Consider the following 144,179-nt stretch of genomic DNA (forward strand, 5'->3'; position numbering starts at 1 on the left):
TGATTTCATTAATATCTGGAAATTATGTATGGCTGAATAATTGTGTACAGGTTACAAATTAGCAAGGGGTAAATTGTGATAGGTGGGTTTACTGTGCCAACATGGCCAATGAACCCATGTGGGATTAACTGAAGGGTGGAGAGATAAATGGGCTTGGCGAGTCTTGCCTTTTTTGTCTCTTGTTCTTTAAAGATCGGACTAGTGTGTGACTGGCTTGTTCTCTGCCTCAAATTGAAAGCTACAGTACCTGTGGGACACCTAACTCGTGGACTGTGTTGCTATAGTTTGAGGTTCCTTCAAGACCTGCTTTGCCACGCTACTGAAGTATACATCCCTTGATCTGGGGACTGTCAGACCCTGTCATCTGGCTGACTGTTGGTGACCTGCCTTGCTGTTTGCTGCCTGTGGCCTGATAGCATGAAGTGCTTTATAGAGGTCTACCCGGCAGCCCTCAAGACTTCAAGGACTGCCAGTGTCTCACGACTGTCTCCTGGAAGTGAGTTGCACTGAACCATTTGTACTGCTTTACAGATTAATTGTTTATTTCTTATATTGTATCTCTATATATAATCATTAGTGTCCCAGCTTGTTTCTCTACAGAACCCTGTCTAACATACAAGGTACACCTGACCCAAACCATAGTGATTTTAATTGCCTCACATACATGTGGAAGTTGAACGTTAACTACGAAAGACAAAAGAATAGTTGATGCATTTGAATTCAGGTGCTGGTGAAGAACATTGAGAGTACCAAAAAGACACACAAGCTCACTGCCATTGCATCGATTCTGACTCAAGCTTATAGGGCAAATAGAACTGCACCTGTTCGTATCTGAGAATGTGAATCTTTATGAAAGTGGAAAGCATTCCTATCTCTCCCTTGGAGAAGCTGGTGAATTTGAACTGCAGACTTCATGGTTAGAAACCGAATGTGTAACCATACCAGCACGCCTCATTAAAAGGACATGGATTTCCAAAAGAACCAACAAATCTCTCTTGGAATAGGTACAGCCAGAGGGAGGGTAGCCATATTTCTTCTCCAGTATGGTGGACATGTTATTAGGAGAGGTCAGTCTCTGGAAACAGACGTCATGCTTGGGAGAGTAGGAGGGCATTGAAAAGATGAAGAGCACAGACGAGGTGCATTGACACATTGTCCCAGTGGCTGCACCGATGGGCTCAAACACATAACAACAACTGGGAGAATGGCACAGGATGGAGCACTGCTTCATTCGGTTGCACCTGGAGTCCCTGTGAATTAGCACTGGCTTGATAGCAACGCACAGCAGCAACAACGCCTTGGGTATTATTAGTCTTAATGTATTCCATTTCATTTTTCACAACTTCAGTTTTCTTGGATTCATACATTCTGTGTTCTGGTTGCCACTTTTCTGATCTTGGGCCATGTTATATCAAATCAGAAAGTGAGGGGCCTGAAAAATGTGCTCTATCCACGTTACTAACGTTGGTTCTACTTTGAGGAGGCAGTTCTTACCCTGTTGTGTTGTGAGTCCCTTCTAATCTGAGTGACTCATTGTCCATCACTGTGTCAGTCATGGTTCTGCTGCTAGTCATGTTTTCCGTGGCCTTTTGTGTTTTGTTTTCAGCAATGGACTGTCACATTCTTCTTTCTAGTTTTTCTTAGTTCTGAAACTCCACTAGAACTTGCTCACTGTAGATAATCCTGCTGGTCTTTGCAATACCGTGGAATCGCTGCCCGCATCACAGAAACATGCAATCGTCATGGTACTGCGAGCTGACAGACAGTGATTGTTATTGCTGTTGTTTTAGGTGACATTGAGTCAGCTCTGACCCATAGCGACCATATGCACAGCAGAACAAAACTCTGCACAGTCCTGTGCCATCCTCCTAATTATTCCTCTGCCAGAGCCCATTGATACAGCCACCGTGTCAATCCACCTCTTTGAGGGCCTTCCTCGTTTTCACCACCCTCCCACTTTACCAACATGATGTCCTTCTCCAGGGACAGGTCTCTCCTGCCACTGTGTCCAAGTGCCACCCTTTCTTCTAACAAGGCCAGCACTCTGGCCTTGTTTCAGCACCGATCAGTCTGTCCTATTGCAATGCAGAATACCTTCAATCTATTTCTTCAACAAAGCAATTCAAATGCACTAATCCTTCTACTGACTTCTTTGCTGTCCAACTTGATAAATACTGGAAGTTTTCCCACCTCCACCTTTACCCCTGCCCACCTTCTTCCTTGTTTTCTAAGGGCAGACTCCTGATGTCAGTGAAGGCTCTGGCCTGGTGAGCCAGGGGGTACTTCCTTCTTCGCTCCAGGCACATGGGTTTCTGAGTCCACAGCAGCCAGGTTGTCCCACTTCTCATTTTCTGGTAGTCTGCGGATTCTGATTCTTTTCTCTTGCCCTAATGAGAATAAATTGAAAAATTTGGGAGAATGAGTTAAATCAGTAGGGTGAGGAACATACCAAATAATGTAATAACAACCAGGAGGACAGGAAATTCAGGAACCATCACTGGCTATATCAGAAGGAGTTTAAATGGTCTTTTAAAAAAATATACCAAGCAGTCCTCTGAGTGAAGTTATGGCTATTTGTGTAGAGCTGTTGAAGTGGAAGAGTATCATTAGATGACCCAGGGCATCAGCTCCTTAGGTGATTCCAAGAAGACGCGGTGTGCCCACCTGGGATAAATAGCGATTCCTCTCTCCTTAACGTCGATACGTCTACAGCATGGCCTGCATGTGTTAGAGTTTTAGATCAAGACATCCAAGGGTGATTTCTTAGCACAGCCACTTCTTTTTGCACCAGAAGAAGTAGAAGGGTTTCCTCTTGCCGGAGGCAATCCTCGGTGGCACACGCCGGAGGTTCTCAACAAACCCAGAAGATAGCATTCCACGGTTCCTGCTCCAGCCACCTACTTCACCAGTCTTGTCTCCGAGTGTCTGAGGGAAGAACGGGTTCTGTTTCTGTTTATTGTAACGCCTGGACTTCTCAAGTGCTAAAGAGAATTCCGAGATAGGTCGAACTTCAAGCCTCCACCTCTGCTGACCACATTCCCATAAAAACAGCATTACAAAAATCAATACCCTGAAAAGAAAAATGTTGAATGAAACATAAAGCCAAAAGTTAATTCCGTTTGGCATCTTGCTACCTCTCTGAATGTAATATGGGAGGCTGCTAATTGCTTGATTTACTGCAGCAGTCACTCTGCCAACAGCAATAAATAAAGTTAATTAATATAAGGTCACTCACTGCCAGTAAGGCTAGTGGTTATGAAAAAATTGGAGAGGATCTTTTCAGGATCTCTCCAGAAGACAGAATTACAATTTTATAATCTCCTTGTGAAAAATATCTATTTTTTGCTTGTCTTGAAATACCCTTTTCAACATCATAAATATTAACTACATACAGATCTAGATGGAATATACAGGAATCAGATTTCCTACATCTGTGGGAAGACATGATGGAAACTCTCAATAACATCACCCAAAGCAAGACCCGAAGTCAACAGTTGAACTGTTGACCATTTATTCATATGTAAATTCAGTTTGAATATGAAGAAAATTAAAACAAGTATTAAACTCCACAATTCACTGCCATCAAGTAAAAAAGCCTAAATGTAACTTTGGACCATGTTCTACCTGAATAGATAAACCAACTCAAAAACATGTTGACTGCATTGAATACTAATGACCAAAAACCTGATGAAGAATGGGATGACATCTTTTCACTCGTGAAAAGAGCAAAATATCATTAAAAAGACCTGAAGGAATGAAAAACCAAAGCGGATGTCAGAAGAGATATAGAAATGTAGACTTGAATGTAGAGTAGCTAACGTGGTGTTGAATAAATTAAGAAGTAAAAGAGCTGAACAGAACATTTCAAAAGGCAGCTGGAGAAGACAAAATAAAATATTATAATGAAATGTACAAAGAGCTGGAGTTAGAAACAGAAAGGGAAGTGCATACATGTAGCAAACCTTAAAATGGAGGGAGTTAAGGAAATGAAGCCTCTAGTTGTAATACTGAAGTTGGAATTATGGGCAAAATGTTGAAAGATTCGGGAAGCATAAGAAGATAATGCAAGGCATACATAGACTCACTATACCACAAAGAATTGGCCACCAGCCAGCCATCCGAAGCGGTAGCATGTGACAGAGAACTCGTGGTGTCCGAGAAAGAGTCCAACTGCCCTGAAGACACATTAGTGAAGCACCAGGCTGCCCGAATTCAACAAAAAGTTGCAACACGGGGAGTACTCGCTAGTCTTTGCCAAGAAATATGGAAGAGAGTTACTTGACCAACTGGCTGGATGAGATCCATATGTGCGTATGTTCCAAGGAAAAGTGACAAGTTTTACATTAATGTGCCGTTAAATTGATCCCCATTTCAATTCATAGAAACTCTATTAGACAGGGTAGAAATACTCCTGTGTTTTTCCGAGATTCTAAATCTTCACAGACATAGAAATCCCTCTTTGGCCTCCAGAGCAGCTGGTGGTTTTGAACCGATGACCTTGGGATTAGCAGCCCCACATATAATCAGGATTGAAGATCAAAAACTATACTCTTCTGTATGGATTACAATTAAATGTAAAGAAAACCAAGAGCCTCTCAACTGAACCACGACATAACATCATGAGAAGCAGAAAGGAAAAAAAAACAAACCTGTCAATGATTTTATTTTACTGAGATCCAGGCTTTCTTCTTCCATAAAGAGTTGCAGTCTCTAAAATTCACAAGGGGCAGTTTTATCCTGTCCTAAAGGGTCACTATGTGTTGGCATCAAGTCAATGGCAATGATTTTGGTTTGGAGTTTTAGATACACAATTGCCACTCATGGAAACAGCAACCAAGCAATTAAATGGCAAATCTCATTGAGCCAAAATCGACTGCACAAGATCTCTTTCAAGGATGCCACTTTAAGGACTAAAGCGCACCTGACACAAATCATGATCTTTTCCATTATCTCATAGGCATGTGAAAACTGAACAATGAATGACCAAGACTAAGAGACGGAAGAATGCTTTTGAAGTATAGTGATGGTGAAGAATATTGAAAGCACCATGGACTTCTAGAACCGCAAACACATCTGTCTTGGAAGACGTATTCCCAGAAGGGTCATTAGAGCTAAGAATGGCAGACTTCATCTCACATATTTTGGTCATACCGTATATACTCGAGTATAATCTGACCCGAATATCAGCTGAAGCACCAAATTTTACCCAAAAAACTGCATAAAAATGTGCTGAAAAACTTGGTTTATTCGTGAGTATATACGATATTGTAAGAAGGGGGCAATCTTTGGAGAGGAACATCCGGCTTTGTAAAGGGAAGGGACGCAATAAATGGAAGGATATCCTGAGCAACACAAAGTGACACAGTGACTGCAGCAATGGGCTCCAACAAGCATCACTTCTGAGGGTGATGTAGTGTTTTATCCTGTTGGACCATTCGTTTCTTTTCTTTTTTTACTTTCCCCTCTCTTCCACATCAAGATGGCTGCGAATGAGTCAGAGAAGCATAGGTTGAAACAATATCTGTCTTCAGCTGCTTTCAGAATGTGTTGTCATTCTAATGGGGTTTCTGAGGATCACCGTGTTTCCATCACCAAGGGCTTCACTGGAAGGAAACACTGGAGAGAGTATTCTGCTCTGACCGTGCCACGGTGTGTCTTCATTTTTGTTAAACGGGGCTTACCAGCCGCACAGCACAGTGAAAACAGGAAGACTTTAGAAGCTGGACACCGAGGTATATACTTAATAGCTAAGAAAAAAGTTAAGATTTTTTCCCTAAATATCATAGGTGCTGCTTTATATGCTCTAATTTAGGGATCAACACCCTTAGATAGAATTTATATTGAGATGAAGTGGAAGAGACGTTTAATAAACATTTGTTTCTGCTTCTCCAGCTTGATCTTATATCTTTCCTTTAAAATGAAAGCACCTTTTCATTGTTTTCCTTCTTCGGCAGGATGCTGTAAGGGTGAGAGCCAAGTTTGCGTTGGTGTATATTAAATATTCATTGTATACTTTGTGTACATTATTTCAACTGATTTCATTTTACTTATATCCACAAGCAATGCCCATGGAAGCAATAGACAAGAAATCAAAGGACATCTTGCATCTGCAAAACAACTCTTCTTGCAAATCTTCTCAAAACAACTCTTAAAAGTATTAAGAAGCAAAAATGTCACTTTATGGACTAAGTGAACCTGACTTTAGACTATGGTATTTTTAATTGCTTCAGATGCATATGAAAGCTGCACAGTGAGTAAAGCAGACAAAAGAAGAATTTATGGATTTGAGTTATTGTGCTGTAAAGAATATTAAATGTGTCATGGACTTAGCGAAGGGCAAGCAAGTCTACCTTGGAAGAACTTGTCACCATGCTCCTTAAAATTGAGAAGGGTGAGTTTTTTTCTCCCTATTTTGCACATGTTATCAGGAGGGACTAATTGCTAGCAGACATCATGATTGGTTAAGTATAAAAGAGGAAGCGTAGTAGAGGAAGATAATTCATGAAACGAATTGACACAGAGTTTGAAGAAATGAACTCAAACGTAGCAACTACTGTGGGAGTCTTGCGGGACCAAGCAGTGTTGTGTTTTGTTTTGCCATGCGTAACATCAGTATGAGTCAGAACCGGTTTAATGCCTTCTAAAATAACAAAGGTGTACTCCCCATGCATGACAATTTATCTTTGCAACTGTAAGTTTTCTTTGCCCAATTTTCCTTCTTTTAATATTTTAAAATTCATTGCACCTTGATAGATACATATAGACTTCAAAATGTTCATGGGGACATTTTGAAATTCTATTACATTTCAATTCCATTTTCACAGTTTTCACATGAGGGGCTTCAAAACGTTTGTGGAAAATGAACTTGTCATACTTTGCTGACTCTTATGTGATTGTAATGCTGGAAGCTGTCCCACGGGCACATCAACTGCCAACAGGGTCACCCATGGAGGATGTGTGCCAGGAGGGATTCCAGACTAAGACAGACCACAAAGGAGGACCAGGTGATCTACTGCTGAACAAAAAGATTACTTCGTGAAAGCCATGTAAATAGCTTCACATGTGAAACTTTGACATTGTGTCAAAAGATTAGCCCTTCACCACGGAAGGCACTTAAATATGACAAGGAATGAGCTGGCTCCTTCCTAAAGAAGAGTAAACATTAACATGGAAGACAGCTTTCAGGAACTTCTTCTATTCATGTGGCACTACTGAAAATCAGAATAAGTGGCTCCAAATATCTATTAATAATTGAATATGGAATGAGCCAAGTGTGAATCTAGGGAAATTAAAAGTTGTAAAATAATGAAATGGAACTCATGAAGACCGATTTCTGAGCAAAGTGGACTGGGATTAGCCACTTTGGAAAACCATGGAGTCTGCCGCATTAGGAAGGGCAAACAAGAGGAATGGTACCACATTGCCACTGACAGGACAGTATTGTCAGTGAGAGGTTAATATCCATCCAGCTACCAAAAAGACCAGATGATATGGCTATAGTTCACATCTATACCCAAACCATTCATGCTGAAACGAAGAAACCCAAGAATCTTTAACAACTTCTGCAGTCTGAAATTGATCAAATAAGCAATCGAGATGTACTCTTTTTTTTTTTTTGAGATGTACTCTTAATTACTGATCATCGGAATGCAAAAAATTGGAAACACAGAGAAGGGCCAGTAGCTGGAAAATCTGGTCTGGGTGGCATAAAATCACACAATAGGATATTGCAAGACTAATATTCATTACAGATATCTTTCCTCAACCATAAAAAAGAAAACTATATGTGAACCTCACCAGATAGAGTCCACAGGAATCAAATCAACTACATTTGTGGAAAGAAATAATGGAGAAAGTCAGTATCATCAGCCAACATGGCCTAAGGACTTCCTGTGCAGCCGGCCACCAATTGCTCCTGTGCCAATCCAGGTAGAAGGCGAGTAAAATACTTGAATTTAGAGATCACGTCAAGATCAGATCTGATGTATTGAACACTAATTACTGACATCAGGGATATCTACATGAAGAAATCAAAGGTGATTAAACACAAGAAATAAAGAAAAGGCCAACGTAATGTCAGAAAGCACTCTAAAACTTGCTTATGAGTGTTGAGTAGCTAAAGGAAAGAGAAGCACTGGTGACGTTTAGGGGCTGAACCCCAGGTTTTCAAAGGGCAACTCAAGAGGACAAATAAAAATATTATTATTTAATGTGCAAAGGCCTGAAATTAGAATCCAATGGGAAAAGCACACTCCGTATTTATTTGTGCTTATACGAACACTCAGAACACTGAGTTGTGTAATTAAAGCACTCTCCGAACACTTAATTGTACTTATATGCAGCCATCAAGTTAGAAGTATGGAAGAGAAATTGTTCAATCCTGAAGCTTCAATATTGATGCATTCCAGGAGCAAAATATTGAGAAAGCAAGAAGAAACTGGATGGAGTACCTAGAATCACCAGTTCCAGAACAAATTGATTGGCATTCCGCAATTTCAGGAGGAAGCAAATGAACAACCACTGATGGACCGCTTCTCCGCCTTTGGGCTAGGGTCAAGTGCAGATCAACACGGGTGGTGAGGCTTGATAATTAGAAGACCCTCTAAGCAGCGCTGCAGGCATTGGTAAAAAAAAAAAGAAAAACTCCAGAATCAACAGAATGGCAAAGGAGCCATTCTAACAAAGAGAATCAAAACTGAAAGTACTTACTCAGCTATGCTAAGAAATTTGGAAGACAATTACAGGACCAACTAACAGGAAGAGATCCACCTTGGGCCCATTTAAAAAAAAAGTGATCCAACAGAATCTGGAAATTACAAATCAATGGAATCAATAACATGTGCCAGTCAATTTGTTCAGAAAATACTTCCAAAACATCAGCAAATACAGCAGTGCATTAACAGGGAACTATCAGAAATTCAAGACAGAGTCAGAAGAGGACATAGAATAAAGGCTGTCAGAAGGAGTCTGGCTGGAAGCAGAGAACACCAGAATGATGGCTGTCTGTGTTTGTTGACTATGCGTATGTATTGACTATGTGGATTGTAACAAACTATGGATCATGTTGTGAATAGTAGGTCTTCCAGAACACTTAGCTGTACTTATATAGAACCTATATACATACCAAGAAGCACTTGGCTAAACAGAACAAGTGAATACTGCATGGTTTAAAATCCGGAAAGATGCGCATTAGGGTTGTAACCTTTCACCATGTTTATTCAGTCTGTATTGTGAGACATAATCTGAGATGTCAGATTATACGAAGAATAACAAGGTATCAGAATGGAAGAAGACTCATGAATAATCTATGATGTGTAGAAGACACAACCTTGCTTGCTGGAACTCAAATGGACTAGACGCACCTGCTAATGGAGACTGAACCCTAAAATCTCAACCTACATAGAGCAAAAATCTTCACAGCTGGACAAATAAGCAATATCATGATAAACAGAGAACAAATTGGAGCAGTCGTGCATTTCATTTTACTTGGATCTACATTCAACATCCATGGAAGCATCTGTCAAAAATCAAACACCATATTTTGTTGGAAAATGTACTGAAAACACCTCTTGTTAAAAAGCAAAGATGTCACATTGAAGAGTAAGGTGCACCTGACGTTGTTCTGCATTTGGCTGCTAACCGCAAGGTCAGCAATTCAAAACCTCCAGCTGCTGGGTGAGAAAAGCCAAGGCTTTCTACTTCCATAAAGAGTTCCATTCTTGGAAACCCACAGGCGCCGTTCTGCCCTGTCCTACTTAGTCACAGTGAGTAAGAACTGACTTGGCAATGAGTTTTATTTTTTTGAGTCCTAGTCCATGGTGTTTTCAATTATATCCTTTACATGTAAAAATTGGAATAAAAGAATAAAGAAGGCTAACGGAGAATTGGTACCTTTGAATTATGAGGTTTTCAAAGAATATTGAATATACCCGGTACTTTCAAAACAAACCCACCTTAAAAATGTATAGACAGGTTGTTCTCTAGAAGCAAGGATGGTGAGTCTCATGTACTTTTGACATATTCTCACAGGTGATCAGTCCTGGAGAAGGACATCATGCTTGGTGAGGTAGAGGGTCAGGAAAAAATGGGAGACCCTTGTCAAGAGGGACTGATAAAGTGATTGTAACTGTAACCTCAAGCACAGTTACAGTTGTGGGGATGGCACTGGACTGGGCAGTGTTCTATTCTTTTGTTGGTAGATTCCAGTGAGTTGGAACTGAATCACCAGTACCTAAAAATATATGTCAGGTGATCAGGCTGTGTCCTCTAGCGAACTGCTTATGTATGTATACAGTTCAAGAGAAATTTATAACAAGCAAATGGCTCCCACAGAACTAGGCAATATCAGGGCAGGATCCAAGTAAAACTGTAGATGTCACTTTACTCACATAGCTTCGGGAGCCGATGAACCCAAGACTGGAAGGAAGATCACAGGCTGTAAGTATGGAGGCAAATAAATCCAAGGTGAGCTGGTCAGGTTGCAGGCTGCTGATGACTGCTCAGGTAGACAGGCAATATGGCAGCCATTGACTCAAAATCCAAATTGACTAGATGTCAATGAGTCGGATGCAGGAGCCAGACCTAGCAAAAAGCAAGCAAGTTTTTCCACAGTGTCCACTTACATTGGAAATAGGCCACAAGGAAACTTCCTTTCAAGTGGCTGCATAAAGACTATGGTCTGAGTGAGGGTGCTGTCTTCCATCCTAAACTTGTTACATCTGATTGCCTTCTCAGAGAAGATCCATTATGGACATGAATACATCATGTTAGGTCACTTCATGGGAAATTACTAGGTCTAACTACCAAACTACTGAGAATTCTGACCGAGCCTATTTGATAAGCCTAACTATCACACTAGGATGAGTGTAAAAGTTTTGCTACAAATCATAAAAACCTTTATTAAAGCATTCAACATGTCTTTCATCTAGGTCTATACACTTGCTAAGGCAGTGTTTCCAACTCTCTAACCCTTTACCAATTGTAAACTTTGATTTACATCAAATCAGCAGTTTCAACAACTTTGAGGAACTCAATTCATATACCTTTTAAATGTTCTTTAAGTTTTGGGAACAAAAAGGAAACTGATGGAGCAAGAACATGGCTGTGGTGTAGATGGCATAAAGTTTTTTTTTAAATTCTCATAAGCTAACTGTAGGTACCCTAGGAGAATGAGCCTGCAGTCAGCCCCTGATTATGCTTATAATAATCCATTGGCAAGTTATAGAGAACCCCCAAATCTATCATTTTTCTATATTATATAAGGATAGACTTAAATATGGATATAAGGGGAAAGAACATCTACCTTCATCAACTGTTGTCATGGTAATTTCCCAAAGTTTTGCCTACAATGGACACATCATTACTGGCCACCCCTTTGCCCCATGATTACCCAAAACGTTACCTAGTACGTTTTGTGTCAACTTGCCTGGGCCAGGGTTCTGGTTTGATTCTCGTTTGGCAGTTCCCCTGTGATGTAACCTAACACAATGTAATCAACATTATGATGGGATCTGCTGTGAGCGGCAAAGCAGTTTTAAGAGCCTTAGGGAAGAGTGCAGCCTCTCTGCATACCTAGACAATGGTGCAACTGAAAGTAAGTTTCCGCGGGGTGTGTGGCCTACAGCTATTTAAGAAGCCTCTATGGGAAGGTTTATCTACTCTTGCTTATCTGGATCCAGCATTGACCTTATCAATCTCTGGTTCTTTGGACTTGCACCAACAGCTCATCATATTTCCTGCCAACCCTGGGAGCCATCTTGGTCTATCATACAGCCTGCTGACCTTGGATTTATTCCACTCTGCAACTACAAGTCTGATTTGCTAACCTTGGATTTATCTACTTCTGCATCTACTAGCCTTCTTGCTCCCTGATTTCTCAGTCCTAGCAGTTAGGTAGGCAGGAGATTCCTTTAATTTAATATTTGACTGAATTTGAACTAGACCAGACTTACTTACTTGTACAACTGTGTGATACACTTTCTGGATATAATTTTCTCTCCTTATATACACATATAAGCATCGCTGGTTTATGTTCTGTAGAGAACCTAGTCCCCTATAAATGCACCCCCTTAAAAACATACCCATTGCCACTGAATTAATTCTGAATTGATGTGGCCCTATAGTACAGAGTAGAAATTGCCCTTTGGCATTTCTGAAACTTTAAACCTTTACAGGACCAAGTCACTGCCTTCAAGTTGATTCTGATTCATAGAAACCCAATATAGAATTTCTGAGACTATAAATCTCCATGGCAGCAAATATACTCAACTATTTCCCTCTGTGCTACCGTTGGGTTTGAGCTACCAACCTTACAGTTAGCAGTCCAATGCTTACCTGACAGCACCACCTGGGCTGCTTTTAAAAAGTAGCCAGTCTCATCTCTCTCTCTAAGAACGACTGGTGGGTTCAAACCACTGACTTTTCTGTTAGCAGCTCAATATGTAACCCATTATGCCACCAGGGCTTCCTGTATATTATTACAGAAGATCATAAATGATAATATGATAAGTGGGTTACCACTGCAGGTCCCTGTCAGAATTCTGTCCTATGGGTATTTACTGCCCTCAGCACGACAATATCAGCTAATTGATTACAGTGCACTCTCCATTTCCATAAGGTCTATTGTCTTCAATCACTCTTGGTGCCAAAGTTTACATCAATTATTGGTCTTAATAGCAAGTAATAGAAACACAAGTAATAGAAACACGCGTTGGTTGATTTAGAAGAACAATATATTTGCACGCGCACACACACCCACACACACACACACACACACACCCACACACACACCCACAGTAACTTGTATAAAATCTCTGGAAGGACCCAAGCACCAGAATCACTGGCTGCAGAAGTAACTCAGCCCTCAAAGAATGCACCCCGCTGTCACATGAAATTAGAGCTAGCTCAGGAATTGGCAGAAGTCACACCATTTTTGGTGTCTCTAGACACAGATGTGGCTGCTGTTGCCTCTGTTATTGTCACCACTATCCACCCAAAACTGATTCTATGGAGGAGTTCTTCATTCTTTGCGGCTAATTCACAGTAAGTATATATGTCTTATTTCAGAATGCAGACATGCATCTCTAAACTATCTGAAAGGATACTTTGGGATAGCAATTATATAATAGCCTGGGAGAGAGGAGGGTAAGTCAAAAATGTTATTACAAAGTCATAGAGATGCTTCAATAAATGAAGTCATGATTTCATCACGTATCCTCCATATAGGACTATGCACGTTGGCAGGAGGTGTTCTATCTCTAACTCTTACCCAGAGAACCCTGAGACACTTGTTTTACACCACATCAAAACAGCAGTCTGGCATCCTTTACGGACTCAAACCATGTGCTTAATGGACGTGTTTTTGGAGTTAGGAACAAAAGGAAGTCTGAAAGGGCAAAATCGGGGCTGCAGGATTTAGGGGTGAAGTCCCTCAACAAACTCCTCCTAGGGAAGCTCTTCTACAGCCCAGAGAAGGTGCAGGTGCATCCTGTGATAGAAAATTCCCCCTGACACATGAGGATAGCTCAGCTATTGTGTGATCCAAAGCATTATCCCTTCTCCATTAAGACGGTCTATAGAGACAGAAATATTTCCTCTTGTTGTTTGCCTGAGTTTTAGATAACACAATCTCCTCCAGAATCACTTCTTTATCAAATGTGCTTGAATGTGTATGTATTGTGAAATCTCTGGAGCCATCTTTGCATTCTCTCCCTGTCTCTCTGTCTCTATCTCTGTCTCTGTCTCTGTCTCTCTCTCTCTCTCTCTCTCTCTCTCTCTCTCTCTCTCTCTCTCTCTCTCTCTCTCTCTCTCTCTCACACATACACACACACACACACACACACACCCTAGCTGTTTCAGAATTATGTGCATCTGGCAGTACAATGGGTTTGATGTACCCGGTGTTCTTCTTGTCTGGCTTCTAAGAGCCAAACAAAAAGAGACATCTCATCAACTCCAGACCAAATGCACCTGGTACTTTCCAGTCAAAGCTGGGCCTAGGAATCACACTAGGGAGCCGGCAAACTATAAATGCCTGGAATTTGTAAATTACTGAAATCCGAAGCTTGGCTCATGATGATAGATCTCAATCAGGGATGAGGCGCCGCTCCTAAGCACATGCCATGCTTGCCATATGCCAAGTGTTTTCCAGACTCATACCTTTTCGTGAGCCTGAGAGACTCAGACGGCCGACAACAACGGATACAGACAAATTGGTTTAGAAAAAGGGAACGACAGCTCTAAATGACCCCATTCCAGGGCCTTGTTGAAATGACATCTAATCATCCCTGCGTGAGAAGGTTTTGATAAGTGGGACATGTGATAACGGCCAAGCTGTACGGGCTCCCAGTCAATGGAGAGGGAGATGGTGATAGAGCAGGATGTTTCTTTAGCACAGACAGTGCGAGAAGAAAGCATGTGGTGGGGTTGGAGGGGTTGGGCTGAGGGTAGAGGGGACTCAGGGATTGAGATTAGTTTACCCAAAACCATGGCCATATTTTAGGTACTACCTGACATCTTAACACCCTCAAGTGATTCTGCTGTCTGGGAAATCTCTCCAGCTTGTGAGAACATGGTTTACTATCTGTTTGTCTTGTTCTGTGTGACCCAAATCAGGCTTGGCTGGATCCTCTGAGCACAGGAGCTTTGGGCGGTTGCTGGCCTTTTCACTAAGAATACTCCCAGGAAAGCAGACAGCAGGGAAGACGTTCCTAACGATCACAAGGGCTGACCCAATTCTAGATTTGCTAATCCGACCTCTCTTTCCAACCCAAACTCTCCTTCCTGCTTCTTGTCACATGGTTCATCCACATCTCCCTTCAGGTCATTGTCTCCATGTGTGTCCGTTTCCAGCTCCATATGAGGCAACCTGGAGTGAGTTCCGATGAGCTTCTGGACCATAGAATTACTCAGACAGGAAGGTCTTGGAATGGAGACATGTTGTCATTCAAGGAGATAAATCTTCTTCCATGTATTTCATTCTTCACTTTCCTCCTTAATCCCCTCTCCACCTCGCCGTTCCCTTCTCCTGTCCTTCTTCCCTCTCATTTTACCATATCCTCTTACTCCCCTCTAATCTCTCTTCTACACAAATATCGGCTCCTTTCTCCAGTACAGGCTCTTTCTGTGTATCCAGCTATGACTGCCTTGGTCTAGGACACTTGACGTTCCAATCTGCTGCTTAGAACCCAGATTTCTTAGCTACCTCTCTCAGCAACAACTGACCTTTGCCTTGGACTACGTAGGTAGATGAGCTTTGCAGGGAGCATCTCTGTTCAAAGGGGCATTGAGCCAAACTGATTTTCATAATTTCCTTTTCACCCATCTAGGCAGCAGTTGGACAGAGTGTGTGCTTCAAAAGAAAGGAAACCTAAAGCTGGTGGGAAAATGGCTACGCACACAGCTACGAACCGCAAGCTCATCAGTTCGAACCCAGCAGCTGTTTGCAAGCCCGAAGACCTGAAAATCTGCTTCCTTAAAGACTGAAGCCTAGGAAACCCTACAGGAGGGTTCTTCTCGGGCATATATGAGCCAGAATGAACTCAGCGGCACATGCGTCTGTAGCATATTGTTGCTGCTGCTGTTGTGTTGTTCGAAACCCAGTGCACAACAGAACGAAACACTGCCTGGTCCCGCACCATCCTCCCAATTGTTCCTATTGAGCTCACTGTTGCAGCCGCTGTGTCAGCCCAGCTCCTTCAGGGCCTTCCTCCTTTCCACTGCCCTCGACCAAGCACGATGTCCTTCTCCATGGAGGGGTCTCTCCTGACATCATGTCGAAAGTATGTAAGATGAAGTCCCACCATCCTTGCCTCTAAGGAGCACTCTGGCCATCCTCCTAAGATGTGTTTATCCTTTCAGCAGCCTATGGTACTTTCAATCATCTTCCCCAGCACCACCATTCCAACACCCCAATTCTGTGATCTTCTGTAGCCATTGTTCAATGTTCACATGTGTATGAGGCATAGCTAGGACTTAGTAATGATGAAGCAGCATAGGTTTAGGTTAATAGTCACAAAGATATTTATTAGAGAGCAGGCAAGGTTGCAGAATCTTTTGGTTTAAACGGCTCTGGACTTTTTCCTATGATATATGAATGAGTGACAGGAAATAGGCAGGCTTTTAGGGAAAAGTTATTTATATGTTCCTTCCCATATTTATAAACTAGAATCTGTGTGTATGTGTGTGTATGTGTGTGTATGCAGACAATATTTAGAGAATGGGAGGGGGGTGGGCATAGTTTCATATGTATCTTTCCAGCCTTATCCTCTAGACATGTTTGGCAATCTTTCTTTCCACCACTCTGTGCTTATTTCCAGTCTCCCTTCTGGTTAGAACCCTTTATTCTACCTCCATGTTTCATATTGTTAGAGATTACCTGGTGTCAGAAAGAGAAGGTATGATCGGAATATGACGCAAAGGTGAAGGAAGGACCGGATCATACATGAGAATCAGCTGACAATGCAGGATGGGGAGGGCATGGGAAAACTCCAGGAATCATTTTCTGCAGCAGGGAAGCACTCCGAGGGTGGTGAATAGCAGAGTGCAAGATACCAGGCCAGGATGAGGTGAGCAATGGGAAGGCGCTGAAGGGCTAATTAATGATTTACAAGGAAGAATGAGGAAGGTGCTGTAAGTTCCGCGACGGCAAAGGTAGTGGCGGAGAAGCACGCTGAGTTCATTTAAAGAATTAATACAGATGAATGCCTCGCGTTTTGTTGCCCTTGCTCGCTGCCGCATTTTTTCATCCTTGGCCAAGCAATGGTCGTCACTGCCTGCTTCCACATAATGAGTTTACTGAGTTCCTATTATGTAGGTAGCCTCATAGGTGGAAGACACACACATACATAATCTCTGCTGTGTTGTCTCCCGAGGCAGAGAAATAAGATGTTGCAGGGGGAAAATCCACGGATAGTGCAGGGCATCACCTGAAAGGTAATTCTTTCTCAGTGGCATGTCCCTATAATTCGCTCACCCTATCAGTGTCTGAGGGGAGGTTTAGCCTTTGCTCAAGTCACACAGTTAGAGGAACTGAAGAGAGATGGGCCTAGAAATCAGACTCTTTCATGCCAGCCCCATAGCCTGTCCATTCTACCAACTCCCAGAAAGACTGAGTTCCAAGGAGGCAGTGGGTAAAAGAGAGCTGCTAAAATAGTTCTAAACGATTTGGACTTAAAGTGTCTAGAGTCAGGAGCACGTGGGTACATTCCTCCTCGATAGATGAATGAATTCACTAGCTGTCTGTGTCTCCCATCTGGGCCTTTCATTCTTCTCTGAGTCTGGACATGAGGTCTACATGATACCACAGCATGAAGCCAGAAAAATCTTCCTTTGGAGGCTTAGATTTCTTGCGTCTCCTTTGGATTCTGCATAAGTATGTTGATTGTGGCACACGTTTGGGGATAGTTATGGGGTAGGAAAGAACAAACAAGACAATATCTTGCTCAATTGTTATGAAAAAACTTTTTTAAAGATCATTTTATTGGGGGCTCTTACAGGTCTTATAACAATCCATACATCAATTGTATCAAGTATATTTCTACATATGTTGCCATCATTATTTTCTAAACATTTATTTTCTATTGGAGCCCTTGCTATCAGCTCCTCTTTTTCCCCTCCTTCACCCTTCCAACCCTCATGAGTCATTGATAAATTATAAATTATTATTATTATTTTCATAATTTACACGTACTGCTGGCTCCCTTCCTCCATGGTTTCTGTTATTTCTTCCCGGGGGTGGGGGTAGTGGTTATATGTTGTTATTGTGATTGGTTCTCCCTTCCTCCTTCTCCCACCCTCCTGCTATCGCTACTCCTGTTACTGTTCCTGGGGGGTGGGGGGGTGTTATCAGGCCTGGATTCCATGTACTGTGAGCTCTTATCTGGACCAGTGTGCATGCTCCGGTCTAGCCCAAAGTGAAAGGCAGGACTGGGGTCATGGCATTTTTAACAAGCCGTCTCCCATTTGTTGTTGTGAGGTACCATCGGGTTGGTTTCTTCTCATAGCGACCCTATGTACAACAGAATGGAACACTGCCCAGGCCTGCGCCATCCTCCAATTGTGCCTTTACCCGAGCCCATTGTTGGAGCCACAGGGTCCTCGCATTGCCTTGAGGGCCTTCCTCTTGACTTCTACTTCCTCCGCCCTTCTACTTTACCAGGATGTTTCTCCAGGCACCAGCTGCTTTGCCCATCTGGGCTCTTCATTTCCTCCTCTTTAGAACGCTAGGTGGGCACGTCCACTCAAAACTGGCCGAAAAAGACACATTCCAAATGTCCTCCCAAACAAAGTCCTAAAATACCCGACGCTGTGACTTTAGCATCTGTTTATTAAAAAGCTGCTCATGTAATTCTTTAAGAAAATCATTTTATTGGCATATACTCCGCATATCATACAATTCCATCATTCAATCCTATTAAGAAGATGGGTGCAATCATTGGCACACTAAATGTCACAATATTTTCTTATCATGTTCACTGTTGTTAGTGCCTCCTTTCCCCCCGCCCCCACTTCTCCAGTTACGGTCTCCATAGAGCTGCCTGTCCTGGAGTTCATATTCAGAAATCACTCCAAACAAAGCACAGTCATACGAAATCATACAAAGCAAACAAACATAAACAACAACAAAGCCTAGACAAAACAGAGAAACCACCAAGAGAAATCAGAAACTATTAGCAACTGAATCATTTAAAATGGTTCCAAAGGTGTCATAGATGAAATGATCGGGCGCTATACTTTAATGTAACTACACGTGCTATCATCAATTTATAATGCTCTCGGGTGATAGCAAGGCTATCCCCTCCAACAACACCAGTTAGAGGGGCTTCACCCGCGAAGCCGTGTGGGAACCCTGAAAATAGGTTTGGGACTTCCACTCTCACCCACAGCCTTCTACAAACAGTGCTCACAAGTTCAGCTCTGATACCATTTTCTTCTTCAAATTGGGTTTGTCACTTACAGCCCTCAGGTCACATAGGCTGGTGTGCTTCTTCCATTTTGACTTAGTTGATGCCTGTAATGGGTACATAATCTGGTGACAACTTATGAAGGGGTGGAGTCTAGCCTGTCAATCAGGTCGCAGCTTGATGGCCTCATTGGGAGGCACCATGAAGATGAATAGCTCACTGGAAGCCAGATACACTTACTCCCTGGGAGACGTTACTATGACGAACTTGATGGAGCCATGCTGATGCAGCCCGAGCCCTGGAGCTGGAGCAGACACATGGAGACCCACTCTACCAACGAGATGTCTCTACCACCATGGGATGCATGAACTTGCCACCCACTGGCCTGTAATCTTCCTGAATTCAGCACTACTGCATAGCTGTGTGAGTCTAAAGAGGAATGTATGGACTAGTATTGGACATATGGACTAATTTTGGACTTATGGACTCAGTCTGTGCTGGGCTAAGATGTCTCTCAATATACAATTGCTCTTTTATATAAAGCTCTTTCTTATACATGTGTGACTGCCCATGAGTTTGGTTTCTCTGGTCTTCCCAGACTAATACAATGCCTCCCTAAGTTGGATGCTTCTTTTAAGACAAGCCTTTCAGATCGCAGATGCTATTCTTTCTGATAGCCAGGTACCACCTAGTTTCTTCACCACACATTCCTATAAAACTGCTTGCTATCTCCAATGATCTCATCATGAGGATGAGCTTAGGCTACTCAGCGCAGGTCATTCTGACATGTATCCAGGTGTGGCAAACAATTTCCTAGATGATGCTTGAAGATCCTTCTAGTTGTTCAAATTTTTTGTGTCAAGAGGATATAAGAAAATATTTCTCAAATATAAGAGACTCGTTTTTCTTCTTTTTTGGTGGTGGGAGGAGGTTAATAAGAAGAGAGTGCTGTGCATTTTTTAAAACAACTTGTAACACAAATGTAGTCACCACCCTCTTGTCAGGGATGGCAGCGAAATACAGTGCATTAGCCCTCTCTAGGCTGATACCCAGCCTTTCCAGCGGCCACGAGAGGACGTAGTCAGACCTCTCCATGGCTTCTCCCCTCTTACTAAACCTCACCACTCACCCCACCGCAGGCATTATGATACAACAGATCCTCAGAAAAAGCCCCAATTGGAATATACATATGTACATTATACAATATACATATATACATTAAACAATATACATATATCTATATACATGCAAAAATCATATTTTAAAAACATACAAAATACGATATTTTGCACCAAGGCATAAAAACGTATCCTATGTGACTATGTCAAGCCTGGCTTTCAGTTCTGGTTCAATGGCCACTGGCCAGATGGTGGGGTCCTGCTCCTAGTCCCTGTTCTGAGAAAAGGGAAGAGGCACCTCTTCAGGGGCCCCGACCCCTCCCTCCCTGGGCCTGTCATCGAGGCAGCTGCACCCATCCCCATCATCCTAGTGTCGCTGCAGCTAGAGCTTCTCTCTGTCATTCATTGGTGTCCTTTTTCCCCTCTGCAGTGGTTTCCTCTTCCTCTTCTGCTCTGAAGTTCATGGTCCTCAGGGAGTCTGCTGTGTACTCTCCATCCACAGGGAAGAAGCCATGTTCCCAAAGCCCTGCCCTGTCTGGCCCAGCTGGCCACCCTTGGAAGTTGCCACAATGCTTCGGATGAGTTGCTTGGCCCTCTTCTCCTACCCAATACTTAATACCGAGTCTGGTCCTGACTAGGTGCTCAGGAAAAGTTTCTCCAATTCATTTTTCTTCGGTGTCCTTATGAGGAGAGTAGATGTGGATAAAGAACAAGCAAACAAAAACACATCAAATTTAAAGGAGAGAATTCCCTCAGGAATCATTTTATTCTTGTCTCTAAGGAGCTTGTGTAGAAGGATATAGGAATACCTTGAACCATCGAACCATCACTTGTCAACCAGATCACCTGGATGCGTACTGTTCTTTTATTTTCCTGTACCCTTTGGTAAAGGTTTTACAGTAAATGCTTCCGTCTTCTTGTAACTCTGGTATAAAATATTATCAGTTAGCCATGTTTATCCAAGCTTAAAACAAAACGACCCCACTGCCGCGGACTTGACCACACTCACAGTAGCAATGGAGGAGGGAGTAAAATTGTCTCAAAGGCTTCCCAAGAATATAAAGAATCGGGATTATATGAACAAGTGTGGTGTCAGGATTGGAGGAAGGTTTATTAACAATCTGCACTATGCAGATGACACAACCTTGCTTCCTGCAAATGAGACGGACTTGCAGCCCTTTCTGATAAGGATCAAGGGCCCGTGCCTTCAGTGTGGATTACAACTCAATGCAAGGAAGACCATAATCCTCACCACTGGACCAAGAGGGAACATCGTGATAAAACGAGAAAAGGTGGAGGTTGTCAAATATTTTTGTCTTGCTGGTATCCATAATCCATGCTCACGGAAGCAGCAATCACAAGATCAAAGACATATTGTATTAAGTGAATCAGCTGCACATCACCTCTTTAGAGTATTGAAGAGTAAGATGTTACCTTGAAGACTAAGGTGCTTTGACCGGTATTCTCCATTGAATCTAGAAGACTCTATAAGTATAGATGCATTTGATTTGCGGTGCTGAAGAAGAATATTGAAAATATTATGGATTGCTAAAATGATAAAGTGATCCCTCTTGGAAGAAGTAAGGCCAGAGTGCCTCTCAAAGTCAAGGATGGCAAAACTTCATCTGACATACTGTGGACATGTTGTCAGGAGAGACGAGTCCCTGGAGAAGGACATCATGTTTGGTCAAGTTGAAGGGTGGCGAAATAGAGCATGGCCCTCCAGGTGATAGATTGACACAGTGGCTGCGTCAATGGGCCTCGGTGCGATAGATTGACACAGTGGCTGCATCAATGGGCCCAGGCATAGGAATGACTGTGAGGATGGCTCAAGACTTAGTAGGGTTTCATTGTGCTGTTCAAGGGGTCACTAGGGTTTGGAGGTGACTCAATGGCACCTAACAACAACACCAGTGACAACATAAATCTTTATGGAAATAGATAAACTCATTTTTCTCTCGCAGAATGACTGGTGGGTTTAAACCACCAACCTTGCAGTTAGCAGCTCAATGCTTACCACACTCCACCACCAGGGCTCCTTAAAAAAGCATATGCTTGAGAACACAAGGAAAATACTAATAGTCTCCACACCCCCACCAGTTGGGGTCAGTCAAAAAGATGTCACAGTCATCTCAATCAGACATCTCAATGAGACCAGAAGATCAAGCTCAGTGTCTGAGGCAAAATTGAGTATCTTTTTTTTTTAAAAACATTTTATTAGGGACACATACAACTCTTATCACAATCCATACATACATCAAATACATCAATTGTATAAAGCACATCTGTACATGATTTGCCCTAATCATTTTCAAAACATTTGCTCCCCACTTAAGCCCTTTGCATCAAGTCCTCTTTTCCCCCTCCCTCCTTACTACCCCCTCCCTCAGGAGCCATTGATCATTTATAAATTATTATTTTGTCATATCTTGCCCTACCCGGCATCTCCCTTCACCACCTTTTCTGCTGTCCATCTCCCAGTGAGGAGGTCACATGTGGATCCTTGTAATCAGTTTCCCCTTTCCACCCCACTCACCCTCCACTCTCCCAGCATCGCCCCTCACACCCCTGGTCCTGAAGGTATCGTCCACCCTGGATTCCCTGTGTCTCTAGCTCCTATCTGCACCAGTGTACAACCTCTGCTCTATCCAGTCCTGCAAGGTAGAATTCGGAACATGGTAGTGTGGGGGTTGGGGGAAGGGAGGAAGCATTTAGGAACTGGGGGAAAGCTGTATTCTTCATCGGTGCTACATCGCACCCTGACTCATCTCCTCCTCTAGATCCCTCTGTGAGGGGATCTCCAGTGGCCAACAAATGGGCCCTGAGTCTCCACTCTGCACTTCCCCCTTCATTCACTATGGTAAGTTTTTTTTTTTTGATGATGCCTTATACCTGGTCCCTTTGACACCTCGTGATTGCACAGGCTGGTGTACTTCTTCCATGTGGGCTTTATTGCTTCTGAGCTAGATGGCTTCTTGTTTACCTTCAAGCCTTTAAGATCCCAGACACTATCTCTTTTAGTAGCCGGGCACCATCAACTTTCTTCACCACATTAGCTTATGCATCCATTTGTCCTCAGCAATCATATCATGGAGGTGTGCACCCAATGATATGAGTTTTGTTCTTTGATGCCTGATAACTGATCCCTTCGGAACCACGTGATCACACAGGCTGGTGTGTTCTTCCATGTGGGTTTTGTTGCTTCTGAGCTAGATGGCCACTTGTTTATCTTCAAGCCTTTAAGACTCCAGACATTATCTCTTTTGACAGCTTTCTTCACCACATTTGCTTGTTCACCCACTTTGGCTTCAGTGGTTGTGTCAGGAGGGTGAGCATCATAAAATGCCAATTTAATAAAAGAAAGTATTCTTTCATTGAGGGAGTACTTGAATAGAGCCCCAATGTCCTTCTGCCACCTTAATACTTAACCTATAAATATAGGCACATAGATCTATTTCCCCATCCTCATATATATATTTGCATATGTACATGTCTTTGTCTAGACCTCTATAAATGCCCTTTGTCTCCTAGCTCTTTCCTCTATTTTCCTTGACTTTCCTCCTGCCCCAATATCATGCTCTGTCCCCACGTGGGTTACAGCTATATCTCTTCGTTACATTACCTTACCTTGATCATTCCCTACCAGGTCTGCCACTCCACCCTCACCACCAATTTGGATCCCATGTTGTTCCCTTGTCCCTGGATTTTTTTAACACCACTTCCTTACCCCCCATGTCCCCCTATCCCAAGTCCACCTGGAACTGTCAGCCCCATTGTTTTTCCTGCAGATAGTTCAACCAGCCTATCTGTGGAGATAATAACGTGCACAAAAACAAGACAGAGGAAAACAAAGCAACAGTATACAACAAAACAACAACAGCAAACCACTGACAAAGAACAAAACAAAACACATCAAGAAAGAAAAGCTTGTAGTTAATTCAAGGATCATTTGTTGCCCTTTAGGAGTGTTTTCCAGTCCAGTCTGTTGGGTACCATGCCCTGGCCCCAAAGTCCACTTTCAGCATTCCCTGGGGACCTTGCCACTCCATTCCCTTGCTGTTCCGCTGCACTCCCCCAGTGCTTTGCCTCGGTGTCGTGGGATCAGGTCGGGTGCAATTCCCACACTGTGTCTCTGGTGCTGTCCCCTGTAGCGCCATTGGTCACTGAGGGGCATCATGTCTCATAGTGGGGCCAGCCATGTTGTCCTCTCTGTGGACGGGCTCCTCTAATCAGGAATATCATCCTCACGGCGTGGTGGGCCAGGCTGTGCTCTACTCTCTCCTCCTCCCCCTTCATCTGCTCCCATGTGCTCTAATCAGATATGTCTCTCTCCCAGAGCTGCAGAATAAATGTCGTCCTTTGAAACAAATTCTTTTGGCAGCCAGCCTCCTAGACCTCTCTGCTGGTTCCCTACTCCACGCTGGAATGTTGCATTCACACCTCAAGGCACTGGGTTGATGTCTGGTCCCTCTTTCCCTGTGGAGATATAGACAATACCCTCCCCTTGGGTGGGTTAGTGCCCCATGGCCTGGCTCCCCTTTTCTTCCTTATATTCATCCTTTTTTTTCCTTTCCCCACCTCCTCCCCAGTTGTCTACCATGTGCATCCCTGGATTTGATCTGGTCTCTGCCATACTTCACAGTCCTCACCCCAAAAATGTTTGTATCCAGTAGCTTTTTCCCTATGCCCCTTTTGCATTTCTTTTATTTTTACTTTTTTAATATTTACCTCAGCGGTCTCATGTTATACTTGTCCTTTTGTGCCTGACTTACTTTGCTTAGTATGATTTCCTCCAGTTCTTCCCATTCCGCTATGTGCTTCACACATTCATCACTGCTTTTTAGTGATGCGTAGTACTCCATTGTATGTATATACCACAAAAACTGAGGATCTTGCTGTCCTCCTCCCAGAAAATAAATTAGTTTTCCAGTGTTTATGTGAATAAACAGTGCAGATCACAAAGTTCATTTTGGTTAAAAAGTGGACCTTTCCTCTGGAAAATCCCAGGGGCAGAGGTGAAGCGAAGGTGAAATAGTCTACATACTCAACAAGGAGGCACTGGGATGTCAACATAAGCCACCAGGTGTTGGGCATGCTTAAAGAATGGCTACTCATTACTTGAGAGAGTGATGAAGTTTTCGTAGCTGATGGATGGATCTCAGGTCACTGGAATGAAGCCTTCCACAGAGCATGCTCCAGACAGCAGGCGACCCACCCCGAAGCTAACACACCTGTGTCTTGTCTAGGCCACACACTAGTAAGACTGTGCCTGCCACACTGTGATGCCCTGTATCCAAGTCCAGGAGACCATGCCCCCAATTTTTCAAGAGTAAAGGGATATATTGGAGAATACAGGATCTTCCTGATGCTAAGGTGAACAGGAATCACAGGGAGATGGGTTCTATCACACGATGAGAACATGAAGAGTGATTACAAAAAGGATCCGGTTCAGTCCAGCCCATAGCCACCCACCAGATCCAGAAGCCACCAGCAGAAGCTGCCACGTGGTGGCGCTGGAATACTTTAGTTCTCACCCCCGAGAACTATTAACTACTCTGGGATCACCACCAGTGGAAAGACAGGATTCGAAGCGTTGGGACTGCTAACTGATAAGACTGAATCTTAGATACCTCTGCGCTGTGTGGAATTTGGAGTAATGAAGTATACGAGATTACATACTTCTGTTTATTTTCAACTCTTCTTCTTGGCCATGAGAAGGTGGCTTTCTTAGATGTCTCTGAGTTGATGCCACCCCGTTAATCATCGCCTGTAGACTGTGTTGTCCCCAGGAAGCCATAGCTACAATTCTGTTGTCTGGCCTCTCCTATGACTGTGTAAGTGCATGAGCACATATGTGTGCATGCATCTGTATGCCTATGTACACACGGACGCTGTGAGTGTGCCCCTCCCCTTCACGCACATGTACCTGTGCCCATGTGGTGAATGCTCCTGGCTGCAGTGCCAGGTGGAGCCCCTGCCAGCCAGGCATAATGAGGCACATAGACCTACCTTCTGCTCAGGGTGTTTTCCCTCCTTTATCATTCACATTAAATGTTCCAGGCACTTGACTTTATGACTCCTTCATTCTGCATGATAAGCAGCTGACACAGGCAGCCTCCTCCTGACAGCCGTCTGTACAAGCCTTCAGCATTTGTTAGTGTCATGTGTGGAGGAAGGAGAGAAAGAAAAAGATCTTTCGCGTCCTGATAGGTAGCCCCTCACATTTCAGCTGGTTTTCTCCACCTCAAAGCTGTTCTTCCTTTGTCTGGGGAGAATAAGGGATCTGGGCCCAGTCTTCAGGCCGCCCTCATTCAAAGGCATGGCCAGCTGCTCAGCTGATATAGCTGCTTGTTCTCATAAAAAGACCCTGGGCTACACATTACCCTGAAAGGTCAGGTCTGCTTTTAAAAGGAATTCTCTTCCTGCTGTTGGAAGTGAGCATGCCAGCAGAGTTGTTAGGCTGCTGTTACAAGCTCCTTGAACTTTCACCAGAGAGGCAAGATATGATAAAATAATAATGATTTATAAATTATCAAGGGTTCAGGGGGAGGGGAGAATGGGGAGGGAGGGGATAATGAGGAGCTGATACCAAAGGCTCAAGTAGAAAGCAGGTGTTTTGAGAATGATGATGGCAACAAATGTACAAATGTGCTGGACACAAATTATGCGTGGACGGATTGTAAAAAGAATTGTATGAGCCCCTAATAAAATGATTTTAAAAATAATACCTATTAATGTGGAAACAAAAACATTTTTCAGAACTATGCATTTTACAGAAAATGTAGACTCTATGATGAAATACTAAACTTTGAAATCATTGCTAAGTTTTTCAAGTTCTAAGTAAATAAACTTCTCTGCAAAATTATAGTGTAAAAGAAAAATCTCCATTAGGAAAGATGCCCTTTGCCAATCCCAGGTGGGAACCTGATTCTGGGCCAACAGTTCCCTTCTTCCCTGTCTCCTTCCCCTTCATCCTTCCCTCCTATCTACTCTACCCATCTCTTATTGTATGCCCGCTCCCTTTTGATGCTCTTGTTGACGTTCCATTTCCTGGCCTCTGGCCTGGACATCCTCTAGCTTTCTAATGAGGAGTTCTCCTTGGAGAACTTAGGAAAGTCTGTAATCCAAGGTTCCAAAATGAGTGGGAGCCCAAGCTCCTCACTTCAAAGGCAAAGAAACAGAGCATCAGAGAAGCAAAGGACCACTTGGCTAGATAGTCCCCCTTGGTGTGAGTGCTTTTTCATCTGACCTTCTACCTTCCCTCTTATTACACCTATCCTTCTCTTCTTAGCTTGTGGGCATGGTTGCCAGCCGCCGTGCCCATTTGGGAGACTGTTCTATTTGTGAGCACGTAGGCCATGGCAGGGAGTGATTGAGAGGCTGGGGGACCAGCTGCCAAGGAGGCACTCTTGCTTTGCTTTCCCATCTCCCTGCTCCCCTGGTCTACCAGCCAGGTATGAAAACAAAAATGCCCTAGGATTACACAGAGCCTTTCATCCAAGAAATCTCAGAACCATTTTGTCAGCCAGTCTAATTACACTCTTTTTTTTTTTCTGCTGGGGAAAAGTGTCTTTTCTAGAATGGAAACCAATTGCCAAAGACTGCTCTGAACTCTCCCTGGAAAGAGTTTCTGGAATTGGCCCAGGTCCCTCTCTGGTAGACTATCCCAGGCATTCTGGGTTAACCTCCAGCAGTTGTGCTCTCTTTTTCAATATATGGATTGAGGTATGAGGGACCAAAAGGCTCTTCTCAAAGCCAGGAGTCCAGTTCTGAAATCTGAAATAAAGTAGGACAAGGGACCTTCTCCTTACAAAGTAATTCCTTGTTTTTCTATTTATGTAAAATGATTTTTATTAAATATAAAAACTCCAAAACCCCTATCCTTCACAATTGTCCAATTTGGTTAAATTTTCCTATCATAAGTAGCTCAGTGATTCACCAGATATTATTCTGATTGTGGCCAGCCAAAGGAAAACTCCTGTCTTTCTTTCCTTTCCCGATGACACGACATAATGTTTCTTAGATTGCTTCGCTCCCACCTCATGTGTAGTAGTGGCTAAACCAAAGCAAACAAACCAACTGCCTTCAAGTCAACTCTGACTCATAGGACCCTGGAGCTATAGGTTATGTATTTAGGGAGCATGATAGTGGGGCAGGAGGAAAGTCAAGGGAGATGGAGGAAAGAGCTAGGAGTCAAGGGGCATTAATGGAAGTCTAGACAAAGACATGTACATGCAAATATATATATGAGAATGGGGAAATAGATCTATGTGTCTATATTTATAGGTTTAGTATTAAGGTGGCAGAAGGACCTTGGGGCTCTACTCAAGCACTCCCTCAATGCATGAATTCTTTCTTCTATTAAATTGGCACTCTACGATGCTCACCCTCCTGAAACAACTGCTGAAGCCAAAGTGGGTGAACAAGTAAATGTGGTGAAGAAAGCTGATGGTGCCTGGCTATCAAACGAGATAGTGTCTGGGGTCTTAAAGGCTTGAAAATAAATAAGCAGCCATCTAGCTCAGAAGCAACAAAGCCCACATGGAAGAACACACCAGCCTGTGTGATCACGTGGTCCCGAAGGGATCAGTTATCAGGCATCAAAGAACAAAAAATCATATCATTGGGTGCACACCTCCATGATATGATCGCCGAAGACAAACAGGTGCATAAGCAAATGTGGCGAAGAAAGTTTATGGTGCCCAGCTATCGAAAGAGATAGTGTCTGGGGTCTTAAAGGCTTGAAGGTGAACAAGTGGCCATCTAGCTCAGAAGCAATAAAGCCCACATGGAAGAAGCACACCAGTCTGTGTGATCACGAGGTGCCAAAGGGACCAGGTATAAGGCATCATGCAAAAAAAAGAATATGTATATACCATAGTGAATGAAGGGGGAAGCGCAGAGTGGAGATTCAGGGCCCATTTGTTGGCCACTGGAGAGCCCCTCATAGAGGGGTTTAGGAGAGGAGATGGGTCAGTCAGGGTGCAATGTAGTACAGATGAAGAACACAGCTTTCCCCCAGATCCTGGATGCTTCCTCCCCCCAACTACCATGATCCGAATTCTACCTTGGAAGACTGGATAGGGCAGAGGTTGTACACTGGTGCATATGGGAGCTGGAGGCACAGGAAAACCAGGGTGGATGATACCTTTAGGACCAGGGGTGTGAGGGGCGATGCTGGGAGAGTGGAGGGTGAGTGGGTTGGAAAGGGGGAACTGATTACAAGGATCCACATGTGACCTCCTCCCTGGGAGATGGACAGGAGAGAAGGGGGGGAAGGGAGACTCTGGATAGGGCAAGATATGACAAAATAATAATCTATAAATTATCAAGGGCTCATGAGGGAGGGGGGAGCAGGGAGGGAAGGAGGGGGAAAAAGAGGACCTGATGCAAAGGGCTTAAGTGGAGAGAAAATGCTTTGAAAATGATTAGGGCAAAGAATGACAGATGTGCTTTTTACAATTGATGTATATATATGTATGGATTATGATAAGAGTTGTATGAGCCCCTAATAAAATTTAAAAAAAAATGAAGGACTATGAAAGGAAGGAGAAGAATGAGGGATGAAGGTGGGTGGGAGAGGAGGAAAGAGAGGGGAAGAAAGAAAGGGAAAGTAGACTGAGAATTTGGTGAGGGAAAGAGGGGAGGCGATGAGGTAGACTGACTGAATTTTCAGATAACACTCTTGAGTGACTTGCTAGCCAAGGTCAGAAGTTCTAAGCCATACCCCTCACCCTCATGTACATGCTCAGACATAGGAATTACCATTTCCATTCTGAAGATCCAAAAACAGAAATATAAGAGGAACTAGTTCAAAGTTATACCACTAGTGAGCAACAGAGGCGGAAGGAGAGAAGGTGTGACCCTCTTCAAAGCCACGATGGCACATTGCCTCCATTCACCTTGACGGAACGGGCTGCAGCAAGTGCCAAAGAAAGAGTTGAAAGCGAGAGCCATGATAGTTCTGTCTTTCCATGACCATCAGCATGACCACATGCAATGTCATCAACATCTCATTGCTCACCTATCATCTTTAAAACGTGAATGTGGCTTCCAATTGGAAGTCGTTTTGGCAAGAAACAATACTTTTCCTGTCTGCTGTCTCTCCATCATTTTAAGTGGTGTGCACGTATTTATATGTGTTGTAGGGAGATGGGAGTCTGAGGAAATTATCTGGCGATATTATTATTTAAACCAACTTGGAGAGTCAACTTGTATATTTGTACACACGCATTTCGCCGTGCACTTTTTGAAATCCCCTTGTAGATGTTCGCTTCACAACATGTGGGCCATAAATTCTACACCCCTGAGAAGGTCAGGTGGGAAGTGATTTGATTCTACCTATTTATAGGTATCGTGGCTTAGCGGTAAATAGTGAGATGTCATCTTGAAATGTGGTGCTTGGTGTATTATCCATATGAGAGCGAAATTTCTGAGCATGGGGGCGGTGTCTTCCACTCTCCTGTGTCTCCCACAGGATCTAGCATTGTGCTGATATGTAGGAGATCAAAAAGCCCATGGCCATCGAATTAATCCCAACTCATAGAAACCCTCTACCGGGCTTCTGAGACTATAAATATTTACAACAACCCAAAGCCTCACCTTTCCCCCAATTATTAGGTGGTGGATCTTTTTTTGAGTCATGGATCTTAGGATTAGTAGAGTCGAATCTAACTAATAGCACCACCAGGGCGTTTTCCAAAATCTAAAACCAAATCCCTGCCATTGAGGGGACACCAACTCACAGCAACCACAGAGTACAGGGTTGAACTGCTCCTGTGAGTTTCTTTCTTACTTTTTTTTTAATGCAGGCATGTAACTTTATTCTTTTTTTCCCTCTATAACAGTTTTATTAGCACACAATCCACATGTTATAGAATTGAACAGTTAAATCATTCAAACGCATCAAGGGGGAATTGTACTGTCACTCTTTACGGAGTAGAAACTGTGGTAGTAGATAATTTTATGTCAACTCGACACTCCTGGCTAGAGGTGGAGTCAAACTTGTCAATCAGGTATCACAACCTGATGTTGTGTCCTTGGGGGTGTGACCTTCTCAGAAGGAGGACTCTGGGACCCTCCCCCTCTCACTCTGCCATTGACCCTAGGAATTGCCTGAGCCCTGCCATATTTCCACCAACCTTGGATCCACCAGACTCTACACCCACCAACCTGTGATTTCCCTCCATTCTGTGTCATTATGTGTTGCTGCTTGAATTTGAGAGGAATTTATGGACTAGTATCAGATTTATGGATCAGAATTAGACAAGACTGGGACTCTTCATGATAGATAATCACTTCTTAACATAAATCTCTTCCTTATAGATATGTGAGTGTCACTGGATTTGTTTCTCTAGTCAACTCAGATTAAAACAAAAACTCCTTCTCTCGCAAATCAGTGTGTAGCTTTGAACTGCTGACCTTGCTGTTAGCAGTCCACTGGAAACCCCTGTGCCACCTATCAAAACTTTATGAGGGAGGGAGAAATTTGTGAAGAGAGGATTTCATCCAAATAAATAAATCCTATCACTTCTCAGCCTTTTGGCTAAGATCATGTGTAGTATCTGTTCTTATCAGTTCAAATAATTAAGTCCTTATATTGGTTAGTTAGGGCCTAAATTATTCTATGTTAACAATCACAATACACCAATGGCAAATGATTATAAGCATTTGTGTTAATCTGGGTACATCAGAAACTCATGTATAAGAGAGAATTTTATAGAAAGGTTAAGTGCACATCAAGAAAACATCCCAACCCAGTGCTGCCCAAGCCCACAAGCACAACATTAACCCATATGTCTGACACCAATCCACAATTTCCTCCATCTCACAAAACAAACATAATAGTGCCGACTGCAGGAGGAAAGCCGAGTCGGCAAATTATGTAAGCACCTCAGCCCTGACAGGGTTCTCCACACGGCTGCTACAGCACCCAGGGCGGCATCAGGGAAGGTCCATGTGGCTTCTACTCAGGGATGCCTTGCAGGAAGTGAACCTTGCCAGCTGAAGCAGGGAACTAGCTAAGGCAGCTGCACCCAATCCGGCCATCAGAAAGCAAGAGATCCAAGAACTCGAAAGGTGAGGCTCACTGAGCCATTTATCTCACTGCCCTTCAATTAACTCCACATGTGTTTATCGGCCAGGTTGGCACAATAAACTAACTAAAACAGCATTTATCTCTTACCTGTGAGCTTCCGGCTGACCAGGGCAGCATTGTTTCGATAGAAGTTAACTGTGGTGACCCTGTCCACATGTCTCTTGCCCTTCTCAATTGGTGTGTTCACTGGGCATATTTTTCTCATGGAGATGACAGAAAGCAGTCTCCTAGTCAGGGGCATTTCAAGTCTGGCATGACATCACTTAACATCTGTTTGGCCAAGGTAAATCTCATGACTTTAGAATTTTTATAATTATAATAGGATTACAAAAATGCCCAATAATTCAACCTACTATAGCCTCTTCAGTTTCCCAGACATTGTGAAGACTCTTCCATTCTTTGTCATCCTGAATTCCCTCTTGGAAACAATGAAGGTTTAACAGCATTTTTCATCTTTTTTGAGGTTGATTCTCCAAAAAGCGATTCCTTGCACACAGAGGCTAATTCCAAGATTCTAAGTCTTAAGACATAATTGTGGCTGGAAATAAGATTAACACTACAGCGCTAAAGGGAGAACATCCCAGCATCCTATCTCAGATAAGTCCAGGCTGCATATTTAACCCCCCACAAGTCAAGTATAGCACTAGGCTTTGACCTTTTCTGCTAGCACAGCTGACCTTGACCTTGACCCACTTATGAAACTAGGGAGTAGAGCTAGTAGCCTGCGATCCAGAAGCCAGAACCCCCCTTTAGGAATCTCCCCCTTACTCCCCAATGTTCTGGTGCACTGAGAGGTCTTTAAAAAAAAACCTTTTAATTTAAAAGGACCTTTGAGCTCAGTCCTTGGGCAAATACAATCACAAGGAGGCATGATAAAGTGATTTCTTAAGTGGGCAGCCTAAGGCAGAGCTAAAGGGCAGCCAGGAGGCTGAAATAGCTGTTGGAACAACCAATTTCAAGGGGATTGCAATTCGGCGCAATGTAAGTGGCGGAACTTCCTCCTCTCACCTACTCCTACCCAAAACACTAAGCAAAACTCAAGACTAGGGGCTTTTCTTTTATTATCCTTATTAATGGCTCATTTTCCATAGAAGACCTCTTTGGGTGGGCACATTGGGAAGTGAGCAGGTGGAATGATGCATATCTAAGGATTTATCTATGCAGGTTAGCAATAAAATAGTCATCTATTTTTTTATCTTTGCATTTGTTTAGAATCGCCAACTTCTCCCAGGGATTTATTGTGAATGAGTGCATTTCTGGAACTACAAATCAGACATATCATCTCATGGCTAAGGACTGTACCATTGACAGATCTGTAAGTGAGCCTCCTGGCTCTGCTATTATCAATGTGAACTTAGGAAACTCACTTATCTTCCAGAGTGTACATTTTTCATCTATAAAAATGGGGTTAATGGCCCTTGCCTCAAAGGGTTTTGGTGATGAATAACTAAGATAATGTACTTGTTCTTGGGAAGTAACTTTTCAATAAGTTAGTTTCACTTCATGCACCAGAGATCATAAAAAGGGATGTTTTTAGGGATCCAAAGGACTGCATTCTTGTGACCCCTGTAAGTATGGTAGCGCTACATCAGAAAGTCCAGTCTCCCGAGACGGGCGTGGTGACTGGCTACAGCTGTATGGTTGTTGTGAGTTGCTATATAATTGGCTCTAACTCGCGGCGACTGTATGTGTAGCAGAACACTGCATTGCCCTGACCTGCACCAACCTCGATATCTTTGGTGATGGTGAGCCTACTGTTGCAGGGCCTCGTGGAGGTTTCCCCGCATTTTTGCTGACCCTCCATTCTACTCAACGTGATATTCTTTTCTACCAATTGGTCTTTCTTGATGACGCATCCAAAGCAAACCAAAGTCTTGCCATTCCTGCTTCTAAGGAGTATTCTGGCTTACTTCCTCCAAGACAGCTCGGGTTGTTCTTCGTCGGGAAACCAACGTGTTTCCAGCAGTCTTCATCCACTCCACAATTCGAAGGAATCCATTCTCCTTCCATCTTCGGGTCTAGTGGTCTCTTGGATAGTCGTGTTTCCGTTTGTTATGGTCTCTGAGCAGTTGAATGAAGAGCGAGATTTCCACAATCAGTGACAGCAAAGAGTAGGAGGGAGAACGTGAACACCCAGAGGGGTAAACAAAACCAGATCCCAGAGAAGCCTCCTCAGCTCAGGAAGTGATCGTTAGTGAATGGATCCCTACAACACAGAAGAAAGTTCTCTCTGTAAGAAGCCCATCCAGGAAAAGAGTTAGAGCCGTTGGGTTAAAATCTAGCATTTTAGTAAGCAGTTTCAGCACCTTGAAAATTAGTTTTCATCTATCTACTTATTTTCTATCTTTGAATGTAAAGATGTAAGTGAACACTGAAAAAGGAACCCTTACTGCCATAGATGGTATGTCAACTCCTGGCTACTTATAGAACAAGGCAAAACTGTCTCTGCCGTGGGCTCCCCAGAGTATAAATAATTATGGGACTAGAAAGCCCTGTCTTTTTCCCATGGGGAGGCTGGTGGTTTTAAACTGTGGATCTTGTGATCATAGCCCAATGCTTAACCACTATTCTATCAGGGCTCCTTTCAGTTTACCTAAAGTAGATACTATTGTCATTCCTACCTTATAGAAAGGAAAGCTGAGGTTTAGAGGATCATATGAGAAGGCTTCAAAAAGTTTATGGAAAGATAATGGAATTATTTCACCAATGGCTTGAAGCCCCTTGTGGAATTTGCCTGAGTCTAATTGGTTCACGTCTAATTGGTTCCAAAGCTCACGTTTAATTGGTTCCAAAGCTCACGTCTTCTCAGTACCATCATATTACACCTGTAACAGAAAAAGGACTTCTTTCACAGAAAATGTACAGAACTGAGCTTAGTACGCAGGTGGAATCCAATGACTTACTAGTATGCATCTATGCATGAGTGAACCCACATTGCACACCACTCTAAACCCAGTTTAAGATGCAGTTCCTCCAGGGTAGCCTTCCCAGACTGCTTCAGGACTGACCTCTGCCAACACAGCAGTGGGGTCACACAGAAAAAATGTTCAACTCTGTGAGTGGCCATCTTTTCCTTTCATCTAGCCACTTCCCCAACATACCCTCTTTCTCAGAGCTGAAGCAAATGCTTGTCCCTCAAACCCTCCCCAGAGCCAGGCACAAACCTCAGCCTAAGAGACTAGTGTTATTAGATTTAAAATCCTCTGATATTTGAATGGCAGATCCCTTTCCTCTGGCCACTCCAAGGACCGCACTTTCAGTCGGTGTTTCCTGGACTTATGGAAACTAAGAGATAAATAGTGGTTATTGGTCACCCAAACCAAATCTAACTCACTGCCATTCCATCAAGGCTGACTCATAGGGACCTGCCGTGGGTGTCCAAGACTTTAACTGTGTATGGGAGTGGGAAGCCCAATCTTTCTACCTCAGAGTTGCTGGTTGTTTGAACTGCTGACTATACATATCGCAGCCCAACACATAACCACCGTACCACCAGGGCTCCTTGCTATTGGTAAAGGGAGGCATAATAGGCAAGTGATGTGGAAAAGGTAGTAGTAGGAGGAAGGAGCAATGTAGGAGACCTGAAAACTCAATGTAATAGCCAGGACAGGCTGAAGAGCGCCTGCCATGTGCATCAGAACTGGCTCTGATTTCCAGGCTTCTGGTGGACAGTATGGTTGTGGAGTGTAGCCACCATTGCTGGCCGACTCACTGTGTTCCCTTTTAAAATGTGGTGTGACTCAAAGACTGATGGAATGGAGCAACTTGCTCTTGCAAAAAAAATTCTCTAAAATATTTCACTTCTGAGAGTCCACTAATGAATTGAGTACTTTTCCATTTGGTTTATTCTGTTAAAAGAACATTCCCTTATTGGACTATTACCAAGTTTGATTAGCAAGTTCTCCTCTTGGAGGGCAAGAAGTGAAGCTAGAATAGCATCCCTATTCAGGAATGGGCCAGAGGATGAGGCAGATGTGATGGGAAGTAGGGCCAGAGGATGAAGCAGAGCTGGGGAGGACCTGGTGCATGGGCAGCTTCTGGGGAACAGCAGAAAATTTGGGGAAAAGACAGAGAGGATCAGGTCACACCCTTGCTTGAGGTTTTCTGTGTATCCACCAGCCTGTCTTATAAGGTCTTTCTGGAGCAGCGGCTCTCAACCTGTGGCTCAATAACACTTTGGGGGGGTCACCCAATTCATAACAGTAGCAAAATGATAATTATGAAGAAGCAACGAAAATAATGTTATGGCTGGGGTCACCACAACATGCGGAACTGTATGAAAGGGTCACGGCCTGAGGAAGGAGGGGAACCACTGTTCTAGGGGTTACCCGCATCCAGGTTTCCAGATTAATTTTGTGACACAATATCCCATGTGCCTGGCTTCATTCCAAACTGCAATCGCAAGAACATCACATGTTGTCAGCTTAGAGCCTTAATCGACACAATTCCATCAGCCTTGAGTACTGTGTCATATCTATTCTGCATAGAGAATTCATTATCATTCAAGATTAAACCCCAAGACTGCCTCCAATGGGAAGCTATCTTGGATCCAGTCAAATTTTGAGGTGTTCTCCTCATTCTCTACCCAGCTATGACTTTGATATTTATCATCAGGCCTGGTGACCCTAGTTGTTAATTCACACCCTCCTTTCTCCCACTACACTGTGAGTTCTTAGAGGGCAGAGGCTACGGTCCACCTGAGAGCCTAGTGTGGTGCTTGCGGGAGGGTACAGATCGTAGGCAGACCAAGGAAGAAATGAGGGAGAAGATGAAGGGGATGAAAAATTGGCTTGGAAGGCTGCCACCTGACTTGTTCCCAGGCCTTCTTGAGGTCCAGTCGCTGTGCCAGAGCCGTCTTGCTTTCAGAGCAAGAAAATAAAACCCAGTGGGAAGGAAGTGAAATTTATTTGACTCTATCGAGTGAATTATAAAGGACCCAGACCCTCTGGCACTCCCCTTGTGTGAAATGAGGAGAGAGAGATTTACCACCTGCCACCTGCTCTAGGTTCCTATGACCTTCACATTTGGGAAATTCATTAAATTTTTGAGGAGAAAGGCTAAAATCCTGTCCATCATCCCGATTCTTAGTGAGCGTCCAGATTTTCAATGCCTACTAAAATCAGCTACTCCACAGAATCTAAGTTTTGGAAGAAACTATTTAATCCACTTCCCTCCGTTGTCAGATGAGCATGTTGCCTAAAGCGAGAGTAAGTCTAGAGTAAAGACCGCAGAGGCAAATACTGTTATGTACACTCTCCTGTAATATCAATGGTCTTTGAGTAGATTTACACAACTATATAGGCTTGGCAGAGGATGTTTGTATATAAGTACATCATTTTGCTGCAATAACACCAATGAAAGTGGTGGAACATATAGGGGGCAATGTTTCCAGAACCTTCTTTGATATAACTAAACACCTCAAGGAAATGATGTTCTGCACTACAGTTTGGGGGTGCGTTGAAACCAATTGGCATAATGGAGAAAACATCCTACATCTTACTTTAGTAAGTGAGCAGGGTCTTAGAAGGTCATGAGAAACTATTGAAGTTTCACCTGTTGGGCTCTCTTCATGCAGAGGAAAGAAGATAGATGGATGGAACTCTAAAGACATGTGGGAGTAATTAGTTCATGGACTAATGGACCATGTGAACACCAGTCTGGTGACCAGGAGATCTAGAAAGCTCCCACTCCCAACCGCTCTGAAAGGGATCGCGTTAGAAGATCCAGGAAAATGAGAGAAAAACGTGGAACAAAACCAAACTCATAAAAGAACACAGACTTACCGGTCAAGATGGAGACTGGCGAAACCCCAGAGACTAAAGCCCTTAGAAAGTCTTCAGGTTTATAACTGAACGCACACCTATATCTCAGCTGTAAGTCAAACAACACATCAGTCTATAAAGAGAATCGTGAGGTATCGCTGACTCACTGCATCAGGTCGAAGCGAGGGCAGGGAAGCACTGCTCCTGGGAGTTGCTGAGACTGTAACTCTGTAGGGGAATAGAGAGCCTCGTCTTTCCTCTGAGGATCAACCGCCGACCTTGTGGTTCTCAGCCCACCATGTAACCACTTTGCCACGAGGGCTCCTATAGCGAGGTACAGACACCTGAAAACAATCAATTATTTGGTATCCAAAGGGCAGTCGTGACCCAAAGGCAAAAGTCAGGAGGAACGGAAACAGGAAACAGAGGGGGAAATGGGATGCAGGAGCAGATGGACGCGGAGGGGACTGCAACCAGGAAGAGGAAATAAAGTATCCGCAGTGATGAACACACTTCTATAAACGGTCACCCAATCCATGGTAAAAGAACACATTACTTCTAGGTACCAGTAAACATATTCACAGATTTATTCCAAAGAAACAAGTGGGAACATGTCTCCTGATTGTGATGGCTTCAGACCACTTGTCTCAGTAATGCCCTTGCCTGAATTTCATTGGGGTTGTTTCTGAAAATAAGGTTCGAAAGTGACTTCGGAGGGGATCTGCTGGGCCAGTTTCAATCAAGGCACACAGACATCAGCTCAAAATGCTACCATGAATATTTTCTGGGACTGCACAGCGGTACTTTTGATAGATTCTCTCAAATGATAAAGATAAAAAAGTCCTTATTATGAAGAAGTTTTTAAGAATATTGAAAACTGTGATGATGAGAAAAGGGACAAGAAAGTTGCACAGAGATTTTTTTCCCTTAACACAACATCCACCTACTCATTTTTCAAGGGTAATAAGGCTACCCTCCAAGATTCCATTGGGAAATTTTACCCCATCCATTATAAAACCAAGGAAAATGGGAGTAGTACCCAAAATCACTGTCCCCAAATGAATGGGCTGAGGTTAAGCCATTTAAGGGGATAGCAAAGGATCAAGAAGCCATGCCATTAAAGGAAGACAGCTAAGTGGCACTGGAAGCATTGGAGCAAAACAAGGTTCCAGAATTGAAGGAATGCCGATTGAGGCATTTCAATAAAGGGAAGCAAGACTAGAAGTGCTCCCTGGACTCTGCAAAGACATTTGGAACTCCCTGCACAACCTGCACAACCAACTGGAAGAGACCCACGATTTACACCCATCCCAAGGAAGGGTTCCCCAAGGAATACAGACATTATTGAGCAACATCATTAATGTTACCTGCAAGTAAAATGTTGCTGAAGATAATTCAAAAATCATTGCAGCAGCACATTCACAAGGAGCTGTCAAAAATCCAAAGCAGATTCTGAGTAGGCTACGGGACAAGGGATGTTAATGCTGACACCAGGTGGACCTTGCCTGAAAGCAGACAACAGCCAAATGATGTTCATTGTGTTTTATTGACTGTGAAGAGCATTCCACTATGTGTATCATAACAAATTACACGTAACATGCAAAGAATAGGGATTACAGGATATTTAAGTGTGCTCACATGGAACCTGTACACATATGCAGAGAAAGCCATCCAACAGAGCGAGAGAATGCTGAATGTCGTAAATTCAGGGAAGGTGTGTGTCAGGGTTGTATCTTTTTACCATGCTTACTCAGTCTGTGTGCTGAGCAAATAATCTGAGAAACTGGATTCCAGAGAGAAGAACGTGGCATCTGGACTAGAGGGGGGCTTCTGTCACAGCCTTGCTTGCTGAAATCCATTTGAAGCACATAGTCATGACTCACTCACGAGGATCAAAAACGACTTCCTGCTGGCCTTGAACTAACAAAGGGCGCCCCAGAAGGATTACACCGCAACGTGAAAGGAAACAAAATCTTACAAATGACCAATAGGCATTATTATTTTTTAAGATTGGAGTTGTGAAGCATTTATTTTCTTTAGCGTCACACTCAATGTTCATGGAAAGCAGAGAAACAGAAGTCATAAAATCACATCATGTATTATCTTGGGCAAATCTGCTGCAAAAGACCCCTTTAAAGTGTTTAAAAAAATAAAATGAAGATGTCACATTGAGAACTATGGCGTGCTTGTCCCAAGCCATGGCATTTTCATCTCCTGATATGCATGTGGAAGAAGACCAAAGAATTGGTGCCTTTGGATCCTGGTGTCCATGAAGAATACTGAATATAACACAGACTGCCTGAAGGAAAATGAAAATCTGTTTTCAAAGAAGTATACCAGAATTTCCCCTAGACTCAAGGACTTTATCTTATGTATATTCATCATGTTATCAGGAGGGACCAGTCCCTGAAGAGAACATAGTTCTTGGTGAAGTAGAAGGTCACTGACAAAGAAGAACCTTGATGAGCTAGATCGACACAGTGGTTGCAACAGCAGGGAGACAATGGTGAAGACGGTGCATGACTTGGCAGTATTTCATTCTATTGTAGGTAATAACACTGAGTCAGAACTGATTCTAAGGTGCTTAACAACAACAAAGAATGTATGCCGTATGAATAGAATGCAAGCTTGCTTTCAATCTCGTGGTAAGATATATTACTAAATAGAAACAAAGATCCCAGGACAGGTGTGCCTAAATCTTGAGTAGCAGGAATATGTAACAGCCCCAAGCTGCTGGGTGCTCTGGGGAGCACGCGTGAGGGGAGGTGAGGGAGAGTTCTGTAGGGACTGGCTCGAACAAAATCGAAGACGAAAACCTCAGACTTCCTTGCTTATTTTTGTTTTAAATATTTTATTGAAGTAATAAAGTCCACCCCATAAATCTGAAGACAGAGCACAGTGTTTTGAAAACACTTAAAATCATAGTGTTTTCGAAACCCTGTTGTGTACTTAAAAATACCTTTCTCACAATCCATTTGTCACCACAGGCTGGGCGGTAAGTGGACAGAAAGGGATCCTTGCCCGGAGTGTCTGTGATGGGTTCAAGGCAGAAGCCAAGGTGTGACCTCCAGCCCCGAGGGGCTAGAAAAGTACAGCCTAGACCACCAACACATACAGAGAGCAGCGGCTCCAGGACAAGGAGCAGTTACCCGAGTCAATTCTGAAGCATGGGACGCCATCCACGCACAGTCGAAGTTTATAGGTGCTTTGAGGTTTGTCAGTGACTGATTCTTGGACAGAGGTCACCCGGCTTTTCTTTGTAGGTGTGGGTGGGCTTGAATCTCTAACCTATTCATTTGAAGCCCTGCTCTTTAGGACTGAGCATCACCCAGGAACTTTCCAATTGAGCTGGAATGGGCTGAGCGAGGGTTTCAGAACACTGCCCTGAGTCAGCACGTTGTTCTTTTCCACACTGCAGCAGCAGAACTCCCCTCCCAGCAGTTATTTGTGCTGTTGACAAGGATGGCAAAGGCTGTGATAGTGAGTGAGAGGCCCATTTTGCCCCACCAGAAGTCAGTCCCTCCAATGTCATAGCTTGCGTCCTTCTCCTCAGCCTGTGGACCAAAACCCACCCGCTACTGGCCATTTATAGTCCTATTTGTTAGAACACCATGCTTTCTCCCGGACGCCCTGCTTCCCCACCTCTCACCTTCTAAGTAACCTTGTTCCCTGGGGCCCAGGGCTTTTATATGATCTCCATCTTTCTCTCTTATCAAAGACATCTCCAAGGAAAAGGGTCTGATCAATATTTTCACCATGGGATATCAAAGACTAATAAAGTTTAATAACTTGCCTCTCCCAGGAGTATTTGCATTTTAACAGGGGAATTGCAGGCTGAGCTAAAGGAATTAGATGATAATGGTACAATTTCAGGCACCATCAAGCAGCTGAGGGAGGTATTTTTTGGATGGGAGGAAGGGGTTGCCCCATACCCCTGAGACAGCCCTGCTGGAGGCCACCTCTTTCAAGGTCAGCCAGCTGGTCAAGATTGAGACAGAGGGGGCACACCGGTGCCCGTCATCGTCCTGGAAAAGCACCCCACTCAATCCTCCCAAAGTTTAGTCCCCAGCCCTCTCCCGCAGGGTCATCACTCCAGAGTGGTTTTCTCCTTCATCAAACCACTATTTTCTCTCATGTACCTATTACTTTGGTCTGCCAACACTGTTCAGGACCTACTATGTGACAGAAGACCTCCGGTGTGCAATGGCAGTCCCCAAAGCCTTGATGTCCAGTTGTCTGGGTCTCCCTGTCCCCCACTGACAGTGTGACTCCATCAATTCCCTTCTCTGTAACAATCCGCTAGTAATAGTACCTACCTTGAAGGATTCAAGGAACTGGTATATTTAAAGTTATGTAACCATTGGCTAGTCAATATGTGATATTACCATCATAATATTAATATCTATAGCTTTTAAGAGGGTCACAGAGTAATAGAAGTAGTTTGTGCTGACAATCTAGAGATTGATGGTTCAAATCCACCGAGCGGCACAACAGAAGACTGGCCAAGGATCTGCTGTAAATAATATAGCCAGAACTCTCCATGGAGCACAGTTCTTCTCTGAGACACCTGGGATCACCATGAGTTGACATCAACTCTAGAGCAAAGGGTGGGAACTTCCCAGTGCCTAGAGCCCAGAAGGAGAGAGTCCTGCCAACAAATATCTTTGTGACATGTTGAGACGTCCTCTCCTTGGTTTATGATACAAAGAGAGCTAAGTCGTGCTGCTGGAGTAGTTCATTCTGGTTCGGAGCGAGGGATGGTGACCCGAGGAGGCTTCCTCAGGGAAGAAGTCCAAAGAGCAGCAAGTGTAGTGTAAGCGAGGATAGGACACAACTGAAAGAAGAACGAAGCCTCGCTTCACAGCGCCTGGAGTTCCAGGGAGAAATCGAGGGCTTCCTAACCGATCCCCATCTGTGCCTCAGGAAAATACCCCTCACCATAAAGGAGCTGAATGGGCAGCAGAGAGAGAAGTCAGGGGCTTGTCTGCAGAGGATGTAGGTCTGTCTGGAGACACAGCATTTCAGGGATGGGAACGGGGAGTAGATGAGCCAGGGAGTGCTTCTCCCATGAGCCTGTAGTTCTTCACAGGAAACATTATCTCAAATATACTCACATTTAAGGATGTCAGGGTGGTGGGGTTTGGGTATTTGTGCAGAAGGAAATTGTATCCATTGAGAACCCTGGAAGGATTTTGCTCTGTTCTCAGGAAGTCCCACCCCTCTCTTTTCATCCAGCCAGGACTACAGTGAGTGGGGTGTTAAGCAGAAGGTGGCTGATTCAAGCCCACCAGCTGATCCATGGGAGGAAAGACTTGGTGGTCAGCCTCTGTCAACATTACAACCTAGGAAACCCTTGCGGACAGTGTGGCTCTGTCATAAAGGCTTGCCCTGGGTCAGAATTCACACAAGAACACACAACCACCAACTACCCTTCAAAGCTCTGCTGTCTCCCATCCCTGCAGCTATTGATTACAACTACGTTACTTCTGACATCTGGGAGTGATACATTTAACTAAGAGGTCATTTTACTTGGGGTCTACACGACTCACCTTCACACCTGCTTGCACTGGACTCTCCGGATGGAACCCAGAGTCCCACAGTAAAGCGAGAAAGAACACACAGAGAATCCTGGAGAGATGTGAGCCTCTCCCCCGCCCTCTCTGCCCCAAGGATCAGTGCTAGTCTCTCAGAGGGGAGCAGTAATGGAGTTTTTATTGCTTGTGCTTCATTGCATTTGATCCTAATGCCAGGAGGTTATTGTTCAGTGTTGGGTTTTTTTCAGGTCAATGCTAATTAACTTTATTAATGCATTTTTGGTGAACGGAGAGCAACAGAGCTGGGTTCTGCTGATATTTGTTTGGCCCTTACCAACATGAGGCAATGTATTTGGCATGCCTATTTAGAATCTGAAACAAAGGGGCAGCGACCTTTCTGGATGATCCAGAAAACTAAGAGTGGAATTCACTGGTCCAGGAGAAAGAAGCCCACCTTCCCAGAAAAGGCAGGAGGGAGAAGAGATCGCAGTACAAAGGAGGGGAAGACAAAGACAAACGGGTGATGGTTTGCAGAAGGATAGCGATGGCAATGAAAGCCCCAAATCCACTCGCAGGGCCCCCACATGAGTGCAGTCTCTGGGAAGTCCCCTCTGTCCACTGACCAGGAGCCTTGCTAGCAGACAGAGGACATTGGAAAATGCAGATGCAATTAGGTTAAAAATGAACAGCTCGTTACTTGTTCTTCCTTTTCATTAATTTTAAATGTGTTCTAGTTTTCATTGATTTCTGCTTTCTTTTCAACTGAGGTGTGTTTCTTTCTGTTTTATTTTGGTTTTGTTGTTTTTGTTGGGTTTGTTTGTGTATGTTTTTTTCTATGAAATCCAGGATACGTAAATCTATAGAGACAGTAACTAGAATAATAGTTTCCTAAGGTTAAGACAGGGGAGATTGGGGGAAGTAGAGAGCAATTAATGAACACAAGAAAGAAGGAACGTTCTAAAATTGATTTTGGTGATGAATGTACAACTGTTTATAATATGTTTAAATAATTGAATTATATGATGTGAAAATTATTTGTCAATAAAAACAATTATTTGCCATTGTTAATTTAAAAAACAGGTGAAATGCAAACAGCAAAGCAATGTGTTAGGAGGAGCACTGAGTTTGGAATCAGGAGACCTGAATTCAAATTCTCTCTCTATCCCAAACCCGCTATGTGCACCTTGGTCTGGTCACTCTAAGTCCCTAGGTTTTATTTCTTCCTCCATAAAGTACTTGCCTCACATTGTTATGAGAAGAATAAATATCCATGAGAGCACCAAAATATAATTTTTAATTTGGACTAGGTTTTCAACATATGTTAACTGAATTTTAGTGAGACCAGTATATGAGATGTGGGGACCCTGAATTCATTCATGCTTTCTATAAATACATATTTGTGTGGTACCTATTCAATGCTAGGCACAATGGGAAATGAGAACATATCAGCAAATGAGAAAGATATATTTCCTAAGAGGATCTTACAGGCTGGAGGAGTGATAAGAACAGCCCCAGGATAATCTCATAAAAACTACTCATTACTGTGGAGTATTATTGATCCTTGCTCATTTCTATCTTCCCAGCTATAGTCTTAACCCCATAGGGCAGGGCCAATGTCTAACACAACTTGATGCCATCACCTTGAACCTCTCTTCTATGTATAATAAATTCTCAATAAAAATGGACAAACTTCTTCTAGTAGTCTCAGCAGAAAATTAGAGCCAGAACAAGCTCAGAGCTTCCCCAAGCCACCCTTAATTTATAGACCTGCTTTCTATCAATTTTGTGGTTCCCTATATCCACTCAGTATTCCACTGGTAAGCTCAGTTGTCCCTAGGATCCCTTTGGCTTCTGGCCAGCTGGCACCCGTGACTCTTCAACAATTCCCTAGAACTATTCACAGAACACAGAAAGCATAATGCTCATTATTACCATTTTTATTGTTGCCAAGACAATACACATTAAAAGACATTGATTTCCAACATGTAGCTTCCAAATCCCAATAAGGAATGCACTCCTTGCCCATGTCGTACATCAGTGTCTTTCCCTGACCAGGAAATCCACGGAGCTCCCATGTCTTGGCTAGGATGTCAGGACATGGGGAGGATGGATAGGAGCATGGCCATCTTATTCAGGTTGGCTGATTTCATGAAGTAGTCTTCCTGAGTTGGCTAATTTCCTGCCTTAGCCAACTCATTAGCATAATCTGTCAGGTATAGCCTGACAACCGTCAAGAAATGCCAAAGCGTTAAAGGTATCTCTCAAGAACGAAAGGTCAATGACTACATTCTTTGGGTAAGTATACCCCTTTACGTTATCATGCCTTGGTGTGGTTTTCTGAATGACACATCACGTATGTCACAATGAGAGATACGAATAACTTTCATCAATGATCAAGCCACTGAAGGAACCAAGCACCCCTCTCAGCCTTGAGAGACACGAGGAGAGGGTCTTTGGAGGTCAGGATGAAAGGGAATGAGGGAGGTCTCTGGCTAAGGATAAGACAGTGCTTCCGTAAAGCAGATCATCCAAAGTAAACACCTTTAATAAATGGAATTAAAGACTAAAATGTTTGAGATCACTTTGCATTTACTTTTCCAGTTAAACAGATGTAAAGAGTAAGATTAAGAAGCTCAGAATGTCAGGGGTTACAGTATTCATTCCAGAAAGCTCATTTTCAATAATGAACACCACGTTTATTCTCTCTCTCTCTCAACACACTCTTTTCTTGAAATAGAATTTTACATACACCATTCCTAACTCAAAACCTCATATTCAGCAAGCATAGATGTCTTCCAGTGTGAGACCCACGCAAACACTCACGCTCACGGGCAATTGACAAGCTCACACGCAGGTTCAGACACACCCACGCAGACTCCAGTCAGGGAACAGCCATCAGGGGGCTCTGCTGCATTGTTCTTCCCCTTGATTTTTTTCCCCTGACAAATACATAAATAATAAAATAGTAATAAAACTCCATTACAGTTCGCCTGCTGACATGGAATGACTCATCTTGGTAATTCCCCTTCCATTTCCCAAATGGCTCTATAGATCACAGAACAGATTAAATGTCCTTATCTGCGATTTGGAACATTTGTGCAGCCAAGGTCTAGAAGGACACTGAAATGCCAAAATTTGCAGAATGACCACCTGTGTTGTTGTAAAAGCACACTGGTCTCAGATTGAGATGCCGTGGGTTCAAACCTCTGCTTCGCCACTTCTGTTACACCTAAGCGTACGCACATCTCTCAGCCTTCGATGCCTCACTTAGGAAATGAAAACAATCACCAACCTCATAGGAAAGCTATGAGAATCTTCATTAATGCCATATATATATATATATATGAAAGGAAAGACTATTATTCATTTCCCCTTAAGCTATAAATACTAATATTATTGACCTGGGGTTTCCTATTTGATCTCAAACAAAACAGAAGAAAAACCGACTGCCATCAAGCCTATTTCAACTCATGGCAACCCTATATAGGGCTTCCCAGGCTATAAACCTTTACAGGAACATATAACCTCATCACATTTGAAAGGCCAACCTCAGGGTTAGCAGTCTAATGCTTACCCAACAGCAGTACCTAGGCTTCTCATTTTATTTCAATCAAACCAAAATCATTGCTGTCGAAGACGCATAGCAACCTTATAGGCCAGAGTTAGAACTATGAATCTTAGCAGGAAGCCTCCTCTTTCTCCCAAAGAGAACCTTGTGGATTCAAGCTGCTGGTCCATGGTTAGCAGTCCCACTCATCATCCACTATGCCACCAGGACTTCCCCTTGCTTTTTATCAACCAAACCCTAAAACTAAACTCACTGTGATCAAGTTGATTTTAACTCATAGTGACAGTTTTTGGGTTGCTAACTGCAAAGCCAGCAGTTTAAAGCCACTAGCTCCTCCTTGAGAGAAAGACAGACTTTCTACTCCCATAGAGTTACAGTTTCAGAATCCCACAGGGAAGTTCTACCCTGTCCCATAGGGTTGGTATCAGTCAGAATGCACTTGATGGCACTGATTTGGAACAACAGCATCTGAAAATCTAACCTAAGAAAATTAGATGGCTCTGAAATACTCTGATAGCAGTCCCTACAATGTGTACAGAAACTTGATTTTGGAGATAACTGCTCAAATGGCGAACCCTCAAGGCTTGCTGTGATGAAGGAACAGTTACAGGAGATGGGCGTCCGACTGATCCCTCTCCCTGTTCTGTCACTGCCCCGAACTCGGCAGCATTGGTCAATGATGTCTGATCATCAATCAATGAATGGACTGGCACCACACCAGCCCAGCTGGGGCAAGGCGGTTGTGGACAGAAAGGTCAGGACGCTCAGACACAGACACACGTCTCATGAACAGGCCACTGGCTTCAGACGCCTCTCTGGCAACTCCGAACCTGCACCAGTTAAGCGCTGCTTTAAATTCTACAACTCCCACTGCCACCCTGCTACATGCACCCTTTTGTCTCCATTCATCTGAGTTATATTCTTAGCAAGGGAATTCTTGCTGGAGAATATATTTAAGGCTCTTGATAGAAATACCTCAATTGCCTTTCAAACTGACGGTATATGAGAAAGACTATCTCTCCCACCCTCTCACCAGCGTTGAGTGCCATTTGGGGATAGGGGGGATTCTTAATCTGGGCTTTGCAGGAAATGCGCCTCCAGTTGGTCTTTCTGGAATAGGTAAATAGATAAGAAGATAAATTCTCTTGGCATCAAAGGGCAAGGATGCACCAAGGGGTGCGTTTGTCTAGACTGATGACGCTATAAATCATTCTGGTTTGACATTCTCCTAGACGGGGACACTGAGGGGAGACTCTAGGCAAGGTATAGAGATGGGCTGAAAGTGGAAGAATATTTTCTTCTTGGCCTTCTTCATCCATTTGCCAAAAATGGTTACATTAGGAAGGTCAAAGAACGCACTTCCTGTTAAGCTCCTCTGCCTCTTCCTCTCCCTCTCAGGACTCGTTTTACACAAGAAACCCTTGATCAATCAGACCATGAATACATGTGTGCTTTGGAGATTTAGTTGAATGACTCATGAAGAGTTTATTGTATGTGTTCATGTATGCTGATGTTGAGCTTGCTGCTTTATGGCAGGTCCTGTGCTAATCATGTTGACAATATAATCTCCTTTAAGCCTCGTGGTGCACCCCTGAGCAGCTTCTATTGTACCCAATTTAAAAAATAAGCAAACTGAGGACTTCTATTGAGTTACCAGTCCCAAGGTTACACTGCTAGTAAGGCATGAAGAAAGGAAGTAAACCCAGGTATTCTGGCTTCATAATCCATGTATTTTATGCTTTTCTAGGCTTTACAGAGAAGGATTTGTTTTTGCATGACATATTTCTTTAAAAGTTTAATTTTTTTTACATGACTTCAGCAAATAGGCAGAGCTCCCCCCATTGGTTCTGGGATCACTGTGAGTTCTTGCTATCTGTGTCCAGGCCCAGGAATTTACCTCTAAGAGGCATAGGAATCGGAACCAAAAAAGAATCCTACCTTGAAATGTGTTTTGTTTCATTTCTATTTCATTTTGTGTTGAATTGCTGCTGGGAATTTGCTGTTAGTAAAAGCAACCAGGTTCTGAAGTCTGACCAACTCCCCCCACCCCCGCCCCCTAAAAAACCCTCACTGCCATCGAATCCATGCTGACTCATAGTGACCCTCCAGGACAGAGAAGAACTGTCCCCGGGAGTCTCTGAGACAGTCCCTCTTGATGGAGTGGAGCGCCTCATCTTTCTCCCCCGTGGTTTCCAGCAGCTGACTCTGTGGTCCCAGCCCTGCGCAACCACCACACCCTCATTCTATCACCATGAGCTGAGCAATCTTTAGCAACTTACTTAAGTTTTGCAAAATCCTCCTTTTTATTAGCTGGTCATGGCAGTGGTAACTGATAGCCACCTAACTAAGGGGTTAGAAAGGGTTTTTGTAAAAGACTAGCTGCAGAGCAACAGGCAAAAGTGAGCAGGTTCCATGGGCACTTGTATAACAAGCAGGGGGTGGGGGTTGTCTTAAATGTATTAGCTAGAACATGTATGGGATGAAGATAATAATAGCAATGATGGAGTACATTGTTTATAACATAGGTCTACTGAAAATTCCCACTGGGCTGGGAGGGTGGGAAGACGGTGCTTTCCTTTGATCAGGGGGCAACCTTCTTGCTTCCAGCCAGCAAGCAGACTGGAAATAGCCTTCTAGAAAAACCATTCCTAGCTTAGCCGTCGCATCACAACCAACAATGGGCCAAGCTTGGCTCGCAAGGTACAGTCTTCTGGTCCCTCACTTAAGTCGATTCTTGACACACAGGATTAATTTAACAAATACATCTCTTTCTTTGCCTGAAATTGCTTGATAAGATAGACAAACAGGAACATGGAAATTGTTCAGTGTAATAAGTCATTAGGCAAATACAGACTAAAACTGCAATAAGATGGCACTAGGTACCTAGTAGAATGACGAAAATTAAAGACAAGATGAAACAAAATTGGCAATATAAAATATGGGCGAGGATGTAGAGAAGTGAAACTCTCACACTTGCTAGTGGGACTGGACAATGGTGCATATACTTCGGAAGCTAGATTGGCAGTTTCTTATAAAGTTAACCAGAGATTTTCCATGGGGTCCAGCACATACCTTAGATCTTTATTCAAGAGAAAGAATGTATGTTTACACCTAAAAATAGATTGTTGGGAATGTTTTAATGGTTTTACTAACAAATGCCCTAAATTGGAAATAACCCAAATATTCATCAACTAGTAACCGAGTAAACAAACTGGGATACAGTCACACAAACAAATAGTTCTCCTCAATAAAAATGAATGAAATACTGAAACACACAACAACATGGATGAAAATGAAAATGCATTTTGCAAAGTGAAAGCAACGAGACTCAAAAGCTAAGGACCGTGTCGTTTCGTTCATACAGCATGCTAGGAAAGGCCACGTTTACAGGAACAGAAAGCAGGCCAGTGGGTACCGAAACCTGGTGTGGAAGACGGCTTGCAGAGCGATGCCAGAACGTCTTAGATCTTGATTGTGATCGTAGTTATACGACTGTATGCCCAAATTGATTCTATGTCCAAACTCATAGAACTATACACTAAAAAGGATCGATTTTATCCCATGTAAAATTTTTACCTCAATAAATCTAGCTTTAAATAAAATCAGTAAAGGCAAAAGTAGCCCGGTGGGCCCACACTATATTCACTTGTGTGTAATCGCTGTATCAGGAATAGATGAAAGGGGGCTGGGGGTTCTGAATGACCTGGAGACATTAAGCTGTAGGTTTAAGCATTTCTCCTGGATGAATATTTGCCAGTTCTCCTCTTCCTTTCTCTCCCCTCTTTTCTGCTCCCTCCTTACTGGCCTCCAGCCCACACTCCACAGAACAATGTCATGCAAAGTGGCCCTGTCACCTCTGTCCCCTCAGGGTCCTTGACCATGGGGGAGGGAAGCACCCCTCATCTGTCCACCCATCCTCAGCTAGGGACTCGGAGGCACAGGAGATGCGAACCATCTCACAGGCGCCCTTTAACCAGGAGAAGACACTGTGCCCATTCTTGGATGCTTCATCTCCTAAAGTTACAGTCACAAGGTCTTGTTCCACCTTGGGCCAAGCTCAATTAGGAGGGCCCACTTAAATTTAAGCTCTGCTTTGCAGGCTTATGTGGTGTGATTGGCACAAAGCCAATAAACCCCTATGTTTCCAATGAAATTGCCACTTAGAACCAAGCTGGCTATCAACAAACCTCCTAACCTAAGTCTTGGAGAGGGATATGAAAATGTTGGGGTACAATTCCATCTGGGCCCCTCTTCTTAGGTCGGATGCCTGCTTTCAGAATTAGATGTTTCCGAAGAGCAGTGGTTCTCAACCATCCCAATGCTGTGACCCTTTCCTACAGTTCCTCATGTTGTGGTGACCCCAACCATAAAACTATGTCCATTGCTACTTCATAGCTGTAATTTGCTACCGTTATGGATCAGGCGACCTCTGTGATAAGATTGTTCAACCCCCAAAGGGGTCATGACCCACAAGTTAAGAACCACTGCTTTAGAGTAAGTCAACCTAAGACATTGCTGTGGAAGGAGCAGATAAGCAGTCGCTTAGGAAGGGGCCTTCCCGGAAGGAGAAAGAAGCTCCAGGACACCGTCCTTGATGGATGCCAGGTGAGTGCAGGCACAAGCTCTACTGCACACTTCCTGGGCTTGTATCCTCCCTCTGCCTCTTACAACCCGTGTTGCCACAGGTCCGCTGACAAGCATGTGCCTTCGTTTCCTCGTTTATACAATGAGAGAACTAGTATAATCTACCTGGAGAAGTTGCTGTGAGAATTAAATTGTTTTTAAAATGAAAATATCTTAGAGTTTTGCATGGAGCCATGTTGCTGGTGTTAGGTGCCACCGAGTCAGTTCCGACTCCTAGTAGACTGATGTACAGCAGAATGAGATTGTCTGCTCTTGCGCCAAGGTCACATTGTTCCTGTAGTTGATCCCACTGTCTCCGCTCTTTGACCAATCCATCTTGTCAAGGGCCTTCCTCCTGTTAGCTGCACCTCTACCAAGCATGATGTCCCTTCCCAAGGGCTTGTCTCTCCTGACAATGTGTCCCAAGTACTTGAGACAAAGTCTAGCCATCACTCAGTAAGAGGTAGATTTCATTAGTATTTTATGGTCAGATTAAGCATGCATACTACACAGTACTGAAGGCTTGAGACATAAATAAAAGATGTAAACATAAATTAAAAATGTAAACAGTGTTGTGTGGAAGGTGGGGATATATTTGGGGTATATGTCACGTCTGATATCTGTCAGAGCACATGTGTGAAATCCAATTTGGTGCTCACTTCACCTACTGCCCTCTTATCAGAACTGGTGCTCTCTTAAGTTCATTTCTTGGTAGATCTCCCTCTCCAGTTAGTGTGGAAAACAACACAACACACACAAATCTATTGGCTTTAACTCAAGTCCAGCTCATAGCTCATAAAATGGCTTCATAGCAGTTCTGTGCCTATAATACTTACAAAACAGTCAGCCAGGCTTTTCTTCTGCTGTACCACTTGGTGGGTTTGAATAGCCAGACTTTAGATTGGCAGCTGATTGCATATCTCTTGCACTAACCAGGGACATAGATTGGCAGGAAAACAAAAAGGTTGCTACCCAGTCAATTCTGAATCATAACACATATCAAAGAGGAAACACTGCTCATATGTGGATCACCTAGAGAGCTCTAGACTTGTAGAAGATAGGTACCAATACGAGTGATGGACACCCCAAGTCACTGCCAACTCATAGAGACCTTCTTGTAACAGAAACAAGACATACTATCACCCCTTTGCTACCCTCACAATCATCTCTTTACTTGAGTCCCTTGTTGAAACAATGTGTCAACCCATCTTGCTGTTGAGAGTCTTTTTTCATTGACCCTCTACTTTGCTAAGCAGCATGACGTTTTCCATGGGCTGGTCCCTTCTGGTAATGTTTTCAAAATACAAAGTCTCACCATCCTCACTTCTAAGGAGCATTCTGGCTGAAATTTAAGACAGATGGGTTTGCGCTTTTGGTATATTATGTTATATTCAATATTTTTTGTCAACACCGCAATCCAAATGCATCAATGATGAGTCAGTCTTCCTTATCCATTATCAAACTTTTGATGCATATGAAACAACTGAATGTAATATGGCATAAGTCAGGTGCTCATTGGTCCTCAACATGCCACCTTTGCTTCCGAATACTTTGAGGTATTTGGCATCAATTTGCACCATTTTATTTCTTGACTGCTGCTTCCATGGGTGTTGACTGTGGATCTAAGTCACACAAGATCTTTGAGCACTTCAATCTTTTCTCCATATATCACGATGAGGTTTATTGGCTCAGTTGTGAAGACTTTGGCTTTCTTAAGTGGTGGTGTAATCCATCCTGAAGATTGCCATCTTTGATTTTCATCAGTAAGTTCATCAGGCGTTGTTTGCTCTCAGCAAACAATATTGTATCGTTTATATATCAGAGGTTGTTAATGGGTGTTTCTGCAGGCCTGGGGCCATGTCTTCAGAAAGTTTGGCTTCTTATATTATTTGTTCAGCATAAAGATCGAACAGTGGGGTTAAAAGATACACCCGATGGTTAGCTTTCCTTATTTTGAACTATGCAGCACCCCCTTGGTTTTGTCTTGTTTTGTTTTTCAGTGTACTCAATCTATACATAGACTCTGCATGGGCACAATGAAATGGTTGGGAACTCTCCTGCTTCACAACATCACCCATGATCTGTTATGATCCTAGAGTTGAATGTCTTTTCGACGGGACCTGTGAGAACCCTGCTTTCCCTCTCTCTGCCTCACTGTGGCCCTCATGATGTCACCTGTCTTTGTTTCCACAGCCGTTTTCTCTGACACACATTTGGCCTCTTGAGAAATTGAAGATCCCAGTCACAGGGACTGGTATGCAGTTCAAGACCCCTCTCAGAGTCCCCGCCTTGTGTCGCAGGTGTTACGGGGTGTCTCTGAGGCTGGGTGACACTGTCTTGAAAACGAGAACAGCAGCAGTGGTAGCAACGACAACAAATGAGGCAAAACATGGTCTCCTGACCTCAGCCTCAGCACCAGGCGATGCCCAGCTCTGAAGCAATGAAGGCTTCGTATTTCAGGACAACTGCCACATGCCCTCTGCCCAGGGGATGTCAGTGCCACCATGCTCTGCCTCATTCATGTCCATCCTGGACCCTGGAGAACTGTCCATGTGCTCTGACCTACTACGGGTGCTGTTTCCATTAGAATCGGCTTCCCTACTCTACTGCTTTCATGTTCCAATCCTTTAGGTCCAAGATCACAGGAGATCCAGCGCAGCTGCTCTAGTTTTGTCCTAGTGGTGATTACTAACAATAGTTATAAATTGTCGTTCTGCAGCACCCACAGACGTCTTCGTGTTTTTATCTCCACAGCCCGCAATGTTGGATCGTGTATAGTAAGTTTTAAGAAACTGTGCCAGGGAACCAGTCAGTGTGACCCTCACCATCCTTGACCTTGGCTCTTCTTCTTTAGCTTGCCCCAAACAGGGCTTGCGACTCTCACAAATCTTCCTCCAGCCTCTGCCGTCCTATTTCCCTATACTCCAATGCCAAACTTCGATAAAGGGTGCAAATGAACACAGCTAGCCTCTAATTTCTCACTCACACTTTAACCTACCTCAATTGCTTTTCTGCAATCACCTCATTTAATCTCCTGAATCCGGTTCACCAATGACCTCCATATTGCCAAATGTACTGAATGCTTTCCAAATTTGGTTTTATGTAGCCTTTCTGTACTATTTAACACACCTCTTCTCCTGAAAACTTGCTTCTCTTTGGTTCTTTTTTTGTCTTTTCTTTTTTTTTTTAAACATTTTATTAGGGGCTCATACAACTCTTACCACAATCCATGCATATACATACGTCAATTGTATAAAGCACATCTGTACATTCTTTGCCCTAATCATTTTCTTTTTATTTTTCTTTTCTTGTTTTACATTTTATTAGGGGCTCATACAACTCTTATCACAATCCACACATATACATACATCAATTGTATAAAGCACATCCGTACATTCTTTGCCCTAATCACTCTCAAAGCATTTGCTCTCCACTTAAGCCCTCTTCATCAGGTCCTCTTTTTTTTTCCCTCCCTCCCCGCTCCCCCCTCCCTCATGTGCCCTTGGTAATTTATACATCGTTATTTTGTCATATCTTGCCCTATCCGGAGTCTCCCTTCCCCACCTTCCCTGCCATCCGTCTCCCAGGGAGGAGGTCACATGTGGATCCTTTTAATCAGTTCCCCCTTTCCAACCCACTCACCCTCCACTCTCCCAGCCTCGCCCCACACTTACTCCATTTTTTTTTCCTGTGACAGTTGACTACTCTGTCTCAGACTCCTTCGCTAGCTTGTCATCTGAGACCTAGTCTCCTGTGTCTAGAAGAAAATCTCTACGGCAACTTCTCCTTCAGCACTGAGCATGTTATTGTCTACCAGACTTCTGTATTTGTATAAGTGGCATTTTAGGCACAGTCTGTCGAAAGCTGAATTCTTGACATCCCTCCCCCTACAAGCAGTTTCTCCTCCATTTGAGCCATCTCGGTAAATGAGATTGTGACCCTTCAGTTGGTTACACCAGAAACCTGAGAATTATTCTGAATTATTCTCCGTACTCACCTCCTAGATTCTATCAGCAAAAAATCTGTACATTCATTTCCAATGAATATATTGAATACATTCACTTTCCCCATATTTATGTCACAATAATTTTCTGTGAATACAATTGAACAATATCATTAAAGTCACATGCAAGTACAATTTTGCTGAAAATAATTCAAAAGCAATTGCAGCAGTACATTGACAGGGTGTTGCCAAACATTCAAGCTGGATTCAGAAGACATGCGCTTCGTGAGGGATAGCAGTGCTGCCACCAGGTGGATCGTGGCTGAAAGCAGCAAACACCAGAAAGATGTGAACTTGTATTTAATTGACTATTTATAGATCATATCAGACTATGGGGAGCATTGGGAAGAGTGGGAATTCCAGGACACTTCGTTGTCCACAGGCAGGACCTGGACACGGGCCAAGGGGCAGGCACTCGAACACTGTAAGGGAATACCTGGCTCACAACCAGGAAAGGTTTCCATCAGGTTGGTGTCATTGCACCATACGGACTCAGTCTGTATGATGAGTAAAGAATGTAAGCAGCTGGATTATATGAAGAAATGGACATCAAAATTAGAGAACAATTTACTACCAACCTTCAATATGCAGATGATATAACCTTGCTTGCTAAAAGCAAGGAGGACTGGAAGCACTAGCTGATGCAGATCAAATACTCTAGTCTTCCGCATGGATGATAATTCAATGTAAAGAAAACCAATTCCTCACAACTGAATGAAGAAACAACATCATGATAAATGGAGAAAAGATTGAAGTTGCCAAGGATTTCATTGCTTGGATCCATGTTCAATTCTCATGGGAACCGCAGTCAGGGAAGCAAAGGATTTATTGCATTGGGTAAATCTGCTGCAAAACACCACTTTAAAGTGTTTAAAAGCCAGGAGGTCACATTGAAGACTTGGGTGTGCCTGAACCAAGCCATGGTATTTCAATTGCTTAATTTACACTGGAAAGTTGAACAATGAATAAGAAAGAATAAAGAAAATTTATACCTTTGAATTATGATATTGGCAAAGAATATTGAAAGTACCATCAACTGCCAGAACAAACAAATCCGTCTTGAAAGAAGTACAAGCATGCTCCCTAGAATTGAGACTAATGGGACTTTCTTGCCTACACTTTGGACGGTGTCAAGAGAGATTAGTCCCTGGGAAAGAATTTCATACTTGGGAAAGAAGAGGGTCAGTTACAAAGAGATCCACAACAAGAGGAATTGACACCGTGGCTGCAATAATGGGTTCAAACATGGAAAGATAGTGAGGATGCTGCTGGACTAGACAGTGTTTCCTTCTGTTGTGCTTCGAGTCAGTATGAGTTGGAACCGAGTCAACAGCACCTAACAACATGGCCACCAAACCTACTCCTCACTATGGCAGTTCCATGCACTGTTGTCGATTTGAGACTATTGAGAGTGAAAGCGTGGAGTTTAGCCTATCAGTCAGGTCGCAGCTTAATGACCTCAGTTGGAGGCACTAAGGAGATAAATAGCTGACTGGAGGCCAGATACGCACACTCCCTGTGAGATATTACTGAAGAAGAGCCTGATGGAGCTAGCTGGTAACAGCCAGAGCCCTGGGGCTGGTGGAGCCACATGGAGACACATGCCAGCACTGAGAGGCTTCTACCACCACTGGAGCCACAAGACTTTCCACCCACTGGCCTGTGATCTTTCTTCCTGCAGTCAGTGTCACCCCATGTGCTGCATGAATCTGAGAAAGAATTTATAGGCTGGTAAAAGACATATGGGTTAATATCGGATTTATGGATTTGACCTGGACTAGGCTGGGATGTTTTCTTAGTATACAATGGCTTGTTGATACAAAGTTCTCTCTTGTAGACATATAGGTGCCTATGGAGTTGGTTCTCTAGTCTACCCAGCCAAGAACAATCAATCACACCCTCTATCAGATATGTGATCAAATATAACCATGGATTGTGAAGTCCCGTGTTGCTCTTGTCCTATGTCACTTTCCCCTCATTCACTGCTCAAATGCCTCAGAAACTCCTCTGCATCTCTCTAGTCCTCCTAGTCCTTTTAAGGCCTTTGTGTCTATAATTTTCACTGCCCTGAGAGCAAGATTATCTATGACAGAAAGTTTGGTTTGGAGAAGTCATTCTCCTGGCATTACTGGGTTTAATTTTCTTATTTTAGGTGTCAGTTTAGGTGTCTCTTCAGAAAACCATTCCTGATCTCATTATCTAAATAAGTTTCATTAGTCTCCACATGAGTACATGGTTTGTTTTCTTAGTCGCTGTATTTGTTCCTTAACTCATTCATTGGTTTATTTGCACAAATTTTTATGAAGACTGATGATGTATAGTCATATGCATTATAGTCTATTTTAACTCATCAAAATCCAATGGGTTCAAAGTAGAACTGGCTGTTCAAGGTTATGGCCTTCCAAAATCAGATCATCAGGTCTTCTTCCAAGGTATCTCATGGTGGGTTTGAGCCTAGTTAGTTAGTTGTTAAGTGCTTAACTATTTGTACCACCTTGTTAATGTGTAGCATGGGATTAAAAATATGTGTTGGCTAAGAAATGAATAAATGCTTTCCCTTAATATTCTTGATAAAGAAAAAGTGTCTTTATGGTCTTGTGACTATTATCTAACTTCTGCAGCTGAGGGTCTAATTATGATCCCCATCTTCCTCTCATGATCTCTCCTAGGAGAGTGTACCCTGTATGCAATTTATGCTACAGCATGGCAGAGTTCTCAGGAAGATATGCAAATAGCACCCTAGTGAGCAACACACGTTTGACTTATTATTTCGATTACTAATACCAAGGTAAAGAAAAAAACTATCTAAAAATATCTATGGTGATCTTACTGTGTATCAGGCTCTGTGTGGTCTACATAGATGGGGCGATAGCACCAAAGAACAGACGAACTCTCTACCATCATGGATATAATTATCCACTTCATATTTGCAAAACATTTAAATGATTACAGTCCCCTCTGCTTGCCTTTCATTTTCTCTCTTGACCAGATTCCTGGACTCTTTCCACTCATTGCAGCTACAGTATTCCAATGGTGCACCGCTTTCCCCCCAACAGAACGGCTAGTCGTGTGTGTGGCCAAAATCTGTGAGTCTGCTTTCATGGCTGGCTTCCAGTCAGATTTTTGGCTGTTCTTTTGTAGCACATTTAGGGTTCTAGTTGACAGTCAAATGTTAATCCTAAATCATTCATAAGCTAGCTGTGGAGAGTTAATTATCTGTGGAGGCATTGCTACCGTGTGAACGTTGATTAAGCAGCTGTTACTCCCAACCTCAGGTTCTTTTTTGAGGACTGTGTGGAAAGCCCCTCCCCAGTCCCCAAGCAACTCTTCTCATGACTTTTCAGTGCCTGAAGTCCCCCATTCACTGCTCATTGTCACCAATATGCACAAATTGATTCTGTAATCATTAATTCCATACAGAATGCATAGGGTCTTTAAAAAATATCATCAGCTGAAGAGATTTAATTGAAAAAAAGAAAAAGTTTATCACAGTAGGTTCCACGATTTAAAGATGGGATAGGCAGTAATAGAAATGCAGGGCCCTTCTGAGCCAATAGCAGAAGAAGCTTTGATTGAAACAGGAAGTAGAAGAGCAGAAGTATTTAAAAGGTACATCTTTACAGCTCCATAGGGTCAACAAGGGTCCTGCTGTTGGTTGGTTTTTCACTCACTCACACCTTTCCTTGTCCCCAAGCTTCTCTGCAGTCTGCCACATCTCTCTCTTCTTCTAGGCACTCAGCTCCTAAGAAAAATATGTGCTTCTTCATCTTTGTCCCCTCATCACTAATGATAGTATTTCACCTAGTGTATCTCCTCATTAAGCATTTTTTGCATCAAAGAATTCAGGGTAACTGTATATTACTCTGGGAACAGGCATGGGGAAGGAGCAATATCAGAGATATGGTTTTCTAATTAAGAATGTATATTATACATAACTCGATTCCTATGTATGTCCTGAGGAATTTCTTTGTATATAGTCCCTACCAAACAACAAAGCCTAAGAGCTGAGCCACCCTTGATCTAACCAAGAACTTAGAAACAGAGATGAACTAAGAATGGCACTTCAACTATATGAAGAAGGCGTTCTGAGAGGCAATAACAGGTCCACAAAGGAGATAGCCTTTGAAAGTTCTAGACCAAGGCCAGGGAAAATGGTGTTTTAGAAACAGAGGATGAGAAAAGAACTTCAAAAGGCAGTGCAGAGGTCTCCCTGGGAGAGCTGAATGAATCTAACAAGTTGGGAACCAGGATAAGAAATCTGAATTAGCTGGCTAGAAGCCGAGCTTTGCCCGACTAATAGACTTGACACTAGTGGGTTTTCAGTTTTGGTTAAAGAGTCAGTTTAATCAATAGAGCCAGAGTTTGGAGAAGAGACGAAAGGATGCGTAAGACTACCGCGCTAGAAGAACTGGTTTTGAGATCTGGCTGCCAGTAGTACGAATGGTTTAGCTCTCAACTGCTAACCAAAAGGTTGACCACTCAAATTCACCTGGCAGTGCCTCAGAACAAAGGCTTGGTGATCTGCTTTAAAAGGTCACGGCCTTAACAACCCTATGAGACGGTTCTCCTTTGCACACACGTGGTCACTGTAAGTCGAGGGCAACTCAAGGGTAACGAGCACCCCCACCAACACATCTATCCAAGTAGGGAGTTTGGATCCGAGGCTCGCTCCGTCCCTTCTTCACTCTGGTTCCCTCAGCCACTCAACTGGGAGCCTGTGTAAACCCTTCCAGAAGCAAAGCTTTAACAAACTCACGCAATGCTGCAAATGCATACAGCAGATGGGCTTTTGATTTTTTTTAAGTGAAAAGGATAAAACAACAATAATATAAACACAAAAATACAAATAATGAGAAAGAGAGAAGAGACCATCATCAATAGTTCAAGGGCCAGGGGAGACTTTCTTGCCATGGAACCAGCAAGGACTACTTACTTGCTCCTGGAACAAATTTGGGTTGGGTCCACAGGGAGGTCCGCTGACCAAGTATCAAATTTTGATCCAGAATAATCAAGATGACAGTGAAGGATCTGTGTCTGACAGTACTGCTGCTCCAGACCTTGCCAGTGGCTACAGCGGACCTCCCAGCAGCGCAGTCTGACTAGAAACTCAACCAGATGGGTTTTGCGCTCCCCATGTCCTCCCTAGCCTTCGACAAATGGGGGTGGTGGGGGTGGTGTCATAATTTTAGCTCTGATACTCGTCCCTTCATCATATTCGAACTTTGTTGTGATCATGCTTGGATCACACAAACTGGCGTCCTTCTTCCATGTGGACCTAGTGGACTTCTTGCTTAGGACGGCTACTTATTTGAATACAAGCCTTTAAGACCCCAGACAATATTCTGATTGACAGCTGAGCACAGATAGGCTTTTTGAGCGAAGAACTTAGTTGCAAATGCCTCCTAGTATGTATATATGCATGCATGTATGTATGCATGTGTCTACAAGGGGCTACAACTTAAGGACCATTGGTCGGGATGCACGTCTGGGCCATGTGTTGTTTGTTCTGTTTTAAATAGGCCCTGAGTCAAGGGCAAGGGTAAAGAGAAGGTCAGGTGAGAGTACTTAACGTGTAGGATTAGGGATCAGGAGATTTCGACTGGGAACTGTAAATAGTTGTGTAGCCTTGCCCCAGGAGCCTAACTTCTCCAAATGGATAGGAATTCTCCCCGCATTTCTCAGGAGCGTGTTTGGGGAGGTGCTCAGTCATTTCGGGCAGCGGTTGCAGAGTCCTAGCGGGTGTTGTCCAGAGAAATCACAATGATAGCAAGCACAAAGGCGCCCAGCCTTCTGGTGCCTCTCTGCTTGTCAGATTAGGGTACAGACGCCCTCCCCGAGTGTTCTGGCCACCAGAGCAGGCCCCCATCATTAATGGTGTGTTATTGTTATTTTCCACTCGGCTAAGCCCATTGTTGTTAGGTGACGTCGTAGCCTTCCTACGCAGGGCCTCTTGGCTGGTGGCCGCGTAGAGAGCGATTAATAAAAGCCCTGCGCCAACCCTTCCGTGCGAAGGGTGCTACCTCCCCGGCATGAATATGCATGCAAGGCAGGCGCTGACTGACGCTGGAGCGGGAAGGCGACTTGGTGGGTTGGCCTGGAGGGGCTGGGAGCAGCAGGCAGGCTGGTCACCGGGGAGACGCCGCCACACACTGCGCTCTGCTGCTGGCCGGCTGGAGCGGAGCGGGCAGCCTTCATAGCCTTGCCATCCGCGTCGCCATCACCCGGGAAGACAGGCTGGCAGATGTGAACATAAATACATCCCCCTCTTGCCTCACCTCAGTGCCCTGAGGAGCTATTAGAGACTCAAAATTACCATTTCAGTGGAAGGAGAGAGCTTGAGAGTGGAGGGGGGCAGAGACTGTGTTTGTTAACATGGGAGGGTATTGTTGACTCAGGCGTCTTTCTCTCAGTGACCCTCTGGGAGGAAGCCGCTGGGGCCCCTTCGGAATCTGACCCTTGTCTCTTGGGATGGGGTGGGTGTGGGGGGGGCGGTGACAGCCTCCCCAAGGGCAAAGCAGACATGCTGACAAACTTGCAGAAGGTCCAGACCATCCCATGATTCCCAGGGAATGAAAGATGCATTAAATCCTGAATCCCAACTCAGCCCCTAGTCTCTCCCCCACCCCAAGGTGTGGGGCTGAGCTCTGAAATCACACCATTGGGTTTTTCTATCCTTAGAGCCTCAAGGGACTTACCGCCTAGTAGAGATGTTGATAAATGCTTATTTAATTTGAATAAATGAATTCTAGATGTTTAGTAAATATTTGGTGATTGGGGCATGATTGACTGAACTAAGCAGAGCATTTTAATCTCCTGGAGAAGAGCGAACTTTCTGGGAGGAATCACCTCATTCTCTGCAGCAGTCATGTCTGATCCTGGTTCGGGCAGCTTCAGGAAGGGAAGGAGGAGCGCCCAGGAATAGGAGCCAGCCCTGCCTTCTGCAGACATGTCCGATTCCTGTGCATGCCTCCACCCTCATTCAGAGCACAGGTTTTGCTTAGAGATCTACAATCTGCAAGTTCTTGTAGAACGAAGATAAGAGAACAAGCCAGGCACAAGGTCCTGTCCTTGAGCTGTTTCTTTTCAAATGAGGACATAAGAAAATATATAAAGAAATCAACAGAACGATTGGAGGTTTCTATAAAGCTCTAAATTTGTGTCTTCCCCCATGTAGACTGAATTTTCTCCCCATTCTCCCAAAATACTTTAATTAGCACAAGAAGAACTGGTATCTGACTACGAATGGGTTCATTACCAAACTTAATCCCTGGGTTTTTACCTGCTCGCTACAGGGAGGAGAGAGCTGTCTGCCTTGTGAAGGAGGGTGTGAGGAAGGTGGTTTGGGTGTACCCAGCAAAGCCCAGGTTTGGAGTCATTCTGTAGCCTAGACAGGTGTTCACTGGGCTCCTGCTAGCAGCCAGGGAGGGAATGTGGACGGAGGTCTGCCCTGGACTTCCTCTTCCTGCTGGGTAAAGTAGCAGTGGCATTGACAGTGACTGCTTCCCTTACAGAGGACCCTGTGCTTAGAAGGGCCTTACGTCGGCTTAATGCGCTGCCGATGCCATCTTGAAATTCTTTAAAATTGGTAACCAGGGACCCTTCGTTCTTGTTTTGTTCTACCAGTTGCCACCCTGTTGATTGCCACTCATGATCGCGTTGTGTGTGTCAGAGTAGAAATGCACTCCGGAGGACTTTCAATGCCTGCTATGGTTGTGTTTGTTTGTTTTTGACATCCCTCTGGGTGATTCTTTCAATTAGCAGCCAAGCATTAATCATGTGGACCACTGAGAAATTCCTTTATTTTGTACTGAGCTGGTTCGATGGGTTGATGATTGGGTAGAGCCAGCAGAAGCCTGAGCTCAGAGTGGTTACCTCCCAGAGCCTAACTTTCTTTCTCTGGATAATGAGGGGTTTGCTTACTCTACGGCTTTTTGCAAACCTGATTCTCCTGGAAGAAATTCCCAAATGTCAACCCCAGATTGAGAGTTTAGGTGCAAGAACTCAGGTTCCATGAAACATGTGGATTATGTCCTTGAAAGGGGCCTCTGGAACTCAGCGTTCAGGCACCTGGCCAGGGTATTTATAGGATGTCTGAATCTCTCCTCTTCAGCTGGGACAGGAGGAGGCTCATGGGAACAGCTCAGTGTCTGGGGATTCCAGTCTTTTTGTTAGGGTAATCAAATGAAGCACAAAAACAAACAGATAAAAAACAAAAAAAACTCCTTCTGTGCGCTACCCTCTGCCTAAACGCTGGATGTCAACCACAGGAAATCAAACAGACCCAGACTGAACAGGGAAAGGCAGAGAAAGATGGGCTGACATTTCAGATGTCTATCTGATAGGGTTCTTTTGGAGAAAGATGCATTAGCTTAATTAGGACAGAGTAGTCGCGATGCGCTTGGTTGTGCTGTAGCAACAAATGACACCCATATCGCAAGGCTTAGTGCACACCCACCCATTCACACGCTGTGTCCTGTCAGGGTTTACTATGGGCTGTCCTCATCCTGATTCCTCAGAGACCCAAGCTGACAGAGGCCTCACCTCAGCAGGTGCTCTCATAATCACTGTAGCAGCGAGGAAAGGATGTAGGAAATTTTACCCTGTCTCACAGGACCTCTACCCAGAAGTGATATAGGTTACTTCTGTTCGCATTTCATTGTGCAAATAAAGTCACCAGAACCTCCTGACTTTCATTGGAGCAGAGTCTACAGCTCTGCCCTGTGTTCACACGGAAGACAAATCAGAAATATTTGATGAATCAAACCGTTGACTCCTATGTGTGTCCAGACGGACAATGCCATCTGCATAGCCGAGGTCTGACTTCCTGGCGGGTTAAGCATTAGAGGGCAGGATTCCAATCTTTGTGAGCTGGCCAACGTCCTTTATTTTCTCTCCCTTTCAAATCAAGGATTAGAAAATAAGATGCAAATCTAAGGGTTGGGCATCTTTGTAATAATCACTATACATAATACAGGTCCATTATTACTCTGATTAGACAGAGGAGGAGACGGAGGCGCAGAGGGCTTGTGGGAGGGACCAGCCGACGATCATGCGGAAAGAGGAAGGTTTGCACTCTTGAAGCTGAGACTCAAGCAGGCTCTTAAGCACTATGCTACACCCACATGCGTTTGGGCTTCACTTGGGTTGTCTGGGGCCTCCAGGCAGTCACAGCAGCATCGCCACTTTCTTCTGAGCACCCCCTCCCCCCAGCACTGTGCAGGTGATCAACATGAATTACAAAAGCACATGTCGAAGTGGGTGGGTGCTGCACATGCCCGAAATCCCCCCAGGTGCCATGACAAAAGACCCCTTTCCCCTCATGCCTTCTCTTCACCCTGGTCAGCTTCTTGCCTCACTTGGAAAATAATAGCCAAGGAGAGAGTCTCCTTCCTCCCCCTTCGCTTCCCCAGCTTTCCACCTCGTGACACTTATGAACGGTATATTTCACATCTCTGGTGCTGCGTTCCGTAAAATAACACCTGTCATTGCTGGCAGCCCTCGAGGGGCCTGCAGCTCGGTGGCTCACTCTTCCACTCAGACATGGCGCCTGTGTGGGAAGGAGCTTGGCAGAAACCTACAGCATGCTGGCTGTGGAGGGACAGTGTCAAGGGCAGGGCCTGGGTGGACTGAACTCTATTCTAGGGGCAGTCTTAAAATGGGAAATCCTAGACTGAGCACAGTAGACTTGCCCTGCTTGACAGGCTCGTGCTTTGTCCATCCTCGTGATAAACTACTGATCTTGACCTTGTGTTCCTTCCACCAGCTCCATCGTGCCCAGTTCAAAAACCATTCAGTTCAGTGACCAAATATTCAATAACCAGTTCATGAATAAAGGACATAAAATGGGAGAGGACATAAGGATGCACAAAGACATGAACTAATATACACAAGATCGTAGACAGTGTGGGGCTGCTCTTTGCTCCAGGATTTGAAGACCAGCTGTGCTCTGGCCCTCCTCAGCATAGTCGGCCCAACAGTGGGGTCTTTGAGAGACAATCCCCCCAGTACCTTCTCTTAGATGCCTTCTCTAGATAAAACATCTTCTTCTCTTCAGGTGATGTGTTGACTTCTCTTCAGATGAAATGTTGTTCTCAAGTGGTGTTAGCGCCCATCAAGTTGGCCCCTACCCAAGACAGCACCACAGCACAATAGGATCAGACCCTGTGGTCCGCAGGGTTACACTGGCTGATTCGGGAAAATAGCTCTCCAGGCCTTTCTTCTTTGTCTCCGTCTGGAAGTCCCACTGCAACCGGTTCAGCATCAGCAACAAGGGAGGGATGACTGAAGTGTGGTGACTGCACAGACGGTGCATTTGAAGCCTGGCTTCCAGCAAGGGAAGGTGAGGATCCTGTGTGTAAATAGGTCCATTCTATCTCTTTCCTTCCTTCCCCACTCCCCCAACTCAGCCCGAACAAGCTTTTCCATTGCTTGCCCTAAGAGGCAGAGCAAAAAACTAGAGATGGGGAAGAAAACGCCAAGTTCCAAGTGTATGGACAGGAAAGAAAAGGGAAATAGGATAGAGAAAAACTCAATGTAGGTCGCGAGCCCGCTGGGATTCTGGAGCAGAGAGCGTTACAGGCACTGCTTCCTGGAGAGGTGCCTTGCGAGCAGCACGGAATGAGCCAAGCAAACCCCAATGACATGGAGAGGACACTGGCAGAATTCAGTCTAGCTTCTGTATTAGGGAGGGGGGAACTGAGGGTCAGGAAGGCCAAGTACATCGCAGCTCTTGACAGAGCAGCTCTTAGGACTGAAATCCTCCCCCATCCCACAACCCACCCCGGCACCCTGCCAGTGGATTTGTCCACCTGCAGACCTAGCATGGGAAGCTGGGGAGTGAGTCAAAGGTCTTCCTGCTGTCTCAGACTCGTGTCCAAAGGAAAGAGTCTCTTCCCCACACCAAGACAGTGGCCCTGACCCCACTCTGGGACCTTCATAAGGCTGTGGAGGAAGAGGTCTATAGGGGCCCCAGTCCCAGGTGCCAGGCAGCAGAGGGTTTGGGGAGGCAGGAGAAGGGTCAGCTGACAGCCATGAGCCTGGAGCAGCTGAGCTCATTAAGACCGGTGGGCAGCGGGAGCAAGTGGCGGAGCTCTGCTGGGATCAGGAGAGGGTTCCCAGGCTCCATTTAACCTAATTGGGCCACAAAACCCGAGGTGCAAAAGCCAGGCACACCACTGGTTTGCTCCTCTCCTCCCTTTGAAGTCTCACCTTATGGAGTTTTTAAACATGAGAATGCAGGCATTAGGTTGCTCGTGTTTAATGTGTAACATAGATCAAAGAGCAGATAGAGGGAGAAAACATCAGGGCAATAATTAAAGATTACTCCGGCAGCCAGCAGGGCTGGCTCTCTCTACCATGTCCTCCTCCCTGCTTGTTCTTCAGCATCTTCTTTCATCTCTCAGCCCCTTCCTCTCTCTCTCCCCTGCCTCTTTCATCCATCTCCTTTCCTCACTCACCATTCCTCGGCCCCACCTGCTTGTCTCTCCATCCCCTCCTTTGCCTTCCTGGCTTTCCTCTCCAATGACAATGGCCTTTCTCCATGCACCAATCCCTGGTATCTTTCCAAGATGAAAGACGCCCCTGTCTTCCAGGAAACCTCTGCTTCTGTCTTCCTCTCCCTTACCCTTTTTTGCCTTCCTCTCTTCTTCCCTCCTGCTTCTTTCTACTACCATCTCTCTCAAGCTCAGTGGCCCCCCCCTCCTCCATTCAGTCGCGTTCTCACCCTCTCTTTCTGAGCCCCACATCTCCATAGCCTGCTGCTCCAGTCGCCATGACAACAGCCTTCCATGACAATCACAGCCCAAGCAGCAGAGCATCTTCTCCATCAGAGACTCCAGTGCTCACTGGATGTCTATCCCCTGGCTCCTCTGCCCAGGCGCCAGTGAGCTTCTCTGCAGTTTGGTAAGACTGAGGCAAATCAGACATTGTTGCTCACTGCCGTGAGAGAAAAGCGAAGTAGAGGAAAGGAGAATGGGAGAGAATGAAGGACGGGAAACGGAAACTGTCCTCTGTTTCCTCTCTCTGGTTGGGAGGGGAAAGACCACAGCCGGCAAGGGTGGAAATTCAAAGGAGTTGAGGAGATGGGAGGGCACTGGCTAAGCAATCTTCCTCTTCTGTGGACTCGGCAGAAAGGAGCTGTTTCTTTCTGGTCATGATACAGAAAAAGGGATGTGGCAGCCAGAGGGATGTGCTACCAAGGCACTGCAGGCCAGCGATTGAGGGTGAAAAAAAAAACAAGCCCAACTCCTTTGCCTGGTTCTTAGGTTCTTAAGACTCTTAACACTTCACTATTATACCTGGCCACGGTGGTCACGTTGTGCATCAGCTACCTAAGAAACACACAGCAGGAGGCAAGGAGTGAGAGTACAGGAAAGAAACTCACTCTGGCCTCAGACACATTACAGCCTGTTTCTAAGATACCAAGTGACCACACACTACACGTCTATGAGTAGAATATGAGTGATGGATCCAAACAAAAAGATCCAAAGCACACCCCCTACACATATACACAAATCATTTCCCCCTAAAAGATGAAAATAATTTGAAGGAAGAGAAGATCACTTGCTGGCCCAGCTGCCCAAAAGGCTTGTGACATGAGGTTTAAGTTTGCTCTGGACGGCCTGAGTAAGGGCTAAGCAGCTGGACAAGAGTGGGCAGGGCAGCTGGGCAAGTGGGCACAATTATTTCACCACACCACAGAGGGTTTGCAGGCCCGACTAATTTCCTTACTTTATCCCTTAGATCACCAACTACTTACCTACATGCTAAGAAGATGGCTTATTTGTACAACCATGCCTCCCTCAGCGATATTGCTTGTTTCATTCTAGAGCACTACAATAAAATATGTACAGAAATACAATACAATTTTTGGTTTCCTGATACATATGAATGTTATATTTCCCCTATACTGTTAAAGGAGCCCTAGTTGCATAAGGGGTTGCACGTTAGGCTGCTAACCAAAACGTCAGCAGCTCAAATTCACTAGCTGCTCTGTGAGATAAAAAGGAGGCTGTCTGCTACCATAAAGATTTCCACTTTCAGAAACCCTACGGAGCCGTTCTACTCTGTCCTGTAGGGTCATCATGGGGATTGGAATAGACTCCACGGCTGTGGGTATGATTTAGTTTGGCTTGGTCATCTACAAAAGTAAAATGAAAAAGTTTGAAATGTTGCCAAGAATTACCAAAGGGGACACAGAGACGCAGAGTGAGCACATGATGTCAGGAAAATGGCACCAATAGGTTTGCTCGATACATTGGTGTGCCTCCAAATTTCAACTGAGTTTTTTTTCATCTGTAATGTGCAATAAAGTGAAACACACACACACACACACACACACACACACACACCGGAGTATGCCTGCAATTCATTTTGTCCAAAGTGAGCGTCACTGAATGGTGCCACCATTCGCAGGTGCACAACAGGAGAGAGCTGTGGGATGCGACTGTGGATCTGAACACCCGAAGCCCGCCTTCACCTCTTCTAGATCGCTCCCCAACCCTGGCCCAGCAGCGTGGGCCCTTGACCCTGTGGCTTGGTCATAGCAGGCCCTGTGGCTTTTCCACTTTTATGCCCTCTCCTTGCTTCTAGCACTTTTGCCAGACTGAAGAGATGGGGTTTTATTTGAAGAGTCTATTTTGCTCTCCAGAATGCCTCAAATAGAATAACGAGGAGGTGAACTTGAAAACGCAAACCGTGTAAAAAGTGTGTAGTAGCTTGTTCCCAGACACTGTAATCAGTGTATGTTATATAAATGTCAATTAAAAAGCCCAAGGAGGTGCAATGAGGATAAGCATGCCTCTCTGTGAGGCTGAGCCATCTAGCACAAAGAAAGAATAGTTAGGAGGCCTTGCCTGGGTCCAGCTGTGCCACCTGTCACCTGCGTGATCTTATTATACCAGTTAACCTCCTAGGCCATGCACACGCAATGGCCCCACTCTGTCTATGTCAAGGGGTTGCTTTTAGGATTATGCAAACCAACAGCTATAGGACCCACTAACTGGTTAACAATGGCTTTGTTTGTTTGTTACTTAAAGTCCTTGATGTGTTTTGTTTGGTGATTGTGGTGGTGGTGTGGCCCTTAAGTGACCAGGACATTATGGTCAGTCCTTCAGGCTGAAAAGTTCCTCCAAGGGCATTAGCCGGATTACATACTCAGAAGCCTCGATTAAAAAAAAAAAATCAACCAAACTCACTGCCAATGAGTCAATATGAATTTACGGTGACCCTCTAACACAAGGTAGAACTGTCCTTGTGAGTTCCCGAGACTGTAACTCTTAACAGGAGTTGAAAGCCCCTGCCTTTCCTCCTTAGAGAGGCTGGTGGTTTCAAGCTGCTGACCTTGCCATTAGCAGTTTAAAGCATGACAACTATACCACCGCGGCTCATATGTAAAGGCTGGACTAAAGTCACTATTTTTCCAAACACTGAAAATAATTTTAAGGTGCCCTGGGTAGCACAAAGGATTTGAACTTAACCATAAATCTAAAGTTGGTGGTTCAAACCCCGCCAGCAGCACCACAGGAGAAAGGTAAGAGGACAGTCAAGTATCATGTTCTGCTCTGTAACACAGGGGATCGGCGCAAGTCCAAACTCACTCGGCAGCAGCTGGCTCGGTTTTCTTTGGGGGGATGGTTTATGTGGGGCATGAAGATAGCATTAAGTTCCATTTAATCCTTAGTGTGAAATGCATCTCTTTTTCAATTATCTTTCAATCCTTCAAGTCTCAGCTTGGCTTGGGTTTCCAGCTAACACCTTTCTAATATCTGCTAATTTACCTTTGCAGGAAAGAGAAAGCAGGCCCGAGGCTCAGATCCTTGGCTAGCAGCAGTACCTCGCTAAAATTTAATAAGATGGCTGAGTTTTCATTGTATTTCTTCTTGGCCTTCTATGTATGAAAGGTGATATTGGTTTTCCATTTACAGTGATGATATAAGGTCTATTCTTCCTACACATGTAAGTAAAATGTGAATGGTATTAAAAGAAAGTATTGGGTTGGTAATAGGACAGAGATTGCACAGAAAATGGCAAAAATTATGGAGAGAGGAGGAGAATGACTACAGTTAGAGGATCGCTGGGGTAGCTGAGCCCTAATATTTATTCCGCCACTAATATTCCCTTCCAGTCTCACTGCGCCGCGGAGGAAGGCTTGGTTCCCGACAGGCCCCGTCTCCACAACGTCCATCAGAAACATGCTGATGATTTCAAGGAGACTGCACTTGGCTCAAGAGCGACGTTGAGAACCCAAGAAGGGCTGGGAAAGTTTCCCGAGCTCCTTCCTGTGTGATCGATTTGATCACACCGCATTTTACAAACTAGGGAAACAAGACCTCATGCCGTAGAATAATTTGGCCAGAGTCACTTTTTCAGTGATGAGTCAGGTCTCAAACCCAGCTTTCTCGAAAGTCTTGATTCTAGTATGCCTTGCTGTTTCTACGTTATCAGTAGACAGTATCCGATTATATGTGACTCGTGGTAATACAAAAGACTTCGAGTCTAAAACAAGAATGTGTTCTCTGACCAAGGGACGTGTCTTCATTATAAAAGGGGATCTGAGTTCTTTAGCTCCAGTAGAGTGGTGGGGATTACCCGTTCCAGCCCAGTATGATGAAAAGAGGGGGAAATCCACTTCTCTGAACATTTACTCTTTCAATGGGAGGAACGTGCCAAGCAGGAGTGATCTTGCCATCTATCTCCCAGTGACATCATGACTGCTTCCAGATCAAAAGACTTTGTTTCTCTGAACCAAAAATGTCAGGGCTCTTCTAAAACCACTCATGACTCTCAAATCACAAAATAATATAAAGATGACCATTTACTCACTCACAATCTTTAAGCATCTACTAAGTGCAAGTGGAAGAATCTAAGACACCGGCAATAAGTAGAAAAAATAAATCCCTCAAGGATATTGAAATCTTGTAGGAAATATTTAAATGGAACATATAATGATAATATTAAACAGAATATGATCATTATTTCAATGTGCATGATATATAGCATAACCGACATAGATAATATGTACACATGATATAGATATGTATATTGTAAAAACTTGTGGGCTACTACAATGCTGGAAGCTCCCTATGCCAGTAGGATTTCGAAAGCCGTCATATTAACCCATGGTGAACAGGTTTTACTGAAGCTTTCAGGTCAGGACAAATTAGGAAGAAAGGCCCGGGGATCTACTGATGAAATTGGGCCATTAAGATCTTCTGGATGGCAAGCGGAAGTAGTCTACCCTTTTGCTTTGGAGCAGCCATCAGGAGGGTCAATCATTGGACGAGGACATCACATTTGGTGACAGAGAGGGTCAGTGAGGGTACAGCAGTCCTCAGTGAGGTGGACAGACATGATAGCTTCAAGAATAAACTTCACTGTATCAGTGTTCATGAGGGCAGGGCAACATTTTGTTCTGTTGGGCATAAAGATCAGCATATCAATCAAATGGAAAATTTCATTATCTTTCCATTCAATGTTTCCATGAGCTTTTTGAAGCCCCTTTGTGAATATGCAGCCATGCAATGTTAACTTGCATGATACAATCTGTAACATAGGACATTACAGGATTTAACACTGTGAAAATATCATTATGTACATGCTGTCTCCCAATGATGTATGAGTTCCTTTCTAAGTTTCTCTTGAAGTTAAATATGTATGTAAATAAGAACAGTGAGGTAGAGTGTGTATCTAATTACAGTCAATGGTTTGTCTTCGTGTACAGTGTATAGCACACCTTTCTATGCTTAAAATTTTAAACAAACACTTCCAGATACACTAAAAGATCTTTAACATAATAATACAATAATAACAATAATAATGTTTTGATGAGAACCGCAGAGTAGCATCTATTTGCTAGTGAAAACCATAGTATGTATCTCACATTTTTAATTTAATAGGCTTTGTGGGGTTGGGGACCACAGATATATCTATGCATTGGACATTTCCAAACAGATGTTATGCTGTGTGTGATAATAAAAATACTTAAAATAAACACTTATGAAGATTTTATTGTGCCAGTTACTGCTCCAAGATTTTTATGTGGGTGTTTTATTTTTTTATAATCCAAAAACAATTTTGTGAAATACTATTAAGATGACACAATTTCAGAGGAAGTGACCAAGGCTTAGATAAATGACTTGGTGAAGGTGAAGCAATTCTTAAAAGAATGAATCATTCTCAAGTCCGGCTGACCCTAGAGGCTGTGGCAACACCCACTCGCCCTACTGGAATTGTTCAAAGCACGTGTCATTCACACTCCCGTTTTAACGTTCTACGGAGCCCTGGTGGCATTGTGGTTTTGCATTGGGCTGCTCACCATAAAGTTAGTAGTTTGAAACCAACAGCCTCTCCATTAGAGAAAGACAAGGTTTTCTTTTCTTGTAAAGAATTACAGTCTCAGAAATCCACAGGGGCAGTTCTACCCTGTCTGAGAAGGTCTTTATGAGACGGGATTGACCCAGTGGCAGTGAGTTTGGTATGGAGCAATGGAGCAATGTGGTTAGAGAATAAACCTGGAGGAAAGCCAAGGAGTAGCAGAACTGAGAGGATGGTGGCAGGATCAGAGTCAGTAAAAAGGGAGCAAAGCACGTCTAGCTCCACCTACTGTTCTGCCTTTGACCAGCAGGTGCTGCTCAATCACTAGCCTGCCCACCTGGCAAAACCTGAGAGCCACCTCTTCTGTCTCACCTGCCTGTAACCCACCATGGGCAAGTGTTACAAGATTCTGGGTTTGGGGTCTTTAAAATCCTTAAGGAAAAAATATTAACAGGAAAGCATCTTTCCCTTTAAAAAAAATAATGAAACCTTATATGACCATGGGCCCACAGTATTTGTAGTTGTCCAAATGAGCCTTGAGTGACACATAGCTGTCATTGACTTGGGGGCTTTCTACATAGAGGTTGTGATAGGAATACGCACACCTTTGTAAGAATGAGAAAAGAGAAAAAGTAAGACAAAGTACGAGGATTCAGAGAAGGAAACTATAATCAAGGCATTAAAGACTTTCAAGGAAGGAGACATGGCCTAGAGGCAAGGCGATGAGAGCAAGGAGCAAAGTTTTCTGAGTTAAGAACATTTAGTGGTCTATTCAGCAAGTTTGAAAAAGCACGTGTCTGAGTTACGCCCCCTGGCACACAATCTGCGGACTGTCCCTTTCCAATGGGCTTCCACTTTCCAGGCAGGAAGTGCTCGTCTCTGGCTACCCAGTTACTCATAATTGCCCAGATGTCTTCTGGATCAAGCATGCCCCAGACCAGCTCCTCCTTTCTTAAGGATTCCCTGGGAACCTATGTCCGCATGCTGTGTTAATTTGTACTTCTTAATGTGCTCTACATATTTCATGCTTGTGAGTCTAATTTCCCCAAATAGATTGCTGGCTCCTCGGGGGACAGGGATTATGCTTTTGATGCCAACAGCACTCACTGCCTCCCCACCTCACCCCCACACCTCCCAGGCCCCTTACCACTCAGAGGCCTGGCAGTGCTTACATCTGTGAGGTCCTAGGCAAATGACTGGCAACTCAACTGCCATGCTGAGCAGCTGGGTCCCCTGTGCCCTTTTCTAGTTGCCTTCTAGCTGCTGCCAGGAGCGCTCTCTCATTACAGTTAATAGCATGTACCTCCTCTGCCCAAATTCCTTTCTGACATCACCTCTGTCAACATGGTGTCCCCAAACCCCAGGGTGGCTTCTAGGGAATCATTTTTCAATATCTAGCCTGAGACTCCTCCTCGCTTATCCATTTCACAGTCTTTCAGCGACAGACAATAAACGAGACAGTGGCAGCAAAAGAGAACAAGCATCTGCTCACATGGGGCTTACAGTCTGGTGGCACTGGCAGTGGGGTGCTGGCATAGGTAGGTTTATTGTGCCAACATGGCCAATGAACACATGTAGGATTAACTGAAGGTCAGAGAGATAAATGGCTCAGCTAGCCTCACCTTTCTTGTCTCTTGCTTTTTGATGATCAGACCAGTAGGCGGCTGCCTTAGCTTGTTTTCTGCCTCATTTGCAAGCTAAACTACCTGTGGAATACCGAACCCATGGAGTGTGTCACTGTAGTTTGAGGTTCCTTCAAAACCTGCTTTGTCATGTTACTGGAGTATACATCCCTTGAGCTGGGGACTGTCAGACCCTGTCATCTGGCTGACAGTTGTGACCAGCCTTGCTGTTTGCTGCCTGTGGCCGGATAGCCTGAATTTCTCTACAGAGGACGACCTGGTGGCTTGGAGGACTGCCAGTATATTAGCTGCCTCATGGAAGTGAGTTGCACTGAGCCATTTGCACTGCTCTATAGATTAATTAACTGTTTATTTCTTATGTTCTATTTATCTATATATCTAAATATATATAAAGTCATTAGTGTCCTGGTTTTGTTTCTCTAGAGAAGCCTGTCTAACATAGGTGCCTAATAAAGATTTTAATTTCAAATAGTGAATTTGGGTTAAGAACTAAGAGGTTACCAGAACAAAAAACAGAAGATATTGAGAAAGTGTGGATTACAACATATGGAGAGGTGAAATAAGACACTTCTGAAAAAATAGCATGGGAACAGAGACCTAGATGATGGGAAGGACAAGCACAGTAAATATCCCAGGAGGGGCTCTGGCAGAGAGCAGCACTAGGAAAGGTCTGGGGCATTAGGAAAGGTCTGGGGCATTAGGAAAGGTCTGGGGCATTAGGAAAGATCTGGGGCATTAGGAAAGGTCTGGGGCATGGTATCCGTAGTATGTAAGCACTGGCCTTTTCAACATTAAAAAAAATGAACATTTCCATTAATAATGTGGAACGGACAAAGTCTGACTCTAGGAAAATGAGAAATTATCAGAAGTAACCTGACTAGGATCAGGCAGGAATGAGCAGAAATAGACTTGTTTGGGTTATTTTGAATCAGATAATCATAAATGTCTTTCCTATGCCAGGAAAAACAAATTCAAGCGGAATAATGTCATATTCATAATAAAAAGACAACCTCTAGATCTGTCTTGAAGCACAGTGATGTCTGTGAGAATAATACCTATAGACCTACAAGGAAGAAGTTAACACAACTATTATTCAAATTTATGTACCTTCCACTAAAGTTAGTACTGAAGAAATGAAAGAAACTTATTTTGTCTGAAATTGATCAACATTGATCAAATCAGGATGAATTGATAATCATTGGTGATTTGTGTGTAAAAATTGAAAATAAAACGGAAGGAAACGTGGTTGGAAAATATGATCTTGGTGATAAAAACAAAGCAGGCGATAACATGACAGATTTTTTGCAAGACCAAGGACATCATCATTGCAAATACCTTTTGCAACAAGGAAAATGGGGATACATGAACTTTGCCAAATGGGATACACAGGACATCATTCCCTTCTTTTTATTTGGATTTTAATATCTAGATTTCTTGGAAAGCACAGGCTGGTAGGCTTCTTTCATGTGGACTTAGTTGACACCTCACCTATATGAAATCCAGGGTAGACATATCTATAAAGACAGTAGCATTGATAATTGCCTAAGGCCATTGCAAGGGAAGATGGAGCAAATGGGAAGCTAACAATGAGTAGGAGGAAAAATAGGTCTGAAATTAATGGTGGTGACGATTGCTCAAGTCTTCTTAATATGATTTACTGATTAAATTGTATGCTATATGATGTCTATCCCAATAAAACAATTTTTAAAATTGTTACCAAATGATCTCTCAATAGATAATTTGAATTATTTCGTCAAACTTTAATATTGTTGTTTACTTTCTTATGCCTCTCTTTTTACATTTATTATTATATTTCTCCAAAAGAAAGTATTCATAAGCCACTATTCACAAATCTGTGAAAATTTACCCTGGTAGTAGCGGGGCAACATAAGCAATAAAATAGCCAAACACATTCCTGAATAGGAATTAGTGCTGCTTGCTAAATGTACTGTGTTTTTTTGTTAATATATTATATTTTTGTCCTATGTAGCTGCAAAGAGAATTACTTTTATTATTTGTTGGAAATCATACACAGATACACACAACTTCATTAATGTTGAAATTGAAACATTTTACTTTTCATTTTTTTCTCTAGTGAAAGGGTTCTTTAGGTAAACCAATGATGCTGAGAGATATAGGAAAAAGAATAAATGCCTTCAAATTATCCTCAAGTACATTGAAAATACCATTTTAAATAAAATTGATCATCTTGTTAGCCTGTTCCTGAAAAATTCTGGCAAGGCCAGACTTTGTTAATCTGTCTTCTATTTATTTAGTACTCTTGAGGGAGGGGGGATCAAATTTGGATCTTTGAATATATTTTCTAGCTTTCTAGCTTTATTAACTAAAATTAGAAAAATTAATTATATGTGGTATACATTTCATTATATTTTACTTTATCTTCTCAAGCTTCTTGAGCTGCCCTTTAAAATTTTCAGTTCAGCTCTTTAATTTCAACACTTCTTCCATTTGCCTTAGCTACAGAGCGAGCTTCAAAGTCTCTTCTGAGATCCACTTAGACCTTTTCTTTCTTACGTGTCTTTTTCTTGTCCTTTAGCTTCTTTTATGTATGAGAGTCTCATCAGGTCTTTTTTCATAAGAGTTTTGATGTGTCAAATCTGGTTTTGAGGCGTTCTCCAATTTGGGTGTGAAACACTGAAGGTCGTGTTTTGTCTCTCGTGGACTTATTTTCATTTTCTTCACCTTAAGTCTGAATTTACATATGAGAAATTGGTGGTCTGTTCCATAGTCAGCCCCTGGACACCTTTCAGCTGCTGCTATTGCACTTTCCCACGATCTCTTCCCAGAGATGTAATTAAGTTGACTTTTTATCTATTTAATTTGGAGGAGCCCATGCATAAAGTTGCCATTTGTTTTGTTAAAATACGGTATTTGCAATGAAGAAATCCTCGGTCTTGCAAAATTGTATCATGTGACTTCTAACATCATTTCTATCAGTAGGACTATATTTTCCGATTTTTGTTCTTTCTTGTTTCCAACTTTTGCTTTCAAATCACCAATCAAAATCAATACGTCTTAATTTCATGTTTGATCAATTTCAGACTAAAGCTGTTGTTAAAATTCTCTAATTTCTTCATTACTAGCTTTAGTGGTTGGTTCCTAAATTTGAATAATAATTGTATCAACTGGATTTCCTTGCATGCAGCAAATATTGTCCTATCACACATAACATCTTACTTCACGATAGATCTTGCAATGTCCTTTTTGATGATTCATATGGTGCCATTCATCTTGAATCTGTAATTCCCAGCAAAATAAGCTATATGATTTTCCAATTCAAAGTGGCCAATGCCACAGTCGATTTCAGTTCACTGATGCCTAGAATGATGATATTTATACATTCCATTTAATTTTTTATAACTTCTAATTTTCCTTGATTTACATTTAAATATACAATCGAAGCTCTGATTAATAATTTGTAATATTTTCTGCTGTATCTTCTCTGTTTGAGTTGTGCCCCATCAGTAAATTTAGGTCCCTAAGCCTTTTCTCTAGCGGACTTTACTCCAGTCACATAATTATGGTTAGCATTAATTTGAGAAGGCAGCTCTTCCTCAGTAATATTTTGGGTCCCGTTTGACCTGAGGGGCCCATCGTCTGGCACTCGCTCTTAATATATTCTGCTTCTGCTCATAACGTTTTCAGAATCTGACAAGTTTTGATGCTATTCATAAAGTTTTCTGTGGCTCATTCTTCAGAAGTGGACATCCTATTCCTTCTTTGTGATCTGCTCTTTACTCAATCTAAAGGATTGGGGGACCTTGCTGGTATTTGAATACCAGTGGCATATTACTTCCATCACAGTAATACCCAAGCCATCACAGTTGGACAAACTGACAGACAAGTGGTCGAACTTTTACTTGAGACCTGCTTAAAGTGATGAATAGCAGGACTGTCACTTTGAGGACCAGGTGTGTCCGATTCAAACTGTGTTATTTTCAGCCACCTCACAGGCACGTGAAAATTAGACAATGAATAAGGAAAACTGAGGAATTCATGCATTTGGATCACGGTGTTGGTGAAGAATATTGAAAGTATCAATATTTTGCCAGAACAAATAAATCAGTGTTGGAGGAAGTACAACCAGGTGGCTCCTTCTAAGGGAGGATAGCAAGACATTGTCTTAAAAACTTTGGGCTGGTTATTGAGAGAGACCAGTCTCTGGTAAAGAACATCATGCTTAGTAGAGGGCGGGGTCAACGAAAAGGAGCAGACTCTCCAGACCATCGATTACCACAGTGACTGCAACAGTGGATTCAATACGCCCACACTTGTAATGATGTTACTGGGAGGAAGGATGTCTTATTCTGGTGTCCATAGGGTCACTGGGTCAGAACTGACCCCATGGAACCTAACAACGCACTTGTCCAGCATTTGGTACTTGTAAGTGCAGTACTAAATTTCTTTCTGTGGGGTTTGCTCCGTGTATCTAGGTCATGGTTTTCCGGCAGTGGTTTCACTATTTGGTCTCTAACTTCCTGGTCTCCAGAGATTGCTCTGGAAGAGGCTGCTGCTCCTATGGGCTGCCTCACTCCCTAGTCACAGCTCAGCCTTGGGTTCATGATCTGCTCCTCTTGTTCCTTTAGGTCCACTGGACACAGTCACTTCCCACTTAGCTAGTCCTCATGCGTCTCCACTCCTTTTTATCCCTTTAAACCTGACCACACCATTGTAAAAACCTCCTCCATTCAGCTCCTCAGTTACTCATGGAGCATACTGCTGCCTCAGTAGGATTTGATGAAAGGAAAGTTGTGCAGTGACAGAGTAGTGCAGGCTTGAGAATCTTTCAGGTTTAAAAGATTAAGCAATGTTAGAAAGAAGGAAAGACAGATGGTGAGGTGAATGAAAAGTCGGGGCACAAGAAGTGTCACAGTAATGGTGAAGTGCATGAATGCTGGCGTGGTGGACAGAGGCTGGTCCTGAAGACTCTCGGAGGCCACACAGACAACCGGCGAGGGGCTGAACCAGAAACCAGGTCTCAGACTGGGGGCAGTACTGTGAGGGGCACCTTCCCCCAATCAACTCTAGTTTCTGAGCTCTTTGAGTGCTTCCATTGTTCCATAGACCCTCATTTCATCTCCTCTGTCCATCTTCCCAAGAAATCCCAAAGTGATGAATGGGTTTAAAGAGCTACTTAGGGGCAAAAGAATCTGCCCCCTGACATTCTTACTACCCTGAGCGGTCACTCTGGCAGGAAAAGATGGCTCCGAATGCTGCCAGTGAGGAGTCCAGAGTGGTGTGGTTAGGTAGTTCACACCTCCTAAGGCGCTTGATTTTTCACTCCCTGTACACTCTCTCCATATCCTCATGGCATGGCCTCACTTCCAGGGCAGCAACAACCTCTTCCAAGAGCTATTTTATTTTTTCAGTGGTACCTTTCACCCATGGGCTTGCCTCTGAAAGGCTAGCAGTGACGCTCTGGTAGATCAGGTGTCTTTAATTCTGCGGCTCCCTCAGCTATTAACGAATTTGGATATGATGATACATTTTCTCAGCATTTTAGGAGTTATTATCAAAATGCTTTTGTGGTAAAGATGTTCCCAAGTCCCATGAAAACCCTCAGCATGAAAATCTCAGCAGCATCCTCAGGACATTCAATGGAGTGTCAGTTAGTTAGAGAAGAGAGTTGTATTCTCAGGATGAAACTTCCATTGTTACTGCGAGAATTAATAAGGGTCAGGGGACTCCCAGATCCCTAGGGCAACTTTCTAGTCTGTGAGCCTTTCTTCCATTTCACCCCAAGTGACTGCTTTTGAAACGCTTTCTTTGGCAAAATTGAAGAAATTCAGAATAACTGCAGTTTAGGTCTGTTTGAATACAGAGAAGTCAAAAATCATGAAATATTAATAAATACAGTATACTTCTTTTAAAGTGAATAGAACTCGACATGCCCCCCCCCCCCCCCAGGACTCTCTAGTTTTCAGTTGGGCTATGTTATTCATTGAAATGGACACAAGTAACTTACATTGCTTGCAATACTGGAGTTTATTAAGGGAGTTAACAGGTTCGGATCCAGGTGAGAAATGCTCAGGATACAGTTATTCAGTCAGAACCGTTTCTTCTGTCATGACCACAGGCAGATCTCTCTCAGGCGCTAAGAAACTTTACCTGGCTTCTACCCAACTCAGGTTATAGGACAGAGCTCTTTTAGGGTTGCCATTAAATGCCCAGAGGACATGCTGCTTTGCTATAAGCCTCAACCCAAAGGCATGCAGCTCCAGCTCCACAGGTTAGCAAAACCAGCTCTTCTGGGCATCCCATTGTATAACTAGCTTCTTCCCCAAATCATTCACCTCTTCTTGCTCTGTGCTTAGGAAATTCACTGCTCTGTCTCATGCTGTGGCCCCTGGTTCTGTGGTTGCTATTCCTCTCCAGCTCCTCTGTAGTTAACGCTGTCTTCTGAATCAAGTGGGTTCAATTTAACCAACAGGTATTTCAAGGTCAAAAGGATTTGCTTCACTTTAGCCTTTTCTCTTTTTCAGGTCATGACATTTCTACTTCCTTCTACCGAGATTGGTAATTTTATACCCAGTAAAAATGGCAATCACAATTTACCCTGTTATTAGTTAATCCTCATAATCCAATTAGTATCACCCTGTACTTTCTTACTAACACCCATCAGGAAAACAAAGGTCATTTGGTGAGAGTCACAACGGGTAGTGCTAGAAGAGTCATATTGAATAGACAGCTAAAAGGACGCACCAATCTGTCTTGGAAGAAGTACCACTAGAGTGCTCCTTAGATTCAAGGATGGTAAGACTTTGTCTTACATATTATGAACATTCTGTTAGGAGAGCCCAGTCTCTGGAGAAGGACATCATGTTTTGTGGACGGACAGACCAAAATCAGAAGGTCCTTAAGGAGATGTCTTGACACTGTGGCTTCAGTAATGATCTTAGACATGGGGAGAATTGTGAAGCTAGTGCAGGACGGGACAATGTTTCATTCTATTGTGCCCAGAGTCACTATGGGTCAGAATATACTTGACGACCCCTAACAACAACATTGAGAGCACTTCTCAAAGGGGGCTAAGGATAATGGTGGCCACTGTTTAATTGGCTAGCGACTGTAAGACTGGAGGCAAGTAAGAATAGCAGTGAACCCACATCAGAGCCCTTCATCCCTGGAGCCGTGTGAGTGGATGGCTCAGGAGCATCAAATTATTTAAGCCTAAATACTTTAGAGAATGCTCGATGGAATAAACAGTTCATATGATAAGTGATCATGGAAAACGTACATAGAGGCTTGAATCTACCCAGCGGTACCTCAGAAGAAAGGCCTGGTGTTCAATTAAAAAATGTCAGCCATTAAGAACCCTGCAGTTCTACTCTGATACATAGTGGGTCTCCAGGAGTCAGGCAACTAGATGGCAGCTAGTAAGAATTTTAAGGACTTTTCCTGCCATCCTGATTATTCTTTACATTAGTTCTCTATTCGACTCTACCCTTACTTCAGAAATTCTATCCATTCTTTGCTAAATCAAAACAAAGCCACTTCTTCCAGGCACATGGTTCTCCTATTACTGACCTTCCTTATCACGACCGACCTGTCGCTGAGTTTATTGTCTATCCCAACCATCTGGTTCTGAATTATAACAGTGGACCAGTGTTGGGCCTTCTCCATTAGAGAAAGATGAGGCTATCTACTCCGCTACAGGTTTAGTGTTGGAAATCCAACAGGCATTTCTTTTCTTTTTAAAATCATTTTGTTGACGGCTTGTACAATTCTTATCACACTCCATACATACATCCATTGTGTCAAGCACATTTGTATGTTTGTTGTCATCATCACTTTCAAAACATTTTCTTTCTACTTGAGTCCTTGGGATCAGCTCCTCATTTTTTTCTCCTTCATCCCCACCCTCCCTCCTTCATGTACCCTTGATAATTTATAAATTATTATTTTTGTCATATCTTACACTGTCTGATGTCTCCCTCCACCTACTTTTCTGTTGTCTGTCCCCCAGGAAGGGGGTTATATGTAGATCATGTGGCAGGCTCCCTTTTTCTCCCCCCACTATCCTCTTCCCCTCCTAGTTTCTCTACTCTCATTATTGGTCCTGAGGGGTTTATCAGTCATGGATTCCCTGTATTTCCATCTCTTATCTGCACCAGTGTACATAGTTTGGTCTAGCCGGATTTGTAAGGTAGAATTGGGATCATGACAGTGGGGAGGAAGAAGCATTAGAGAACTAGAGGAAAGTTGTATGTTTCATTGGTGCTATACTACACCCTGACTGGCTCATCTCCTCCCCCCGATCCTTCTGTAAGGGGATATCCCAATGGCTTTTTATAATCTGTTGTAAAGGATTACTATGAGTTGAAATTGACTTGGCGGCTGTGTGTGTTTTTGTTGTTGTTTGCTTAGGGTGCTTTGATTCTCATCATAATTATAGAGAACTACTGGCATATATTGCTTTGGGCAAATCTGCTGCACAAGTACTCCTTAAAGTGTTGAAGAGTAGGGATGTCACTTTGAAGACTAAGGTGCACCTGACCCAATATACCATTTACATATACCATATACATGGAATACCTGAACAAGGAATATCAAGACTACAGAAGGACTGATTCATTTAAGTTATGGTGTTGGAAAAGAATATTAAAAGTACCATCGCTTTCCAAAAGAACAAACCAATCTGTCTTGGAAGAAGTACAGTCAGAATGCTCCTTAGAGCAAGGATAGTGAGACTTTGCTTCCCATACTTTGGACGCATTATCAGGAGAGAGTCAGGAAAAAAAAAAAAAAGAGGAAGGCCTGGCAAGATGGAGTGACACCGTGGCTGGACCAAGGGGCTCTATATAGCAATTGTAAGCATGGCATAGGACCAGCAGGCATGTCATCAGTTCACTCCTAGTCGGAAAGGATTCGACAGCACAATACTTTTCTGTGTTGGGAAAGGGATATTAAAAGCCCTTCAATGCTGGGCATAGTACTGAATGGAAAGAACTGTCTCATATGCTACATGGACTTACATAACCCATCAAACACTGGAGACTGGATGCACACCTTGGGAGGTAGTTCCATTTCATATGGGAGAAATGTTTTCTGTGAGGCTTCGACATTATCTCATCCCATGTCACAACAGCAGGCATTCTTTTGACACCGTATTTGTAAATAAGGCTCAGTTCATTTGTGAGAATATCATACTTTCTCATTTTCTCTATTTCAACGGCCTGTGATTTGATTTGGCATGTTGTCCTTGCTTCAATTAAAGCTATTTCCTTCTTCCTCTTTTCATTTACAAATAAGCTCCATCTGTTACCCTTCCACAGGCTTTCAATCCAGGATATATGAATATATAGCTCTGCTATTGAAATTCATGTACAGAAAGACTTGTGATCCTCTCACTACTCTGCAATTCAAACTTACTCATGACAAGCAGGTGCAATGATCTGACTAATTCATTATAACTTCCACTGTGGCTATATCTAAAAATTCACACATTGAAGCACATATTATATTTTTTGAAATGCTTGCTATTTTGGCTGTCCCAGTGTGAGTCACTATACAAAATGCCACATTAATTATTTTCTAAAAAAGTGACTTTCATATGAATCAAATATTTATATCTATCTCAATAATCAAATAGAGTAGAATTTAAAAATGTATTTTCTTTTTATTTCTGCTTTGTATTATAATTGAAGTGTTAAACCAATTTGTATTATGTATATAGGTATGTTAAATATGTATGTTTTATTTCAATTTGGTAAATGAGGCATTACAAATTACCAAAGATGGTATTAAGTCTGATAAGTTTGAGAACCACTGATCTATTACAGTCCCTTAATTTACAGAGGGAAAGGTGATGTACAATGAGATTAAATGGCCTCTTCAGTTAGATGCTGATCTGGAATTAAACCCTGAACTGGCTTTGAGTAGTTCTTGTTTCTACAGTAGGATTATACTCTCAATCCCCTTGAGGACAGAATCATTCTAAACATTAATTTTTTCCCCTACAATTGTCACATTGACCAGTCAGCTTTAGTCGTATAGTAGTTCTTTAATACATATTTAACAGAGTAGAATGGATTGAATTGGTTTGCACTAAGTGGAAATTATTTGAATTGAGTAGTATTGTGTTAATGTCTTGGAGCAAGTAAAACTGTAGTGTGAAACAGAATGGACCAGGGAGCCAGACTGGACCAGGGAGCCAGACTAGACCAGGGAGCCAGACTGATATCACTTTATCAGATACCGTGTACACCTCCTCTCTGGTCGTTCACCCCATATTCTCATTTATTTTCAGCCTCTTACCATGGTCTCTATCAGGCCTCCCTTCACCCACAACTACTGACCTTCCTGGCTCAGGAATTTCCCAAAGTTCTACCAGCCTCTATTGCTGGCTGTCTCTTCAATAGCCACATCCTTAAGGTGAACAGGTACTCCAAGGCCAAAGATGCCGACAAGAGCAGAAAGAAAAACAAAGAGCTTTGTGGAGGGGTTCAAAAATACCAATAAGTAGGGGAAATAGCAAAGGATGCTGTCAACATAGCATCCCACTGTCTCTAACAAATTAGGGCTTTAATAAATATGGATAAAAAGTAAAGTCAGGGGATGAATAACCAGCTTCAATTTGAAATATTCTGAAACATCAAGGGCAGCCATCAGTTTAGGGGGCAGTGGGCCAGTTATTTGGTTATTCTTGATGGTGGAATCATAGTCAGTGGGTTATTCATTGGGCTGCACACGTACAAGCCGAACAGTCTGAAATCACCAGCCCCTAGGAGGAGAAAGCAGCTTTTTACTCCCATAAAGATTTACGCTCGAACACCCACAGAGGCAGTTCTATTCTGCCATGTAGAGTCGCTTTGAATCTCCCCACTTGAGAGAAAGAAGCCTCTGCAAACCCTAGGCACAACTTCCAAGCATTTTCAAATACTGGAAGCCTAAACAAAGGAAACAGAACAGTGTTGGGGGTATTGCTGGCAGAGGGGTCTTTCAGATCCCAGGGCACTGGAAATGTGACTGAAGTGGAGAGGGTTTCTTGGGGATCCGGCCGTGATGATGGGAGTCAGATAAAGCCCGTGGGAGGGGAGCCTTCGGGATCTTCATTTGTTAACATAGGCATGACTCAAGGTAAAGAGAAACAGCTGCAAAAACCTTCTAATAACCGGAACTTGAAATGTACAAGATACGAATGTGAAAAAATGGAGAGTGATCAAAATTAAATGGAACACATGAAGATCGATATCCTCGGTATTAGTGAGCTGAAATTGATGGGTCTTGGCCATTTTGAATCAGAAAATTATGTGATTTACTATGCTGGGAAAACCACAAATCAAGAGGAATGGCGTGGCATTCACGTTCAGAAAGGATCTTGTTAAATCCATCATGAAGAGCAATGCTATCGGTGATCAGATCATATCTATCTTCTTTCAAGGAAAACCAAACAATACAACTATTATTCAATTTTATCTTTTGACCACAAAAGCTATTGATGAAAAAATTGAAGATTTCTATCAATAGCTTCAGTCAGAAATTGATCAAACATGCAATCAAGATGTGTTAGTAGTTATTGGTGACTGAAATGCAAAAGTTGAAAACAAAGGAAGGAAATATGGACTTGGGGTTAGAAATGAAACTGGAGATCACATGATAGAATTTTTAAAACCAACAAGTTGTTCCTAGCAAGTACCTCTTTACAACAACAGAAAAAGCATGGACTTTCACAGATGGAATACACAGAAATCAAATTTACCACATCTGTGGACAGACACAATGGAGAAGCTCAATATCAGCAAGTAATACCAGACCAGACACTAACTGTAGAATAGATGATCAATTGCTCATATCTAAGGTCAGGATAATAAAGCTGAAGAAAATTAAAACAAGTCCACAGGAGCCGAAATATGATCTTGAGTCTATCCCACCTGAATGTTGAGAATATCTCAAGAACAGATTTGCTACACTGAACACTCGTGACAGAAGACCTGATGAGCTATGGAAGGACATCAATAACATCATTCATGAAGAAAGCAAAAGGTCATTAAAGTCGAAGGGATCAGATATCAGGCATCAAAGAAAAAAAATTCACATCATTGTGTGCTTACCTTCCCAATAGGACCGCTGAAGACTAATGGGTGCATAAGCAAATGTGGTGGAGAAAGCTGATGGTACCCGGCTATCAAAAGATAGAGTGTCTGGGGTCTTAAAGGCTTGAATGTAAACAAGGAGCCATCTAGCTCAGAAGCAACAAAGCCCACATGGAAGAAGCACACCAGCCTGTGTGATCATGAGGTATCAAAGGGATCAGGCATCAAAGAAGAAGAAATCATATAATTGTGAATGAAGGGGAGTTCAGATTGGGGACCCAGAGCCTATCTGTAGGCAACTGGACATCATCGCCTTACAGAAGGGTCTCGAGGAGGAGACGAGCCAGGCAGGGGGCAGTATAGCAAGGATGAAACACAAGTTTCCTCTAGTTCTTAAATGTTTACTCTCCCCCACTATCATGATCCCAATTCTACCTTACAAATCTGGCTAGACGAGAGGATGTACACCGGTACAGATAGGAACTAGAAACACAGGGCATCCAGGACAGATGATCCCTTCAGGACCAATGGTGAGTGTGGTGAGAGTGGTGATACTGGGAGGTTGGAGAGAAGGTGGGATAAAAAAGGGGGAACCGATTACAAAGATCTACATATAGCCTCCTCTCTGGGGGACAGACAACAGGATAGTGGGTGAAGGGAGATGGTAAACAATTTAAGACATAACAAAATAATAATAATTTATAAATTATCAAGGGTTCATGAGGAGTGGGGAGTGGGGCGGGAGGGGAAAAACAAGGAGCTGACAGCAAGGTTTAAGTAGAAAACAAATGTTTTGAGAATGATAATGGCAACAAATGTACAAATATGCTTGAGACAATGGATGTATGTATGGGTTGTGATGAGAGTTGTATGAGGCCCCAATAAAATGATGTTTTTTAAAAAGACAGGAAGAAAAAGACAAGATCAAATGGATGTCATAAGAGACTCTGAAACTTGCTATAAACTGTAGAGTAGCTATCTGAAATGGAAAAAAGAAACTGAAGAGAAAATTTCAAAGGGCAGCTTGAGTAGACAAAGCCAAATATTATAATGAAATGTATAAGGACCTAGAATTAGAAAAACAACAGGGATAAAAACGCTCAATATATCTGTCACTGAAAGAACCCAAGGAAAAAAATTCAAGCCTCAGATTGCAATGTTGAAAGATACTATAGGCAAAATAAGAAGTTCAGGCTGCACTGAATTCATTAGGCAAAATCAAGGCTCCAGGACTGGAAGGAATAGCCATTGAAAGATTTCAGAAAACTTAAGAAAACACTAGAAGTACTCACTCATCTGTGCCAGGAAGTTTGAAAGACAGCTACCTGGCCAACTGACTGGAAAACATTTGTGTTCATTCCAAAGAAAAGTGATGCAGTAGAATGCTCAAACTGTGGAACAAAATCATTGATATCGCACACGAGTAAACTTTTACTTCAGATCATCCAACAATGGCTACACAATGCCTGAGAACAGCCAGAAGTCCAGCTGGAAGGCGACATGGAGCAAAGAATATCATTGCTGATGTCAGATGGAACTTGGCTCAAAGCAGAGAATACTACAAACATGTTTACACATGTTTCATTGACTGTGTAAAGACCTTCCACTGTGTGGACCAAAATTAAAGGTGCATTTTATTATGGGAATTCCGGAACACTTTATTGTGCTCATTTGGAACTTTTGTGCGCATCAAGAAGCAGTTGTGCAAACAGAGCAAAGGAATCCTGCAAGGTTTAAAAGCAGCAAAGATGTGCATCAGGGTTGCATCCACTCACCTCACTTGTTCAAACCCTATGCTGAACAAATCACCAGAGAAGCTGGATTATATGAAGCGTGTGGCATCAGGATTGGAGGAAGCCTTATTAACAACCTGCAGTATGTAGGTGACACAACCTTGCCTGCTGACAGTGAGAACGACTTACAGTGCTTGCTGATGAAGACCTGGGATTTCAGGCTTCAGTCTGGATTGCAACTCAACGTAAAGAAGACGAAATCCTCACAACTAGACAAGTGGGAAACATCATGAAATTGGAGAAAAGGTTACAGTTGTTGAGGATTTTGTCTTAAATTCAGATCCACAATCGAGACTCACTGAAGCAGTAGTCAAGAGCTCAAAAGACATACTACATTTGGGAAATCTTCTGCACAAGGCCGCTTTAGAGTATTGCAGAGCAAGGATGTTACTTTGAGAACTAAGGTGTGCTTGACCCAAGCCATAATAGTCTCTATTGCAACACATGCATGTGAAAGTTGGACATTAAATAAGGAAGACAGTAGAAGAACTGATGCATTTGAATCGTGGTGATGGAGAAACACATTGAAAAGTAACATGCAGATCTATATTGGAGGAAGTAAGGCCAGAGCGCTCCTAAGAGGCAAGGATGGCACGACTTCATCTTACATATTTTGAGCATGTCGTCAGGAGAGATCAGTCTCTGGAGGAGGACCTCACGTTTGGTGAAGTGGAGGGGCAGCAGACAAGAGGAAGGCCCTCAAGGAGATGGACAACCATCAGGGCTGCAACAATGGGCTCAGGCACAGGGAGAACTGTGAGGGTGGTGCACGACTCTGTTCTGCTATGCATGGGGTTGTGATGGGTCTGAGCTGGCTTGATGCACGGAACAAGGTCAACCACATGAATCAAAAATTCACTCAATGGCAGTGAGCTTTTAATTTGGATGTTGTGCTGCTAATTACTGAGTCAGCAGCTCAAATATCGCTTTGCAGGAGAAATTTGAGCCTACCCTCCTGTACAGATTATCAGCCTCAGAGACAGTGCATAGGTCTCTATGAGTTGGATTTAACTCCATGACAGTGTTTTTGTTAAATTGATTTGGTATTCAGATTGGTAGTCCATGGGACCAAACTATTAATATATTCTCAAATGGTTTGCATGCTGATCAGTTTGAACATATTATTTCCATTTTACATAACTTCAAATATACTTGACATAACTCAAAACTCACTGGTCTTGTGCAGTTTTATACTTATTTTTTAAACTTTGTATAATACCCCAAATCATTTCATAAGTCTTCAATGTTAACTGTTACCAATAGGTCCTTTTTAGTATTTAATACTCCAACAAAACAAACTCTGCCGTTGACTTGGAACAACCCTATAGGACAGGGTAGCACTACCCCTGTGGGTCTCTGACGCTAACACTTGATGAGAGAAGAGAGCCTCATCTTTCTCTCAAGGAGCACCTGATGGCTTCAAACTGCTGACCCCAAGGTTAACAGCCCACGTCACAACCACTGCGCCACTAAAGCTCCTACAACTGCACAATCTGCCTTCATGATTTCATATCCTGACCTTTTGTTTCCCGGTGATGCATGTTGACTTCATTGTTCTGTTTGTTGAGAGTCTTAAACGTTTCCTCATTCTTTTCTAAAAGATTTCTAAAAATCTATTGGTGTGTACAAAACACCTGGTAAACTTCCAAAAATGGCAGGTTATAGTTTTTAAAGTAGAAACTATGCTTTAAAAAATCAAATGAGCCTGGCTTTGACTAAGAATGTAGACCTTTCCTATTTAGCAGGGGCCTGGTTTATTAATTCTAGGTGCTCCTACTCAACAGTTTAAGCTTTTTCAGTGCTCAATTATTTTTTCCTGATGTTTTCCAAAATATATTAAGAAATGTGGTCCCTGTTGAGATATTTTATTGACCTGAGACAGGAGTGAATTCAACATATATCAATGGAATAGGCACCAAAACATTGACTAAAACCCAGATTCCTACAAGTAGATTAATTGTCTTATTCTCCCCACAACCCCTGCACACACACTATACTCCCCCGTACACATATAAAACTGCCAACATTCAAAATAAATGTTAAAGAGTTGGAAAAATCATGGTGCCTCAAGAACTATTTGCAAAGCAGAGGAGTCGCAAACAGAGATTGTGACCAGTTAGCAGGATCTAAAAGGAGGAAACCATTTGGGATGAGCATGGGAAAGTGCTCATCCTGTCTCTAATCACTGCACAGAGGAAACTGACTAAACATAAATCTTGCTTTCATAGATGACTCGCTAAGTCACACATGCACACAACAACCACAATGATAACGAAGCAACAATCAGATTGGTCCTGTTTTGACTTACCCTCCAAATTCTGTAAGATATTATCATTTCCATTCTAACAAAGGGGAAAAAAAGGGTTATAATTCTAAAAATCATCAGAATTGAGGAGACAAAGAGAACTAAATTAACCTAACAAAGAGAACCTAAATTAACAAAGAGAACAAAGAGAAAATTGCAAACAATAAGAGAAAATAAACTCATCATTTACCTAAAATCTGATTTATGCATCAAGCAATAAACTGTAAGAAATAGATCAAATGGGAATAAGGAAGAGAATGGGGGGAAGGTCCATATTTTGGTTAGTTTTGAAAGGTTGACTATAGAATGGTCAGAGGAATTCTAGTGGTATAGTGTGTCAGCCGTTTGAAACCACCAGCCATTCCTCCCGAGACAGACAAGGCATTCTATTCCCATTGAGATTTACAGTCAAAGAAACCCTTAGGAGCTGTTACACCCTGTCTCATAAGGTCACAATGAATTGGGATTGTCTTGGTTTCAATGGATGAGAGTGAGTGATGGACTAGGATAGCAGATTAGAGGACTCCAACCCATATTGTATACTCTACTCATTTGCCCAACACACTGCCATCAAATTAATTCCTACGGTAACCCTACAGGGGACAGTGTAGAACTGCCCATGTAGTTCTGATTTACTGAAACTATACATATTTATGGGCATTGAAAACCTCATTCTTCTTCCATGGAGTGACTGGTGGTTTCAAACATATGACCTTGTTTTAGCAGCCCCATGCATATCCCACTAAGCCATCAGGGCTTTCCCAGGCATTTGCCAGCTTTAAGTAGTCCATCATTACAAATGTGGGGTATGTGCCAGGGGTCATATGCCAAAAGATGGACGGAAGTAGGAAGGGAGAGCTGAGAGATCTGAGATATGTGATGCTTTTCCCAAGTTCAAGGCTTTCTCAAAAGACATGAAATGGAGGAGAACTGAGAAAAACTATTTCACAATCTTCTTAGATGTGTGAAATCTGAGGGTACCACCAGGGCACTGAGAGAGATCTCCCAAGTCATTCCAGGCTCTGAAGACCTCCTAAGGCTGAGGACGTGGCAGTACAGCTAAAAGCAAACACCCAGTGTACAGAGAAGAGCCAAGTAGAACTTGGTTGCAGAGAACTCGCCAGTAAACCAAAAACCTGTCAACCGAGCTATAAAACAGGAACATTTCCCATATCTAGAAGTTTGTGGCTTAGCTGTAAATCAGAGGCAAAGTCCAGAATCTCTCCAGTGATGAGATTTCAGATCTTAATGAAGTAAAGATACTTACCCTATCTTCAAGAAATTTGAAGCGAATGGCGAATTGAATGAAACTGAGAAATGAAGCCGAACTCATTGCTACCAAGTCGATACCAACTTATAGCAAACTGAGAGGACAGGGTAGAGCTGCCCTTCAGATCTCTGAGACTGTTATTCTTTACAGGACTAGAAATCCTCATCTTTTTCCCAAACAGCAGCAGGTAGTTTCAAACTGCTCACCTTGTGGTTGGCCAGCCAACATGGAATCAATAAATCACCAGGGTTCCTGAATCGAACGAAAGCTTCAACAAAAGTCCAGACCTACCTCAACCCAGCCTATCCTAAATCTAATTGACATAGCTGCCACCCACAAGGCAGGAAACAAACAAAACACAAAACAGAGTCCACTTTTACGGAAGCAAAAATAATTTGCTCGGTCTCAACTGTCCTTTTGGGTCTTGTAAGTAAATGTATTGAGCTTAAATTCTAAGCACTTGATTTGTAAAATACCATGGTTTATATAAATTCATTCTCCATTGAAGTTTGACTACTAATGGTAATGCTTTGCTTTCAGACAGAGTGTATTTAAAAGTGGATTGAAACTCTCCTAGTCAGACCTTGTTTTCAAGGGACTTTCCTGGGCATCCCATTAATGAAAATTGGGGTAACCAGGCCCACATAGTTGAGTCATACCCCACTATCAAGTAGCCAAATGGCCAAAGGAACCCAGAACCAATCCTGTAAGATTTTCTGATCTGAATTAGTGTATGTATTCCAGCTACGGTCTTTTCTTATGAACAGTTACAGCTGTGACAGTGATGCAATTGATGTGCCACTGTAGTGCGGTAACTTTTAGCCATATATGTAACTCTCATCTCAAGACTAGGTACGGCATGCAAATTGAATAAATTTCCTTCCCCCCACCCCCATGGTTTTGAGTAAGAGCGCACTGGGTAAGATGCTGATAAGTAATTCAATTGTGAGTCATTTTTAGTAGGGTTAATTGTGATTGTTAAACTTTTGTGTGGGAATGGGTCAATTTTTAATCACAGTGGGTATATAACGAGACATCTCAGTGGCAGAAATAGAGAGGTTCTCACTGTCATCACGAAAGAAGAGCCAGGCACACAGAACATCATTTGGACCCCCAAATCCCGACATGAGTGTGGCAAAGGAGTAATAATAGCAGAACCAAGAGTCAAATAGACCACAAAACAGAACAGGGGACTGCCAGGCCTAGGGAGCAAGTAAAGCTGAGTAGTACCTTCAGGCAGAATACTCACCTGTGGAATAAGGGACCTCCGGACACTTGGTTGGGAGAACTGAGTTTGCTGGATAATAGAGCTGGAGCTGACCACCTTCAGCCGGAGGCTTATGGCGGAGTGAAGGGCCCTTTAGGCACTTATCAGCAGAGCTTTGGGAGCTTTGTAACATTTGACCAAGCTGATTAGAGGCCCAAGGGCCTTATGAATGAGAGGCAAAGGATTAGAGAGAGTGTATCAGTAGTCACAGCTGAGAAGAGGCACTCCTGATTGGGAAAACTATATCCTGAACATTTCTGATCCTGAAGAGTAAGTAACCTATTAACTTGCCCAATAAACCCTGTCATTGTGAGTATGGTCTGTGAGCTCTGTTTGGCCCCTGTAGCAAATGGCCAAATAGAGCCTGATGTGGGAGGGACAGTTGGAGCCAGAATTGGTCAAAAGTAGCAGGAGGAAAGAGGGGGGAAGGCACATATGCCCCCCCCCCATTATGGGAATGGCCCTTGGGCTGATGTTTACTTTCATGCTCTCTCACCCTTGTCAAGGCAGGGAGGTCAGTCGCCACATCCGTGCCATTTTCACAGCCACCAATTTTGTGACAATTTCCTCTGTTTTCTGTAGCACATGAATTAGTTTTGCGGCCACGAATCCCTTGAGCACCATTCTAGCCTGATGCTGATGGTCTCCCACATGTGGACCCTTTATCTCTGGTTTGTCTTTGTCCTCTTTAAGACTCAAGACTGGCTTTTTAAGCCATAGTGTGTCCCTCTATTAAGGGGCATCTTTGGAGTCTTTTTCTGCTATGTAACCCAATGTCAATAGAAGAAATAGTCAATAGAGGGGGGTCCAGATATTGGAATTATCAGAGACTTTAAAGTAATTATGACAAAAACATGAAAGAATGAGACATGGAAACCATTAAAAAAGGAAGTGAAAGTTCAGATATTAAAAAATATAACACCCAATAGAAAATGATTTATAAAATGAGATTAGTAAAATATTGAACACAGAGGAGGAAAGAATTGTTGATCTTGAAGACACATGATCAAAACTGAAACAAAAGACAAAAACAGTCTGGGAAGGGGGAAGGGAAAGCAGAACAGAGGATGAGAGCTCTGGATGAGAGAGTAAATGGAGCCCCAGAGGAGAGAAAGGGGGGTGCTGTAAGCAGGTCATTGAATAAACAAAATGAGCAAAGACCGAGTACTCTTTAAGAGGCTTATTGGGTCCAAACCCAGACAGCACTGAGGAACCACACCAGACTCTATCGAGTGCCAGGTATGGACCCCGAGCTGAGGTTGGGGACAAGCTTTAAAGGTACAGTTTATTGGGTCACACAGAAAAAAATGCCGTACTTTGCATTATCTTTTAGCTTGCACCAGCATGTGATTTTTCTGAGAAGCTACACGTTACAGAAACAGAACAGTGGCAGTTTGGCTGACCTTTCCACAAGCTTGGGATCATCCTGTTTCCTTCTGTTCTTATTGCAAACCTAGAACAATTTCACTCAGAACACTTCCAACTGCCTTATTGCCTAGAACAATTCTACCTTCTTTAGAACCCAGAACAAATTCAACTTCCTCATCACATCCCTTATCACAGAGACAATAGGGCAGAGGAAATACTCGAAGAACTAATTGCTAAAAAATGTCCTCAAACAAAGAATAAATGAACTAAATCACCCCACAGATCTAAGATGACTAACAAACTCCAAGATAGAAAAGTAAAAAGAAAACCACATCTGAAGACACCAATCAAACCACCCAAGGTAGAGGACCAAAAAAGTAGATGTAGAAGCAGTTAAAGCAAAAGGGCACAATTTCTTGAAAAATAATAGTCGAGAAGACAGCAGAATAATTTATTTGTAGCGCTGAAAGTTTCAAAAAAAAGTTGTCAACTTAGATTCTACTAAGTTAATATATTTATATGGATTGACTTTTTAAAGCAAAGCAAAAAAAAGGCAACTAATTGTGGTATTTCTAGCATTTTTTATTGTTAGGTACCACTAAGTCCACTCTGCCGTGTATTGACAACAGAACAAAACTCTCCTTGGCCCTACACTACCCTCACAATTGTTCTCCTTGAGCCCATTGTTGCAATCACCTGTGTCAGTCCGCCCAGCTGACGGTCTTTCTCTTCTGTTGACCCTCTGCTTTACCACGCATGCTAGCTCTCCTCAGGGATTTCTATTGATAACATGCCCAAAGCGCGCAACATAAAGCTTCACCGTCCTCATTTGGAAGGAGCACTCTGGCTGTTCTTCTTCCAAGACAGATTTGTTTGTTCTCCTGGCAGTCCTTAGTACTTTCAATATGCTTTGCCAGCACCATAATTCAGATACATCTATTATTCTCTGGTCTTCCTTATTCATTGCTCAGCTCACACATGCACATGCAACTATTGAACTGAGATGAGTGTAGGTTTAGAGCATAGAGTAAGAAAATATAACACATGCACAAAGTGTGAGAGGAACACATTGAATTATGTTATTGTATGTTCTAGCACTCTTTTGAAGTAGTACAATATTATGTTGTACTAAATCATACTATATTCTCGATAATTGTTTCGGTAGCACAATGAATACTGGAATCTCAAAGAAGGGTAATACCAGCCTGGCTTTCTCCTGATTTTGATTCTATGTTAACAAAGCCCAAATAATAATAATGTTAATCCAAAGCATATTTAATCTTCATTTTTGTTTCCCAGCCCAATAAAAATAACACAATTGCAAAGCTGAATTACTCAAGCCATGTTAGAAGCATAATTATCACAAACAAATCACTCACGATGTTCAAGGCAGCATGGTGCAGTAGAAAGAGCATTCAATTTGGAGTCAGGGCACTCTGGCTTGGCTCTGTCACTAGGACATTGTATGACCTTGTACATATTACTTAAATTCTCGAATCTCAAAGTTTTCATCTTTAAATTGAGGTTGTCACTCACTCCCATCAAGTTGTCTCCAATTCCTAGCGACCTTATAGGACAGAGGAGAAGGGGAAAACACCCCAAAACATCTTCCTACCTCTAGGATGAGGTTAGTAAATCATTTTTCATAGGATCACAGAATGAGATATAGAATTTGATGCAGGAATAAAGCATGGAGCCAGCACAACGGCTCCCACCTAGCCACCCACCCACTGCCATTGATTCCAATCTGACTCCTAGAGACCTTAGAAAGGGTTCTAAGGATATACATCTTTATGGGAGAAGATTTCCTCTTCTTTCTTCCACAGAGTGGCTGGTGGGCTTGAACCTCTGACCTTGCAGTTATCAGTCCAATGCTTACAGAACATCTCCATCAGGGCTCCTGAAGGCACAACTGTCTGGCACCTAAGTGTCAATTCCCCATCACCTTTGAAGATTCAAATCTTTCAAGGGAAACCAAGAAAATCTAGCTTGATTCTATGTCTGTTTGTTGACTCAGAGCCTCTGGAAATTTGACTTTTTTTCTTGTCAAAGGCATACAGTAATTCATCACTTCAAGCTAAGAAGACAAAGGAAAAAGAAAAATTCACATTACTTCGGACTTAAAAGGTACACTTTAATGAGTAAGAGTAAGCACAATGACCCAGAAACAAGTACATTTTCCTACAATGCTCCCAGGGTTTTCAAGAAGGTAGGTGTCGAATCTGGTGAATTCATAAGAAGGATCATAAAGTCCTGGAAGGTTTGGGGGCATGTGAGGCAGGAAAAGAGGGAGGAAAAGATCAGTTTTGCCTCAGGGTTCTGCAACCTGGGACAGCCTCGGGGGCAGCCAGCAGACATCAGGGCCTCCTCCCTGAAGGCAAAGGAGGGCCTCTGGTACACAGCCAGGCAGGCCTACTTCAGAGGCCCTTGCTAGGTGACTCTAAACAAAGTACTTGACCTTCCTGACATTCCATTTCTTCCACTATCAAATGGGGCAATAAAACCCACTTTCTAGGGTTGTTGAAAGGAATAAAAAACCATCAAGCGTGGAAAGCAGAAGTTTAAAACTGATCACATTTGAGCCAAATCTGAGAAGCAGATGTGTTTTGTTTAGGCTGAAGAATACTGTAGAATAATTTCTAATTTTTAAAATTATTTCTTGATGGTTTATAGATAGAATTCACAGTTTGCAAACCTGTGTTTCTGAGTTCTCTTGAAAAGTTAAGACATGTGGCACCTTAGGTTTGCATTTCATTAAAGGCTTACCCAGCGAGAGTAAGTAGCAGCTCTGGATTAAAAGCAAAACACAAAACTCACTAACATTGAGCAGATCCCAACTCACAGCAACCATACATGATGGAGAACTGCCCCATAGGCGTCCAAGGCTGTCAATCTTACTAAAAGCAGGCTGCTATGGCTTTCTCTCTCAGAGTAGCTAGTGGGTTTGATCCACCAACCTTTCGGTTAGTACCCAAGCGCTTTTAACACTGTGCCACGAGGGCTCACTCACCTCTGTACACAGGGCTTATTTTCTTCAAATGGCCACATCCCGCCATTGCTTATTGCCCCATCTACACTGATGGTCAAGTTGAGGAAGCATTGGCCTACCAATGTTGAGGTCAGTGGTTCAAACCCACCAGCCACTTGAGGGAAGAAAGATGAGACTGACCGTTCTCATAAAGATTTACAGCCTCAGAAACCCTATCTAGGATTGGTATGGGTTGAAATCAACTCTACAACAGAGTATTTAGTTTGTTTTTATTTTTATTTTTACTTGGCTGATGGAAAGAAAGATGAGGCTATTTGCTTCTGTAAATATTTACATCCTCACTGTCCCTGCACAGGGTCTCCATGTGTCAGAATAAGCTCAATGGCAGTGGGTTTGGTGTTTTGGACCTAGTTATGGTAACTGAGTTTTCCACTAGTGATGTAAAGTGTCTCACATTAATGGAGGGTTAATATGAAGAAGCTAATATGAGAGACAAAATGGAAATCAAAGATAACGAGTTTTTCCCCAAACTTTTTGAAGCTTCCTTTGTAGATGCCCTCTTTACACTCTGCTCATGACCTTGAGTGCCCCATAGACAAAGAGTGCCCCAGGGTTCAGAGAGGAAAGAATAACTTTCCTATTTACCGGGAACTTATCCTTCAGCTGGTCAATAATTTCCTTCGGAGCCCGACCTCTCCCTTAACCTAGCACCTTAATCAATTATTCTCAATTCAGGAATATAAATGAAGAGCAAGGGATTGGTTGGTGGTACTTTCTTCACCTAAAGACAGAGCCTGCCTTCGCAGAAAGCTGATGTTAGGGCCCGGGGAGGAGGAGCATCAATATGCATGAAAGGAAATTAGAAATCTCTTCTCAGAACCTGTGGCCTCTCTCTGAGACCACTGTACATTCGGATTTGATGCATCCCAGCTGTAGAAGGGAGAAGCATGGGCCTTGTGCCCTGAGCTTCAGGCAGAGGGGTGAGAAATCAGAGGCAATTTTCCCACAGGGACCCTTAAAATTCACTCGTCCTTGACTTTCTTCCAAATCCATCAGTGCAAGCTTCATTAAAGAAAACCACAATCCTCCAGAGGGCCAGGCGAGAGCAGCAGCAGAGTCTAATTTCACACAAGGTTTGGGAGCTGCAGGAAACACGGGGTTATGAACAGAGAGAGGCTGGCGGGGGGTGGGGGACGTTGTAGGGAGGACCATGGCAGTGGAATTCCAGGCTGTAAGGCTCTTTGGGGGCAAATGAGTTCCTTATCACAGCACAGGACAACTGGAATGCATTTACAAGGAATTGAGGCACCTGGGAAGTTGGCAGTTCAGCCTCTGACTCCGGGGTCTCACCAGAGCTAGCGGTAGGTAGATAAGTCCTACAGACTGGATGAGAATCACTGGGAGTCAGCAGCAGACTGGTTAAAATGAAATCTAGGCCCTGCACCTCTGCCACCTATGATTGAGAATTTACTGATGGTGCCCCACCTCCTTCTCTTCCCAGAGCAGCCAGCTAAGTGCATCAGGAACAGCAGGGTCCGACGGGACATTTGGATTTGGTAAAGCAAGAGATATTGGACCCAGGAGAGTCCTTCAAGACCAGGGTGTTGGGATCAGATGAGGGTCCAAGGGGATAGAGCTGTGGATCTTGAAGGGAGCCAAGAGATTGTTTGCTCTCTTCAAAGAAATTATATCTTCCACATCAGGGAGTCTAAAAGCTAATAGTCTTAAGTTTTAAAGGCTTAAGATGAGATAGTAGAGAGTTACATCTCATGACCCTACTTTTGTAAATTGAGGGATGGGGGAGTAGTTGTCTACGGAAACAATTGAGAAGCCAAATGACTTCTCAAACTTCCATGGTGACATGGAAGAAGGGTTGGAGTTAGAACTCGTTCACTATACCAGGCTTCCCCTGCCCTCCGTTCCCATGGCCAGGCCTAGATGGTGTCAGGGTAAATCTCAGCACCTACATAAATCCCCCACGGGCTCAAAAAAACCCCTCAGATTCCGAACTTGACTCTCCAAACAAGAGAGTCACTTAACATGCAGGGCAGGTGTAAGACATGGTCAACTAAAATTGGATTTAAAATAAGTCCTGTCCTAAAGAAGCCTCTTATCCCCTGGCTTTCTTTGGTCCTGCTCAACTCCTCACACTTAAGTGATCTACTAGAAGTCAATCTGCATGAACTATGCGGCATCTCTGCATGCTCCTCATTCTTAGTGCTTTCCTCTACTACTACATTACAATGTAATGAAGTGCTGTTTGGTTTTGATTTTCCACTCTAGGCATTTCATTTTCCTGGCTACACAGTATGTGACTTCAAATTAGAGACCTTAAAACCTATATATTTTCATTTTCTGCCTCACCCTCTAGGCAAGACACAATACCCGTGGCTCTTTTTGCTAAATTAATAAATGATTCTTGTCGGTACTGCTACTAACTTGACTGACTCACCTGGGAAACCACTACATAGAACTTGACTTTTCCAAGCTAGGTTCATGGGTCTGTGCACCCAGGGAACATCTCATTGTGTGACCTGGGTTAATCTAGTGCACTTACTGTCCCCCTAAAAGTCATGGCTAAGGCCCAGTGATGGGGAGCCCATATCTTGTTACCCTAGAATTCAAGATTCCCCTCGCTATTATGATAAATGGACAATCAAAAAGGAAAGTTGAAGTAGAATTGATTAGAATTATGGTGGTGGTGGAAAATATTGCATATACTATGCACTGTCAAAGGAGGAAACACATCTGTCAGGACAGAGGAACAGACAGAGTGCCCCTTAGAAGTGAGGACGGTGAGAGACTTTGCCTCACATACTTAGGACATGTTATCGGGAATTCCCTGAAGAAGTGGGCCATGCATGGAAAAGTAGAAGGCCACAAAGAAAGATCCTCAATGGGATTAAGTGATCCAATGACTACAACAATGGGTTCAGCCATACCGACTATTGTAAGGATAGTACAGGACCAGGCAGAATTTCGTTCTGCTATACGCAGGGTTGCTATGAGTTGGAGGCGAGTGGACACTACTTAACAATACTTGTTGACAACCTGCTATGTGATAGGCATTAATCTAAGCATGGGTGTGCTTCATCCAAGTCTCATAAAAAGTCTACCCAGTGACAATGGCCATTTTACAGATGACAAATAGATGGAGTACCGTGTTACAAATAGTTACTACATTTGGATATTAATCTAACGATGGGGTAGTAAATTCACGCAGAAGTACCCTAAAAGAAAGGCCTGACAAGATACTTTCAAGAACTCAACCACTGAAAACCCTATTGAGCACCCCTACTTTGACTGAATCAAAATCAACGTGATGGTTCCTGGTTAATTTACCCCAAGGTCTCAGCATGAGTAGGTGGTGAGTACCAGGGTGCTTTCAGGTCTGCATGAAAGCAGAGCCCTTGTTCTTGACCCTCTGCAGCCTGCTTTCTCCCACGGAAAGTTCCGTGCACAAGGCTCTCCTCCTGCCGCCAAATCCAGAGACTGTCCTCCATCTCCCTTCCTCCCTCCATGAAAAAGCTTGGTGTGGCTAGCAACCAGGAGATTGCTTTCTTTCACCTTCTTATTATTTCAAGGTTTCCATGAGGCTCCTTCCGCCTTGCTCCTCTCAACATGGCTTCCCATATATGGCTCTGACATGCCCCTGCTAGTCTCATTTCTCCTGCTTGTCACCCTTTCCTCCATCACCAAAGTGCTCCGTCAGCAGCTCCTGACAGCTCGATGGAGCCCCCAACTCAGCGCCTTTCCTTTCATTCCCAGCATTTATTATTTATTTTCACTCTAAGTCATATGATGATTATAAAGGCAGTTCTTTGCCTGATGCTTCTGTAAAATATTGTATGTCTTTAGCAAGAAAGGGGGAGAGCAAATCTCATCACCATACAAAGCAATTTCTGCCTGTGTTGATGTAAAGTCAAAGGGGTAAGCCATTCATTGCTTACACATTCAAGTCTGACCTCAGTTATGGGGCAAATGGAAGAGAAAGTAATTAGTTTCTTTAATGGCTCAGTGATAGGCACCCCCCAAAAGGGGGTTGGGATGGGTAGGTAGTGGTGATTGTTCAAATCAGCAGGTTTGAGAGTTTAATTTCTTTGTATTCATTAAGCTTTAAGATCACTCTGACATGCTTCATTATAATACAGTGGACCAGCTGGAAGAGCCCTATTATCAAGTTACAAAAATGATAAATTAGTGGGACAAAGGTTATTTGTTTCTTGAGCTGCTGTTTGGAAATTCTGGGCATGGATTTCTCTATCACAGGGCGGTGGGGTGACGATATTTATTTCCCCTGTTAGGCAGCATTAGGAAGAGAAAGCAGGATGTTCGCCTCAACCCCCTCCATCCCCCCTGACAGTGCTGCTCAGCGAGCCTCCCTTTCAAGCCCAGAGTCCGGCTCTACGATTGATGACACAGGTGAGAGAGCTGGCCTGAGCTCCCTGGGGCTTGGCTCCCTACGTTTTCTGGCATCCGAATGTCTGGGAGTTATTGATGAGATGAGCAGACACTAATTCCCTTTGCCCATATTTCATGTCATGTTTAAGGCAGACAATATAGTACAGTGGGAAGCACACATAGCCTGGTGGTCAAACTCCAGCTCAGCCACCTACTCACTCACTCACTGCCAGCAAGTCCATGCCCACTCACGACTCTCTAGGATGCTCGAGAAGAGCCCCTGCGGCTTTCTGAGACTGTGACTTTTCATGGGAGTCAAAAGCCCCGTCTTCCCCCAGGGAGCAGCAGGAGGCCCACCACACTATACTAGGGCTGGCCATGCTGCCTTGATCCATTACTTTCTACCACGGAGCTCGCTCTCTTGTTAAACAGGATCAATAATATCTGGCAAGGCTTTGTGAGGGTTTATCATTTTGCGCCCAATATGTGTGTACCCTATGTTCATATAGCCTACAGCCCTGGGTTACACGTTGGACTGCAAGGCCAGCTTTCTGCTTCTGTAAAGATGTGCAGGATGAAGCTTTCTGCTTCGGTTACGATGACAATGAGCGTGGGTTTCAGAGAGCACGCTCCCCAATGAGCGCTGGTGATGCAGTGGTAAAAGCACTCGCTTGCTAACCTGAATGCCGGCAACTCAAGCCCACCAAGCGCTCTGCGGGAGAGAGAAGTGACAGTGTGCTCCACGAAGATCCCGTGCTCCCTAACATCGCTGCGAGGCCTGCATCTGAATCCACCAAGTGGCAATCAGTTTGGTTTTGAACACAGGGCCCCACCCAGAATGGGCGCTTACGGATTACCTTAGATGTTCTAGCTTTTGACATTGTGGCTTCTTGCCCTCTTTTATCAGGCTACATTTGAGTTTGTAGATCCAGTTTGCCCATATCCTCTAAAACATCGCTCTAGAAAGTCCTGTAGGTTTCACTTAGATTTCATGCGGCGAGAAGAAAGAGGCTTTATGTGGCTTACAATAAAGTTGAACGATAATGAAATGTCCCATCAGGCAAGCCTAAAGGAGCTGCACATCACAGTCTATGTGATTGGCACCCTCCAGATGTGCAGCCCCCAGCCGCCAAGCCTTGCCTCCACCCTATAGCCCCCACTGCTCCTTTCCTGCTGGCATTGATTTCATATTCTCTCCCTTTAGTTGGTGGCTTCTGAAACCACTTCTATTATGCAATCCCGGCAGCTTTTGACTTTATGTTGCTTTGAATCAACTCTCACTCATGACACCAGCATGCACAACAACAGAAACAGCAGTGCACAGTCCTGTGCCATCTCTGCACCGTGGTGTGCTCCTGTTCATTGTCAGAGCCATTGTCTCCATCCACCTCATCCCTTCTCACTGGCTCTCTACTCTGTCAGACATAATGGTCTTTTCTACCGGTTGGTATTGAGGACCCAACAGGTAAGCCAGTCGAAGTCTCCACATGCTTGCTTCTAAGAAGCATTCTGGTTCTGTTTCTCAGGGAGACTTCACTGTGATTCTCAGATGCCCTAAGGCAGTGATTCTCAACCTTCCTCATGCCGAGACCCTTTCATACAGTTCCTCATGTTGCGGTAACACCCTAAGCATAAAGTGATTTTCGTTGCTACTTCATCAGTGTCATTTTGCTACTCTTATGGATAAGGCGACCCCTGTGAAAGGGTCATTCAACCCCCATAAGTGTTGCAACCCACAGGTTCAGAACCATTGCCTTAAATATCTTCCCAATCAGGTACTTTGGCAAAAAATTCAAACAATAAAATCCACATTTCCCTTAAAAAACAGGGAGCGAGCTAGAGGTAATTGCTGGTGGTGGTGGCGGTGGTGGTGGCGGTGGTGGTGGTGGTGGTGGTGGTAGGGCAATATCAACAATGGCAAATATTATGCCAGTGAGTTCATTATGACTCATAGACACCCTACGGAGGAGGCCTAGGTGGCAGAGTAGGCAAGAGTTGGGCTGTTAACTACAGGGTCAGCAGTTTGAAGCCACCAATGGCTCCACAGAAGACCAATGAGGCTTTCTACTCCCTTAAAGACCTACAAGTCTTTGAAACTCACAGGGGCAGTGATACTCTGTCCTGGAGATGAGTCAAACAACACCAAAAGGAACTTGAAAATGCTTTCCATGTGGCTCAAAACTCACTCATAACCAGCAGAAATGCAAGGAGCATGTGCCTCGGGACTGCTTGTGGAAGGTAGGATTCTCAATCCCAACCTGAGTTCTGGGACAGTGTGTTAGTCTGGGTAGACTAGAGAAACAAGTCCACAGAAACTCATATATGTATAAGAGAGAGTTTTATATAAAGAGTAAGTGTACATTAAGAAACCATCCCAACCCAGTACTGTCCAAGCACATAAGTCCAACATTAGCCCATATGTCCGACACTGATCTACAAAGTCCTTCTCAGTCTCACAAAACATATGCAATGACACGGACTGCAGGAGGAGAGCTGAATCAGAGAGCATGTAAGCATCTCAGCGCTGGCAGGGGTCTCCATGCGGTTTATCCAGCACCCAGACCTGCATCATGGTGGATCAATGTGTCTTCTTCTCAGGGATGTCTTGCAGGAAGTGAACCTTACTAGCTGAAACAGGGAACTGACTAAGGCAGCTGCACCCTGGTCTGACCCTCAGAAAGCAAGAGAACCAGAAAAGCTCACCCAGAGATTTCTCTCTCCACCCTCAATTAATCCTACATGTGTTTATCGGCCAGGTTGGTACAATAAACCTTAACTATCTCAGATGGGAAGATATTGCCCTTAACATGAAGATGCATCACTTTTGTAACCACAGAACCACTTCTCCAGGATCAAATTCTGGATAGAAATGGCCCCAGGCTTGTAGCCCCGAGCAATGTTGAGGGAGTTTGATAAAAATTGGAAGAATTATCCATTGAACCTCAGAACTACATTATATGGTCAGGCAACCCCTTAGTTTATAATACTTCATTGCTGCTGTTCTTAATAAGTCCAAAGAAAACAAAGTCCACATGGAAGTAACACACCAGCCTGATCATGAGGTTTCAATGGGATCAGCTATCAGGCATCAAAAGACCAAAAACAATCAATTATAAAGATGCAAATAATGGGGGGTCAGAATGGAAACCCAAAGCCCATCTGCAGGCAGTTGGACATCCCCCTCACAAAAGGGTCACAAGGAAGGAAGAAATCAGCCAGGGTACAGTGTAGCACTGATGGAACCCACAGCATACCTCTAGTCCTTTAATGCTTCCTCCTCCTACCCCCTGCCCCCCACTATCATGACCCCAGTTCTACCTTACAAATATGGCTAGACCAGAGCATTTACACTGCTACAGATAAAAACTCTTGACACAGAATCCAGGACAGATGAGCTATGTCAGGAACAGTAATGGTAGTAGCGATACCATGAGGCTAGGGGAAGGTGGGGGAGAAGAGGGGAAAATGGGGAACTCATCGCAAGGATCAATGTGTAAACACACCCACACACAGACACCCTGAGGGGGGTGAACATCAGAAACAGGGGTGAAAGGACACAGAAGACAATGTAAGACATGAAAACAATAATAATTTATAATTTATCAAGGGTTCACGAAAATGGGAGGGGGGAGGGGAAAAAAGGAGCTCATACCAAGGGTTCAAGTAGAAAGAAAAGGTTTTGAAAAGGATGATGACAACCTATGTTCAATTATGTTTGCTACAATCGATGTATGAATTGTTATAAGAGCTGTAAGAGTCCCCAATCCAATGACTTATTTTAAAATAATAATAAGTCCAAAGGAGAGAATGTCTTTGGAAATTAATTTTTTTTATTTTCATGTGTTGGGATCAAAAAGGATATTTTATGCCACCTACAATCCTCTTTTACTTAAAACTCGTAAGTACACTGTGCAGTGCGTGTTCTCATCGTCAGAATATCACAGACAAAGACAAGGAGGTTTGGTAGCTTATCAGAGGACAGACAGCTAGTAAAACATTCCAAGCCCGGTGCTCTTTCCACCTCCCCCCCCCCTCCCATTGCATTCCTTCTCCTGTGCTGCTGAACTAACTGACCCATGCAGCTGGCTTCAAGCAGCAGCGGTTTGCAATCTCGCAGTGCTGTAAATCAGAAGTCCCTGCAGGCTACAGCAGATCCCCTGGCTCCAAGTCCCACAAGACCAACATCAAGGTGTCAGCAGGGCTGCACTCTTCCCTGGAGTCTCTGGAGGGAAAAACCGTTTCCAACATGATTCTATCGCATCACACACTTCCGTTCTTAGCAATTGTAGACTGAGATCCCTGATTCTCACTGGCTCTGGGCAATGGCCCTCTCCCTCATCATCAGTCCTTCTCAGGTGGCCCCTCCATCTTCAAACCAGGAACACCTAGGATCACCCATTCTCAAGCTCTCTGAAGTCCCTTTAAAGGGTTTATGTGGCTGGATATGGCCCTATCAGGAGCAGACTGTAATTGCATTTGTAAAATCTCCTCACAGAAGTACCTAGGTTAGTGTTTGACTGAATAGCCAGGGGGCAGAAAGAGTGGGAGGAGACCTACCGAATTCTTCCTACCACAATGGCTCTCGGACTCTAGTTAAGAATTGCCTAGAGTTCTTGTTGACAGTGCCAGTAGGTAGCCCTGTCCCTAGAGATTTAATTTTCCCAAATCTGGGACAGAATCCAAGCATCTTCACTCTTAACAGTCTCCCCCCTCCTCTTGGCCCGATTTGAATACAGTGGCTCTAGGACTGTGTTTTAAGAAACATTGGCTTATACTTAGCTCCATCGATAATAATGTATTCAATCTATCTAAGTAACAGGGCTCTTCTAATTCTACAAGTATTGACTCATTTAATCTGCATTGCAAACACTCTGAGCTTCATACTGGGATTAGCCTAAATTTTCAGACCCAAAGAGATTAAGTGATTTACTTAATATCACCTAGCTAATATATGGCAGAGTCGGGATTTAAAGTTGAGCAGGTTGGTTTCAGAACTTCTGGTTCCAGAATCATGGTCTCTAAATGACAATGTGATTTTCATTTGTCATGAGTCAAGATCAAAGCAAATCCAGATTAAATTGAAGACTCACTCAGAAGATTATTTCAGTTGTAACAGCATCGGGTGGGGGCTAGTATGGAGAAGCAAAAAGGACAAGAGGCTTGAGCAAGAACAACCCTATCTCTCAATTTTGCCCCCTTTGAACAAGGCTACCGAGCCAAACTCACTGCCATGGAGTTGACTCCAATTTACGGCGACCCTGTGGGGTAAGGTAGAAGAATTGCCCACTGTGGGTTTTCAAGATGGTAACTCTTTACAGGTTAGAAAGCCTCGTCTCTCTCACTTGAGGTGCCTCGTGGTTTTGAATTGCTGACACTTGTGGTTAGCAGACAAATGTGCAACTACTACGCCACTAAGACTGCTACGGAAGCACTTAAATATATCTGATGCTCGCACAGTATGTTAGAGACTTTACTTACCCAAAAGAAGGCTGGTGTTTCCAGAGCATAAGATTGCCAACACAGTGAAGTGCAGAGCATCTATGGTGCAAGGAGCAGAGTATCAGCTTAAAAATTGGCCTTCCTCTCTGACACCTGGTACTACACCTGTATCACCGACGACAATTGGCTGTCATCCTCACCCTCCCTCTAGAGCCACAAGGTTTGCACAGTCCTAGCTTCTCTGCACTGATCCTGCCGGAGGTCACCCCCCAGGCCTTTCTCCATTGCACAGCCGTGTGATAGAGACTAGGACACTGGGTTGTCACTCTGGGAAAGGTACTAACCTCCATCCCACTCACTTATTCAGTCATCCCAATTCTCTTAGATATTTATTCAAGGATCATTGAGCTTGCAAAATGGAAGCTTGAAAAATAACTCAACCAAGATGCTCCATGTATGGTTTTATCAACACTGATGGTTAGCAACAGATTTCCCAGCTGAATCCCACAAACTGGCCCAGACCTGAAGCACTGGAAGGCTGGTTCTTGGGTGTGGTATTCAGTCAGTACAATAACCCCTAAAGGAAAATAGCAAGGGTCTTGCCATCCTAACCACTTGTTCCCCAAACTCTTCATAATTTTGCCTTGCAGGTGGTTCACAGGAAATTCTGCCTGGTTATTTATATTGAAAATGCTGAATAGTTTTAAATTCATCAAGATGTGATAAATGACCTGCTATGTCACTCAGTCTCTGCAGGGATTCGTCTTTAAAGAAGAAAGTCTTGCTACCAAATAGCAATTAAAAAGGAATCACAGACATTATTTATGCCTCTTGAAGCATGCTAAATGGGATCCAATTCATAAGCCCCGGCAACTTGTTTCAAAGCCCTTTCTTCTACCTCCCAGTTCTCTCATATCCCACAGCTACTCCAAAGCGCTTCACATGCCACCCCCAGATCTCTACTCAGAGCACCAGGCAGGCTGCTTCTCTTTTCTTGACTCCTCTTCGTTCACAGCTCCTTATTATACGAGTCAAATTAGTCTCCTTATCCCACTCAGCCCCTTTCTCTTCCTCATCTTGGTCTAAATCTCCCTCTACTAGTCTCTTGACTTAATATCCTAGATCTAGAAGCCTGGCTAACAGAAAGGGAGGTGTGTGTGTGTGTGTGTGTGTGTGTGTGTGTATGTGTGTATACTGTGGAGGAAGTTGTTAGAGATATGGTGCAGTGAGATGGAACACTCCCATAGGAAGAAACACAATCCCTGTTCCATAAATGAAATGAAAGGAAGATGAAATAAAAAGTAAGATTAATACAAATTGTGAAATTCATTTGTGTACAGCAGTATTGTGCATGGCACTTTCACATCTCCTAGTCTATTTGGTTCTTATAGTATGTGTATGAGAAAAAAATGTCTGACAGAGATTTTCCATGTGGATATAAAAAGAAAGTATTGAGACTCAAGGAACTGACAATTTATTGGAACTGACAGTGAATACGAGGCCATGTATCCTGGTTTTGGCGTTCGGGCTCCGAGCTGTGAAGTCATAGAAGCTCAAATCTGAAGGAGCCATTATAGATAATTATTTTATTTTCAAGGATCACTCAATTATTTAGAGGGAAAACAAGAATAGTATTCATGCCTCTAGCTTCTGGTCACAAGTCCTTTGCACACACATGAAAATACCTTATAACATTCTCATTTTTTAATATTTGTGTTGATTTAAATATAAAGGGCCTTCAGAAAATTCATAGGAATATTCCATTATCTCCTTATTCCATTGCCCATGAACTTTCTGAACACCCTGCCTATGGATCTATAAACCTATATAAATCAATTTTTTAAGTTTAAAACAAACATTATGATTTCTAAGCATTGCTTACGGAACTCTGAATCCTGCTGCATTTCCCACAAACGTTTCTGCAGATCCAGCATTCTGCACCAGCAGCAGCAGTAGCTGTTTGGAAGTCACGAATGCACATCCACAAAACCCCTGTGCTTGTCTCAGGAACCCTAGTAGCAAAGCAGAGTGGGTTGTCTGTGCGTCAGGATTGACTGCGAAGCAGTGGGGTTGAGTTCAGGAGTGAGCCTTGCCCCAGGCAAAGGCCAGCATTTAGGATTTGAACATGGCAGAAGCAACCGTCTTTTTCTCTAGCAATCCCAACACAAGCTTTTCTAGCCTAAAATAACAGGTCTACTTTGTTGTGAGCTGCTCTGACATCCTCAACCCATGCATTCATTTATGGTCCAAGATGGCTGTGTGACGTCCCATCAAAGAAAAAAGCAAGGGCTGCCCCTTCTCTTGAGAGTCACAACTTTAAAAGATGCACTCCACTTATTTTTTGCTGCTCAAAATGTACTCATATAGGCCACCTATGCATGGTCATCAGCCCACCTGAAACATTAGTATCTATCAATAAACATAGGATGGAAATTGGCTTCTGGATTAAATAAGACACTTTTGAATCTGCAGCCCCTTAAGGGGGCAAGAGTGGCAATGGATTCAATCAAGCAAACTTAGAAAATAAACAAATGGATGAATGAAAGCATCCTGGGATTCAGGGTAATTATCAGAAGATGAAATAGATATCTTAGGCAGGGTAAATGCTGCCTCACACACCTCTGGACCTATGGATTAGTTCACTTTCCTACGCTTTCTTAAAGGCAAGACCAAGTCATATTTACTTCCTGCCTTCCTCAGGATGCTTCCAGGCAGAAGAAGGCGGGCCCTGCTATGCGCTGTACTCAGGAGAGGTTGTCATCACACCTCTGTTTTAACAGTACTGAAGGAAAGACGCATGGCATGGTCCAGCTCTTTCAGGCCTACACACACACATGCGTGAACACACACACTCACACGTATGTATACACATCAACACACTGGCACACAAGCTCAAATGTGAATGTAGGGTAAATATGCCTGTCATAGAGACTGACATATGTCAATGGATGGCTACTCACAGAGTGTGTCCAATAATGCTCCCCCGAACTAAGGGGAAGGCTCCTCTATGGCTTCCTATCCCATACTCGCCAAGTCTGCACGACCCTATCCTTGTGCAGGAAATAAATCTTCACCTCTCTGTTGCTAAGCCAGATCCCAGAGGAGAGGGTTCTTTCCTAGAGCACGGTGTAAGTGAACTGAACAACACACAAATCTAGGCCCCATCGGTTGACTGCAAAGCTACGTCCTTTAGCATGCTCCACGGCAGTGTGGGCTCTGTGATGACTCGGGCCACATGTCCTCCTTTCTACAGCTGGGAAAAACAGACTGAAGAAGGTAGAAAATGCCCGCCTTTGAAAAGTGCATCATCGATCTTGGATTGTGACATCTGCACCAAATGATTGGACAGGAAGCGTGTGATGGAGGGATGCGAAGAAGGGAATGCAAATAGGTTGGCTTCTCCTCAGAGCCTTAAAATCCCACCCAAACCAAACTCACTGCCATCGGGTTAATCGTGACTCACTGTCAGGATCAATCTCTATGACAGGATAGGGTTTCTTAAAGGGCAACTCTTTGTGGGAGTGGAAAGCATCATCATTCTTCCAGAGTAACTGGTAGTTTCACACTCCTACCATGTGGTTAGCAGCTCAACACATAACCACTATGCCACTGGGGCCCCTGAGCCTTAAAGCATGCTCTGAATTTAGTATCCAGAGAGAAGAAAGTTGTGAGCAAGCAGGTCTTTGTGACTATCCACACAAGGAGTACAGAGGCCCTAAACAAGCAAGATCAAAAACAGGGACTGTCAAGGTCAAGTTTGTTGCAGATCTGAAGGGACAAGAATGCCAGTGTTTGTTGACTCGTGTTGTTTGTTGTAGCCAAGAGTGGGAGGCGATCTAAAATGTCTGTCTCAAGAGGTGGGGATGAATAAAATGTATGGATGCACGCCACCCCAGCAGGCAGGAGCTAAAAGCAATGAACTTGCTGCATGCAGAGCAAATGTAGGTATCTCCAACAGTCAATTGTTGGGGAAAAATAAGAAGCAAAATGAAGTCTGCAAAAAAAAATGTTACTTCTGTAAACCAAAAGCACATGCAAATACAATATTAACCAAGACACATAACTTGCACATTCAAGAGAGTGTCTAGGCAGATGAATGGGCATGAGGATGAAAGACTGAATGGGGAAAATAAATGAGACAGGGGCCCTGTGGACACTGATGGAAATTGTATACTGAGAATTGATGTATAATTAACTCAACTCTACATGAGTTCAAAACAAAAGTAAATAATTATATATTTGCATACATAAATGCATAAAATCTTTCTTGAAGATGGAAATCGTTTGTAGTGTTATGAAGGGTTTTTGAAACCTCAATTGCTGCAAGTCAGTTCTGACTCATGGTCGCTGTGTTTGTGTGTCAGAGTAGAAATGTGCTCAGGAGCATTCTCTGTGGCTAACTTTTCTGTTTTTATTTATTTTTTAATCATTTTATTGGGGGCATTTACAACCTTATCACAATCCATTTATACATCCATTGTGTCAAACACATGTGTACATTTGTTGCCCTCCTCATTCTCATAACATTTTCTTTCTACATGAGCCCTTGGTATCAGGTCATCATTTCCCCCTCTCTTTCTCACCCTCCCTTCCTCTCTCCCTCACCCTTGATAATTTATAAATTATTATTATTTTGTAATGTCTTGCACTGTCTGACATCTCCCTTCACCCACTTTTCTGTTGCCCGCCCCCCCCCCCAGGGAGGGGGTTATATATAGATCCTTGTGATAGGTTCCTCCTTTTTTACCCAACCTTTACCTTCTCCTCCTGGTATCTCCATTCTCATTATTGGTCCTGAGGGATTTATTTGTCCTGAATTCCAGTTCCTATTTGTACAACGGTACATCCTCTGGTCTAGCCAGATTTGGGATCATGATACTGGGGAGGAAGAAGCATTAAAGAACTAGAGGAAAGTTGTATGTTTCATCATTGCTACACTTCACCCTGACTGGCTCATCTCCTTCCCCCGACCCTTACATAAGGGGATGTCCAGTTGTGTATAAATGGGCTTTGGGTCTCCCTCATTCACAATAATATGATTTTTGGTTCTTTGATGCCTGATACATGATTCCATTGAGACCTCAGGATCACACAGGTTGGTGTGCTTCTTCCATGTGGTTTTTGTTGTTTCTCAGCTAGATGGCCACTTGTTTATCTTCAAGCCTTTAAGACCCAAGACATGATATCTTTTGATAGCCGGGCACCATCAGCTTTCTTCAACACATTTGCTTATGCACCCACTTTGTCTTCAACGATTGTGTTGGGAAGGTGAGCATCACAGAATGCCAGTTTTAATAGAACAAAGTGTTCTTGCATTGCAGGAATACTTAAGTATAGGCCCAATGTCAATCTGCTACCTTAGTAGAAAACCTATAAATATATGCACACAGATCTATTTCCTCATCCTCATATATAAATATACTTACATATGTAGATGCCTGTATTTAGACCTCTATAAATGTCCTTTGCCTCCTAGTTCTTTCCTCCATTTCCTTTTACTTTCCTCTTGTCCCACTATCATGCTCAGTCTTTTTTTTTAAAACATTGTATTAGGGATTCATACAACTCTTATCACAATCCATACATATATCAATTGTGTAAAGCACATCTATACATTCTTTTCCCTCATCATTTTCAAAGCATTTGCTCTCCACTTAAGCACCTGGCATCAGTTCCTCATTTTCCCCCTTCCTCCCCACTCCCCCCTCCCTCATGAGCCCTTGATAATTTATAAATTATTATTTTGTCATATCTTTCCCTGTCCAGCTACTCCCCTCACCCACTTTTATGTTGTCCTTCCCCTAGGGAGAAGGTCACATGTAGATCTTTGTAATAGGTTCCCTCTTTCCAACCCACTCACCCTCTACTCTCTCAGTATTGCCCCTCACACCCCTGGTCCTGAAGGTATCATCCGCCCTGGATTCCTTGTGCCTCCAGCTCCTATCTGCACAGTGTACATCCTCTCCTCTATCCAAACTTGCAAGGTAGAATTTGGATCATGAGAGTTGGGGGGGGGGAAGCATTTAGGAACTGGAGGAAAGCTGTATTCTTCATTGGTGCTACATCACACCCTGACTGACTCATCTCCTCCCCTATACCCCTCTGCAAGGCTATCTCCAGTGGCCGACAAATGGGCTTTGGGTCTCCACTCTGCACATCCCCCTTCATTCACTATGGTAAGATTTTTTTTATGATGCCTTATACCCGATCCCTTCGACACCTCATGATCCCACAAGCTGGTGTGCTTCCTCTATGGGGGCTTTGTTGCTTCTGAGCTAGATGGCCGCTTGTTTACCTTCAAGCCTTTAAGACCCCAGACACTATCTCTTTTGATAGCTGGACACCATCAGCTTTCTTTGCCACATTTGCTTATGCACCCGTTTGTCCTCAGTGATAGTATCATGGAGGACAATGATTTTTTGTTCTTTGATGACTGATACCTGATCCCTTCAGAACCACGTGATCACACAGGCTGGTGTGTTCTTCCATGTGGGCTTTGTTGCTTCTGAGTTAGATGGCCACTTGTTTATCTTCAAGCGTTTAAGACCCCAGACACTATCTCTTTTTATAGCCAGGCAACATCAGCTTTTGTCACATTTGCTTGTTCATCCGCTTTTTCTTCAGCAGTTGTGTTGGAATGGTGAGCATCATAGAATGCCAATTTAATAGAAGAAAGTATTCATGCATTGAGGGAGTGCTTGAGTAGAGGCCAAAGGTCCTTCTGCCACCTTAATACTAAACCTATAAATATAGACACATAAATCTATTTCCCCATCCTCATATATATATTTGCATATGTACATGTCTTTGTCTAGACCACTATAAATGCCCTTTGCCTCCTAGCTCTTTCCTCTATTTCCCTTGACTTTCCTCTTGTCCCACTATCATGCTCTGTCTCCAACTGGGTTTCAGCTATACCTCTTAGTTACATTACCCTTGATCACTCCCTACCAGGCCTGCCATACCCACCTCACCACCAATTTGGATCACTTGTTGTTCCCTTGTCCCTGGGTTTGTTAACACCACTTCATTACCCCCCCACCTCCCCCTATCCCAAGTCCCCCAGAACTCTCGGTCCGGTTGTTTTTCCACCAGATAGTTCATCCAGCCTTTCTTATTTAGACAGACCTGTGGACATAATAACATGCACAAAAACAAGACAGAGAAAAACCAAGCAACAGTATACAACAAAACAACAACAAACCACTGACAAACAACAAAACACAACAAGAAAGAAAAGCTTGTAGTTAGTTCAAGGATCGTTTATTGGCCTTTAGGAGTGTTTTCCAGTCCAGTCTGTTGGGGCACCATGCCCTGGCCCCAAAGTCCACTTTGAGCATTCCCTGGGGACCTTGCCGCTCCATTCCTTTGCTGTTCCATTGCACTCCCCAAGTGCTTTGCCTCGGTGTGGTGGGATCACATTAGGCACAATTCCCACACTGTGCCACTGACTTTAGATCACTTGTTGTTTCCTTTTCCCTGGATTTGTTAACACCTGCTTCCTTTCCCCTGCCTGCCCGCCCCCATATCCCCCTGGAACAGCATGAAGCAGGGAATCAATAGAGAGGTCTGAGGGGCCAGCCCCAATCCCAACTACACAGACAGCAGTCCTTGCCCCCAGAAGAATTTACTTCAAAGGCCAGCACTGACACTATAACTCAGGGAGAGGGACATGTCTGATCAGAGCATGCAGGAGCAAATAAAGGGGGAGGTAGAGAGAGTGGAGTACATCATGGCCCACCAAGCCTTGAGAACCATATCCCTGCTCAGCACAGAGAGGACCATATAGCCAATCCCACTATGACACACAACATCCCTCACTGACCCATAGACATGTGGGGGACAACATTGGAGACACAGTGCAAAAATTGTGCCCTATCTGACCCCACCTCACCAAGGCAAACACTAAGGGCATGCAACAGAACAGTAAAGGGAGCAGAGCAAAGAAGTCCCGAGGGAATACAGAAAATAGACGTTGGGGCCAGGGCATGGAACACCATCAGATTGGACTGGAAAACACTGCTAAAGGTCAACAAGCAGACCTTGAACTATTCACAGGCTTTTTGTTGGTCATTGTTTTTTGTTTTGTTTTCTTGCTTTGTTTTGCTCTGTCTTGTTTTTGTGTGTGTGTGTATTATTATCTCTGCAGATCTATTTAGATAAGATGGGTGGGATAAACAATCGGGAGGAGAAAACAGTAGGACTGAAGGTGGCTGACTCTTCTAAAGCAGATCACCAGGCCTGTGCTTCTGAGGTGCTTCTGGGTCAACCTTTTGGTTATCAGCCAAGCAGCCTAACTGTCTACACTACTCCGGGAATGCACCGAGATAAAGGTCAAGGAAGGAGGGCACCCAGTTTTGCTGTCTGTGTAACTTATACCATTCTGGCCAACACCTTTGCAGTTGTGTTTCCTCTCCTTCTCTCAGTTTTAGTTCTACATTTATTCGTCACCTTTAGTGACCACATCCCAAGAAAATAACCTTTGAAAACAAACTGATATTACTGTCACTTCATATGTACTATGGTAAATAAGCCCCTCCCTAGATATGAGGGATTTCAAACTGCACCAGGTGACACTGTCAGTGGGGGGTGCAGAAGAGGGGATGGTGACACAAAAATGACGGTCTATAAAACCTTTGTGTAGAATTTCAGCAAAAATATATTATTTTTATTTTTAAATACCTGAGATACTTATAACAACAAAATTAATTTTTTACATAAGATTTTGGTCTTCTACTGACATCTATAAACCAGGTGTTCACAAATTGAGCTCTGCTATCATTCCCTCCATCTGATATGGATTTCATTATTTATAATCCTTGGATCACACAAGCTGGCGTGCTTCTTCCATGTGAACTTAATTGAAGGCTCACTTAGATGACTGCTTGTTTGGCTTGTTTGAAGATAAACCTTTAAAATCCCAGACACTATTACTTCTGATAACTGGCCGTCAACTAGTTTCTTCACCACATTTTGCTATAGCACCCATATCTTCAGTGATCTCTTCATGAATGTGATGCCTTGTGTGTGTGCATATATATATATATATATATATATATATATATATATATATATATATATATAGAGAGAGAGAGAGAGAGAGAGAGAGAGAGAGAGAGAGAGAGAGAAAGAGACTCTGATTTTGCCACTTTTTTTCTGTTCTGGGTACAATATTTGGATAGTGTTTGCAAATATCAATAACTTTTGAGAATTAAATAGTAACTGAAGAAAAAGAAGGAGTAAATAAGAAAGGCTCTCACTCAGTTACCAATAATGTAATTCATATGTACTGGAATGTAGAAAAATTTTACAAGACCACCTTTTTAGGAACCACATAGCCTAAGAAATGTTACACTTAAGCAGTTTACCACACATTACTCTATAGTTAATATTGAAACAAAGCCTCACTAAGGATTTAATATAGTCTCAGGTCTGCGGGGAAGATGACACTGTCAGTTACCATATTGAGTGGCATGAACCCTAGGGCCACCACGATTGGCCGTATAACATTGAGGAAGTCACACAAAAAATGCTTTGAGCCTCAGTTTTCTCCCGTGTTGAAAAAGGGCTGATACCTTCTCCGTGTGCTTAGGGAGGAGCCATGGCGTAGTGGGTTACTTGCCGGGCTGCTGACCAAAAGGAACCTTCTGTGCTGTCTTCTATGGTTGCGATTCGTCATAGCAACTCTACACCATGAGGGTCTGTCTTTGTTGTTGTTCTCTCCATGTAGTGAAGAAACCCTGGTGAGGCAGTGCTTAACGCATTTGCCTGCTAACCAAAGGTCAGCAGTTCAAGACTATCAGCCACCCACTCACCCTAATGAGAACAATGTGGCCCTTTGCTTCTGTGAAGAGGACAGCCTTAGAAACGTCGTGGAGCAGTTCCATTCGGTCCTGAAGCATCATTAGGCATCAGAATCCCCCTGAGGGCAACTAGGTTAGTTTTGGGTTTTCTCACATAGTCACGAGGTAGGTGTTATATAAAGGGATATAATACAGAATTTGATTTAGTTCATAAAATGTCTCTTTCTGATTGCCCTGGGCCAAAGGACCCCAGTTTTCCCCTGCGGTCTCAGTCAGACTGGCCACTGAGGTGAGAGCCAAGCTTTGTAACTGAGGTAGAGGCTTGCTCAGTACCAAAGGCGGAGCTTTCTGGGAGTGTGGTCAGGAGCAGCCCTAGTGGTGAAGGGCCCTAATCCCCTCCTGGCCCTTGAGAAAGCGGCATCCAGGCCTGGCCAGGTGCCCAAGGTCTGATGAAAAGCCACTGAGAGAGGCTGGGCTCGCTTACACCCAACGTAGCTGCACATTTTCATCTTTTTTATGTGTTTGAGATGTTGCACTAATTGTGATGGATGTTCTCTTTGTGCTCACGCTGAGGGCGGATGATGAAGCCATAATATAAGGTAATATGTCTATTAAAGATTTAAAATAACCCGCCTGCTGGATGATTCCTCACTCCACTGGCAGATTCAAGCTCCTTGGGGGAAAGCTGGTGCTAAATTAGAGGAGGTGATAGGGTGGGAGGGAGGCAGGAGCAAGGAATAGCCTCCAACTTGTGGAATGTTGTTACACAGCTCTACCTTTAAGGAGCTGATCGTTTACTGTGCACCAGCTTTCAATTCCTGCTCCTGATACACAGAGATGGTCGATGACTTTGGAGTTTCTTAATGTAGGAGAAATTTTAACTGGGGTCAGTGAGCTAAGTAACAGAACTCAATAATCATGGATTCACCGTCCTTCTCCCAGACATTCAGATGGATGTGTAAGTCCTTAGTTATGGATATGGCATTAGATGTACTACCGAATCTCTCTGTCCCCAAATTCTAGTGTCAGATACAAAATTGACAAATAGGATCAGGTAGTTTTCAAACCTCGTCTATCTTTGGAAAAATAGGAATCTAATGTTTAAAAATTTATATAAAGAGAACTTTAGAATCTTCTGTATGTATGCCCTTGTCCTATGGCCTGTGTTTCACACACACACACACACACACACACACACACAGAAGTAGCAAAAGGTGTGTGCTCCCTGTGGCCAGAATGTTTGGGTCATCGGCTTAGAACCCTACAGGTTAATTTTAGGAGAGACAACATATAGATTTAGGACAGCATTCCCGGAGATGGCCAAGAGCCCAGATATTAGCCTCAGCTCCATCTCCAATACCACACCTTCCTTTTAAAAGCTTCCCACCATCCATTCTCCCTGCCTGAGTGCATCAGCTACTAATCCACCACTCTAGTTAGGCAGTTCTCTTTATTTATAACCAGTCCCTACTTTTACCGCCTCCTTTTTTTCTTCTCTGTTGGAGCCTGATGTAGTACCCTCTTCTCTTCTCTCAATCTCTGAAAATCCCATTTCAACTTCCAGATAAAGATGAAGCATAAAAGAAGATGAAGAAGTATCTCTTCTTCATTACCTATTTAAATTAGTACCAATAGCACAAATATCCCCATCAGCACCCAAAGCAAATGGAATACGATCTCATAGCATAAGCTTGGGAGAATGGTTACCAAAAAAAGACACAAAATAAGTGGATATGATTCCATAAGGCTTAACTCCACGTTTGTATCTACATATTCCCAGCTGGTGATATAAACAAAGGGAGCAAAGGTCATAAAACCTCAAGAACATAACTTCTTTGGGAAAAAAGAATGATTAGGCATACCAAGCAGAAGGTAAAGCAATGCTCGTAAGTGCAATATTTACACCTGGCAGTACAGACTATGGCATGGAAAGGACTCTGGTAGCACTATGGGTTAGATGTTGGTCTGCTAACTGCAAGGTCAGTGGTTCAAACCCACCAGCCAGTCTGCAGAAGAAAGATCAGGCTGTCTTTCATAAAGATTTACAGTCTCAGAAATACTGAGAAACAGTTGTACTCTACTCTGTCATTGTGGGTCAGAATCAACTTGATGGCAGTAGGTTTTTAATTTTTGGTGGTGGGGGTGAGATGGGGTGGGGTGGAGGGCAGTGCTGATGGGGCTGCTAACTACAAGGTTAGTTGGGCAAGCCCACCAGCCACTTCGGGGGCAAATGATGAAGTTATCTGCTCCCACAGAGATGTACTGCCCAAGGAACCCAATATAAGGTCACTATACATTGGAATTAAGCCAATGGCAGTGGGTTTCTGGTATAGTATGATCACATCTCAGGGTGTGCAACATTCTATTTGGGTTTCAAAACTCCCTGTGGTGCTGGTACTGGTGCTGATAGCTCCATGATGTGCATGAGAAAACTGGGCCGCATGATCCAAACCATAATCTAACCTGCATCCCAGCAGAGACAGAAAACTATCTGGTGTCATGTTTTCATAGTTGAAGTTCAAGGGATGATTTTAAACATAAAGTCATATCCCAACTTATAAGCATAAGCTACAACTAAGAGCAGATATGGTGGTGTCTAACAGGATACTTTCTAAATTTTAGAGTAATGGACAGAATCTATATTATCTAACAAAACTTTCTACATTTGCAACTTAAAATTTTATTAACTATGATCCATCAAGGTACTAAAAAGGGAAAAATATATGATCCCTCTCAAATTTGGCTCAGTGAGGAAGTAAAAAAAATCTCAATAAGATGGGAAAAGCATTAAGAAGATTTTATACACATGGATAGCTATATAATAAATAGCAAAGACGTCGCTTTGACAAATAAGATACCTCTGATCCAAACCATTGTATTTTAAATAACTTCATATGCATGTGAATGCTGAAAACAATGAATAAGAAAGACAAGTAAAGAATCGATGCATCTGAATTACTGTGCTGGTGAAGAATACGGAAATCGATGTGGACTTCCAAAAGACCAAACAAACCTGTCTTGGAAGAATTCCCTAGAGGTGAGGATGCATCGGTTTTGTCTCAGATACTTTGAACATGGTATCAGGAGAGACCAGTCCTTGCCAAAGGACATCATGCTTGGTAAAATAGAGGGTGAGTGGAAAAGAGGAAGACTCTCAACAGCATGCATTAACACTGTGGTCACAGAAGCAGGTTCAAACAGAACACTGGAGGGAATGGCCCTGGACCAGGCAGGGTTTCCTTCTGTGGTGAAGGGGGTTGCTCTGCAGCAGAACCATCTCCGGGCACCTCCCAACAGGGGCAGCATATCAATCGCACTGGCTTGAGTAAGGAGAAAGAGTTTGCTTGTCATGGTGAGTATGCAAACATCTCGCAGAAAAACTTTGAAAGAAAATATACCTCCAAAAATATAATAATTAACTCAGTTGACAGAAAATGTAACACAAAGACCAGAAGATGATTCCCTATCCATAGTTTCTAGTATAGAACAATTCCATATATAAATCCCACTTTTTTAAACAATGGTCAAAGACAATATGCTACAATAACGGAAAGAGATTAGAGGGTGAATGCAGAATTAAGGGAACTAACCAAAGGCCAAACCAATGTCATCACAGAACTATACTAATTAGAACCGCCCCAAACCAAACAGGCACGGCTGGAAATTTCATTAAAGACATGGAATAACATCTTGAGGGAACGCAAAAGGAGAAAGGAGAGAGAGAATTATTACAAATAAAGGAATGGATTCAGTCCCTGGAGAAGACATCATATTTGGTAAAGTAGAGGATCCGCGAAACAGGAGACTGTGGAAGAGGTGAGCTGGCACAGTGGCTGCAACCAGGGAGCCCAAACATGACGATTTGGAGGATGGTGCTGAATTGGCCGGCATTTTCCTGGGTTGCCCATAACAGTGGCGCCAAATAGAAAGGACTTGATATTACTAACAGCAACAATGTTTAAACTTTCCCCGAAATAGTGACCACTTCAAAAAGAATACAAATTATTCAGATATTCTAATTTAAAAAATTTAATGTGTACATTTTAAAAGCTTAGCTATTCTCAGGAAAAAATGATTCAGAATGACTAGAGCCAAGAGAAATCACAGTTACATTGTTGCATGCAAAAGATACATAATTACTGAACTATTGAATTATATGATATGTGAGTATGTGCCAATGAAACTGTAAAATACGTAGATAAGTTAAAGAATTAGACTTCCAGGCAGAAAACACAAGTATCTAGAAAGGAAAAGCCCAGTTCTCCCCACACTTCCTCAGAGCGGCATCAGGGCTAAAAAATAAAAGGAAAATATATCCAACACTTGAGTGGTGACCCAGAATATCTAGCTGCACATTCTAAAATAAAATTAAAATTCCCACTTTTTGTGGTCCAACCTCTCCATGAAAAATGACATGATCACTTTTGCACTTGTCAATTATTTTCCTTATATCAATATATCATGACTTTTAAGCTACCTGTAAGCTTTCTACTGACTAAAAGACCCACACACTCAGGAAACAGTTCACTTAATGAAGATGAAAGTACTTAAAAGCCATAAAATTCCATGCAAGGGAAAGGACCCTTATCGGTTATGGTCACCATCTGTCCCTTTCTTAGCCTTTGTCACCATTGTCCCTTCTCTCCTTTTCAATCATTCCTCTCTCCGCTCTTTCTTTAGAGATTATAGAACTGCAAAGACCAAACACTTGCAGACACAGCCCACACAGTTTCTTTCGTTTTGTGCTGTTTACTTGTGTATGGGTGAACCCAGCCTCAGAAAGATCGGTGGCTTGTCTAAGGTCATAAGCCAAATTAATGGCCAAATTAGGATTAAATACATGAGAATAATCAGATTAGTGTCCTACATTGCCTGAAATTTCAAGAGAGATTTTTTTTTTTACTTAACAGAGACTTTGTTAAAACAAGAATTTTACATTTCTCTTCTAAAATCTATAACGTTTGTCTTAAATTTTATTGTGGTACAATATGCATAACAACATATATTCCATTTTTGCCACTCTTCCTACTTTGGCTAATTTAATGCGGTGATGTTAACTATATTCATCACGTGTTGCAACCATCACAACCATTCATCTCCAAATGTTTTCCATCATACAAAACAAAGCTCCGTAATAAGGATACCATAAGTAATCAATCACTTTCTTCCTCTCAGCCTTTGATAACCACCAATAAACTTACCTCTATCTACTCATTTGCAATATTCCTTGTAGGTGGAAAAATACAAACTTTGACCTCACCTGATTTACTTCATGGGAATGAATATTTTCAAATTCATCGATTTATAGTACATATCAGAACGTTGTTAGGACTGAATTGGAGTGTACCATATGTGCGCACCACATTTTGTTTATCCATCCACCTGCTGAGGGGCCCCTGGCTTGTTTGTGTTAGCTTTTGTGAATAATAATGCAATGCATCTGGTGGCGCAGTGGATTGAGTGTGGGGCTGTTACATTTGAAAGTGGGTGGTTCTAAGCCACCAGTCTCTCCCTGGGAGCAAGGTGACACAACCTGCTTCCACAAAGACTTACAGCCTCAGAAACTGCATGGTACAATTCTACTCTCTCCTCTGGAGTCACTAGAAGTTAGAATCGACTACATGACAGTGGGGTTGGCTTGCTTTTCTTGTTGATAATAAATTCTATAATTATAAACTGAAAAGATGTCACAATAGGAAATTTAATGATCACAAAACAAATATTACAACAAATTACTATGTCTTCTTTTTAGATCGATTTTTCATCTCTAACATATTATAATTAAGACCATTTTTCTATTCTTTGCTCTTACAATTTTTTCAAGGTTTTTTATCACAATTAAGCTGCCACACAAGATCGACTTCCATAAAGAATAAGGGTAGTGAATAGAGTCTCTCCTGAAACGCTGTATACTGAGGATTCTGAGCCTCGTTAGGCCTGGCCGTGATCGCTCAGTTGTGGCGTTTGTGGAATCATTAAAGTTAGGAATATGTCTACTATCAACGCGGGGAAAGTGCACTGTATTTCATCCTCTATCATAGAATCACATATGCCTAGATGAGTGTAAGTTTTCTTTTCTGAACCTATAAACTTAGTTCTCGTGTCGGAACGACATTGTCACTCTTCTCCATACAGACTTGTACTTACGTCCTCTGGATAAGCCTTGGATAACGTGGACAAGTCGGGATCATTTCTGGGATGTTTTTGGGCGCTCTTCATCAGCCACATCCACTCTGCTCCAGAGTAAATCTATTTGAAAGAACAGCATGCATTTCCACCCCGATTTTCATGAAAGATTCAAGTGAGTCAATGACGACACAGTATGTGATTATGTGAAATTGATCTCTGGCACTTAATACTTCGGGAGCACTTCTGTCATTTCCTTGTTTCTTTCTACTGCTTCTGCGACAGCAAGCTGCTTGGTAATCAGTATTTGGAAGTGTTTATTTTGTGCTTTCAAAATTTTCAAATCTACTCTTAAATTATGTGAATACTCTGTTAATGACTAATAGAGAGCTGTGAGTATCTCTAAGTTTACTTATAAATCACAGAACACTTGATTCATCTGATGAAGAAGGCTGCACTATATCATTCCCCACAACCAACATAAATAAATACTTCGTGTCTGCATTTTAACGGCAATGCTTTCAACTTTTCTTTCACTATCTCCCTTTTGGGTCTCATATTCACCAATATTTTCAAAGATATCTAGACCTGGGATTGCGTTCATTGCTACAGAATGTACTTCCCAGTGTGCATTAGAGAGGCATTTTAATACTTGGTTATTACCTAAATATGTTTTAAGAACTGCTCATCAATGCGAAGAAATAACAAAAACGTACAGAGTAAGAGAAAAAAATAAATCAGCTGATTCCAGACAACAATCTACTGCCCTCTGCCCTACAAGGTAAAGTGACTGTGTAGCACATGGGCACATGGTAAGAAAATGCATATTCATCATGCTTCATCCTATGATTTATGTTAATCAGATTACGTGGTAAGGGCAGGGAGAATAGAGAATAAGTTCATTGGAGGAAAATAATTCAAGGAACTAGCAGGCCAGGTGTTGTAGAAATCATTTATACGTGGAAATCACCAGGCATTAAGACAGGAATAAAGTTGGAGAGAAGAGTGAACCAAGAGCTACAGACATTGAGAAATAAGAGGAAGTCTTCTGGTCGGACAGAAGCTGAAGCAGACATGTTGCACAGGTTTTCTACAATAAAGATATGAGAGACCAAGTGAAACTGATAGGGATGATAACCTGGAACCCAAAGCTTCAGAGGGAAGGCTAGAGAAGTGCTGGAATACAGACTAGAGGGAGAAGCTGAATAAAAGAGGTGAGAGAGGAGACAGATGAGTGCAATGGCGGTCCCCATGGTCCTATACAGCCATCCGGAACTTTTGCAAGCAGCATTCCATGGAGACAATGGCCTGGCAGCACAAGGCCTGACAGGCCTCTCACACTGGTGAGAGGCTACAAGAAAGATGTGGTATTCCGTTTTCCCACACCGTCCTGGTGACCTGAAGCATGGCCAACCCTCACCACACAGTCACCACCACACTGCTTCCTGCTACCCATGCACACTGGTTAGGGTCCTGGTATACCAGCCCAAGTGTAGAGGTGCGTGAACTCTGGATATCAAACCAGCAAAAGAAGTGCTAGGCAAATGGCCTGTCCCCAGCCGTTTGCAAGAACTCCTTCTGCACCCAGTCGTCCTGCTTACAGCTGCCCTCTGAGCTCCGCAGATTTCCTTTTGGTGATGGACACCCTGACCACAGTCCGTTTCAAAGCCAGTGTGAACTTCCAGAATAGGGATCCTGCTCCCCAACAGCATCAAGGTCGACAAACATTCCATCTAGTCCTGTGCCCCTTTCCTCCTAGCCCTGCCCTGCCCTCTCCATAAGCTCTGGCTTGCAGAGGGTGCAACTCACACTGGGATTCCTGTCCGCTTCAATTTTCTCCTCTCTCAATCCTGCCCTTTCACCACGTTTCCCCTTTCTTTTTTCGTTTCCTTGCTTTTTATGGTTTGCTCCTTTGAATTTTTGTCTTTTCTTCTGATTATCTTTTATTTTTCCCTGCCTTCACTGGTTTTCTTTTTTTCTTTTCTATTATTGTTTCTGTTCTATATAATTTTCACTGCTGTTTTTCTTTTCTTTCCTTCTACGCCTAAGTTTTTGTGGCATTTTTTTATTTTCTCTTCTTTTAATCTCTTCACTTGTATTTATTTTTAATGATTAAATAAGTTTATTTCTGTTATTTGCCTAATTTTCTACTTGTATTTGTTTATTGTCTTCTTTTTATTGCTGTTGTTTGTGTTGGGTTTTTTCCAACAGTTTTATTGGCCCATAATTTACATATCACAAAATTGAATAGTTCAATCTTTTGAACACATCTAGAGGAAACTGTACAATAGCCACCACATCCATCCTAGGGCATTCCTGTATCCCATGTTGCTTGATTTTTCTGTTTTCTATATGGGCATATACCTCAAAGAAATAAGATACATGGATGTATGGTCTCTCGTGTTTATAGCAACAGAGTGAACAATAGGAAGAAACTAGAAGCAACCCAAGTGCCCAATATTGGAAGAATGGATAAAGAAACGATGGTACATACACATAATGGTACACTGTGCATCCCTGAAAAACAGTGTTGAAAGCATGAAACATCACATGCCATGGAAGGACCTGGAAACCATTATGCTGAGTGAAGTTAGCCAATCACAAAAGATCAACTATTGTATGAATCCACTACTATAGGAAGAAACAGCAAATAAAACAAATCTTGGAGACCAATTTCCAAACTAAGGGGTAGAAACTCTGCCCACCAAGCATATATCAAATGTATCTCACCCCACTTATGTGCACTTCATAAGAACCTCGTCGAAAGAGGAGACTTCACATTGGCTGGAGTCACTCCTTCAAGAAGGGGAAAAAGGGAGAAGATCATGAACCTGATGCTGTACAATACTGAGAAAAGGCTGCGACAAATCCACAGGCTCTCCAGAGGAATGAGAGGAAGCCCTTAGTTGAAAATCAAGTCCAGACTAGGGGAGGGAGCATCTTCACTTCAGGGGAGGCACTGATATTTCTGTTGGTGGGTATGATGGGAAAATGGAGAAGTGCAACTGCATATTGAGGAAAGATGCTAAACAATAATTGTATGGAACTAAGAAAAGAAGAAACCCAGTTCTATGTTCCTGGGTAGACACATCTAATATGTTTCTACCCACCTCTCAGGGACACAGACCATGGATTAAGCATTATGATGAACTTAGACGCTGGCCTTATAAGGAACATGGCATCCTCTAAGGACCACACCAGAAGGACTCAACATGGAAGCCTGACTGAACAAACTAGGCCCTACCTCAAAACTACCTGTAGCCCTTGGACTTCAGTCTGAAGTTCCCTGATGGGAGAGAAAGCAAAGGATTGCTACCCTAACTGTGGAAATGGCAGTTGTTGGAATTAGGTGGGACCCCAGGCTTAGTGGGTGTCCAGTGAGAGGGGAGCCAGAATCACCAGCTATTTACTATCTCAATGCTTACATTAATATGACAGGTTTTAATCTGATAGGCAAGTATCTGCCCTTGTAAGAAATAATACAGGAAATTTTCTCCTACCTCTAACCCCCATGCTCAATGTAACACATCTCAATCAATTAAGAAATCAATCTACACAAAGCAATAGCTCATGGGTTGCAGCTCACAGACTATACTCGCATGTAATTCACATGTTAACAGCACCATAAATTCTATGCCATTGGACAAGTTATTGATGTTATCAATGCAATCACCTTATACCCCAGAGAGATGATTGACAATGGCCTTTTTTGTTTGCTCTGTTTTTGTTGTTGTTCTGGTTTTTTGTTTTGTTTTTATCATAATATGACTGCCAAAGTAAACCAGAGTCCTTCCTAACCTGGGACAAGCAAATGAATTCTGGGCTCCTATTGAATTCTAGCCCCAATACAAGAACATTAGTTCTTATAACATGGCCCTGCTTGATACTCACCTTCATGAAGACATAACTGAAGCTAAAGGTGCTATATCAAAGTGTGGTACCTGACCATCAATTGGAATAGTGTATGGAGTCTTAAAGGCTTGTATTCAAACCATCAGCCATCTGAGTGAGGCATCAACTAGTCTACATCGAAGAAGCACTCCAGCCTGGGTGATTCAAAGGTGACAATAACAAAATCCAAATATGATGAAGGGAAAATTATCAGAGCTTAAACTGAACACACAATTTATAGAAGGCTATGAAGAACAAAATCCATCTGCAAATTATCTAGTCAGATTCAGCCTCTGGTAGATCATCTCTGGCCATAGGTAAGGGACAGTAACAACTTTACTATTAAACTAGTAAACTTGATTATGGTGGATTCAACCACAGCATAATATAATACTGAGCAGTTGACCTTCCTCTTGAACCAACTTGAATTTTCTCTAGACTCAGATATTTCTCGCTCGTTTCAAAGAAGAAATTTCTTCTCTGGCTTCTTTAATGTTGCTGATCTTTTCTTTCACTCTGTATATTTATTTGTATCTTTTTATTATTTTTTCTTCTATTTAATTTTGTTGTGATTTTGATTTATTGTTCATTTTAGGCTTCTCAGTTTAAGAAGTTCGGAAGTAGATGCATAGAGAAAATAATTAAGAAATGGTTTACAGAGACCAGAGTAGGGAGCATAAACAAGATTGAGGAGCAAACAATGAATTCAGGAGTGGGGAGAAAGCACTAGGACTGACTGTGATGATGTGTAGACAACTCTTTTTAATGTAATATAGCTACGGAAGTGTATGATATATAGGTATTATATCATGAAAACTACTAAAAAATAAACCAAAGCTGACCATTCCTTCACCCAATTCATAACAGTAGCAAAATTACAGTTATGAAGTAACAATGAAAATAACTTTATACTGGATGGGGGTCACGACAACATGAGGACCTGTAGGAAAGGGTCACGGCATTAGGAAGGTTGCAAACCACTGGCTTAGGGCATTGAGTATGTGATAATGGTGGTGGAATCATTTGGAAAAGGATACCCATCATGGCTGCACAACATGAAGAGCATAATCAATGACACTGAATTACACAGGTAGAAGTTGTTGAATTTGGACAATGTTGCACTGTGTATACTTTTGCACAATTTTTGAAATTACAATAGTAACATGAGTATAAGGAAGAAGAAAATACTCTAAAATTGATTGTGGCAATGATTGTGCAGCTCTTCTTGATATGATTGAACTATTGAATGATGTGATATGGGATGTGCCAAAAAAGAAATAAAATGATATAAAAGGGAAAAAAAACCTTTAAAATCATAAAGGAGACCCAGATTCCTGACTGGAATAGAAACTGTGAAGCCCAGAGACTACATCCCTTTGTCGTGTTTCAGGTCTGGGACGGAACCTGCCTCTGTAGTGCTGTCTTAATCCAAAGTGCACACAGTGTATAAGGGGAAATAGAACACTAGTGAGGCACACGTACATGCCAAACACTATTACCAGGCACACTGTGGGGAAATGTGGGGCTTTCTATTCCTGTAACCAGTTATATTCCCAGAACCTCAGGACAGTTCTGCCCTATCCTACCAGTTCGCTGTGAGTTGGCATGGACTCAATGCTGCAAGTTATTTACTCAAGTACACAGTTCAGGAGAGCTACGAAAAGAGTAAAGGAAACAAGGAGCACATAGAGAAAGTGGTCTACGTGGTGTTACATTGAGGGGATTGTGTATGAATTGTTGGCTGTAAAACTGATGATGTGATCGGAAAACCTTCACCCAGCTCATCATTTTAAAATTCAATGGAAGAGGCATAATAGGGTTCAGAAGTTAACTGCAACAAGGAGTAGTGGGTGGAAGTCTGGAGACATGAGATTCAAAGCTGTTTCTTCAAAGGAAATCAAAAGGGGAGAGCAAATAGACAAGAAGGACCTCTGCCTTATCTTGTGTCCAGTAGCTCTAGAGATGAAGGAGAACAAATATCACTACTGAGAGTCCCAGACTGGGTTGCAGAGTGGTACGGATTGGGCTGCTAGCCACGAGGTCCGCAGTTAGAAACCACCGCTTACTCGGAGGGAGAAAAACAGGACTTTCTATTTCTGTTAGGAATTACAGTCTCAGAAACCCACAGGTGGCAGGTTTTCCCTGTCTTATAAGGTCACTATGAGTCAGCATGGACTCCATGGTAGTGGGTTTGGTTTTTGTATTTTAGAGAGAGACCCATCACAGCACAGTCTTCAGAGTAAGACAGAGTTTTACAAAAGATAAAGTGAGGATATAATTCAGATATGAGGTTCAGGATATGGGAAGTTTTGTTGATGATGGACCATGATTTGGGGACACAGTGTCCAGGGGTAGGAGACAGAATGGTGAAATGATGGCAGAAAAATTGATCTGAAGAAGGTGAGACTTAGCATGCATCTGAACTTTTCATGGTCATTCACATGAGCAGTGTGAGGTGATATCAGCCATGTGGACACATGGCAGATGTAAAGAGACCTACACCTTGTGTTTGTGGATAGGTAGGATTGGTATCTGAGGTTTCTTCTGGACATATGCAAATGAAGGGTAGAATGTTCTGGAAGACATGTTACCTGTCATGTCTTTATTAATATTCAAATGGTTTATGCACATCTAGAAAGAAAAAGATATGTCAGCATGGACACGGTGGTTTGTGTGTCAGAAACAACTGGATCGTAGTTTTTACTGAACCAGGCAAGCTGGGTGAGCCATGCCAGTGGGGAAAGTATAATTTGGGGTAAATCTGGGAACTCTTAGATTTGGAGAAGGAAGCCCAAGAAGAGATTGCATGTACTGAAAGGACCTTCCAGACCACCAGTGTCCATAAAGTTGATCCAACTCGTGGTAACTCCGTGTGTGTTCTAGTAGAATTGTGTGGAAATAGGATTGAGTCAAGGTCTTAGCCCTGATCCAACGTGAAGGGGATTTTCCTGGGCTGTGATCCGCATCAGATTTTGTTTTACAAGAGACAAAAGAAGAGATTTTAGAGCAGAGACAGAGGAAGCTGACTACCATCTATAAAGTGCCAAGAGTGAATTATGTTCTTTCGAATCAAAGTTCCTGTGCAGAGGACTTCCTAGACCTAAGTGCAGATTGATGCCGAGACACATGGAGCTCCCCAAGGGCTCACTGATGCTGAAAGAAGACAAAGGCCATATCAACGAGAGAGAATCCCTCCTTTGAGATGACATTTCTAATTTTAATTTTAGCCTCCAAAAATGTCACAGAATAAATGTCTGCTTGTTAAAGAAACACCCATTGGTTATATTTATGTCATAGTAGCACTAAATGACTGATGACCTTGGTGGAAAATCCTGGTGACCCACTTAAAAACAAAGAGCCTTTGCAATCCTATTTCCACCCAGTTCAACTCTAAGTGACCCTATCTCACTAACCAAAACCTATGAACAATTGTGAAGATGGCTTACAACTAGGCCACCTGTTGTCCCTAGGGCCTCCATGAATCAGAACCAACTCCGTGGCACCTAACAACAGACAACAACAGCCTCACTCACAAACTGCCACTGAGTCGAGACTGATTCACAGTGACCCTATAGGACAGAGGAGAAGTGCCCTTATGGGTTTCAACCACCAAAGTCTTATCTATCTTCTATGGGGTGCCTGCTGGTTTCGAATTACCAACCTTGTGGTTAGTGGCCCAACATGCATCATACTTACAAACTATATCATTACATAATTGCCAAACTGCTGAGAATAATGATCTGGTTAAGTTAACACATATTTGGGGATGGGAACACAATCCAATCCATGACAGTGCCATTGGGTGAACATGAACTACCTACCTTTCAGTTAGCAGGCAAATATGCTCACCATTTGCACAACTTGGAGAGCTCTCCCACTTCAGTCATCGTCCAATATTTTTGATCACAAAATTTCTAGTAATATATTTTTGATATGTGGTTTACATTTTTATAAAAGGACTAAGATGATTTATTCATTTGAATGAGATGGAGTTGGAAAGAGTTTTGTTATAATAATGTCAATCATTTTTTTAAAATTCCTTCTATAAGCCAAAAATCACTTAGTGATCTATTATCAAATATTATTTTAGTGATCTATTACCAAACTATTTGACTTGGTTTTTCTTCATGATCAAGTGGTAAGATTGCCCCTTGTCAAAGATAGAAAGAAACCAGGAAAAACAAGGCACACCCCTAAGTTCCTGCTCTCACAGATTTCATTGTATTGTTCATTTCAATGCTTCATTGACAAGACAGTCTTTTTCAACACACTTTTATCATCACATCCTTTAACTATAGATTGAGCTCATCTCACATGCGGGAAAATAACCAGTCATCACTGTCAAAAGATCAGACAAATCAGACTCACTCTCTGCCACGAAATTTCTGACTTTATTTTTCAAGTCAAATAAGTGGATTAATGTATATTTTGGGAATATTATTAAAAATCATTGATTATTACACTGTGGAAATTTATTTTAAAAATAGATTATGAAAAGCTGTCAAATCAAGATTAAGCTGATAGAGAGTTAATACAATTAGAGTGCTTTTATAATATATAAAAGCAATAATAAATTCACTGTTGCTATCATTACTTAGTTGAAATAATGTAGTGTAAATGATACAAAAATGTGTTAGTTATGGAAAAAGAAGTATAAGATTCCTAGTCGTCCTTTGGTGAATGCTTGCACATGCATGAACTGAACTGTCTGTCAGCTTTTGAAACCTATTAAATAAGAATTATGTACATCATTTAAGAAATAATGCCATTAATTTAAAGAGGCAAGTTAATAAAAATTCTCCCATATGAGATAGGCACATACTGGTAAAAACACATTGGTGTTGTACCCAGATTACCATTTTATTTTTATGGATAGAAGTTACAAATGTTAAGAATTTCATATGAAGAAATAAACTGAGTACTGACTAACTGAAATAAATATTTCATGATGTGATTTGATAAAACAGGTTTTAACTAACTTCCTGAATGATAAAACCTGAATTTAAAGGAAATAAGACAAAATTGTATCCACCAGTTTTATCAGTCAGTAGTGCTCCAAACATTCTCATTACATTTAATAGAATCCGTGTCACTAACCTGTACTGTCTCTGCTATTTCAAGGTGCTTTTCTTTCTAGATAATGACACTTCCCAGGGATGAGTATTGAGAATAACTGAACATAATTGCTTATGATTAAATTTATTGGGGAGAAAGGGCCATTTTTAGCTCTCAATATTTCTTACCAATTCTCTCTCTGCTTTGTTCTCACTCTATAGTCCCAAAAGGGCACACCACTTTTTGACAGTTGGCAGAGCTTGGGAAAGGTGGGGTCATTAAACAGAATTCTCATTCCTATTGCCTACACTGTCCTCAAAGAGGCTAACATACTCCATGTCTAACACCATGCTTCATCCTTAATAGAAAAATGTCTGCAATCAGTAAAGAGAGGAGGCCCTCCCACGAGTTTTTAATGCTTTGATTAGTAAAGGAGATTTGGCTTCCTGGAGGCAAATCTACCTCTGGATGATGAACCTGAACATAATTTGGAATGAGTAAGTGCTTTGGCTTGTAACTGGGAAAAGGGCTTTGTTCAGTGGGAAGAAGGGAGACTATCCCAAGCTTGTATGAGATGTACAGAAATGGAATCTTAATAAATTAATTTCTTTAAAACCAATAGTATAGTCACCTCACACCTAAAAGTTGCTTCTTTACCCCCACTCTTCAGAAGACAGGCTACGAGTGGTTGTGTTGAAAAGAGAGGTTGAGGAAAAGGGCAGCCATGATCCTAAGAACCCCGAGTCTTCAGGATGTGACGAAAGGCAATCACTTTCTAGCTCTTTGACCTTTGGGATGTAATGGGATAACCGAACCAAAACCCAAGGTCATGACGTCAGGGGATGGGAAGCCATGAAAGACAAATGTGGTTGTAGTTGCTTGGTGGCTTCGAGTTGGTCTCACATCATAGCAACCCTGTGCACAACAGAAGGAAACACTGCCCCATCCCGCACCATCCTCCCAATGTTCAAGCCCGTTGTTGCAGCCACTGTGTCAGTCCATCTTGTTGCGGTCCTTCCTCTTTCTCACTGCGCCTCTACTTTACCGAACGTGATGTCCTTCTTCAGGGACTAGTTTCTCCTGACAACATGTCCAAAGTACATGAGATACAGTCTCTCTTCCTTGTCTGTAAGGAGCATTCTGGTTGGACTTCCCTTCCAAGACAGATTTATTTGTTCTTTTGGCAGTCCTTGGTGATTTCAATATTCTCCTTCACCCCACAATTCAATAGCATCATTTTCTCTTCTATCTTCCTTATCTCAAGTCCAACTTTCATATGCATAGGAGGCAATTGAATAGACCATTGCTTGGGTGAGGTACACCTTAGTTCTCAAAGTAACATCCTTGCTTTTCAATACTCCAAAGGGTTTACCCAATACAATGCATTGATCTCTTGAGTGCTGCTTCCATAAGCATTGATATTTGTATCCAAGCAAAACAAAATCCTTGACAACCTCAACCCTCTCTCCCTTTAAAACAATGTTACCTACAATTGTGAGGATTTGCGTCTTCTTTATATTTATCTTATCTAATTTTCATTCAATGACAACATAACAAACCTCTCCTTTCTTCAACAAGTAATTTTCAAGGAAAACTTGGGACTGTCTCAAGTTCACTATGCCCATGCCTTCCCTTCACGAGAGTTTTGAGGCAATTCACATAATAGGCGATTGAAAGTACGATGGCTTGGCTCAAGCCCACTTTAGTTCTAAAAATAATGCCCTTGCTTTTCAAAGCTTTAAAGTGGTCTTCTATAGCAGAATTGAATAGAAGTTAGACACTGATATTTAATTACAAATCTTAATTAAAGACCGATGTTGGAAAATCACCCCCTCACGGGCATGGAGAGTATTAGCTGGGAGAGTAAGTGAAGAGGATAAGCTAAGGCTTAAAGTAGAATGATGTATTTTATTGTTATTAGGTGCCATCAACTTAGCTCCAACTCACAGGAAGCCTTGTACAACAGAACAGAAAAAGTCCGAGTTCACCACCACCTTCACACGTGCTGTCATGTTTGACCCCATTGTTGCAGCCGCTGTGCTGAGGGGCTTCCTCTCTTTGTACAGCCCCTCTACTTAATGAAACATGATGTTCTTCTTTAAAGACAAGATTCTCCTGATGTGTTCAAAGTACAAGAGGCAGGGTCTTACCATCTTTGCATCGAGAAAGAAATCTCTCTGCAGTTCTTCCTAGACAAATCTGTTCAACCTTCTGGAAGTTCTTCGTATATTAAAGATTGTTTCCCAACACCATGATGCAAACCCATCAGTTCTCTGGTCTCCCTTAGTCATTCTCCAGCTTTCCCATGCATATGAGGCAATTGAATATACCATCTGCCTTGGGTCAGGCACATCTGAATCCTCAAAGTGGCAGCTTTATCTTCTCACACTTTAAGGATGTCATTTGCAGAAGAGATGGCTGGTACAATCCATCACTCAAGTTTTAAAGTGTTGCTTTTACAGGCATCGATTTCAGATCCAAGTATAAAGAAGTTACTGACAATTTTAAAATTTTCTCCATTTATCATGATGTTGCTTATTGGTCCAGTTGCAAGGAATTTTGTGTTCTTTACATTGTGGTAAAATCCATATTGAATGCTATTTTGCTTGACTTTCATCAATAAGTGCTTTAAGTCCAGTTCAGTTTCAGCAAGAAAGGTTTTATCAACAGCATATAGAAGGCTGTTAAGAAATCCTGATACCACAGTTTTTATGCAGTCCAATTTCTCAGATTATTTCCTCAGTGTAAAATTTCCATTAAGAATAAGAAAAGGATGCCAACCTAACACACGTCTTCTTGAAGTTTAAAGCAGGTAGTATCTGCTTGCTCTGGTTGCTCTCTGTATAGATTTCAGAGAGCACTGAGCTCGAGTTCCCATTATTCACAGTAATCATTTTCCAATAGTCCAAAAGACCATTAGCCATCGTCTTTTTTATGATGCACACAGTCAAATGCTTTTTCATAGTAAATGAAACACAGGTAAACAACTTTCTAATATTCTTTGCTTTTAACTAAGATCCATCCAAAGTCAGCAAGAATATCCTTTATTTCATGTCCTCCTCTCAGTCTGGGTAGTTAGCAGCTCCCTGCCCATGTACTGCTGCAACCATATTTTTAATTCTCTTCAACAACATTTTATGTGTGTGTAAGACTAATAATATTGTTTGATCCTTTTTCTTTGGAATGGGCACAAAAATTTCTTTTCAAGGTAGCTGACTAGAGAAGTGCCTTCCAATTTTCTTGGCATACATGAGTACGCACTTTCAGCATTCTGTCTATTAGTTGAAATATTTCCATTGGTATTGCATCCACTCCGGGATCCTAGTTTTCCCCAATGTCATTAGTGTAGCTTGGACATTTTCCTTTAATATACTGCAGCTCTTGATCACATGCTGATTACTGGAGTGGAAGAATGTTGAGCAGTTCTTTTCAGTTCAGTGATTTGATGTAGTCTTTCTACCTTCTTTGGAAGCTTCTTTCTGTGTCATTCAATATTTTGTCCATAGAATCTAGTATTTCAACTTCAGGCTTGAAATTTTCTTACAGTTATTTAAGCTTACTAAACCAGAGACTACTTTTCCCTTTTGGTTATCTAACTCCAGGTCTTTACACAATTCCACATTGTAATTTACTTTGTCTTCCGAAGTTACCCTTTGATATCTTCTTTAATAGTTTTTTATTCATAACCTTGTCCATTTGCTTTAGCTACTCTAATTTCAAGAGCACGTTCTAGAATCTCTTCTGACATTCACGATGGTCTTTCATTTCTTTTAGTTTCTTCATATATGATATCCTTGATTTCATCCTATAGTTTGTCTGATGTGCAGTTTTTAGTGTTCAATACATTCAATATATTCTTGAGGTGACCTCTGACCTCGGGTGAAGGATACTCAAGGCATTGCATTGGGGTAAGCCTGCTGCACAAGACCTCTTTAAAATGTGGAAAAGCAAGGATGTTACCTTGGGGACTAAGGTGTGCATGACCCAAGCAGTGATATTTTCCATCACCTCATCTGCAGGTGAATATTGGAGGTTAAATAAAGAAGACCAAAGAAGAATCCCTGCGTTTCAATCGTGGTGCTGGAGAAGAATACTGACAGTACCATGTACCGCTGAGAGAAGAAGCCCATCTTGTGGAAGTGCAGCCATTCTGCTCCTTCGGGGCAAGGATGGTGAGACTTCATCTAGCATGTTTTGGACATGTTGTCAGAAGAAAGCAGTGCCTGGAAAGGGTCATTATGGTCAGTAAGGTAGCGGAGCAGTGAAGAAGAGGAAGGCCTTCGACATGATAGATTGACACAGTGGCTGAAACCATGGATTCAAACATATAAACATGCGTGATGGCAAAAGGATCAGGTGGTGTTTTCTTTGGTTGTACACGGGGTCACTATGAGTCAGAACTGACCCGGGGGAAACTAACATCAATACTCAAAGGGGTACTTTGACTTTCATAGACTTGTTGTAATTTCCTTGGACTTAAACTTGAACTGGTAGATGGATGGATGATATTGAGCTTCCACATATTTTTTTCTGATGGATGATATTGAGCTTCCACATATTTTTTCCACAAATGTAGTTAATTTTATTCCTTTGTATACACTATCCAGTGAGGTTTGTGTGTACTGTCACCATTGTTAAGGGAGATAAAAATGGTCTTTGTAGTGATTAAGTCATTGGTCTCGCAAAGTTCTCTCATGGGATTTCATGGGTCATGTCTGTCTATCACTAAGGCATAATTTGCAGCTCACAGGCCTTCTTTTCTGTTATCAAGTTTCACATATTGAAATATGGTAACCAATAGCTATCAATGCATATTTGATCAATTTATGACTATAGAAGTTGACTAATATCTTCAAGTTTTAAATATCTGACATTAGTGGCTGGAGTGTAAACTTTAAAGAAAGTAACTCTATTAATGGGTCTTCCTTGTCATCTTATGGATATTATCCTGCCATTGGCAGCACTGTGCTTCAGGATAGAACTTGAAATGCTCCTGAAAGTTTCACTCTATCCACATTATTCAGGTTGATTCTACTTTGAGAAGGTAACATCCCTGCTTGTATTTTGAGTTCCTTCCCAGCAGAGAGGCTCATCTTCTGACTCTATCCATGTCAAACAGTGCTTTACAACTATTCAGAGGTGTTACACTAGTAAGTTTTTCAAAATTAGATTGTCGATCCCTACCTCGTCTATTCGAAATCTCTCCACTACGGATGACGCTGCTGGTATTTCAGATACCAGTGACATAGCTACCAGGGTCTGAGCAACACTGAAGCCGCCAAAATACAGTCCACTGGCAAAGCATTGATGGAAGTAGTGCATCGAAAAATACTACAGGGAAATTTGCAGTGTGGGGAAGAGGACAGCCAAAAAGAAGACAGCACGTCGCTGTGACCAGGTCAATTCTGACTCACAGCAAGCCTATAGAACAGAGTAGAGCTGCCTCCATAGCCAGCCCCATAGAACCTCTAGGTAAACCTTGATTTCTTTCCCCCAGAGAGCAGATGGTGGCTTTGAACTGCTAATCTTGTTGTTAGCAGCCCAACACAAACCCTACTGCACCACCAAGATGCCTTTAAGAGGATAGCAGGGAAAAGATAATAGAGAAAGAGTACTGGGGGATTTATATTAGCATACAGTAAACCTGGACAGTTACCATATATTAAGAAATGAAAACAGTTCATTTGGAGATGTACAATCATAATAGAAGGTTGTATTTTTTTAAGTCTGTTCTTGACAGCTATTCTCCACTTCCATATTTGTGTCAGACCTGGGGGTGCAAGGTCAGCTGTGCTGCTCAATGGAGCTCTGGACCCAGTTTACTAGAGATGGAAATCAGTGGATACCTCCCACTGACATGTGCTCTTGAACCTCTGGTTCTAACGTAGCACACTGAGTGTTAATAAAAATAAAAACTCACTCTCCTACTTCCTCCCCCAAACTTTGAGTTTATAGGCCTAAGAACGACCTCAGGTGATGCAGATGGAGGTAGTGCATGCATTATATGTGGGGAAGTCCTGTTCTCCACCAGAGAATGGGAAGGAAGTGCCCAGTACCAGCGATTGCAATGAGATGAGGAAGAGTGGGGTTTGACTGTGGAATGGACAGCACTGGAACAAGCCAGAACTATGAAGAAGCAGGATGAGGACTGTGTTCAGAATGTGAGCCCTTGCACAGGACAAGCTGAGAGCTTGAGGAAGCTCCTGAAGGGAACAAACATTGACTTTTTATATTGACCTTGGTTCTGATAAGCTTTATGATATATTGGGTTTATCATCCCCCCTTTAAGATGAATTTTTCCCAACTGTAAAATTATAATATTCTAGGATTCTATAATCATAAGACAATTTCTTTTGTATTTTATTTTCTCTTTGTTCAAGCACCTTCTGACTTCATCTGTCTGAGGCACAGGGACTGGGAGAGAATAAGTAAAATCAAGTCTGTAACTCATTTTCCCCACTAAAGAGTCCTTCTTTCTTTAGCATGTGGTCTGATATAAAACAAATGCAAGCAGCCACATGGGTGGCCTTCAATTCAGCCTCAGGACAACTCTCAAGGAGCTGAAAGGTTGATTTACAGGATGGAGGCAATTAAAGAAGGACCTGACTTTAGTTGTAACTTTGGTTCTACACTAAGCATCAGAAACAACAGCCTCAGGTGGAAAAGGCAATTACATTTGTTGGAACCTGGAAAAGTGCCAGCAGGCCAATTCAAGAACATGTGTCTTGAAGTTCCATTGCCAGAGATAAATCTCCTTCAATGGTGCCCGCAGTTTGTTTGTTTGCTTGCTTGTTTGTTTGTTTCAGTGCAAAATGAGCCGCCTAAAATGGGCAGGCCACTTTTAATCCTGGAGACTTCCACGTTGATTACTTTATGCTTTGTATTTATTCTTTTATAATTGTCTCTTCACGTAGACCAGTGTGGATCACTGCCAAGCCAATTCCAGCTCACGAAGTGCCCATGTGTGTCAGAGTCAAACTGTGCTCCACAGGATTTTCTTTTCTTCTTTTTTTTACTTTTCTCATTTGGAAGTATAGAGGAATTTTTTCAGAAGTGTCCATAAAAGGCATTAAATCACCAACCTTTTGGTTAGGCTTCATGTGTTAGCTGTTGCCACCACCCAGGAGCTCCTCTCTTTACATAAGCTGACACAAAATGTGTGTGTGTGTGTGTGTGTGTGTGTGTGTGTGTGAGAGAGAGAGAGAGAGAGAGTGTGTGTGTGTGAGAGAGAGAGAGAGAGAGTGTGTGTGAGAGAGAGAGAGAGAGTGTGTGTGTGTGAGAGAGAGAGAGAGTGTGTGTGTGTGTGTGAGAGAGAGAGAGAGAGTGTGTGTGTGTGTGTGTGTGTGTGAGAGAGAGAGAGAGAGTGTGTGTATGTGAGAGAGAGAGAGAGAGTGTGTGTGTGTGTGTGTGTGTGTGTGAGAGAGAGAGAGAGAGTGTGTGTGTGTGTGTGTGTGTGTGTGTGTGTGAGAGAGAGAGAGAGAGAGAGAGAGAGAGAGAGAGAGAGAGAGAGAGAGAGAGAGAGAGAGAGATCTAGTGAAAGGGAAAACTACAGAAGAAGGAAAAAGAACCAGTGGTGCTGCTATGTAAAATAAAGTCTCTAGTCATGTGTAGTTGCTAGAATGGACTGTACTTTTGCCCCTAATTTTCCTTAAATGAAAAGCATAAATGGATATGAGTTCCCCTAAAATCTGATTCATTAAAGATATTAGCAGCAGTGTTCTCTAGAAATCAGGTGGCCCTTGAAACAAATGCATGTCACACATCGAGGACACCCCAGATACCCTGTGAGGCATCAAGGCACCGATACACTTGGTTGTGGAAAACATACATATATGTATGTGTATGAGTAGAGGCATAGTACCAGAGATTCCACATGGTCTTATACCATGAGGTACAGATTACTCAAAAAAGGAAGACATAGGATTACCCAGGTGGGATTTGTGAGAAAGGATTTAAGTCTGTTCCCTAGAGTCCTCAGACTTTGTTCAAGTGCTGTAACGTCAGGATGCTTACTGAGGTAGGAGGAGGTCTTTGAAGCTGAGGAAACGCCAAGTAGGTTCACACAATCTCCCTGGACTGCCCAGCTATAGAGAAGGGATTTGTAGGAGGCCCATATGCTGGTGAGAGCTTCTTGTGTCTTACTTAAACTAACCAAAGTTTTTCTGGTCTATTTTGCTGGATCAAGCAAGCACTAGAAACACAAGGGGGCTTAATCTACACATAATTTGTTGAACCAATAGTTATTGAGATGTATTTGAATTGTGGTGCTGGAGAAGAATATTGAAAGTACCATGGACTCTTAAAAGGACAAACATGTGTCTTGGAAAATGTTTGACTAGAGTGTTTCTTAGAGGTAAGCATGGCAAGACCTCATCTTACATAATGTATATATTCGAGTATAAGCCGAGTTTTTCAGCACATTTCTAATGCAGTTTTTGTGGTATAATTAGGAGCCTCAGTGGATATTCGGGCCAGCCTATATTCACATATATATGGTACTTTGAACATATTGTCAAAGAGACAACACATTGTCAGAAGAGATAAGTCCCTGGAGAATGTCATTCTTGCTAAAGTGGAAGGGCAGTGACAAAGAGGAAAGCTCTCGCTGACATGGATTGACACCATGGCTGCAACCATAAGCTCAAGCATAGGAGCAATTAGCATGCTGCAGGACTGTGCAGTGTTTCATTCTGTTGGGCCTAAAGTCACTATGGGTCAGAACCAACGCAGTGGCACCGAACAACAACCTAACATGATATGTCAGGCATTGTGTTGACACAGGGGATATGATGGTGCACAAAAGAGACTGTGTTCTGCCTACTCACACTTCCTGGGAAGACCTAATCACCCAGGAGGACAGTGGGATTCAGGACTTCCCACAAAGCTTGTGTACAAAGGGACTGTGTCCAAAGATCCTAAATCATATAGCACACCGACTTTCTTATGAATTTTCTGTGAAAATACTTGGATTTATTTTATATTTGAGCTTGGATTTCTGAACATTAAGTTTGCAAAAGCTATAGTTTACAGTGAAATCCCTAAATCCAATTACGAATTTTCACATAAATTCAGCCTTCATTGAATCCATCTGATCACAAAGTGTGACTATCCTTGTCTTCAGCAGAGTGCTCTCGAGAGTGGGTGGTTGTAACTTCCTTAACCACCCATGGAAAGAGTGACACAGCCCTTGTCTACTCACCTGGGTGTGCTTTCAATGGAATCTGGGGTAGTAGGGATCCATGGTGATGAATGAGGGTCCTGAACAAATCTTGTAAGCTCTTCCATCTAACATAATGTACCTACACCCATCATGGTTCTGTTCCCACTTTTGTAGTCTGATTTGTAACTGTAATGTATTAATCTGCCACCAATCATGCTTTGTTCAAAGCCATTCCATTGGGAATTATTACAGATATCATATCATTCCATAGTTCAATCGTTTCAAGCAGTATTATACAATTGCTACCACACTCAGTTTGAAAACAATCTTTTCCTGAACTCCTTGATATTGACGATGCTTTTATGACAGATTCCTTTGATTTCTCACAGCCTTAATAAGTCTTCGAGTATCTGTAAACTCTTATGCTTTTACATCTACTTGCTAACAGTCTCCCTCATGTGGGTGATATGTCTTTGTCTTGTCCATTTCTGCTTAAGACTTAATAAATGTCCTCCTTAATTAATATATGAGATTTGGGATGGTTTTTGTACCCTAAAATAAACAGGTTCTTATGTGAACAGATTCACATACAAGGTCAGGCAAAAAAGACATAGGTAATTACACGTTTTATAAATTCTAAAATTGAAACAGAAAAACAAAGCCACTTCTCTTACTCACAGGAAAGCACCAAATACAGTGCTGTGCTGCTGCTCTTCAATTGTCTAGCTAACTTCACGGACTTTCACCCACTCCACATATTTCAGCAAACAACAGACACACATTTGTTTATTTCTTCATTCGCGTTGAAAGTATTCTTGTGGAGGGATATATATGTGTATAGATATTCTTTCATTAGACTATAAAGTCCTCAAGAATAGCATTTTCTGTTGAGAAGGAGGGTGTAGGAGACCTGGAAGGCCTTGATCAAAGGCAATGTAACCAAGGAATTAATGAAACCCAAATGAAGGATGAACATGATAGTGGGACAAGAGGAAAGCAAAAGGAAATAGAGGAAAGAACTAGGAGGCATAGGGAATTTATAGAGATATAAATACAGACATGTACATATGTAAATATATTTATACATGATGGTGGGGAAATAGATCTATGTCCACATATTTATATGTTTAATGTTAAGATAGCAGATGGACATTAGGCCTCTACTCAAGTATCCCTCAACACAAGAACACTTTGTTCTATTAACCTGGCATTCCATGATGCTCATCTTCCTGACACAATTGATGAAGACAAAGTGAGTGCATAAGCAATTGTGGCAAAGAAAACTGATGGTGCCCGGCTATCAAAAGATATAGCATCTGTGGTCTTAAAGACTTGAAGATAAACAAGCAGTCATCTAGCTGAGAAGCAACAAAGCCCACATGGAAGAAGCATACCAACCTGTGTGATCATGAGATATCAATAGATAGGATCAGAAATCAGGCATCAAAGACCCAGAACAAAAAATCATATTATTGTGAATGAGGGGGAGTGTGGAGTGGAGACCCAAAGCCCATCTGTAGGCAATTAGACCTCCTCTTACAGGAGTGTTAGGGGGAGGAGATGAGCCAGTCAGGGTGCAATGTAGCACCAATAAAACATACAACTTTCATCTAACTTTTTGATGCTTCCTCCCCCACACTATAATGATCCCAATTCTAGCTTACAAACTGGGCTAGACCAGAGGATGTACAGATAAGAGCTGGAAACACAAGGAATCCAGGACAGATAAATCCCTCAGGACCAATAATGAGAGTAAGGATACCAGGAGGGAAAGGGAAGGTGGGGTAGAAAGGGAGAACCAATCACAAGGATCTAACTATAACCCCCTCCCAGGGAGATGGACAACAGAAAAGTGGCTGAAGACATGACAAAATAATAATAATAATTTATAAATTATCAGGGGTTCATGAGGGAGTGGAGAGTAGGAAAGGAGGGGGGGAAATGAGGAACTGATACCTAGGGCTGAAATGGAGAGTAAATATTTGGAGAATGATGAGGGCAACAAATGTGCAAATGAACTTGACACATGAATGGATGGATGTTTGGATCGTGATGAGTTGTACATTTTCGTGCTAGTGCCTTCTATTGCTGCAAGTGTCAGGAGGAAAGCTCGTTTCATTCTGGTTGTATTTTAAAGCGCTATATGACATTGGAAAGTTACTTTACATCATTTGGCTTCAATGTTTTCATCCAAACAAGATGTGAAATTAATTAACTCCACTAGTAATAACAATAATAACTGCTTGAGTTCTTCCAATGTGCCATGCACTCTACCTATGCATATTTTCCCAAGTTATCACAAGGACTCAGAGGAAAACCATATCCATTTTTTAAATGAAGGTTCTGAGATCAAAAGTTTAAGTATGTTATCCAAGATCACACAATTAGTAAGTGGATGAGTAAAGACTGCCTGAGGTCAAAAACCAAGTTGTTTCCTTTACGTCATGCAACCTGAGAGCGTTCCTCTGGTTTCACATTCCCACTATACTACCACTTTTTGGATCTATGTCTCCCTCGGAGCCCTGCTCTCCTACACAGATAAGAAGCCAAGGAAAGATCCAGAATAGAAATGTCAGGGATTGAAGGGCAGATTAGGGGGTTGAGGGGTTAAGGGAGCTCCTGGACTCTCAGGGGAAGTATGGATTTCCCCCAATGGAGGCTAGAGCATGGCCAGTATTCTCCCTGTCTCCTAA

The 144,179-nt window shown here is 42.7% G+C and overlaps 1 pseudogene; it reads left to right on the forward strand.

Moving 5' to 3' along the window:
• The first annotated feature begins 31,545 nt into the window (after positions 1-31,545).
• Positions 31,546-31,661, forward strand: LOC142455647 (U2 spliceosomal RNA; annotated as a pseudogene).
• Positions 31,662-144,179: the final 112,518 nt, after the last annotated feature.

This window comes from Tenrec ecaudatus, chromosome 8 (assembly GCF_050624435.1).
Source record: "Tenrec ecaudatus isolate mTenEca1 chromosome 8, mTenEca1.hap1, whole genome shotgun sequence".
In the NCBI taxonomy this organism is placed as follows: domain Eukaryota; kingdom Metazoa; phylum Chordata; class Mammalia; order Afrosoricida; family Tenrecidae; genus Tenrec; species Tenrec ecaudatus.